Raw genomic sequence first — 139,608 nt, forward strand, 5'->3', positions numbered from 1 at the left:
CGTCCTGCGCACGTGTGCGTCCCTCCTGGCTCTCTCCCTCCTGCGCATGCGTCCCTCCTGGCTCTCTCCGTCCTGCGCACGTGTGCGTCCCTCCTGGCTCTCTCCCTCCTGCGCACCTGTGGTCCCGTCCCGGCTCTCTCCCTCCTGCACATGTCTGAGAGGAGGGGTCTGTGCTTTCCCAAGTGGAGGCTGGAGCGTGTTCCAGTGTGGAGTGTGTGGCCCCTGGGTGAAGCTCTCAGGCTCACCTGCTGGGAAACTGGCAGGCTGGGAGCTGTGTGGCTCAGGCGTGAAGGTGACTGCCGGGCACCCCGCTCTGCAGTGTTCTTGCTCTCCGGCTGCCTTCCCCAGAGCACCCACAGCTCTGGTTGACGGATCGTCTGTGCTTTCAAAGCTGGAGACTTGTCTGCTGTTCTGTGAAGCTCTGAGAGGCAAGGGGCATTCGCCGTGGGGTCCCAGTGGGCCCCTCCTGCTGTCCCTTGCCTCCGTGTCTGGGTTGGTGTCATTGTTACCTGCTCTGTTACTGCAGAGAACCTGAACACCAGCACTTGGAGATAGAGAAGTCACGTGACTTGCAGCATGATACGGTGGCGATGACAGCGCTTGGAACTGCATCAGATAAAGGTTTCACTTTGTCATCGATTTGCCTGGACCAGGCTCCACTCCTCCACCGTGACATGGAGATAACAAGGGTACATAATACAGAGGGTCGTGTGAGTGGAGACACTTGGTGGGCACTCAGGGGGCGGGAGCTGCTCCTACAACCTGCTGTCCTGTCCTGTTCTCGCTGCTGGAGGTGTGCTGGTTACCTGCACTCCCTGTTTGGGCCCCCACAAGGTAACAAGTCCAGACCGGGATCATCAGTGGGGAACAGGGGATTGCCGTGGTCCACATCCAGAGAAGGAAATCTGATGTTAGGTGAATTACATATTTGAAAGACAGAGTTACAGAGAGGGAGACACAGAGAGATTTTCTATGTACTGGTTCACTCCCCAAATGGCTGCAAAGGCCAGGCTGGGCCAGCCTGAAGCCGGGAGCCTGGAACTCCATCTGGGCTCTCCCACGTGGGTGCGGGGGTCCAGGCACTTGCACTACCTTCTGCTGCTTTCCCAGGTGCATTAGCGTGGGGCTAGACTGAAACCATAGCAGCCCGGGACTAGAACAGTGCCCCAGTGGTATGCTGATGTCGCAGGTGGTGGCTTAACCCTCTGCACCACAGCACCGGCCCCAAGATGGTTATCTGTTTAACCAAATGGAAACTGTATGATGATGGAACAAACTGACTCCACGAACTGTGGAAGTGGTGCGTGTGGGAAAAACACAGCCTCGCCTGTGTTGTGTTCCTGCCGCAGTCGTTCCCCTGGAGTGAACCGTGAGCCAAGGCGGACGAGGTGTTCTGCAGAGCACCGGGGCCACGCTTCCAGCACTGGCAGACAAAGAAAGCCGTTGAAGCATCCGGGTTGAAGCAGGCTGAAGAGACCTGGCACTCAGGCCTGCCTGAGGAAATCGGAAACATCAGATATCAGCCGAGTCCTAAGCCGTACGTCTGCCTCGGTGTTCAATTTCTTGAGCACAGTAAGGCTGCTTTGCTCATGGGAGAGCATGTCCTTGCTCTGAGTAGATGCACATGAGGCTTTAGGATGAAAGGGCCATCACCCGTGCAGCTGTGCTCAGATCTTCCACCCAAAGGGAGGGCATGCGTGTCTGTGTGTGCATCTACACCGGAGAGAGATGTGTGCAGCAAACATGGCAACAAAGATGAAAGTGTACATATGATTCTGGCATTCCTCCAATTGTGTTTGCAGTGCAGCTCAGGCATTTACCTGCTACAAAGGAAGAAGCAGCACAGGAAGCCATGCGAAAGAAGAACCAGAGGCAGAGGGACTCCCTCCATCCACACGCAGCACTGGCCCTCCAACGGGAGGTGAGGTGAGTTCCCCTGTGAAAGCCCCTAAAGATGTGGCCAGAAAGGCAGAACGTATCAAGGGGCAGTGACTGCAAACGGGGCCTCGTGGGCGCGTGTTGAAGGGAAGAAGGTTTAGCCATCTCAGCTTCCACAGAACAGAGAGGTGGGCACGTTAGTCCTCACTGAAGAAACCGGCATTCTAGTTTGAGAAAGTTTCATCTTCAAGTAGCAAATGTCTATAAAATTTCTCTAGAAAACTTAAAAATGGCCTCATGCAATAGGAAAAGGAAGGAAGGCAAATCACATCATGAAGTGAGTCTAAACTATATAATAGACTGGAGAGATCCACGGGAAGATAACCTTTTATACCAACATACTCGTGAATATGGAGGAGCACACTACTTGTGTATGTTAAAATTCCATGACAGGGATTAAACAGTACATACAAAATAGTTCTACATTATCCTGTAATAAAACTTATCCTCACAACGAAAAAAATGGTTTAACCTCAGAAAATAACTTGATGTACTTTTTTGGTAAGGCTGGAGCTATTTTTAATCATTTTAATGGATTTTATGTCTAATGAAATTCAAAACCACTCAACGATAACTTCTTCCTGGTTATCAAAACCAACATCCTTATATACAGGAATACGGGTTCAAATGTGCCTATCACCGACTGGTGTCGCATCTGTGACCCCCAGGGTGGCCTGGGTGTTTCTCAGGAGGGAGGGGAAAAGGTGTTTGTGTGCAGGACACACAGCGCTCAGCCAGCCGCCTAGTCGCTGGCACTAACACGCGCAGACCTCACGTAACTGAAGTATGAATGCAAACAGAACAGCTGCAGAGAGAGAGAGATTATGACGCCACAAGCATAGATTTAAACAAAGGAGCCCGTATCTGTAGAGCATTTTGTGCATAGTAGTATTCAGTATGAAAGTGTTCAGTCATGTTCCTCGAGAGCAGACTGCGTCCCGAGGTCATTCCGAGTAGCATGGAGGTGACGAGAGCCTCACCGGGACTTCTGCGGGTTTGGCGATGGCACCTGGCTGGGCTCGTGGCAGTCCTTGGTCCTTGGCGATGGTCTGAGTGATGCTTGACATTTTCTGCATTAAAATACTGACACAGAGGGATGCGACCTCAAAAGCTTTCCCAGCTGCCCACGCCCTCTTTGGGGTGGGGAAGCAGGTGCGGCCCAGCCCCCGAGCCGAGCCTGGCTTTGTGTGGCTGCAGGGCGGGTGGCCTTTGCGTTTGGCACTTGGCTTCCCTAACTTGAAAGTTCCCCCTGCACCTGTTCAGAGGCTTTGGGAGAGACCCCCGGGATGCTCGGTTCTCCCACTGGCCTGCCAAGGACACTTTGTCAGCTGAAATGCCACAAAGGTCACCCTTCCTCACTTCAGCGTCTTCCGAAGCTTGCCTTTGGCTGGAGAGACCCTAATCATTATTGGAGCTCTAAAATGCGAGGGGGAGATCAATGGAAAATATTTTCCTTTTCATCCACCTGACACTGAGGGAGACATCCCATGGCTTGGCCACGCTGTCACACCTGTGTGAAGACTGGTCAGGATGCATGAGCGACAAGTGCGCCGTCTCCGCCCTCTTTGGAGTCTGGGAGTTCTCCAACAGCTGGGCTGACACGGAGGCTGGTGCAATGTCCTGTTTTCTGTTTGCTTGCCTGTTCTGTGTTGTTTGCAGGAGAGAGGGCTTAAAATACCTCTGATATTGGCTGGCGCCGCGGCTCACTTGGCAAATCCTCCACCTGCGGTGCCAGCACCCCGGGTTATAGTCCAGGTTAGGGTGCCAGATTCTGTCCCGGTTGCTCCTCTTCCAGTCCAGCTCTCTGCTGTGGCCCAGGAGTGCAGTGGAGGATGGCCCAAGTGCATGGGCCCTACACCAGCATGGGAGACTAGGAGCAGCACCTGGCTCCTGGCTCCTGGCTCCTGGCTCCTGGCTGGTAGCGCGGTGCGCCGGCTGCATCAGCCACTGGGGGGTGAACCAACAGAAAAGGAAGACCTTTCTCTCTGTCTCTCTCTCTTACTGTCCACTCTGCCTGTCAAAAAAAAAATACCTCTGATATTAAGTGGAGTTACTAGAAAGAGATTCTCAGTGTCCACGGGTTTCATGAATACGTTTCAGTATCCACACAAAAGTTCTTGGTGTCAAGGGGGATTTCGTGTGCTTGTCTCCTTGTGTGGTACGGGGGTGCTGGTGGACATGGTTTTATTTCCATTTTCATGATTACCCTTTCGGCAGCTGGTGCAAGCCCACTCAGCTGAACATTTCACACAGTCATTTGGGGTCACTGGGTCATCTTTGCTATCAGCATGTGCTCATCTCCAAGGAGTCTTCCAGAGCTGACTGTCCCGGCTCACCACCTGACACCTGTGAAGTCTTGGTGTAGTCACTCGGCTTGTCTGAAGCCTCAGTTTTCTGGCCTGCAGAATGCCAGTCGCCATCCCAGCACAGCGTGAACACCAAGCACGAACACGTGGCAGGTGCACAGGAGACCAGTCTCGTCAACAAGCAGGCATTTGAGCTTCGGTTTAGCTGCATTTACGTTTGTTGACACTTGTTAGGTTTAGGCGGGATCTCAGCCCAGGTGACAGGTGGCCTTTGCTAGGAAGCCACACGAGGTCAGGATTCCTGCTGGTTGCTGGGGATGTGCCTGTCCCTTGTCACGGCACCTAATGCCCCATGGAACTGGGGGCGGCTCTTGTGTACTTCCATGCTTAGGGCTTAGTAAAGGGTTGGCAGGTGCACGGCACACATGACAAAGTTCTGAGCATCAGGATGAAGGAACAGCTGAGTCCATCATGGTTCTTTGAATGCATGAAATCGGCACAGTCGTTGACATTTTGGAAAAGGGGTTCGGGTGCCCTCACCTACCCCTCCGCCAAGTTGTATTTGGAAGACGTTTTGTGATGACTCATGGGAGCACAGCCGTCCTGTCTCCTTCTGTCTTGTTTTAGACATTCTCGGCTTCCATGTCCTAGAAATCCCGGGAGTCCCGTGTATGACACTGGCAACGCCCCGGCTGGGGTTTGCTTTCACCCGTTTCCCTGCTGAACGGCAGCTGCACTTGGCCAGAGCCTGGGAGAAGTGGAGCTTCCAGATGAGGCAGGGCCAAAGGCACGGGTGATCACCACGCTGAGCAGCTTGGTGGGGCAGGGGAGGGCCCGGCTCTGACGGCTCCGTCCTGGAAGGCTTCCCAGAGGCTGCATCGTGGAGGACGAGGAGGAGCTTAGCAAGGAGCAGGGAGGGCCCGCCGGGCCTGGGTGTTTGAGCAGAGGGGAGGCGGCGGAGCGTGCAGATGCGCGGTGTGAGGGGACGGGTTGCAGTCTCCTGGGGCAGCACTGCGGAGCCTGTGGAAGGAGGTGACGTCTGAGGGAGGAGGCAGGAACCAGAGAACCAGCAGCTTCTCCGTCTGCTGGGTTTTACGGCGACAGGAAATGAGCCACGAGTGGGGGTCAGGGAAGAGGCACCGGGAAGCCACATCTGGTGGCGTCACGTGGGCTGGATTAAAAGGGACTCTTAGACATCGCACTGGCCCAGGAGGGAGACAGCTGTGCAGGGAGCCCGGGAGGGGCCAGAGGCTGTGCGTGGACGTCCCTCGTCTGCTGAAGATCGTCATTTCTCTTGCGCGGAACCGTGTATCTCCATCTCGGTGGCTGGCTTTCAACGTTATCATATGCACACAAGAGTCATAAGTAGGATTTTGATGACTGGTAGAAACGCATAACCTGCATAACCTTTATTGCTAAATTATACTGAGATCGGCTGGTCCGTGAGCTTGGGTCATGTACAGATGATGGTGTCCAGGTGTTGCATGGTGAGTTTGAAATGTTTGCTGTCTAAGTGTTAGATGCCTGTCGGTCATTCAGCCCTCGACTCCGTCTCTTTGCTTCCCAAGGAAGTGCACTTAGCCCTGTTGGAAGATTTTACTGGAAGAGAGTCAGCTGCCGTCGTGTGTAGACTGGACATGAGGCCCTCAGCCCCTCTCCCATGAATCTGCACAGTACGTGGGGCGAGAATCCTGGAGTGTCCTTGGACTTCTCTCTGACACCCACTTCCGTCTGCACAAATGCTGCAGCCTGAGTTTCCCCCACTCTGTGCAGCTCTACTCAGGTCCACCTGAGCGCTGGGCGTGGCTTCTGCTGCCCTTGTAGCTCCCAGCCCAGGACCCTACGGGACCAAAGTCCCTGATTTGACCCTGGGTGCTCTTCCAGTCCCGTTAGGTGGAAGCTTGTAGTTCTTATCCTGTGGTCCTGTACCCAAGACTGCCAGCCATCCCGGGCCTCCCTCAGCTCCCCCAGGACCTGAAACCCCCCCCCAGCCATCCCCGGACCTCCCTCAGCTCCCCCGGGACCTGAGACTCCCCCCTCCAGCCATCCCGGACCTCCCTCAGCTCCCCCAGGACCTGAGACCCCCCCCTCCAGCCATCCCTAGGCCTCCCTCAGCTCCCCCAGGACCTGAGACGCCCCCCGCCATCCCTAGGCCTCCCTCAGCTCCCCCAGGACCTGAGACGCCCCCCGCCATCCCTAGGCCTCCCTCAGCTCCCCCAGGACCTGAGACGCCCCCCGCCATCCCTAGGCCTCCCTCAGCTCCCCCAGGACCTGAGACCCCCCACCATCCACGGGGCTCCCTCAGCTCTGCTTAGCTCCCCCGCCCCTGGCTGCTGGCACGTGCTCTTATGTTGCCTTAGAGCTCCTCCCTCGGGACATCCTCACGGCCCCTCTTCCTCGCAGTCACTCCTGAGGAAGGCCGCCCTGCCCACCGGTGCCGAGGGTGGTCTCCCTGCACCTGGCCTCTCTGTCTCACGCCCTGGGGTACTGTCCGGCTCTCCCCGAAAGGCCGCCCTGCCCACCGGTGCCGAGGGTGTCTCCCGGCACCTGGCCTCTCTGTCTCACGCCCTGGCATAGTGTCCAGCTCTCCCCGACCTCACTTGCTTCAGCTACCTGTTGGCCATTAATCCACTCATGCTATTTGAGTGCTCAGCACACTAGGGCTGAGCCAGAGATGGGCTCTGTGGATGCTCCTATGTGTCGCGCACGCGTGGCGAGGCCAGCACACGGTGAACATGTTGGGAGCAACGGAGCATGCCGGGGACCTTCAGGGTCAGGCAGGGCCATTTTCTTAGTGTTTACGTTGCCCGGAAGTCACCGTGGGGCGGGCGGCGCCCACCGCTGGGACAGATGGCTGAGGGCTTCTGGGCCAGCCCTGAGGCTTCACCCGTTGCATATTCTTTCGGAGTCTCTCTTTGCTCATGTGGGAAATGCGGACAAAGCAGCTGTTCGAGTGCCTGCTTAACCGCGTTTTTACCCACGGGGAGGCTTTGGGTGTGCGTCAGGAGGATGGGACACGACTGGGGCCATCGGGGAGGAGGACTGGTGCTGTGTTCAACCTGCGGCTCAGCAGTCCCCATGTGACAGGACACCTGCAGTGTCCCCTGGGAACTGCTGATTTCCTGAGCTGGCTCTGGCGAGGCTGGCTTGCCTTAGTCACTGGTAATTTCTTCCCAAAGCGGTAGACGGCTCTTCTGCTGCCGTGAGAGCCGAGATCAGCCCTGGCCCGCGGTGGCGTTCAGCCCGGCTGTGCAGGAGGCCACAGGGGGGAGCTGCACCTGTTCAGGGCGGCGCAGGCTCTGAGCTGTTGCAAATGCCCTGATTAAATCACATTTTTCTTATCCGCAATCAGGAAACAGGAAGTGATTTGACACAGCACATTGCATCAATTACGATCAGATTGGGGAACATTCTCTCTGATAAGCGTTTTCTGCCAACCTGTGCCTCTCGCCTTGATGGCAATCAGCGGCAGAGGGGGAGCAGCGTGGCGGCCGGGCTGCACGCGGCCCTGCTTCAGGGGCTCCTCCCTGCTCAGAGCCAAGCGCCGTCTTGACTCCAGGGCGTCCGGATACTTTCCTTGCTGCCTGCAGACCTGTGGCTCTTCGGCACAGCTCACAAACCACAGCCTCAGAGGGAAGACCGGGAAGAAGCAGCCGCCATCGGCGACGTGCGCGCCATTTACAGAACGGGGTTCTCTCGTCCGGCTGCAGCTCTGCTTTTGCTACTTGGAAGGGTGGTTGGTCAGACGGGCTTGTTGTGAGCGAAGGCAAATCCCCTCGGGGACTGGAGATGGGGCCGGCAGATGGCAACTTCAGTCGGAAGGAATCAGGACATGGAAGTGTGGAGGGCGGAGCCTGGCGAGGACCCGGGTTTGAATCCCAGCCTCCTGGGAACCCCGGAATCCTGTTCTGAAGGTGGCCGGGTGGGTGGAAGGCAGCGCGGGGTATGGAGCCGGTTTCACACGCCGGAGCCCTGCGCGGGGGAAGATGGGGCGTGTGCTCCCGGGTTGCTATAGCTTCCGTGCCGTCTTCCCCACCCTCGCCGTGGCACTTGTGTCATGAAACACGTGGCCTGTCCCGGTCCGCGGGGCCGCCTGATGGCCTCTTTGCAGTGCTGACCCTCACTTCTCCTGTGAGCTCTGCAGTGAAAGTGGAAGAGAGCCAGGCTCGGGCGTCCTCGCCGGCAGCGGCGGTGGTTATCGGAAGGCGGAAGGAAGGCGCCTTCCCAGCGCGCACGCTTGCTTCCCGAGCCTGCCACCCACCACTGTCCGTGAGCCCCTCTGCTTCCAAGCACAGGTCGTGGCCACACGGCGTCCCTCAACGACAGGCGGTGCACGACACCCCACCCCGCCCCCACCCCAGGCTGTGTGCTCACCCCTTTTCTATGCTGAGTGTACCTCATGTAGCTTTCTCTTTACCAGAGTTTAACTTCGCAGCAATCATCCCCGTAGTTACTGCTTCAGTAAACGGTAGCGTCCTGCTGGAAACACCCTGTGCATGTTTCCTTTGCACTTCTGGCCCGAGCGGCCACGTGGAGGCCATCGTGTCCTGTGCTGGCCGCAAGGGTGGGAGGGGAGGTGCCTTCCAGAGCCAGCGCCGCTGCCTGGGAGGGGGCAGGTGGTCCCTGACTTTCTACACAAAAGTGCATTTCCTTCCCCTGTGATGATGCCTCGGAGGGTCGGGGCCGCGCCCGGAGGCAGCTTGGTGGCTGGCCTTAGGCTGAGAATTCCTGTCCGCCCCGGGGAGCCCAGCTGCAGAGGTGCAGGACTGTGAGAGTCAGGGCAGGGCGGCCTCAGAGTGCAGGGCGCAGGCTTGGCAGGGAAGAGAAGAGGAGCGGTGCAAGGTCTCCTGTCTGTGCCTTGAGGGCAGTGGAAGGGGCGGTCTTGCCCAGGGCCGGGGGCCAGGCCTGGGTGTGGAACGCAGCCCCTCAGCTCCCCCGCTGCTGTCCCTCCGGCAGGCGGCCACCCTGCCTAGCACCTGCAGTGCCCAGCGTGGGAGAGACATTGGCATAGAGGGTGGACAGTCATGGGAATGGGAAGAACGAGGCACACACAGCAGTTGCCACAAGGGCTGGACAGGGACAGGCCTTTGGAAGGCAGAGACGCAGAGAGATAGGCAGAAAGACAGACAAAAAGGAGGTCTTCTGTCTGCTGGTTCACTCCCCAAATGTCTGCAACGGTCAGGGAAGGACTGGCTGGAGACGGGAGCCCAGAACCCCCCTGGATTTCCCATACTGACGGCAGGGAGCCAGGTACCAGAGCCGCCACCTGCTGCCTCCCGGGGTGTGCCTTAGCAGGAAGCTGGGATTGGGAGCTGGGACTTGAACCCAGGCACTGGATGGGGGTGCAGTGTCCCACACAGTGTCTCCCAGACAGGGACCCTTCTTTTCCATATCCACTGCCACTGTTCCTTGCTCAGAGGCCAGGGTCCCCAGCCCAGGCCACAGCAAATCACCAAGTTGGTCTCTCCACATCCGACATTTGCCCATTAACTCCCCCATCACAGCCAAATTCTCCTACTACGGCCAGGCCATCCTCCCCATCTCAGACCCCTCCCACAGGGCCCAGGTGCAAAGTCCTGGCTCCTTGGTACAGCACCCAGGATCCCTCAGCCACCGCCCATGAAGCTCACGCCACCCTCAGTGGCCCCACTGAGCTTCATCCAGCTCTCCCACATGGCTGCAGGGCCCGGCACTCGGGCCACCTCAGCTGCTTCCTCAGCTCATTAGCAGGGAGCTGGATCAGAAGTATAGTGGCCAGGACTTGAACCCCTGCCCATGTGGGATGCTGGTGCTGCAGGCAGTGGCTTAACCTGCTGCTCCACAGTGCTGGCCCTAATGTGGCTGTCTTAAAAGTCACACTATCTCTTCCTTCTGTATTGTGGAATGCCTCAATGTACAGAAGTCATATCTGTATGACCTCACATACATGCCATTTGTTTTGTAGTGAGTACTTAAGAAATCAATGATTTTCAGAATGCAATTACACGGCTGCTGACCGTGTCACGGTGCTGCACAACAGGTCTCTTGAACCTGCTCTTACTGTCCAGCTGGAAGCCTGTGCCCCTGACCAGGGTCTCCCGGGCCCCTGCCCTCCTCCAGCCCTGGTGACCGCTGTGCTCTCTGCTGCCGTGGCTCGCACTTCAGGCTGCACTTAGAAGTGAGGCTGGGTGGTGTTTGTCGTCCTCTGTCCTTGTGTTACTTCAGTAGGGTCCTCCAGGTTCGTCCATGCCGTCACAGCGACAGGGTGTCCTTCCTCCACAGGGCTGGACAGTGTGCATCGTGAATGATGCCCCATGCGTCATTCCTTATCCGTGCGTCTGCCGATGGACACCTGGGTTGCCTCCACTCCAAGGCTGCTGGGAATCGTGCCTTAAGGAACACGGGATGCCGGTGGATCTCTCTTTGACGTGCTAACTTCACTTCTTTCGGAAGTTTATCCAATGGTGGTCTGGTGACCACATGAGGTGTCACCAGGGGAAGGTGGCAAGCATGGATGTGGCGAGAAGGGAGTCTGCACATGGAGCTGGGGTCATAAGTCAAGGCGGCCGCTGCTGGGTAAAATCCAAATGGCTTCTAAATGTAGGGAACAAGAAGTGTCCAGAATACACCAGGCAATTTAGAAACCAAGAGGCGGGATTGGTGAACCCGACATCCAGCCGTGCAGGGAAGACAGTGAGGAGGATCGTGTGGCTGCTGGAGGAACTGACCTGGAGACAAAGGGGCGGGAGGCAGACTGCAGAGATGCGCTTGCGTCTCGGGAGCCCCGGGTGCACCGCTGCTGGCACCACACCCGCTGACACTCAGTCTCCATGGTGGCTGCCTCAGGCCGGCACAAGCAGCCTCTGGGAGGACAGGCGACCTGGCTGCAAGACACAGAAGTGTCAGGACTTGGGGAAGGGTGGATGAGGGCCGGCGTTGTGGCACAGCGGGTAGAGCCTGTGACGCCGGCATCCCTCGCAGGTGCCAGTTTGTGTCCCGGCTGCTCCACTTGTGATCCAGCTCCCTGCTTGTGGCCTGGGAGGACAGCAGGGAAGGCAGGGGCCATGCCTGTCCTCCCAGGGGCATGTGGCAAGAGCTCCCTGGATGTGCTGTGTGCCCAGTGCAGCTGGGCTCAGGACAGGCCTGGGAGGACACACGCTTGGGCCCCTGCACCCAGTAGGAGACCTGGAAGAAGCTCCTGCTTCTTGGCTTTGGTCTGGCCCAGTGCTGGCCATTGACGGCCATCTAGGGAGTGAACCAGCAGATGGAAGATTCTCTCTCTCTCTCTCTCCCTCTCTCTCTGTAACTCTGATTTTCAAGTAAATAAATAAATCTTATAAAAAGAAAAGAATGCAAGAGAAAGGGAGAAAGCTGGGTGCCTGGATGAGTGTGAAGTCACTTAGAGCCTCTGAAGTAAGAACCTACAGCGCAGGGTTCTGCCGTGCTCTGCCCATTGGCCCTTCCTCACTCACTCAGCCTGAGAAGTCCCAGCCTCAGGAAGGGGGTGGAGCCAGAAACCCAAATGCAGAGATGCGGGAGGAAATGTGCCTGGGGTCTCTCTGACCGCGGTCCGCCTCGGGATGGACAGACCCCGCACAAACGCACGGGGACAAGGAGGAGGGTGCACTGGACAGGGCTCACAGCAGCTGAAGCATGCTGGTACCAGGGGGCGTGGCTTAGAGAGCCGTGGGGTGGGGCTCCCTGCCGACATTCGCAGGTCTGCAGCCCTGTGGCAGGTGCACAGTGGATAAGCAGACAACGTAAGAAGCAGGGGCAGGGCAGGAGCCCCGACACATCCCTCATGCACACAGTGTGTTACAGACAGACCCCAAACACCAGAAATGGTTGGGGGATGGGCGTAGCAGAGGAGCTGGAAATGAGACAGGGCCAGGCAGGGTGCTGCAGGCAGGGGACACAGGAAGCCTCTAACGACCTCAGTGCTATGAGAGGCATGTGGCGAGAGCTCCCTGGATGTGCTGTGTGCCCAGTGCAGCTGGGCTCAGGACAGGCATGGCCCCTGCCTTCCCGTGGCTGAGCTGGGAGTCCAGGTCTCATAGACTCCAAAGCCCACGGTGCACCAGGAGGTCGGGAGATGCACGAGTGGGAGGTGGTCACCGAGAGGAGAAGGCTGCTGATGTCCACGCCACGGCCTCCGGCTGCAGCAGGGACTGTACAGGCGCTCCCCACGGAGACAGCAGCGGGCGAGGGCCAGCGTGGGGCGACGTGTGGGAGAGCGCGGCCAGCCTGCACCCTGGGCCAGCTCCTGAGGACAGAGGGCAGGAGAAACATGAGGTCAGCCGAGGGTGTGGACGCTTCGGGAGGGTTGAGGTGGGGGACAGGGCTGGGTGGCGGGAGCCCCTGTGTGGGCGGGTGGGAGAAGTCAGGTCACACGGCGCGGCTGCCGCACACTCCCTGCCCCCAGCACTGTTTCCATCACCGACGCGGTTCTGCCAGAATGTGTGTCCACATCGCGTGGATGGCAGCTGCCTTCCGGGGGGAAGGGACGCCCTGGGAGCTGGGGACCCCAGCAAGAGCATCCCTGGGGTGCAGGCCCAGCTGCCCTGCCAGCCCACAGTGGGAGCTTCGCTCGCGGCCAGGGCTCTCTCTGGCCCACTTGGCACTCTTCAGAGTGCACTCAAGTCTGTAACCCTGTGGCGACCATGGAGCAGTGGGAGAGGGCAGGGCGGGATGGCCGCCTTCCCGCACGCGTCAGGAAACCACTCAGCCACACGTAGGACTGCGAGTTCACTCCTGATGGCCCGCGATCCAGACGTGGGAAGCAGACTCTCCAGGTGACGTACCTGCGTCTTGCCTGGCTCCTGTCAGGGGTGAGACAGGAGGAGGCAGGGAGCCTCCAGCCTGGGGACGGGGACCCTGGCAGCCTCTGACCTCTTCTCCCATGCTCAGAGCTGTTGCTTGGAAAGAATGAATAACTGTAACCCAAATGCCTCCTCCTGGCTTGGGGTTAGAACAAGCTGGACCGGAATCGTGACTGAGAGGTGGGCTGTGGATGAAATGAACAACTTCGTGTTCCTCCTTGAAACCAGCCTTGCCTGGGGGTCAAGCAGTGAGGGGGGTGTTTTGACAAAGGCCAGGGCGCTGGAGAAGGCCCACCCTCATGGCTGGCAGACCCCGAAAGACACCGGCAGGCACACGCCCCTGCCCGCCTCTCCTGTGACGGTGTCTCTGATGACTTGGTCACGCGTGGCCCATGTGTGCTGCAGAGTCCGCATGTCTTTGCTGGACTGGCTGCACTGAGTGGGAATCCCCAGAGGGCGTGGGGGCCAGGACCATGGGAGGGCACTGCGGGTGGCAGCCGTGGTGCTGTCTGCAGACGTCAGCAGGTCTGAAAGCCTGGGTCTGACGGTTGGTTCTCGAGAGCCAGGGAGGCTGGTTTGGGGGGATCAGCGCAGGCAGGGCCGGCCATGTGGAGCGGGGCAGGGAGGCTTGAGAGGGCCATCCTGACTGGGGGTGGATTGGGCAGTGGCACTGGGGAGTCCACACGGTCTCTGCAAGCTCGGCAGTGGCCAGTGGACTGCTGCAAGCCACGCTGCTACCACTATGGGGGAGGTATGCTGGGAGGGGCGTGGCCAGCTCAGAGGCTGCCCCCAGGGGGAGGGCAGGTGCTCCGGACTTCAGGTCGGAGGGACACAGCTGACTTCGTGCCGCCCCATGAGCTGACCAACCCCAAGCAGGACCCCACTCGTGGACTGTTCCATCTGCTAATTGTAGGTTTTCACGGAGAGCAATGAAAATGCAGCTAACGCTCGGAAAGCATGAGACAGTGGGGCCGAGTTGAGGCACAGCAGGTTAAGCTCCACCTGTGATGCCCAACAAGTGCTGGTTTGAGTCCCAGCTGCTCCACTTCCGATCCAGCTCCCTGCTAACGCACTGAACCCCAGTGCCTGACCACTACCACTGTGGGAGACCCAGGGGGAGCTCCAGGCTCCCGGCTTCAGCCTGGCCCAGTCTGAGTTGTTGCGGACAGTTGGGGAGTGAACCAGTGGCTGGATGGAAGATCTGCCTCCGTTTTTGTCTCTCCTGCTCCGTAACTTTGCCTTTCAAATGAAGAAAGAAGCCTTTAAAGACTATGAAGCAGGAAGGTGGCTCTCAGGGCCCTTTGCCCAGGGCTCTCCTGCCACAGCCCCACCTCAGCACTGCTGCCGCACAGCACATTTGAGTACCATCTGCTTCTCTGTGGGGGCCTGGCGGAGGCTGAGCCACGTGGCCACCACCAGCCAGCCTCTGGGCGCGTGGCTGTCCCTGGCGACCCAGGAGAGACGCCACGTCCGTCCTCCGGCTACTCCATCGCTGACAGCCCAGCAGGCCCTTGGCCCTCGCACCGAAGATGCCTCCTGCTGTGTGGCCCAGCCCCGGCTCACGGGAGCGCTGAGCAGGCTGGGCATGGTTCCCTGGCGATGACACCCTCTCGTGCTGCGAAGAAAAACATTTCTGGCACATTCATAGGCTCCCAGCAGCCTGGAGGTTGCCAGGTTGGCGCCCTCTTGTTCGGCTCATTTTGAAGTCTGCTGGGTGGTGGAGGATCTCTGTGCTGGTTTTCTGCAGCTGGGAATGCCTGTGCGGAGGCCGGGCTCCTGGTGGGCTATCCTAGCCTCAGGCCAGGGTCAGACGCCTGGTGTGGCGGGGGCAAACCGCTGAGGAATGCCCACAGCCTCCTTGGAGGAAGCCCGGTGTGTCATTAATTCTGAAAACACAGGCAAGGGCTTTTTTTTTTTTTTTTTTTTTTTTTTTTTTTTTTTTTGACAGGCAGAGTTAGAGAGAGAGACAGAGAAAGGTCTTCCTTCCATTAGTTCACCCCCCAAATGGCTGCTACGGCTGGTGCTGCACTGATCCGAAGCCAGGAGCCAGGTGCCTCTTCCTGGTCTCCCATACGGGTGCAGGGCCCATGCACTGGGGCCATCTTCCACTGCCTTCCCGGGCCACAGCAGAGAGCTGGCCTGGAAGAGGAGCAACCGGGACAGAAGTGGCGCCCCGACCGGGACTAGAACCTGGGGTGTCGGCCCGGCAGGTGGAGGATTAGCCTAGGGCCCTTTTAAAATGCCGCTGGAGCAGATGTGCTCCCAGGATTGCTGGAATGATTTAGCTGCCTCCAAGTCAGCCGTGGTGTCAGTGTGCCTGGCTGAGAGGTTTCCTTGGGGTGCAGTGTTGACGGGAAGCCTGTTCTGACGCATAACGTCCACAGATGCTGCAAGTGATGTGCTGAGATTGCTCAGAGAGCCCAGCGCACCTCCACCACTGCCTGGGGCTGGGGCGGCGTAGAAAGAGGAGGTGCGCACTGCAGGGTCCCCACTGCTGCAGAGGCTCAGGAGGGGCGGGGTGGTGGCCAGGGGAGGGCAGCAGCCTCTCCCAGGAGGCTCGTGGGGAGCAGGGTCTGCCCGGGGCCAGCTGAGCCTGCAGTGGCAGCCCCCGCCGTGCGCTGGGAGCTGGGTGTGCAGCAGCCCGCCGGGTGCTCGGAATACAAATCAGCTTCAACTTTTGAACTGCTTTCAGCAGGGGCAGCGAAGGTGTCACAGAAAAGAGCTAGCGCGTATCCAGTCGAGGGCGGCTTTCCTTTCTTTTGGGGGGTTGGAGAAGGGTCTCGCAGGGCTGCTGGGCATGGCGACCCCTGTGTGGTGCAGGGACAGTGGCACCACCTGCCCCCAGGGCAAAGCCGTGCTGTCTTCCTTGAGCTTTGAAGCTGTTCACCCCCCAGCTGCTGTGTTTATCCAGGACCCACGTCTGAACCAGGGAAGGGGAGCCCCCCCCGGCCTTCAGGGCATGAAGGGTTTTTCTGCACATCTCTCCCCAGCCTGGAGCAGACGCTGCCGGGGCAGAGGGCAGCTGGGCTGAGGACAGGGAATACGTGCCCTGCAGGAGGCCCTTGTCAGGGCCCCGGGCACCCAGCTGGGCTGGTGGCCGGGGTGCCTTGAGGACACTGGCTTGGGAAGACGTCAGTCACGGAAGATGACTCAGCTGCTGACAGCAGGCGTGACGCACAGGGAGCATCCCTGGTGAGCTGGCGGCACAGCTGCCACGACAGAGCCCTGGGGCCGCCGAGGCTGCAGGCGCCCAGGTCCCCCCAGCCCTAGGGTGAGGGACTGCTTGCAGTGGGGCCCTCCGCATGTCCTGGGCTGTGCTCCTAGCGTGCGAACACTGTGTGCCACTCGCAGCAGGGGTGCGGCTGCGGCTACTCACTGGTATTCCCAAAGCCCTGTGACCCCATGATCTCACTTTGCTGCTCACCACCGCCCCGGGAAGCAGGCTGAGCAGGGACTCCCAGCAGCCTGTCAGGTGCACCGGGGGGCTGTGAGGGCACATGGGGACATGGGGACACGCCGTCCAACCCTCAAGCACGGGCAAGGGCGGGCTGCATCCCTGACTCTGCCTGCTCCTCTCTGTTCCATGAGCTTCCCCGTCCATTTCCTCCTCCAGGGTCACCGTCCAGAGAAGGGGCCATTTGGCGTGAACCAGCACCAGGGAGAGGTCACTATGGGATGAAATCTCTCTGTGGAGCATTTGGGCTGAAGTCCTGCAAAGGATGTAGTGAGGACTGGTGGCAGAAATCCTGCCACAGCAGTCAAGAGGCTCCAGTCCCGAGGCGACCTTCAGCTCACCTTGGACCAGTCATGCTGGGCCATACCCAGCGTGCATCACGGCCCTGCACAGGCAGACGTGGGGCCTCAGCCAGCACCACAGGCCCATGAGCACCTGTGGAGCCCTGGCCTCCCCAGGGGTCACCAGGCCCAGCCTCGCCATTCCTGTGGCTCTGTCCGTCCATTCCAGTTGGGCCTGCAAAGCCCGAGAGTCCAAGGCAATGTCGGCTCTGTGGTGAACACACACTGCTGCTAGTTCAGGCGTCTGCCTGGCTGCCGTGGCTGCAGCTGAAGTGCTGCGTCCTTGTGGGCCCGGGCGATGCGCGTTAGAACGGCAGCGTGATGCCATGCAGGGAGCAAGAGGCGGGAGGCACAGCCAGGCAGGGTGCGGGGACCCAGCAAGCCCAGCGCTGCCGAGGGTGGCTGCTTACAGCCCAAGAAGGCTGCGCCTGGGGTTCCGAGTGCACTGAGGGACGTGGGCAAGTCGAGTCCCCAGTTCAGATCACACGGAGCTTCTGGGCTGGGGCTGAAAGGCTGGAGAGGTCTGGAGTCTGGCCTGGCCTCTCTCGCCACGTCCCACCTCTGCTGTGTGCCTGTGTTGCCTGTCAGCCACACCTCTGGCTAGTGTGGCCATCACCTGTCTACACTAGCACCACTGTGTAGCAGCCCCAGGGAAGATAACGCGCATCAGGAGTCCGCAGAGTGCATGGCCGGCCTAAGCTTGCCCCGACTGCCCTGCGCTGCGAGCCTCGGCTTGTCCTCCCCGGCGCTGGCGAAGACCTCCTTTCCCAGCAGCCCTCACGGCCTCTCCCAGGAAGGTCACCACCCAGCATCCCTCTCTCACCAAGACTTCTCCCAGGCTGAAGCCAGGCCATCTGTTCTAGACCCAGCACCGCAGCCCTCACACAGCCTACACACATGGACAAATACATACATGCAGTATGCATACATGTACCCATGTGTTCATACACTCTTACACGTGCACACAGGTGCGTTCTCAGTACTCATAGGCACACGCATGTGCACATGCATAGACACACAGACACCGATGCATGCGTGCACATAATGAAGACACACGTCACATGTGCACACACATACACACGCACACTTGTATGCATATACCTATGCACAGACACATGGACACCGACGCATGCATGCACATAGTGGAGAGACATACATATGTCACACATGCGCATGTGCAGACACATTCAGGCACCGACAGACACACATATCACTGCCCTCATGGAGTCAGTATTTTATAAGAGGAGCCAGTATTTTGTGAGATGAAATGTAGCAGTAAACTACAGGAGATGGTGATAACTATAAAAGGAAAAATGAAGAACAGGGGCGAGGAGTGTGGTCAGTGTGGGCTGCTGGGAGGTGAGATCCGGGTGACGCCCTATTTTAGGAAGGATGCACGGATGAGCCCCCCGGATGCCGGAGAGGCCTGTGCAGCGAGCGCAGAGGGCCTGGGCAGAAGGCCGCCTGGCACCCATGAGGAACAGCCAAGGTGCGAGGCTGCCAAGGTGCGAGATGGAGCAGGAAGGCACCGGGAGGCTGGGTCAGCAGGGTCTTCCTGGGCCCTGTCGGAGCTCAGGCTGTGCCCCGGGGCAGATGGGAGCTGTTCTGAACAGAGGCGTGCCTCTGTCTCCTTTGTTTCCTGGGATGCGTTACATGCAGAGTGACTGATGCTGCCGTTCCTGTGGCTGGGTGAGGGAGCGTGAGCTTGGTCTCAGGTCACCGTCGGATGCGGGGCCCTGGGGAAGCCCCTCCAGGTGCTGGCTCAGCCCTTGGGCCCTGGTTCCCAGGATGAGCCCGTGGCCTCAGAGGTGCCACTCAGGGAAGAGACGGTGCAGGGGGGAGGTGCTCTCCACGTTCAGTCCAGGTGTGACACCGCGCTCTGTTCCAGGTCCGTCGGTGAGAACGTCACATGTCCCAGCCCACCGTGAGGGAGGCTAGGAGATGTCGTCCCATGTGCAGAGATGGGAAACAGCGTGGTGGGCACAGCACCGACTGCCCAGGGACATTCAGGCAGGGAAGCAAGGTCCCCACGCAGAGCATGTGGGCTGGCGAGTGGACGGAGCCTCCATGGCCCCACGCCGCGGCCACGGCCGTGCTCCAGCGGTGCCGGTTCCAGGCAGCTGTGGCCGTGCGTCTCTCTGAGGCTCCCCATCTAAAAGGAAGGAATTGGAGAGCAGAGAGCAGAACCGGCCACGGCACCGAGCCCACTCAGGACCCAGTCCCTGTCTCGCCCACTCTGTCCATGACTCCTATACACACGTGGCCTGCCAGTGCAGCTCTAGTGGCTTCCAGTGAGAACAAGTAAGGAAACCAGCACACTTTCCTAAGGGCAAAGCCGTGCCTTTACGGGGGATCCTGAGACGGCGCTGCTCCTGTTTCTTTCCGGCGCATGATGTCTCTCCATGAAGTGATTGATGGTGCATACAACTGCTTCATGCCCTAATTTAGCGATAAAAACCTTGGGCGACAGCAGGGTGCTTCCCGCTGAAGTAAAACAGAAACCTCATCCCCTGGAGAAGTGTCTCCTGGAGCCCACTGCACACCAGGTGCCCCCCAGTTGGCTGCTCAGCGCCCCCTCTGCAGCCTGCAGCCCCCCCCCCCCCCCCGCAGCCCTGCAGTGGCCCAGGCACAGGAGTCGGAGCAGACACAAGTGTGTAAATTCTGTTCGGGGAGAGAAGGCGAGCCTTCCAGAGAACAGGGCGAGTTCTATGCGCTGGACCAATAGCAGGGTCAGAAGCTCTGGGGCACTGAGGTCACCAGCGCAGCATCGGGGGCTGTGGGGCTGGGAGAGGCTGTTCCTGCCACGGGGAGCCCCCTGCAGCTCCTGGCGTTCATCACAGCGGCCTGCGGTGTCCCGCCAACCACCGCCGTGGAGGGCTGGTGACTATGGCGAGTGAGAAGTCTGTCTAGGGCTCTGGTCCCCACCCTCCCTCTGGGCTGTTTCTGGAGAGGGGAAGAGAGAGAGACCCTTCCCACCCCGGCCCCCAGCGGACTGCAGGGGTGAGAGAGTGCGGGCTTGGGAGAGACATTGTGTGACCTAAGCCAGCTTGGAACTCGGGCGACTTTTCTCCATGAACCTCAGTCTTGCCGTCTGTTGATAGGCACGATGATGTTGGATGAATTCAGTAACTGCTATAAAAGCCTTTGGATTTCCGAATGTACCGTGGTCCCTGGGGATCTGACGGGGTTGGTGCCAGGATCCCTGCCAACACCCAGATCCACAAACGCTCACAGAATCTGCACACGTCGTCCCGTGTACTTTAAATACTCTCTAAGCTACTTTTGCTACTTGCTGAGGTGCAAATGCATGTAATAGTTACCCACGTTGTTTAAGGAGTAGTGGCAGGAAGCCTGCCCACGTTCAGTGCACACACAATCTTCCCACAGATGTTCTGGGCCCATAGCCGGGTGGTTCTAGGGGTGCGGAACCGTGGCAAAGCAGGACACCTGCAGTCTGCCTCCCAGGAGCCCTACGCAGGGTCCCCGGAGGGCCCTGTCCCTCAGGGATGGGGCAGAGGCCTCGACCCAGTGGCCCGGCTGCTCCCAGGGGCTCCTGAGGTCCCTGCCTGAGATGGGAGAGAAAGAGGGTGAGGAGTTTGCACGTTGGCTCTGTTCACGTTCCACTGGCAAAACTAGTCCTATGTCCATCCTGGGATCCAGGAGGGCCGGGAAGTCACCCTGATGGACAGCGAGGCAGGACCACGCCCCCTCTAGCCCACTGCATGGCAGAGGGGCACACGTGTCTGGTGCACAGCTAACCCCCTCTGCCTGGGATCCCCGCAGAGCTGTAGGTTGTGCAGCTCACGTTCCTTGATGGACGCAGGGCAGCAGTCACGGGGCGCACCACAGGCAGCTCGGGGTAAACGCTGCTGATCCGTGAGATCATGATCCCACCCCCGTCACTGATGAAGGCATATTTTAGAGTTAGTCCCGTAATCTGCTCTGACCTCAGTTTTCTCTCGTGCAGAATGGGGAGAGCAATGCCTGTTTGACAGGCTGCTTGGGGTTAGATGACACTGCAGCCTGGCACGGCACAGTGTCAACAAGTGGCCCGGCTCGCCGTGGAGGTGGCAGCAGGGGCGTCTGCGTCACGGGGACCCCGCTGAGCAGTGCAGTGGACGGCAGGAGGCAGAAGCCCCTGCTGTGTCTGCCAGCCAGCGGGGCCCTCCGAACAGCTCCGCCTGGCTCTTTACTTGAGTGCCCGCAGTTTCCAAATCTGATGTGGGGAAACCAACAGAAACGTGGCGAGCACACAGGATTCTGATCCTTTCATGGCCGTGCGTCTCCGGCACGCAGTTTCTCCCTGGAATCTGGAGGGATCAAGCGTGATCCAGAAGGTCAAGGCCACGAAGCGCCCAGTGTGGGGGTGGTGTCCACTCTGCAGGTCCCACGCCGAGCCCAGCCCAGCAAAGGCAGCCCTGCCTCCCTCCACTGCCGGTGCCTGATGGGGGCACTTCCGTGCCGCTGTCTCGGCCGTGAGGCCCTCACTAGTCCTCGTAGACGGGTGACGAGCGTGCCGACGAGGGTGTCAGGCAGCTGACGCACACGTGTCTGCCGTGGACCCACGTGTACTCTCAGCGCTGGCAGGGCTGCTCCCAGGAGGCTCGCAAGTGGGCTAAAGGATAACAGATGGGCAAGCACAAAACACAGCCCTTGGCATGGGCGAGACCGTGAAGCCTGCATCCAGGGGCCGGCGCAGGCCAGCCCCGGCCGCTCGAGGGTTTGGGGACGCCCCAAATCAGAGGCTGGAGGCTTGCTGAGGTGTGGTTTGCGGGCAGGGAAGCCTACTCTAAACAGCCCAGCCCGTGTGAGTCGTGGTTGCCCCCACAGTCAAGGTCTGGAACAGTTCCTCTGCCCCGGTCCCCACACAGCCCTCCCTTGCTGCCCGCACCCTGTCCAGATGCATAGCCTCTCCGCAGCCTGGCTTTCCCGGAACGTGCAGGCAGGATGGCGGGGTCGCCGTCCTTGTGCCTGACCGCATCAGCGGGCTGTCCTGCTCTCTGTGTTGCTGTGTGCGTGGCCGCTGTGCCCCAGCATTTCCCCGGTCACCAGTTCACTGCACGTGGGGTGCTTCCAAGGCGTGGCCCGACAGGAGTCTCATGGTCAACCTAACCATGAATTCGGCCTTTCACGCCCTGCTCAGCTGGTCCCTGCCTCGTGGAGTTGTGTTGATTAGAGGGGTCAGGTCAGCTAAGGCGTGGGGCACAGCCTGGCCTGCAGGAGTGCCCCACGCCGCCCAGCTCACCTGGACAATGCGACCAGCCTTCCCGCATGGACACTTCCTGTGTGATCTGGGCAGTGCCCCAGCCCTCTGTGCCTAGGCCTCCACGCCCTAAGATGACACAGGCGGGGAGAGTGCCTGGTTTCTAGGCTCGGTGCCGAACCGATGGACGGCCATCCGTTGAGATTTTCCGCAGGAGCTGAGCTTTCTGGGCCCTAAGTCTCGCTCTGGGCAGCATGCGCTCAGTGCAGACGCGAGCAGCTGGTGGGTGCCCGGCGCTGTGCCCTGGCGCCTGGGCCTAGAAAGCTCCATGCAGTGTCGCTCCTTAGCGCTAGGCTTTGCTCCTGGAGAATAGGTAGGGGTGCTGGGGTGCCACGACCTCCTAGCCACCAGGGGACTGCAGCGGGTGGACCAGCAGAGGCCCGGAGCCTGACAGGGCCGGCCCCTGGTTTGACAGGCAGATCTGGGGGGCCGACTCCGGGAGCCACAAGGGCTGACAGCTGCTGCGCCTCCAGCAGGCTCTCCCACCTGTTCCCAGCTCGGTCGGGACTTCCCCTGGGTGCTGTCCCTGGATGCCTTCCTCATCCTCAAGACCCAGACCCGGGCTGACTGCAGGCCCCTCTGGGTGGCTGGCTGCAAGCCCCAGGCTGCCCATGGGCCCAGGGCCCAGCGTGTTTACGTGAGCGTGGAATGTCACCTTCTGGGGTGTGGTACTGTGTCCGAACTAAGCAGCAAGGCCACTAGTTTCCTGGGCAGGGGCCAGGGCAGAAATGGGCAGGGCAGTGCAGGGTCCCTGTGTCCCCGGGGCCTTCACCCAGCCTCACCTCTCAGCAGCAGTGGGCCAGGCCTGCGGCTGCCTCCGGTTCCCAGATGCCAGTCCCTGGGGTTGTCTCCAGCGTGAGTGCCCGGTGCTCTCTCCAGTGTGACGTCACAGCGTGACGTCAGCAGCGTGACGTGCTCGGCGTGGCTTCCGGCAAACGTGTCTGAGTCAACAAGGCGGCGCCAGCTTGGGCTCCCGGAGGAGCTGCCTCTGCCTCCTCTCGCTCCCTGGGGAGTTGACGCCACGCCTCCGCCGCGCGGGTGTCCATGTTTCCACTCTTGTGACAGCTGGGTGCGCACGTGAGCGGGTGGAGACCCCTGGCTGTCCGGCGGCTCCCGAACGGCTCTCTCAGGCCTCCAGCCGGCCCCCGTGTTGACCGCGAGGCCGGCGGGTCCTGTGGTGCACCCACACCCTCACCTTCCACGTTTTGTGGCCGGAAACACAAGGGTGGGCGGCACCGTGGCCCAAGCCCTGGGCCCGAGGTTCCCTCCAAGAGGACCTGCTGGCGTGGACGTGGAAAAGCGACCGGGGAAGCTGACGTGGTCTGTGGCCTTCGCAGCTCCGTGGCGCGCTCAGATCTTCAGTCAAGAACCTGGTAAGGTGCGTGACGATGCAGCTCACTACCCCGGGGCACCCTCTGTGTCCCACGCGCTGGGTGCCTCAGGCACTGCCCCTCCCCAGGGAGTAAATCAGGCGCCCCCCTCATCCCTGTAGCTCCTATTTCTTCCTCCTGATTGGAACTAAAACAAGATGGCCGGAGAAGAGCCATCTTGGAACCAGGAGGTGACCTGGAGCTGTGGCAAGAGGAAGTGGGCGAGGGTCCGCACCCTCCCGGATGGACTCCCTCTGGATTTCCTCCAAGTGGGGGAAGTCAGTCCCATCCAGGGAGTCTGCTAGGATCCTGGTTTGCGTGGGGAAGCCGTGTGCACATCCCTGCCACGCGTGGCCTGTGCGATGAGGGTGGACTGGACCTACACAGGCTCAGGGCCCAGGCTGTGGGGAATCCAGGAGGGCGGACTCCAGCTGTTGAGTGACAGGGATGAGCCGGCCCCGTTGGCCTCAGCGGTCCGTGATGTCCACAGATCCTAGGTCTGGATCTCAGCACAGCTCAGCCTGTCTGGGGGGACTGTGGGCCCGTGCAGGACCTTGAGGAAGTCCCATGCGCTCATCTCTGGGGGAGGTGGGGGGTGTCAGCTGCAGTGGGGGCAGCCAGAGCCCTCAACACGGGTCCTGCACCTCGTAGCACGGAGTACGTGGGTGTGCCTGTGTTCAATGAAGCTGAGTGCCTGTGTCCCACCAGTCCTGGCCAGCTGAGTGAGGACGGCTTTGGGTCCGGGCCACAGGGCAGGCCACGGTCACCGTGCGTCCTTGTCTGTAATTACAGCAGGAGGCTCCCCTATGCCAGAGGTCCTGTGACTTTGTCATCCTTGGTTGTGTGAGGGAGGAATGTCCCCTTGGCCCTGAGCTAAGCCGTGGCCTCAGCTTCTCTCCTGTTCTCAGCTTCCCCGCCTGTGTCCGCGGGATGAGGAAGGGCGATCCAGTTTGTATTGATTTTGTCTGGAGAACGCCCCCACCGGCCTGTCTCGGGTTTTTCCGCCACGACTGGGGTCCTGAGGTTTGCTCCCTGCTGGCCGCGGCCGACTGTAATCAAGCGGTAACGGCCCCGCCGGCTGCAGGAGCGCGGGGCCATCCCTCACTGCCTCCAGGGCTGTTGACACATTGATTTCATTTTGCTCGATTTTTGGAATTGCACAACGATCTTTCAGCGCTGGGATCGAAATTCCGGCCCGCGGGGTTCCCTGAAGGGTGGCGTGGGCTGGGGCTGCCTCCTTTGTGTGCGGGCGCCCTTTGTCGCTCGCGCTGCCCGGAACCTTAGCCTCGGGCTGGTGGTCTCCCCTCCAGATGCAGCAGCCCTCTGGTCTTGCGTGCTTGGGATGTCCCGGTCCCACGGTGGCAGAACGCATGCAGCGCCTGGGGAGACGCCGCCGTCTGAAGGCTCAGGCCCTGAACCCCAGCTCCGGCTGTCGGGGGACCCCAGGGCTCGGGTCTGCTACGGGTCCCCGTGAGCTCAGTATTCAGAGTTGTGTTTGGACAGATGTGCATTTCAAGGGGGTGTGAAGGTCATGATTTCTCAGTTTGCCTGAGGAATTTGAAAGACACCGGGCACAGTTCCCAGTATAGATGCCCAGGGTGGTCTGAGCATGCCGGAGGGGAGGGGCTGGGGTGGTGGCCCCAGAGCACCGTCAGCAGCAGTCAGGGCTGGCCGACTTCTGTCCAGTGCGAGTGTGCGTCCTCCTAACACCACTCCGTGACAGGACACTGCCATTTCTCTCCAGGGCGCAGAGAAACGTGAGTCTGCGTGGAGCGGGTGCTGCACAGGGTGGTTTGACTTGGTTTTAGGTGTGGCTTCTGGCTGGCAGCGCTAGAACTGTCCCAAGAGGAGAGTGCTGGTTTCCCGGCGTGTCACCTGCCCGAGGTCGATGGCTGCCTTGGCTCAGCAGGTCAGCTCCCCAGGGCAGCAGCTGCTTTCCCCTGCTCTGCTCTCCCTCATCATGTCCCAGTCACCCACCGGGAAGGATGGGCTCCCGCGGTGACCCGCCTCCCTCTGACACGTCTGGTCACTGCCAGACACCCTCTGTCTCCTGGCCTGGTCGCCCTGGAGACGGAGCCTGCCTTTTGACAGCCCACTGGCCCCTGTTCCACCTGCTCACCAGCCCGTGCCAGACCTGCGTCGCCTGGTTCTGGTGCAGTCACATCCACACTGGCACTTGGTGCAGCCTCTGACTTAGCACCCCTGAATGACTGGATCCTTGGCAGCGCAGATGGGGGGCTTACTTTGGGGTACCCCAACTCAGCCTGCACTCGGAGCTTCTCCCCACACCAGACTCAGCACTCAGCCTGCCCCCCCCGCCCACACTCCTTCCTGCTTCCTGCCCTCCCCCATCACTCCCTGGCTGCCCCTGAATCTGTTCTTCCCGCAGAACGCTGGCCTGCTGGCCTCACCCCGTCACCCAGCGCCCAGTCCATGCTTCCCCTGTGCTGTTTCTGTGCCGCCCCCGAGAGCCAGGCCCCGGCTGGAACCACGCCAAGGCCACGCTTCAGGCCTGCGGCCAGTTCCCAAGGCTGCCCACCCGTCCACGAGTCATCCCTCCCCCTCAGTTCCCACAGTGGCCATTGGAATTCTCCCAGTCTTCTTCAGGGAGTGAACGCCCTGCAGCCCTCTGCTCTCAGGGCATGCCTGCCTTTCTCTGACTTCCCCAGACCCCTGCTGGTCACTGCCTGCCGGCCTTACCTGTGCCTGGGCTTCCGTGGGGTGGACATGGGTGGGCAGCCAGATGTCAGGGCCAGCCAGTCACGGGCTGTGGTGCAGCCTGATGTGATAGGGACCCAGCACCTTCAGGGGAGGGCAGACCAAGGGCTGAAGCCCAGAACGAGTGGTCTCACAGGGGAGGGGGCCGAGGAGAGGGTGGGCGAGCCCCTCGAGGTGACAGGGCGGGTGCAGGCCTCACTGAGCACCGTGATCTGCCTGAAGGGGTGGAAAGCTCGGGGATGCGTTCCTTGCCCACGTCCTGTGCCCACGCTTGGCCCGTGGCCTTGTGCTCAGAGGCTCGGCACTCTGCCTCCGTCACCCCTCAGCCAGTAGGAGTGCTCCGAGGAAGGGCCGGCACGGAGACGGATGAAGGATGAACAGCGATGAAAATTCCTGGCGCATGCTGACTCCGCTGGGGTCTCTGGGCCACCGATGGCCTGAATGACCCAGGAGTGACAAGCTGCCGCGAGGTCGCCAGGGCACCGGGAGAGGGCTGGGTGAGCGGGGTCCAGATGTGGGGGGGACGGGCCCGTCTGCCCCTCCCTCTTATCTGAGCCTCGTGTGGCGTGTCCAGGTGGGAGTCGGGAAAGCCTGCCCACTTGTGTTACGGGCTTCCACGCGCTGTCTTGAGTCTGCCTGGAAGCCCCAAAGGCCACGTCCACTGCAGAGGGACCTGGCCCCTGGCAATGGACAGAGGCTGCCCCAGGTCTCCCCAGCGGCTGCCCGAGGCCGGCTCGTTCAGGCGTCCCAACCCTCGGAGTGCCCTTTCCCGAGCATGCCGGCGTGTGTCCACTGCGTGGAGCCTGGCTAGAAGACCTTCCCTCTGTCCCCCGCCTGCCTTTGCGGCCAGGCCTGGAGAGCTGCCCGCTGCCATGCAGAGTTGGGCTGGGGAGAGGCTGAGAGCGGTGGGAGACTGAGCAGAGCCCCAGCGTAGGCCCCCCGCCACACCCTGCACCAAGCACCTGCAGCTCCCAGAGCTGTCGGCAGCATCGGGCATGGGGTGAATAGTGAGCTGCACAGAGCCAGGGCTTGGGGGAGGAGGACCGGGGAAGCTCACCAGCCCCGTGGGCAGCTGGTGGCGGGCGTGGTCAGCAAGGCCTCTCTCGGAAGGGGACAACCACCCCAGGTCTGGGATTCTGCGAGCACCGAGGAGCGTCCTGCCAGCGCTGGAGGGACACCAAGGCTCCTGGCAGGGAGCAGTCCCGGGGCTTTGTATCCGGCGTCTGGGCCCCGAACACAGCAGGGCGTTGTCTTTCACACCCTGGCGCTGGCCCCTGTAAGTCTCCGTCTGCCTGTTCCGTTGCGTGTGTTTAGACTCGGTGCATGTCAGAGCTGCGGCACTGCTTACGTGGTCGCTGCAGGGCCGAACCGCGCATGCTAGACTGCTTCGGTTGTGAGTGGCTTTTCTTGGAAAGGCCCCTTGCCCCCTGTTCCCAAAGCCCCTGCTGGGAGCCCCTGTGTCCGCCCCAGCCAGCTTCCCTTAGATCTCGACTGCCCTTTTCTTTAGTTTGGGGGTGGGTTGTTGCCACACCACCTGTGGCCCAAGAAGCAGAAGGGGGTGGCACTGCGGGCACAGGGAGCTGGGACCCAGGCCTGAGAGGGAGTGAGGACCAAGAGGTGTTCCCCATCTTAGAACCTCAGGTGTTATTCTGAGTTCATGAAGATATTTCAGGGGCTTAAGGAGAGGAGTGATGAGCTGATTTCTGGTTTAAATCACTCTGGAGAGCCCATGGGCGGGCAGGAGTCAGTGGGGGCTGCAGGGCGGGTTAGCCCCGGCTGCAGCCCCCGAACCACAGCGGGGGCTGCGGCGCTGCCCTCTGCCGTGTGGTCCCGTGGCTCATTCAGTCTCTCTCGTTCATGGCATCATTTCATCAGTGTGTCGCTGGTTCATGCCGTCACTTGCGCACTCTCACATCTGCAGCCGCTGTGTGTGTGCTGTGTGTGTGCTCCGCTGCCTGTTCATGCCAGAGAAGCATGGGAGGGAGGGTCTCAGGAGCTCACTTCACCGACTTATCAATCACCCGTGGATAGCACTGCTCTGTGATTGGAGAGTGGTTTCAGAAAACCCAGGGTGTGTGAGAGAAGTAGAAGGAAGGGCTTAGAGCAAAGAAGAACTTGTTTAGCCTGGAAGCTTGTTGGAAGTGTGGAGTTTGGTCTTCCCTGTCTGGGAGTCTGCTAGGTGCTGGACTTTGCTGTCCGGGAGTCTGCGGAGACACTGGACTTGCAGGCAGAGAGTACTGCATGGGCAGACACAAGGAGCCAGCCCCGGGTCCTCCTAGTTAGACCTCTGACTTCAGGTGGAGAAGGTGGCCTTCTGTGGGCAGACTGGAGCCACGGAAGCTTGGGGCCAGGCAGGGGCATGGAGGGAGGTGATCAATACAGTGAATATTTTGGAGGTGCAATTGCGAGGGTTTAGTGGTCAAACTGATGGGATTGTCAGGAGTGCTGCAAGGAAGGGAGAAGTTCACGGAGGACCCAGGGTTCTGGTATAGATGGCCAGTAGTGGTGCACTGACCCAGAACAAGGATCAAATAGAAAAGCAGATCTTACAGGGGAGACAGCAGCATGCGCTTGGGACGCGGCGAGCTTCGAGGGACCTGGCACGTCCGTGGTTGGGTGTGGCAGGAAGTCTGCACTTTGGGAGGTGGTGGGACTTGGGTCACACAGCTGGTCCTCTTCTGCGTGTGTGTGGTGTGGCGAGACTCAGGGCAGCAGGTGCGTTCAGCCAGGCAGCCACGTGGAAGGTCACGCCTGGCTCGGCAGGCGCTGTGCTGGGAGCCCAGGAAGGTTGGATTAGGACCTGCCCTGAAACTGAGCTTAGAAATGAGGAGACGCTTACCTAGTGCCGTCACGCGCTGTGTCCATCTCCACCTCGCGAAGGCGTTCATCTGCTGTACAGGAGGGGACTGGAGCCCAGCCGTCCAGTGGACAGTGTGGCAGAGCTGCCCTGGAGTCAGCTGCCTTCTCTTTCTTTCTCCCTAAGTTTTGTCACAGCCTCCCCATCCTGGTGGGTCCGGTGTGTTTCACTCTGTCACCTTCTAGGACAGTCCCAGCAGCTTGGAGGTTGTTTGTACTTATTAGAGATACGGGCATCTGGAGACCTGTTGATGTTCCGAGGGTAGCAATTGAATGCGCCAATAGGTAATTACAGCAGTATTAGCAGAAGCATGAATTACATATTGAAAATAACTGGGATTGTGTTTTCATGCGAAAGTGAAAGATTTTGAGAATTATCACAGCTGAGTCTTGGTGCAAAGGGCAGCTTTTGGATTTCTTAATTTCTGATAGTTTTCAAAGTCGTGGTTGCCGCTGTGGTTCAGAAAGGGCAGCTCTTAGTGGGAGCTCGAGATTTCGGAAGCTGTCCCTTGCCCGAGCCCTGATCGGCACACTGAGGCCGTCTCAAACGTAGCTGCTGCCTCGCTGAAATCCTCCTGACCTCTCGGAGCCATGGGATGGACTGGTGAGAGAGACCTTAGGAGTCACGTAGCGCGTGATGACGTGGACAGCCACTGCTTTTCCACGTTGGGAGCTGGATTCCTGAGAAGGATGTGGAGGCATGGTTGTCATTCATTCGTTTGCCAGGCAACGTGAGGATGCAGAAGCTGTGTGCTGAGCCGGTCCCTTGAGCTTGGGCACTGTGCCACAGGCACGGGAGGTCTGGCTGCCGTCCCATTCGTGGTGTGACAATGGGAGAAGTGGCTGCTGGGCTGTGCTGCAGGTGAGCAGCCCCAAGACTGGGAAAGAGAACTCCCTCGGGCTGCCCAGTGGCCAGTTCTGACCTCAACATTTCAGCACCCAAGGGCGGGCTCCTTCTGTGCCCTGGGGCCTCCCCAGGCCTGCGGTCACGTCACATCTACCCTTGAGTGTGGACAGATGCAGCACGTGGACGACGGAGTCACATCCATTCCAAACCTTCCGCTGTCCTCCCTGGGCTACGCTTTTTTGTAGACTCTGTCTTCTCCCTTTCTTTGTGCAAAGCTTCCCCTTTCCAAAGGTCTAGTCTACATCTTTCGAAGGGTCCGTTTTACAAAACTCCTTAATTTGCAAGGGCTCTTTCTTCCTGGATCTGGGATATGGTCCCATTTTACTTTTCATTCACTTCCTTGTCCGTTTCTTCATTTGCTTTATTTATCCAGTGTTTCATTGACCAGAGACTTGTTTCTGGGAATACGAGTGAGAAGGCACAGCTGTGGCCTTTGGGGCCTTTGTGACTGGGAAAGCCCATAGGGCCCAGAGAGCCACGGCGGGGCGGGGAGTGCAGTGACAGCACAGGAGGCCCCTGGCGTGCATCTTGCTGGAGCTCAGGGATAGCTGAGGGGGAGGAGGAGAGGCTTCGGAGCAAAGCTTCCAAACAAGAAGAGTGGAAGGAGCTGCCCTGGGCCCCGCTCCGGGGACCTTGGGGAACATTCTTTGTCTAGGGAAGGCGTGGAGCCTGGGAATCCATGATGTGCATGGGGCGAGGTCTTTCCAGTACAGCTGGGGCCTAAATGTGTATGTGAGTACATATGAGTATGGAGCATGAGTGCATGCGTGTGTGTGTCTGTGAGAATGTCTGTGTGTGCATGTCTGTGTGTGCATGTCTGTGAGATGTATGTGTGTATATATGTGTGTGCATGTGAATGTGCCATGTGCATGAGTCTGAATTTGTGTATCTGTGCATGAGTGTACATGTATGTGTGTGAATGTGTGTATATGTTTATGAGTGTGTATGTGTCTGGGTATATATGTGTGTGAATGTACTTGTATGTGTGTGAATGTGTGTATATGTGTGAGTGTGAATCTGAATGTGTGTGTATGTGCATGAGTGTACATGTGTGTCTGAATGTGTGTATATGTATATATGAGGGTATGAATGTGTGTATGTGTGTGAGTGTATGAATGTGTGTACTTGTGAGTGTGTATGTCTGAATGTGTGTAACTGTGTATGAGTGTATATGTGTGTCTGAATGTGTATATGTGCAATATGAGTGTATGAATGTGTATATGTGTGTGAGTATGTGAATGTATATGTTCACGAGTGTACATGTATGTGTCTGAATGTGTGTATATGTGCATGAGTGTGTATGTGTCTGGGTATGTATGTGTGTGAATGTACTTGTATGTGTGTGAATGTGTGTATATGTGTGAGTGTGAATCTGAATGTGTGTGTATGTGCATGAGTGTACATGTGTGTCTGAATGTGTGTATATGTATATATGAGGGTATGAATGTGTGTATGTGTGTGAGTGTATGAATGTGTGTACTTGTGAGTGTGTATGTCTGAATGTGTGTAACTGTGTATGAGTGTATATGTGTGTCTGAATGTGTATATGTGCAATATGAGTGTATGAATGTGTGTATATGTGTGTGAGTATGTGAATGTATATGTTCACGAGTGTACATGCATGTGTCTGAATGTGTGTATATGTGCATGAGTGTACATGTGTGTCTGAATGTGTGTATATGTATATATGAGGGTATGAATGTGTGTACATGTGAGTGTGTATGTGTCTGAGTGTATATGTGCGTGAGTGTACGTGTGTATATGAATGTGTGTATATGTGCATGAGTGTGTATGTGTCTGGGTATATATGTGTGTGAATGTACTTGTATGTGTCTGAATGTGTGTATATGTGTGTGAGTATGTGAATGTATATGTGCATGGTTGTACATGCATGTGTCTGAATGTGTATATGTGTGTGAGTGTGTGCATATCTGTGTGCTCGTGTGAGCACATGTGTGTGGAGAAAAGTAAGAAATGAGGCCAAAATGTGACCAGCCCCTGGCGTGAAGTCGCGTGGCAGCCATCGAAGCCATCGCGATGTGGCTGAGAAAGGACCGTGCTGGTGAGGGACCCTCCTTGCCCCTTCAGCTGCTGATGGAAAGCAGACTGTCCCCATGGTGGGTTAGGGCAGGGGGGTGGGGCCACCTTGCTGGCCTCAGCTTCATTCCCGGCATCTGTAGGACCCTGTCTCCCAATCAGGCCTCAGTTGTAGGAACTGTGGATTGAGACAGACAGATTTGGGGGAACACAGTGCAGCCCATGGGGATGGCTGCCTCCACCCCCACCCTGCTCCCGGGCTCACCCTAGGCAGAGCGTGGCGCCTGCAGACCTGCAGCCTGAGGGAGCTGCGTCCACACTGGCTCTCCTGCAGCCCTCAGTCTGGACGGTTTGTTGTACTGTAAGGGGTGGGGAGGGAGGAGACGGCTGGGCCAGGGCTGGAGCCAGAGCTGTGGGGAGAAAGGAATGGGGCGGAGGAGTGACACCAGGGCGGCAGTGAGAATCCTTCTGTTGATATTTCCTGGGACCAACAGCAGGAGGCTGTCCCCTATCGGGGGAGGGGCATCAGGCCCTGAACACATCCCCTGGGACAGGCTGACTGTCACGGTCATCAGCGATGCCTCTGCCCAGGGCTCCCAGGGGCAGGGGGCTCAGGGGTTTAAGGTGATGAGGCCACTGGGAGGGGGCCCAGCGTTCGGCTTCCCTGGTAGGATGGGCCTGCCCGGGCCCTGGGAGCCGCGGTGGGAGGGCCCCCCTGCCGGGGAGCCGGCTGCTCTCAAGCAGTTGCACCCTGGAGGCTGGGAGCTTGCACAAATAAAGTCTCATTACCGGGAAGGCCGGGCTCTTCGCGTCAAGGTCCCCAGGGCTTTGCAGGCGCTGTTAGCGGTGATTTGTGCTGGGACTGACAGGCAGCGGGGGCAGGGTCCCCTTGCCGCATCTCACCCACTCAGTCATCTTGCTCAGAGAGGCCCCGGATGTGTGCACACCCCCCTCACCACAATGCAGGGCGGCGTCTGCTCTGCGGATTAGAGAAATCCTGAAATAATTAACTCACTCAGAGAGGATTCACCCAGCACCTGCCGCTGCCGGGCTAGGGATGGATGGGGCAGGACCGGCAGGTAGAGGAGCAGCTCCAGTTCCCAGAAGTCAGATCAGAGCCACGACCAAGCTCCTGGCCGGGGTGGGGGCTGGAGGGTGAGGCAGAGGAGCTGAGGACCAGGCTTCACAGGGAGGAGTGGGGGCGCCCGCGTGGGAGGCACAGACAAGGTCAGGGCGCGTGCAGGTGCACCTGCCCCGCTGCTGCCTTCTCCCCGGGGCTTGGGGGTTCTGGCTCTGACTCCTGCCGCTGCCTGCTCTGCCGGGAGAGAGGTCTGCAGCCTGTCGTCTGCCAGCCGCTTCACTGCAGGGCGGGGCCAAGGCTGCGGGAGGGGCACTGGGTGCCCGAGATGCCTGAGTGAAGAGCGGTGCCCCCAGTGTGCTTCCCCGGAGCGCCCCTGCTGTGCCGTGCAGCCTCACACAGTGCCAGGGCACATGTGCCAGCTCCCCGGTGGCTTCAGCACAGGCCTCTCACACCTGTCACACTTCCGTTAGGATGCTAGGCAGAGCGTGGCGCCTGCAGACCTGCAGCCTCAGGGAGCTGCATCCACACTGGCTCTCCCGCAGCCCTCAGTCTGGACGGTTTGTTGTACTGTAAGGGGTGGGGAGGGAGGAGACAGCTGGGCCAGGGCTGGAGCCAGAGCTATGGGGAGAAAGGGATGGGGCAGAGGAGTGACACCAGGTGAGATCGCGGCTCTCCTAGAAGTGCTTTTAAGAGAAATATCACGAACAAGTCAGTGTTGCAGGCAAGGAGACAGCCGGGGGTCAGAGACGGGGCCGAGGACCGGGCGGGCTGCCCACTGTGCCGTCTGCAGATGGAGATGGCGGCTTTTGCCTGCATTCCCGCTTTCTCCTGCTCAAGGCTGCACCCTTGAGACACCTCTCAATTTGAGTCCACAATGCCTGTTCCTGGACACACCCAGGCCAGCACCCACTACCTCTGACTCACACACACACACTTGTGTGTGCAAACACATAGCACTAACAGAAGTGTGTGTATGCACCAACACCCACCATGCATGCCTACTCTCCCAGGAACACACAAAACACACAAGAACATGTATGTCCCCACACAGTACATACACACATGTAGACAGTGCATGCACTCTGGGCACACACAAAGGCGTGCACACACACACACACACACATGCATGGTGTGGAGTGGGCCAGCATTTCTCCTGCATAGATGAGCCCCACATCGTGCTGAGGAGGGGACAGCCCTGTCACAGTCTGGCTCTGGGACACTGGAAAACTCTGTGCCCTTTGAGACTCCCATGTCCAACTCATAAAGTAGATTCAGGGAGGGGCAGGTGCGTGGCACAGTGGGTTAAGCTGCCACTTGTGACACACGTACCCCATATTGGAGTTCAGGTTCAAGTCTTGGTACTTGGCTTGCAATCCAGCTCCCTACTGATGTACCTAAGAAGGCAGCGGGTGATGGTTAAGCAGGTGGGATCCTACCACACGTGAGAGACCAGGAAGGCATTCCTGGCTCCTGGCTTTGGCTTGGCCTGGCCCAGCCCAGGCTGTTATAGGAGTTTGGGAAGTGAGCTACAGGAAGATTCATGTTCTCTCTCTCTCTCTCTCTGCCTTTAACATAAACAACAAATAAATCTTAAAATAGGAGAAATTGAGTGAGGAGGTGGCTGTGTTGGTGAGGGCAAAGGGGAGGGGTGTGGGAAAGGAGAGACTCTCGACCAAGGAGTGAGCACTGGGCACTGGGCACAGGGCGTGGGGCTGCTGAGGGGCTGGGTGCTGGGTGCAGGCTGGTCCAGGGCCTGGTGCTGGGTGCAGGCTGGTCCAGGGCCTGGTGTTGTGTGCAGGCTGGTCCAGGGCCTGGTGTTGGGTGCAGTCTGGTCCAGGGCCTGGTGCTGGGTGCAGGCTGGTCCAGGGCCTGGCGCTGGGTGCAGGCTGGTCCAGGGCCTGGTGTTGGTGTAGGCTGGTCCAGGTGTTGGGTGCAGGCTGGTCCAGGGCCTGGTGTTGGTGTAGGCTGGTCCAGGTGTTGGGTGCAGGCTGGTCCAGGGCCTGGTGTTGGGTGCAGGCTGGTCCAGGGCCTGGTGTTGGGTGCAGGCTGGTCCAGGGCCTGGTGTTGGGTACAAGCTGGTCCAGGGCCTGGTGCTGGGTGCAGGGCATGAGGTTTTGTGGAGTTAGGTGGTGGGTGCTGGGTGCAGTGCGTGGGGCTGTGGTGAGCCGAGCTCACCACTCCAAGCCTGAAGGGGAAGTGTGGATGATACCAAGCCTTGGGGAGCGGGGCAGACATTTGTCCTGGGTATGCCTGTGACCTTTGGCTTAAGGTGAGGCCAAGGTGACCCTGCAAGGAGAGAGCTGGATGAAGAGATAGCTTCGTGTTTTGACCAAAGCCAGGCCACCAGCTCAGGGTTCTGGGGACCCTTGCCCCTCCCTGTCCTCACAGCAGGCATCCTGGTGACTTGCCCCTCCCTGTCCTCACAGCGGGCGTCCCGGTGACTTGGCCCTCCCTGTCCCTGCAGCAGGAGCCCAGGCTTGCTCTCCTGCCCTGTTGGTCTCCTGTGGAGTCCAGCACATCTGTTCTGACAGCACTGGTGGCTCCTGGAGCTCTGACTCGGCTCAGCACGCAGGCAGGCTGGCGGCTGAGACCCCCGCGTAGCCGCTCAGAGGTGAAGCCGCCACATGGACGACATCTAGGGCTGCATGTCCTCCGAAGGCCCCTACCCCAGCCCACCCCATCCTGGTCGCCGTGGCAGGCAGGATGCTGTGAGGTGTGAGGCCCTGGTACCTCAGCCTGGGAGCCCTGGGGAGCTGGAGGAGGGAGCAGGCCTGGTGGGGAGGGTTCTGCGGGCTCGCTCAGGAAGTTCACTGGCACAGGCCCTGGGGTCTGTCCTGGGCCAGGGCAGAAAACCTGGGTGAGGTCCTGTCCCGCTGGTGTGGCTCTGTGTGATGCTAGGGCGCTGCCCCACCTGCCCGGGGGCTCAGGTCCTGAGGAGCCGCTGTGCCGAAGACCAAGCGTCAGTGCCCCGGGCTCGTGCCGCCTGCCTGACCTGCGCACGGAGCAGGTGCGCTGGGACTGGGTCCTTTCCGAGAAGGTCCCAGTTGTGCGAGTTGAGAGAAGACCCTCTGGAGAGGAGTCCTGTGGAGGAAAGAGCTGAGGCTTCCCCGTACCCAGACAGGAAGAGGAGACCCCCGAGAGGGCAGGGGACACGGACACCCCAGCCCCGCCCTGCAGCCCCTCTCCCTGTGTCTTGCTTCCACTGCCTACAGAGGGGAAGGGAGGGCAGAGCCTGTGATGAGAGGTGGATAAGAAGGGGGCCGATCCCTGGGGGTTCCTCTTTGCAGCTCAGGGGGAGGAGACGGGGCTTTGAGGAGGTGGGTGGACCCTGGCTCGCTGCTTTGCTCTGCGGCAGGGCCCCCTGTGCTGGCTGTCCTGGCAGAATCCGACCCTGCCTGGGCCACCAGAGGATTGACCACAGGGATCTGTGTGCGTGTGGGAGACAGGACTGTGTCGGAAGCACCCTGTGCAGTGCCAAGGCAGCACTGCACCCCCTTGGGCAGGGCTGCAGATGCACATGGTAGACTGGGGCTATGCTGGGCTCCCCCGACACTCAGCGGCCCAGGGTCTGGGCTGGAGGCTGCAGCTACTCCAGCTACTCCAGCTGGGGGCTGCTCCTCTGTCCCGGGAAGGAGGCGCTGCAGGTGTCTGAGGGATTTTCACGTAGAAGAGGGACCAGGTTCAGCGGGACCAGGGGCTCTGCCTCTGTGTCCAGACGGCACTGCTGTCTGCCTACACCCTGTGGCATCTCGCCCACTGAGGATGGAGGGGCTGGGGCAACGATGTCCCGGATGCTCCTCCTGCCCTCCAGAACTCGGCCTGGCAAGGCCAAGGGACAGAAAGGGCAGGAGCGTTCCAGCACCCGTGGGGGTTTGAAAGGCAATATTTCATTTTCAGTGAGGTCCAAACTTGGGTGACTCTGGAAGGCTGGGCTGACCTCCGGAGCTGTCCTGGGGACCAGGGTGGCCTTTGGCGCCGTCTTTGGAGCAGGGTGACCCTTGGCTGTGTCCCTACCTGTGGGCTCAGGCATGCTTTTCACTGGAACGGCAGGAATGAGCAAACTTCAAGCTTCTTTAAGAGCCCGGAGAGCGACCGCGTGTGCCTCCTCCCACAGTTACTATGGATTTGCCCACTTCCCAGTTTACACCAGGAACCTCAGGGAGCTCCGTGCAACACTGTCACGATAAATACGTTCAAGTGACTGCCTTGGTCTCATGTGCTGTTAGCAAAATGCCCTGCACAGCGTAAGGTGTGGATGAGAGAAGTGCATTTCTCACGGAGTGGGGACTGGGAGTCTGAGGTGGAGGTGTTGGCAGAGCCCACCTCGGGGCTGGGGGCTGCTCTCTGCAGGTGCTGGGGCTGTGTCTTCACACGGAGGGGGGAGGATGCAGACCGGGTGGAGAAACGCTGCTGTTTCGCTGTGGAGAGGCGCAAGCTGCAGGCGGTCTCTGAAGCCGCTTTCAGAGCCCTGCCCCACTCCTGGGGGTGCAGCCCTCGTGCCCTGAAGTGCTTGAAGGCCACCACCCTGCAGTCCGGGTCCCCACACCTGACTTGGAGGAACATAGCTGTCCCCCTCCCATTCCTGTCCTCATCACGTTGGAAATACATGGGGAATTTGCTCTGTCACCCCATGGCTGCAGTCCATCCCAGAATGATCCCAAAAGCTCAGCGCCCAGTGTGCCATCCAGGTAAGACTGCGCAAGGCTCAAAGGTGTGTTTTACTGTGGCTGGCCCCCCTCCCACTGTGCGCGATGCAGTGGAACCTGTCAAGGTTCGTCCTCAGGTTGCCCTGGCCAGGCAGTCCCAGGACGAAGTCGGCCATTCCAGAGGTGGGAGAGGGACCACAGCTCTGAGACCTCAGGATCGGGAACGGACTTTGGCTCAGCACTGTGCCCTCGTGCCTGTGGGGCTGGGGTCACAGCCCCCAGACACGGGGTGGAGGTTCCACCCACATCTGACCCCTAGGGCTCTGGGATGCCCGGTGCCTGTGGTGTGGCAGCTCCACCGCTGGCCCAGCTAGACACTGCCCTAGCAGGAGCCTGCTGCAGCGGCCTTGGCCCTGTGGTGGCTTCCTGCCTGTTTCCCATGACACTCTGGGGCACCTTTGACACCCGGGTGGATGCAGCCAGGCCCCACAGTTGGCTGTGTGAGGTGCAAGGCTCACTGGCTGCCTGGGCTGCACTGGGGCCTGCTAGCTCGGGGACTAAGCTCGATGACCGGGTGGGGAGCAAAGCCCGACATGAGGCAGCAGCGCCCCCCCAGCAGTCAGTGCCGCCAGCCCTTGTGCTTTGAGCCTGTGTTGGGTGGGATGGCCTTAGTGACCCCTGTGGGGCCTGGGGTCAGCCTGCTTGTCTGGGACATGCGTCCTGGCTGTGTTGTCTGGGACAGCGGGACCCGTGCCTGTTGTCCCTTGACTTGCACCTGGCTTCTGGTGCACTGCTGACCCGCACTCAGTCTGCCCTGTGCGGATGGGCTGGGACTCCAGAGCATAGAGCGCGTCTTCCTTCGGCGCAGCAGCTCGCCTCCGAGTCCCTCCTCCCTCCTCTGCTCCTGAGAGCAGCCCAGGGAGCCAGGCTGCTCCTGCATCGTTCCTGCAGCCAGGTCACAGGTGTCACGGAGGCAGGTTCTGCCTCCCCTCAGACGCTCTGGTCCCATCTGGTACCACTGGGTCACACGACCCTCGCTTCTTCCTGCAGCCATGGGATTTCTGCCAGCATTTGTTCATACCGCGTGCACAGTCCCTGGCAGGTGGGGCTGTCTCCATGGTCCTCTCCGTCTGACCCTTGGAAGATCCCCCGGGGTCCCCACATGGGGTCCTCCTCTCCGTCTCCCCCCGGAGTCCCCACATGGGGTCCTCCTCTCCGTCTCCCCCTGGGGTCCCCACATGGGGTCCTCCTCTCCGTCTCCCCCTGGAGTCCCCACATGGGGTCCTCCTCTCTGTCTCCCCCTGGGGTCCCCACATGGGGTCCTCCTCTCCGTCTCCCCCTGGGGTCCCCACATGGGGTCCTCCTCTCTGTCTGACCCTCGGAGGATCACCCTGGGGCCTGGCCACGACCCTTCAGACTTTTTCAGGCAGGCATCTCCAGCCCCTTGCAGCCTGCACCCACCACCCGGTTCATGGCCGCATCCACACGTTCAGGTATTTGTGTCGGCAGCACCCCACTCGGCACCTGCTTCCTGTCTTACTTAGTTTGCTGCTGGGATGGCCCCCAGGGCGGGTGTCCCAGTACCAGAGATGTTATTTATCGTGGCTCCGGGGGAGTCCATGATGGAGGTTCCGGCAGGCTTGGTCCATGGACGGCGTCTTCTCACCATGTCTGAGGTTTTTGGCTTCTATAAGGATACAAATCCTGTTGGTGAGGGCTCAGCCCTCACAACCTGCTCAACTCCTGGAGGCCTCACCTCCAGATACCACCCCTGCAGGCCTGGGGTAAGCACGAGTTTGTGTGCGGGGGGGGGGGGGGGTCATAAACTTGCAGGCCTTAGCAGATGAGTCTGGTCCCGGCTGGCGACGTCTTCACACTCGGCACAACACGCCTTTGCCTCCAAGTACGTTTCAATGAGAACAGATTTTTTTTAAGTCACCCTAATCATTTTCTGGGGAGTGAATCTGATTTGCAGTCGTGAGTGTCCTTGTGAGATTTAATTTCTCTGCGAGGCTGAACGGCTGCCGTGGTACGCGGTGTCGTTTAGCGCAAGCAAAATTGAAATACCTGTGTAAACCCCGGCCTCCTGCAATGAGATTGCTATGTCTGAATCAGAGAGCGTCCAGTCGGCATGGTTTTTAATCAGTCCGGGTTGTCCACTGAATTGCAGTTTGTAAGCACCGTGGGGCCTCCAGAAAGGTATTTGGTGCCCTCACCTGTCACAGCGCTGGGGGTAAAGGGGGTGGGGATTCGGACAGCGGCTCCAGCGCCAGCCCCAGCCAGGCAGCCTCCCGCGTGCAGCACCCACGTCAGCACACGTCCTCACTGGCTTGTTCTGGGGCCTCCTTGGTGGGCATTGTGCAGGCCAGACTCAGCCCCCGGGGCCCCTTGACTCCAGGCTGGTAGCCCTGAGAGGATGTTGTGTGGGGCCACCCACGAGGCTCCCCCAGCCGCGTGACGGCTGACCGCTCGCTCAGGGAGCTGAGCCCGGGAGCCCAGGTCCACCACTCTGCACTTGGGGACTGGGACCGGCATACATCTGCACACAGCCACGCCTGCTAGGAACTCCGGCTTCGGTTTTACGGCTTCAGAGCAGAAGCAGCAGGAGGAACAGGGAACGAGGGCCTCACGTGACGGCTGCGAACACCACAGAACCTGGCAGCCCCTCAGGCGGTGTGGGGGACAGTGCTGGCATCCATTACAGAGCCGCAAGTCCCCCTGGGGGGCCATGGCAGCCACTAACGAGGCTTGGCGCCGCCCTCTGTTCCGTGCCGTCTCCGTCCCTTGCCTGGGTCACTCCGGCCACGCTGGTGTCTGCGCTGATCTGAGCCAGGACTGAGATCCGCCTGCCGGGACTGTCTCAGCAGCCCGTGGCGGGGACTGTGCCCCTCCCCCGCAACTCAAGGGTGTAGCGCAGTGCCTGTCACAGAACTGGAATGAACCGGAACGAGCCAGAATGAGCTGGAATGGCCTCTGGAGGTGCTCTGAGGTCGGCAGGCCAGGCCACTCTCCACAGAGCTGCTGCTTTGTGCAGCTTCCGATGGGGTCCCTGCGCTCTGCCTGGCCCACACTCAGCTCCCAGCACCATCTGCCGCGCCCGCTGGCGCTCCGTCAGCTTTGCAACGCCGCCTTGCAGAGCTGGAGCTGGGCTTAGCAGAGAAATTAATGTGCATCTTCCCTCTGTGCCCCCTCCCCTTTCTGCTCCCCCTCCTCACCCCCCTCCAGGGCCAATTTATCAGCCAGTCCAGGCTCCAAGTGGCACTGGGGCCAAGGTGGCAACCTGCCCGTGCCTGTCAGCCTTTGTGACCAGATGGCCGGAGAGCAGCCCACAGGCACTCCCATGTGCAAGGCGTGCCCAGCGAGAAGGCAGGGAGGCTGTGGGCTTCTCCCAGGCTACAGAGGAGGGGGTGGGGAGAGTCCTGTCCCCAGGGGACACTGAACTGTGGTGTGTTCACGGGTGGGTTTTGTACATATATGTGTAGGCACATGCCAAAGTGTGTGCTTGTGTGTGGCATGTGCATGTGTGTGGCTTTCTGCACATGGGCATATCTGCGTGGGTGTGCATGTATGTATGTGCACATGTGTGTTTGGCGCATATGTGTGTGGGAGTGTGCACTTGTGTTTTGTGCACATGTGTGTGGGTGTGTGCACATGTGTGGTTTGTGCATGTGTGTGGGTGTGTGCACATGTGTTTGGGCACATGTGTATGGGTGTGCGCACGTGTGTTTTGTGCATATGTGTGTGGGCATGTGCACACGTGTGGTTTGTGCACATGTGTGGGTGTGTACACATGTGTGATTTGTGCACGTGTGTGGGTGTGTGCACCTGTGTTTTGTGCACATGTGTATGGGTGTGTGCACACGTGTGGTTTGTGCACATGTGTATGGGTGTGTGCACACGTGTGGTTTGTGCACGTGTGTGTGTGTGTGTGTAGACGTGCATGTCACAGTGTGTGCAGGTTCCTGCTGTGATAGAGAGCTCCAGGTGGCGTTGAGCAGCCTGGCTGTTTGGAGTCCCTGCAGGTGTGTCTGCTCCCTGCACCTGCCCAGCCTTGCCTGTGCGGCTTGCTGTGCCTGGGAGCTGTGTACGTCCCAGCAAAGCCAGAGCTGCCGGCTGTCAGGGTGTGGCTGGAGCGGTGACCCTCACTAACGGGCTCTCAGCTGCTGCAGCATGGTGCCCTGTGCCTGTATTTCCAGATCTCTGGACCCTGAGGGCCCTGGAGGACCTGGAAGGGGACAGTGCTGTGAGCCGTAAGAGTGTGGAGCAGTGCCCCTGAGGAAGGAGCACACCCCTGGCCACTCCCCTCCCGGGCTTTTCCTGCTATCAAGCACCAGCCACTCCGTCCTCAGGGGAAACCGGCTCTCCCAGGCTGCTGCGTTGTGCGGACCTCTCACCCATGCCTGCCCTGACCTCTGCTCCCTGGGGTCCATTCCCCGCCCCCTTGCAGCTGGGCCAGCTCCCAGGTGGCCCTGGCTTCACCCTGGCAGGGTCACGCCCTCGCCAAGGCTTTGGTCGGGCCTCATGTCCTGGGCTCCAGGCCTCGTCCCAGCTGCCCCCACGTCTCTCTGCTAGGTGTGCTGTCAGGGATCTCAGAACCAGCCCCTGCGCAGCGTGTCCTGTCTGCTCTGAGGCCACTACCTCTGCAATCTGTTTTGGGGGCATCCCCCACACCCACTGTCTGAACAGGGAGTCCCACCTCCTTTCTGACAACACACCTTGCCATTGTCACCATACCCACCGCACACCAACAGCCTCTTTGGTGCCCTGAGCTCTCTGTCCAGCCCAGATACAGTGGGGGCTGCCGTGCCCTCTGGTCTTGACCCCCTCTGAAGCTCCAGGGGTCCCTGTGGCTCAGATTACAGCGCCCCCTTCTGTCTAACGCCCACATTTCATCCTGTCTCCCACAGGTGGTTTCTCATTGTGCAAGCTATCCGTTCACTCCTAGGCTGAAAGGTCACCCTTGGCTCTGTGTGACCTTCAGAGGTGACCGAGCTGGCCCTGTGGCCCAATGCCTCTCTCTGACTTCCACCTGTGAGCACTTGACCTCCTGCTCCTGGTCCAGCCTAACAGGCCATACCCCCGCCCATCTGGCTGAGCCTGCACCTGCAGCCTCCCCTGGGAGCGGGGCGGGGGGGTGCTCCTCTCCCAGGGACCCCTGGGATCTGCCGCCCTCAGAGCAGCGCAGCCCCTCACCAGGATGTTGTAAGCTCTCGCAGGCCGGCCGATGTCGCATTTGTCTTCAAAGCCAGTCAGGAGGACAGCTGGGCCGCCCAGTCCTCCTCTGTGTTTGTGACTGTAGGGGCCGAGCCCACCCTGGGCCACCTCTGCCTTGGGGCTCAGGGCTCCACGGGATGCGACCCTGTGCCTGCGGCTGCCACCGAGTGCGTTCCTCCGTCAGGGCTGCTCCTGCCCGGGAGGCCTCACAGCGTGTCTGACCCCCTGTCCTCCACGGTCCTCCGGGTGGGTGGTATCAGAGGGGCGCGCGGCTGGGGCTGCCCCTGCCCAGCGGTGACCGGCTTCAGGCTGTGAGCAGGTCTGGGCCGCTGGGCTCAAATTCATTCTCCTGTGGCCGCAGAGCTCCGCCCCGGATGGGAGTGGGTTTGTGTTTCTCAGACCCCTGTGCCTCGTGAGTCTCCTCACCACGCTGATCGCTCAGAAGCCGACACCCGCCCTTCTGGGCAGCCGGACAAGCGCTGGTGGCCACTCGGTTCTCTGGTTCTCTGTCTGGCCATGCTGCTTCTGTAACAATGTACCAAGGCCGAGGAATGGCGACAGCTTATTTCTCACGTTTCTGGAGGCGGGACGTTCAGTCCAGGCGCCCGTGCTGGTGCTTGCTGAGCCCCCAAGCAGGAGAAGGGGCCGCTGTACCCCCGCAAGCCCCCCTGTGGTTGGTGTGGGCTGGGCACGGTGGAGGCCCCGGGGGCCTGAGCACCCCCACCTCCCAGGGCTGGTGTCCCAGGCTTCAGTTTCCAACACGTGCATTTGGAGGGGCCACAACACCCAGCGGCAGATGCCCCCACCCCGTCTGCACGGTCGTACCCCTCCCACAGGGAGGCGGGTCAGGGGGTCTGCTCATGACCTTGGACCCTGTCCCACATTGGTTCGGGAGGGGATGACAATGTCCATCTTCCACTCCCATTTCCCAGAGAAGTGGCGAATCTGCCTGGGGAGGGTGTGAGCCTGAGGGGGGGCACTGAGGGGTGGGGTCTGGACCTTGGAGATCCGTGGGGAGTCGGGGGCTGGGACCCGGGCTTCCTTTAGTTAGCAGGGTCTCCCTCCCCTGAAGCCGCCGTTCTGCCCAGGCAAGGCTGGGGTGGGTCCAGTTACAGCCTCCTGCAGTGTGCGTGTGTGTGTGTGCGCATGTATGATACATGCCTGTTTATGTACGTGTGTGTCTGTGCACATGTGTGTGTTCACATGTGAAGGTGATATGCTGTGTGTTTATACGCATGTGTGCACACATGCGTGTGTAGTGCTCTGTGCATGTGAATGTGTCATTTTTGTGTTTGCAGCGAGGGCTGGGCAGCCCCTGGGCCTCGGGCTTAGCCATGACCTGCCTTGCTGTGCGGGCTTTGGCTCTGTGGGTGCTTCCTCCCCTTGTGCCCTCCTTGCCAAGACCGCCCACTCATTCTTTCATTTCCTCCTCGACAGCGTCAGGCTGAGTGCTCTCAGGAGCGGCAGATGGGAAGCAGGGGACCTCAGCATCACACAGGCATGCAGCCCCTGCTGGTCACTGAGGTCATGCCGGGGGCAGCTAGGCCCAGGGCTCCACGCGAGTGCATCAGCAGGAAAGGGACACCCAGAGCCTAGGCCCCACAGACTGAGCTGGGAGGGGGGGCATGAGCAGGGCTTGACTGTCACATTCAGGAGGGGTACGGGGTGGGGTAGGGGAGACAGACCTGCCTGGTGTCGCCTGAGGTGTGTGATGTGTGTGTTTGGACCTCTGCCGCCTGCCCTGGACTCTTCCCTGCTGACCCTCCTGGGCTCGCCAGAGCCTTGCTGTCCACTTGGCCTCCCTGCGCAGGGGCGAGGGGAGCACTGAGTTGTGCTGCTGCTCTCGGGGACACACCCTGCCCCCCACCCTCAGCCGCCCTGGCGCCAGCTGGCTCTGCACCTTCCTGCCTGAATCTCCTTCAGACACTCGGTGCCCGGGGGTGCATGGTAGGGGCGGGGCAGGAGGGGAAGGTGGTGCCCAGAGCCCTGTGCCCGGCTTGCCCTTGGGGTGTGTCCTTCCCCTACACCTGCCCAATGCTGTCTATCCCCAAAGCCTGGAAGGCCCTCCTTCCCCTGCCAAGGAGACCTCGCTGGGCCTCTTAGCAGCCGGTCTGAAGGTTCGGTGGTCGTGTCTGGATCCGTCATGAATGCTGTGGGAGCAGGTCCTACCGCCGGGGGATGGTGCGGGCTCCTGTGTCCTCCTGTCTGGGGCCCTTGCCTCCGTGTCTCCCTGATGTGTGCCCAGGGGGTGGAGACAGTGCAGAGCCACCCCCAGAGCCTGGCCTCTAGTGGGACCCCAGGGTGTCACCAACTGTGGTTCTGACCCGAAGGGCAGCTGTGGCCCAGAGCCGCCCAGGCCTGCGGAGTGGTCAGGTCACTTGGGGACTAGGGGGTGGAGCAGTCACAGTGACATAGTGTCTCTGACTGCAGCCCTGCCCCACCCCCACTCTCCCAGCCTCTGCCCTTCCCCATGGTGGGGTCTGTGCTCCTGAAAGCAGCCAGAGGCCTGAGCCCATGCCCAGCCCAGCAGGACAAACGGGAGAGGACCAGGAGACGCTGCTGTCCACAAGCCCAGGGAGAGGCCTGGGAGCCACAGCTTGCTGTCCCTCGGGCTGGCACCCATGCTGCACGTGGAAGGCCCAGGGTCTGCCCTGAGCACCCTTGCAGTTGCTCACACCACGCTTGAGGACACCCCTCCCGACAGCAGCTGTGCTGAGGAGGCCAAGGCCAGGGCAAGGCCCCGTGTGGGCTCTGGGCCGGCAGGGTCCCGGCTCCTAGACACGAGGCACAGGTGTCGGGGCCGCAACTCCTGTTGTCAGGGAACTGGCCCGGCAGCCCCTGCTGTGCTGGGTCCAGCGACGGTGGCAGTTGTCTGGTGTGGATGACCAGAGCCCTACCCCCTGGATGGGCTGCCCACGAAGCCTGGAACTGAGAGTGGGCAGCAGGCTGTTGGGGCCTTCCTACCCTAGGTCCACTCTTCGGCCAGTCCCGCTCTGATCTGCCCACACCCCTGACACGTGCCAGCTCCCTCAGGCTCTCGCAGGTCTGGGGTCAGTTTCCAGGCTGGATGCAGGTGCGTCTGTCTTGTCTCCATCAGCACGTGGCTGCCCCATGTGTTAAGGAAGACGGTGAGGGTGAGGGGCTTGGGGGGCTCTGGCTGTGAGGTAGAGGGAGTCCCGCCTCCCTGAGCCAGAGCCCAGGTCCTGGAGAGGCGGGGAGAGCAGGAGATGGGAACGCTGCAGGACCCGGCACCCCCGGCGCCACGAGAGCATGGTGGGGGAGTCTGGAGGGCTGGGCCCGGCAGGCCGGTGTCCGTGTCAGGAAGTCTTCCCCACAGGCGCCTGAAGCAGAGCAGCCTGGGTCAGTGGCACGGTCACTCTGGGCCGACGGGGCCCTTGCTGGTCACAGGTCTCAGCATCCTTCCTCCACAGGCTCCCTGAGCGGGGCTCCACGGCGTCCCCCAAGTGGCTGCTCGTGTGGAGACGAGGTCGACAGAGGAGGCTTCCTGTGGTCCAGCGGTGGCCACAGCAGCACTTCCTGCAGGGGGCCTCAGTGCCTGGGCTGCCCACGCCCGCTCACGGTCAGGGGAAGGGAATGGGCTCCACTTTGCAGGGCGCCTGCCGCACTGAGCCCCGTGTGACAGCTCACCGCCATCCACACATGAGTGCTGCCATCCCTCCCCGGCTGCTCTGTGTCCCCTTGGCTGGCCAGCAAGAGAAGCCAGCTGCCTGGGTCCCGCTCCCCACACTTGACCCCTCGCCCACGCTCCCATCCAGCCTCCCCTGCCCTCTACCAGCGGCCTCCCTGGGCTGGGTCCTGCTGCCTAGCACAGTATCACAGCTGCTATAAAAATGACTTACTTGTGGAACGAGGCGAGCTGAGATCCCCCTGGGCACAGGAGACCAGCAGACGTGCCTGGGACGGGGGCTGCAGGAGGGTTGAGCACGGGGGAAGGAGCAACGCACCCCGAACCATGAGCTTTCTCTCAAAATGGGACCCAGGGAGGTGGCAGACAGTGGGAGCACAGCCTCTGTGCAGGAGACGGCAGAGCCAGGCCAGGCATGGAGGGCGGGGAAGCACAGCCTGGGCAGAGCCTGGCCACAGATGTGCCCAGGAGTCTGAGGGTGGGAGTGGACCTGGGAGTGGCCAGGCAAGCTTGTCCCTGTCCAAGGTTCTGAGTGCGAGGGAGCATGTGTGTTTGGGGGGCAACCCTTCCTTCCTGCATTTGGGGGACACATCCTGTGTGTTGGGGTGACCATTCCTGCTACATGTGGGGAGCACATCCTGTGTGTTGGGGTGACCATTCCTGCTACATGTGGGGGACACATCCTGTGTGTTGGGGTGACCATTCCTGCTACATGTGGGGGACATATCCTGTGTGTTGGGGTGACCATTCCTGCTACATGTGGGGAGCACATCCTGTGTGTTGGGGTGACCCTCCTTTCCTGCTGCCTGCCAAGCCTGGGCATCCGGTGCCGTCCGGGCCACATAGCCTGCCCTGGTGCCGGCAGCTCGACTGCACTGGGCTGGGGAGTCGGGAGCGCGGTCCCCTGTTCCTGAGAGAGGGGGGCACAGTCTGAGGACAGCAGAGGACAGAGAAGGATGCACACCACTGCTTTGGGGGTGGAGGAGTCCAAGCAGAGAACATGGGGGTGAGGGTGTGGGTGTGTGCCGCCATCCAGGGCTTCTAAATGGGAGTGGCATCTGCCTCGAGCCCGGACGGGTGCTGTAATGAGGACGCCGGGACTCGTGGCCTTGGGACGGCATCAGGACGTCAGGTGGGGAGAGGGCATGGCGATGGACAGGTGCCTGGTGCTACTCTCAGAGGTTTCGCCTTTTCTTTTTTCATTTGAGAGGGGGAGAGAGAGCAAGCGAGCACCCCCATCTGCTGGTTCACTCCCCGCATGCCCACAACCAGGAGCTTGGGCTGGGGCTGGAGCCGGGAGGTGGGAATGCAACTCAGGTCTGCCAGCGACTTTAGCCGCCACCTTGCCTCCGGGGGTCTGCATTCGCAGGAAGCTGGAGGCAGGAGCAGGAGTGGGGATGGACCCCAGCACCCGGACACGGGAAGTGGGTTCTACCCTGTCGACAGCCCCACCCTCCTCACTTGCTTTCACATCCTGTGGCCAGTATAACAAGTGACCACAGAGTTGTGGCTTAGAGCCGTGGACATTTGTCTTCTCACGGCTCTGGGGGCCAGCTCCAGGCGTGAGCAGGGCCGGGCTCTGGGGAGGACCCTTCCTGTCTCTTCTGGCTGTGGTGGCTCCCGGTGTCCTTGGCTGCCCAGCCTCTCTGCCTCACTCTATCACGCAGCCCCTGTGCACCCTGTTTTCTGAAGACACTGCCGATTGGAGCTAGAGCCCATTCCGACACCCAGGCTCGTCTTCCTCATTCCCCAGGCAGAGGCCTTGTCTGGGACGTGCCTGTTCAGGGGCTGATGTCGCGCCCCCTGCATACATGTAGGCCCAGTCAGGCCGCTCTGTAGGACCAAGAGCTGGAGCGTGGGGCAGGAGTGCAAGGTTGGGAGTCCATTCCTGGACTCCGAGAATGGAGCTGGGAGTGTCCCCAGCTGCCCCTCCACAGGCCTGTCTCTGGGTTGTCACCCAAAATGTGGGCGAGCGCCACCGCTTGCTCCCAGGACTGTTCTCTGATGACGCACGTCTGTCAAGCACTGGGCACAGTGCCTGGCACGCCCTTGCCTGGGGGAGGGCACCCACTGTGTCTCCTCTCCTCTGGTGGGGCTCTGGGGTTTGTGAGGGTCCCTGCCGTCACCCCCGAGGGCCACCGCCTTACTTAGTTGCGTCTCTCGCAAGCCTTAGATTCCGCGGGCTCTTGCCATGAAGTATGTAGAGAAAAGCTAGAAGCAGCGCTGCAGGCACTCTGGGCCACGAGAGGTCCTGGGGGCTCGGGAGCGGAGCTGGAGGCGGGGTGGCCTGTGGCTGCCTCTGCTGACCACGCGGCACCCCGGCTGCCCGGAGCTCTCCTGTGCCACTCCGCCGCCTGCTGAGCCTGGCTCTGCTCTCATCTTGCCATGGCAACCAGGCAGAGGGGGCCGGGATGTGGCAGTCTGCAGAGACACGTGGGCAGGGCTGGAGCAGAAAGCTGGAGAACAGGAGCCCTGACCCCAGCCGGCACTTGACACACGCCCGGCCCCGCACCCCACAGAGCCCCCGAGCAGCACGTCCTGTCCCTGCGGTCTACCAGAGGAGGGAGCTGCGGGGTGTGGGGGGGTGCAGAATAGCTCGCCCAAAAGCCCACAGCTGAACGAAACCCAGGGCCGCTGGCTGAGGGTGACCTGCCCTCGGGATGAATTCAGGCTGGATGCGCTGAGGAGCAGAGCCTGTCGTCCGTCTGATGCCGAGGGGAGCTGGGGTCAGGGCCGGGGCCCAGCCTGAGCTCTGGGTCTGTGAGCAGGTGTCTTACAGAGAGGTGTGAGATGTATAAGGGCATTTACAGGGACCCCCAGCGCAGCAAAGCGTCGTTCCAAAAGGGGTTGGAGAAGGAGGGAGCGCTGAGACAGGACTACGGAGGCCTGGAGCGGCTGCAGAGGCCGTCCCCTCTGCTCCGGCGTCACTGGCAGCTGATGAGCCCCCACTGAGCTCAGCATCCCACACAGGGCACCCTGCCACCCGCAGCGCTCATGTCAGCCACGGCCACTTTTGTTGGCTCCCAGACTGGCCTTTTGCCATTTCCATCCGGATCCCTACTTTACTGATTTGGGCTCCCTGGAAAAGGACCTCTTTCTCTTGTGATGGTGCCGGGACATGTGGCATCCCCGCCTGGCCCCTCTGGGCCACTTGAGCTGGAGGACAGGGCCAGGCAAGGTCCTCTTCTCCACTGGGCGCTGGCTGCAGGCGCCCACAGCCAAGCCTGCTGCAGGCGCCCACAGCCAAGCCTGGTGCATGCAGTGAGTCTTACCCCTCCCCCAGGCCCTGCACAAACCAGAGAGTCCTCCCCAGTGGTCAGCTCAGGGGGCCCAGGTGTGTGGCCCCTAGGGCTGAAAGGAGGCGTCACTAGGGGAGAGCAAACCCCAGAACGTGGGCTTTCACGGCGCAGAGGCACAGAAACACGGAGTGTCCTCCAGGAAGAGGGCCCCGAGGCCTCTGCGCGCCTCCCAGTCGATGGAGCCAGGATCCTCCTGAGAAGTTTCTAGAATGGGCTCTCCCTGAGGCTGAAGCCAGTGAGCGTGGCGCCCCCTGGGGCGGCAGACCCCTTTGTTTGCACACAGCCCTGATTCACAGGTGGCCGGGACCTGCTTTCGGGAGAACCCTGTGTTCCTGCAGCTCCCGCTGACCAGCAGCAGGACTGGGCGCTGCAGGGTGTGGCCCTGGCTGCGGGGAGGCCCGGGGGGAAGCCGCCAGGAGGACCCAGTGTGCTGGGCGCCTCCCGGGTGCCGGGGCTGTGCCAGCCCAGCGCCCCTCGTCGGAAGGAAGATTGCACTCTGTACACATGGTCAGGCTGCCTGCGCGTTGTGAGGGGAACTGAGCCAGCATGGTCAGGCTGCCTGCACGTTGTGAGGGGAACTGAGCCGGGATCGCCTGAAGCCTGGCGGGCTTTTCCTAAAGCTCCATCCGCTTTGTAGTTGGTGAAGGTTCCTGCAGGATTCGCACGTTGATTGCTCGTCACTCGTGGTGTCTGGCACCGTAGTGTCTGTCCCTCGTGTGCGAGGCTCTTCAGGCCCAGGGTGCAGGCACCACTCGGGGACCCTGTGCTCGCCAGCCCCAGTGAGGCAGGGGCTTCCCAGGGTTCCCGTGTGCAGGGCCGAAGCTTGCTGACGGTGCCACGGGCCGGCCTCTGGTACTCGCTGCGGAAGCAGCGCTCCAACTCTGAGACGTTTCTTCCCGTGCATTTCTGTCCCTAACAATACGCTGCTGGGAGAGACCTCATCCAGGGAGGTGCGACCTCCTGACCCCCTGGACGCCCGCAGAGGCCTCCGCACACACCGCTCTCTGCACCCATCCGGTGGCGAGACGCAGTTGCACGGCGGCTGTGCAGGCGCCCGGGGCACCCCTCTACCTGTGCACCTCCGCCGTGGGGGCCTGTGGCACGCTCGCTGGCCGCCCGGCTCCCGTGTCTGGGCAGCGCTATGACGTGCTGACTGCCCCGCAGGCAGGCCAGCTGCCGGTAGACACGGAGGAACAGCTGAAGTCTTGGGAACTGGCCCCTCCGTGCTTGGCCTGCTGGGCACACTGGGCCTTTGGGGCGGCTGTGTGTGCAGACCAGGAGCCAGCCCCAGCCGGCCGTGTTTCTGAGGCCAGGGTCCCTCAGGCTCAGCCGGCTCAGATGAGAGGTTTTAAGGTGAGAGACCAGGGACTCTGTCCACTGCCACAGAGGGAGGCCAAGGCCGAGGCCCAGATGGCCGGTTACTCCAAGTATATGTTATCAACGGCGATGGGATTGATTCACGTAACAATGTGCAGTTTCGTGAAAACAGGATTTGAAGATGAGGGAAACAGGAGACAGTGGGGAGTTTTGGTGTCTCCGGGAGAGACGTGCTGCTTCGACGCTGGGGTTGAGAAGCTACCACGGGTGGAGGAGCCTCGACCACGTCCCGCTGGCAGCCTCAGCGTCACGTCAACGGGCCTTTGCTCTTGTGTTTTTTTTAAAGATTTTGTTTATTTGAGAGGTTGAGTCACAGACCGACGGAGGGAGAGACAGAGAAAGGCCTTCCCTCTGCTGGTTCACTCCCCAGATGGCTGCAATGGCCAAATCTGGGCTGATCCAAAGCCAGGAGCCAGGAGCTCCTTCAGGGTCACCCTCATGGGGCTGCTTTGCCAGGCCATAAGCAGAGAGCTGGATCGGGAGAGGAGCAGCCGGGGACACGAACTGGCGCCACGTGGGATGCTGGCCCCGCAGGCGGAGGCTTAGCCCACTCTGCCACAGCGCCCGCCCCGCCATTGTTAACATAGCTCGAGCAGTCAGTCACCTTTGCGATCCAGCCAAGCCTGCCCTCAGCAGAATTCAGGCCTCGTGGTGGTCCCTGAGAGTGCGGCGACCCACTCTGTTCGCCCTCATTCCGTGTTCCTGCCTGTGCCCATTCAGCTGAGCTCTGGCCCCAGCTGTCCAGTGAAACTGAGTGTCGCTGTGCCGCCCCCGCCCCGTGCCTTGCTAAGTGCCTGTCTTCATGCTTACCTGCCGAGTCAGCATCCTCCCATCTGCAGGGCCCGCCTCTCCCGCCCACACTGCGCTGAACACAGTAGCGGCTCTGTGCCCTGTGGCTCCCATGTGAATGCATTTGGAGATAAGGCTTTTAAGATGATTAAGGTCAGCAGGGGCTGTAAGGGTGGGTCCCTAATGCAGTCTGGTCTCTGATGGTGGCCTCAGGGGTGAGCACACACGGGGGACGTGACCAGGATGTGCAGGGAGAGCAGCCGCCTCAGATACTGGCCCTCCCCGCAGCTTCAGCTCCGTCGTGTGAACTCCCCGGTTCCTGATACCGCGCGCTCTGTCACGGCAGCCCCAGGAGACCGATCGGGCTTTTGTGACCACAAGTTGAGTGCTCCAGCAAGCACCTGAGAATGCGCACATGGCTTTGGTCCCGGGTGACGGGCGGCAGGAAGAGGCCTAGCTTGGCGTGCAGGAGTGCTGATGGAAACGTGGGTGCTACAGGTTATGGTGGAGCCCCAGAGAGGGTGTCCATGGCCTTAGAGGGTTGGGGAACGACTGTGAAGTGGGTGTTGGTAGGAGCCTGGCTCCAGTACAGTGAGGAACAGTGGAGCTAAGGCAGTCGTGCTGTGAGCCGGGTATGCATGGGGGAGGGGGACTGGCTGGTGTCCCGGCGTGTTGGGAGGCCGAACCAGGAGGGGCAGCCCTGCACGGTTACCAGAGGCCTTTCGTGAGCAGCGTGTTGGAGGTGTGGCCTCGTTCTTCCCGCCTGCCCCCCATCCAGTGTGAGGGGTCAGCAGTAGACTGAGCCATGGAACAGGATCACACCAAGGTGGAAGATTGGGAAAGTTCCCAGTCTGTCCGTGTTGCGCAAAGCGAGAATGCGTCTTCCGGGAAGGACACCCAGCACACACACGGCTGCGCCCTCTCCCCGCCGAGAGGTCACCATCAAGTTCACCGGCCGTGCCGCCAGGGCCCAGGGACAGGAGTGGGCTTGCGGGAGAAGCACTGCCAGCGTGGACTAGGGGCCGGAGGCTGGCAGGCTGCTGGCTGAGCAGTGGAGCCGTCCAGCTCCAGGCTGGCACCGTGTTCACTCAGAAGGCCACCCACAGGCCGGGGTGTCTTTGGCTGGGCCTTGGGGACAAGGCCGGTCCATGGAGCCGTGGGGTAGGGTCTCTCTTCAGGTACAAAGGGGTGGGCCACCATGTGGCGTGACGGAGTTGATGCTCCCACCTGAGGCCCGGAAGGTGGAGTTTGGAGCCAGAGAGGGCTGTCCTCGAGCCTCGGGTCTGGTGGGATTCCCCTTGATGGGTCCTGGCTGGCCTGGCACCCATCACCCTGGCCTGCTTTCTGGCCAGCTGCCTCTGCTTGCCCCCCCGCTGTGTTCTGAAGCACACACCTTGCCTGGGTTCACAGGCTCACAGCTGGAGAGGACTTCTTGCCTCGGGACGTGTTGCATTGTCTCGCGTATTCATGCGTGTGTGATTTCTTGCATAGATCTGCAAACGCTTGTTCTGTTGTGGTGAGAGCGTGTGAAATTGGACATGCCCTCTTCACCACCCGCTGGGTGTGCAGGCAGCGCTCGGGTACACAGCTGACCGACTGAAGCGCACGGCCCACCTTCCCCTCGGCCAGCTCGGGACAAGCACCACTCCGTGCACTGCTGCTGCTGCGGGCAGCTCGTGCAGGTGGGATCGCGCAGTCTGTATCCGTGTAGTCCAGCCTGCTCCACTCAGCAGTGTCCTCTGGGGGTGCCCATGCGGCCGAGCGAGCGCTCAGAATTTCCTCTCTGCTGATGAGAGCCTCACTGGGCGTGCGGACCGCAGTTCTTCGTCCGTTCGTCCCAGCCAGTGTGCATAGCACTGAAGTGAACGTGAGTGCAGATGTTCCTCTGAGAGCCTGCTTTCAGCTCCTCCGACACCTGCCTGCCAGCGGGGGTGACTTGTGCAGTGGCCGGGTTTTAGTTGTGCATTCATGTTGTTTTCCCAGGCTGTCGCGCCTTCTTGCATCCCAGCCAGCAGCGTGCACGGCCCCCTTTTCTGCGTATGCTCAGCACCACATGATGCGTGCATGTGTGTGCGCACACGCGGTTGACACGTGTGACTGTGTGCACCGCGACAGGCGTGAGGTGCTAGTCCACTGCCGTGGTGATTGCTTTTCCCCGAAGATTAGCGAAGCTGAGCGTTGTCATCTGCCTCTTGACCATTTGCATAGTTTATCTGGAGAAATATTTGTGCAAGACCGTGGTCGGTTTTTCAATCACTTCATTAGTGTCTCGAATTGTAGGAGTTCCTTATATATTTTGGAAGTTCACCTCTTGTTAGATACAGGAGCTGAAAATAGTTCTCCCATTGCCTAGTTGCCTTTCCCTCTGACGATTTTTTCACTTTGTTTCTTGGGGTGCAAGTCCCCCTTGCCTGCTTTAGGGGTCACCTCCAGGTGCAGCTGTTCTCCTCTGCTTCCTTCAAGGAGCTTTGCTGTTTGGGTCTTGCAATTAAGCTTTTACTCCGTCTGAGTCTGCTGTGTGTGGTGTGACGGCACTCCCCCCGCCGCTGTCTCAGCACTGGGGCCGACGCGCTGTCTCCGGGGTGTGTTTAGTGCCCGTTGTCGTCTGACTGCACGTGTGTGTGTTTGCTTCTGGGCTGTCGTTCTGGTGCCTCGGTCTAGTTGTCTGTTTGTATGCCTGACCACGCTGTTTTGACTACTGTAGCTTCGTAGTAGATTTTGAGGCCAGGAAGTGTGGGGCTTCCCGCTTTGTGCTGCTTTCCAAGCCTGCTGTGTCTGCCAGGGCTGCCCGTGAGCTTTAGAGTTGGGATTTTGACAGAGCTGGGTTGGGTGTCAGATTGCTGCGCGTGGTATGGGCATGTTCAGCAGCATGAAGTCTTCCGTTCATGAACATGGGATGTCTTCCACTTGTGTCTTATTTTGTCTCCTTTATAAATGTCTTACAGTTTTTAGTATGTGAGGGGTCTTCAGAAACTTCATGCAAAATGTGTATTGTGAAAAAACTATGCATACATTTCAAATATTTTTACACCAAAATAAACATCTTTTCATCTCATTTTCCCATGAACTTTTCAAACTACCCTTATGCAAATCTTTCACATCGATAAGTTTGTAACAAGATTTTTTATTTTTTAGTGATATTGTGAATGAGATATTTTTCTAATTTGCTCTTCAGATATTTTGCTGTTAGTGTGTGGAAACATAATTGATTTTTGTATGTTATATCATGCAACTTTACTGAATTTGTTTTTTAGTTCTAACAGATATTTTAATGAAACCTCTAGGGTTTTCTGTATACAAGATCATATTGCTTGCAAAAAGAGTTAATTTAAGTTCTCTGTTTCTGTTGGGAATTTTCATTTGTTTTTCTTGCCTAATTATCTGGAGAGAATTCTAGCGATGTTGGAACAGAGGGGTGACAGTGGGCATCTCGCTTGTTCTTGACCTCAGAGGAGAATCCTTCCTTTGTCCCCACTGTGTATGCCGCCTGGTTTTCAGATATGAGGGATCTTCCAAAAGACACGGAAAACATGGGTTATGTGTAACTATGTAGATTTCAGATGTTTCAGACCAGAAGAGTTTTCCCTTAATTCCTTTTTCCTGTGAACTCTCTGATGTGCCTTGCGTGGCCTTTATTGTGTTGAGGTGGTTTTCTTCTATTAAAACTTTATTGAGAGCTTTTGTTGAGAGTTTTTATCATGAAACATCAAATTCTTTCAAACACCCCTCTGCTTTGGTGAGGCGATGTTCATCTTTTATTCAGCTAATGGGGCATCTCTCAGCGACTGGCGTTTCCACGTTGAACCATTCTTGCGTCTCGGGGATCAATTCTGCTTGATCGTGATGTGTGATCCTGTGGCTGTGTGGCTGGATTCAGCTTCTAGTATTTTGTTGAGGATTTTATTCATCAAGGACATTAGCCTGTAGCTTTCTTGTCTGGCTTTGGTATCAAGGTAATTTGGGCACCATAAAATGAATTTGGAAGTATGCCCACTTCTTCAATTTTTTGGAAGAGTTTAAGGGAAGTTGGCATTAATTCTTTAAATATTTGGTAGAACCCACCAGAGGAGCCATCTGGTCCAGGTTTTTCTTGTTGAGAGGTTTTGGATTATGAATTCAGTCTCTGCATTAGTTATACATCTGTCCAAACTTTTTGTTTCTTCATGATTTAGTCTTTGTAGGGTGTGTGTTTCTAGGAATTTGCTCATTCCTATCCAGTCTGTTGGTGTATAATTGTTTATAGTAATCTCTTGTAATCCCCTTTAATTCTGTGACATCAGCAGTAATGTCTCTTCTTTCATTTCTGATTTTATTTATTTGAGTCTTTTTTTATTCACAGTCCAGCTAAGTGCTTGCCAAAGTTGTTGATCTCTTTGAAAACGTCGTCACTTTTGTTCATTCTTCCTGCTGTCCTGTTCCCATTGTGATTATTTCTGCTCTAGTCTGGTCTCTCCCCGGTCCTGTTCACTTGCACTCGGGTTGTTACTTCCCTTCTGCCTTGGGTGTGCAGTTAAGGCGTGTGCTTGAGATCTGCGCTCTTTCTAGCTCTTTCTAATGCGCTTGTTGCTGTGAACTTCCCTCTTAGCACTGCTTTGGCTGCATTCCGGAAGTTGTGTCTTTTGTGTTTTTATTTGTTCTTGTTTAATAAAAGACTTCGATTTCCTTCCGATTTCTTCGTTGGCCTAGTGGTTATTCAAGGAAGTGTTGTTTAATTCTCACGTATTCGCGAACTTCCCCGTTTTCCTTCTGCACTGATTTCTAGTTGCATCCATCACGGGGAGGGGAGAAAGGTGGAGATGTGGTGTGAGCGCAGTCACTCCCGCTCCCCGGGGGTTTGTGACCGGACACCTGCCCTGTGCTGGAGGGAGACACTCGTCCAGCTGGGAGGGTGGAGTCTGCTGCTGCGGTGGGGGACGTTCTCTCCCAGCCTGTCGGGCCCTCTGGCCAAGTCCCCGCTTCTGTCTGGATAGTCTGTCCATCAGTGATAGTCAGAGGGGCACTGAAATCTTCTGGGGGCTCCCTCGGCCTCTGCTTGTCCCTGGGGGCTCCCTCAGCCTCTGCTCCTCCCTGGGGGCTCCCTCGGCCTCTGATCGTCCCTGGGACCTCCCTTGGCCTCTGCTCGTCCCTGGGGGTTCCCTCCACCTCTGCTGCTCCCTGGGGGTTCCCTCCACCTCTGCTCCTCCCCGGGGGCTCCCGAGGCCTCTGCATCACTTTTCTCCCTGATTTCACACAGTGGGCGTCTTCCTGCCACCCAGGTGGCTCCGGGGAAGGGGCGTCCTCGGCCCCCAGTCCTTCCCGGCCGGCCCTGCGGAGGGCAGCTCTGCCCGCGCCGAGTTCTCTGCTCAGCACCTGCCCTCCTGTGACTGCCCTGCTTGCCTGGTTCTCTCTGCTTCCCCTGCCTGGGTGGCTCTCGGAGGCACCGAGGTCGGGGCCTGGAAGACAGCAGGCGTGGCGTCTGCTGCCCCCACACCTGCCCTCAGCCCCTGCTCCGCTACCTCCCAGGGCACACCCCCCATGGCCCTCCTGGGGGAGGCGGGTGGCTGTCTGTGCCTCCGTCTGGAGGGGGCCTTGTGCCATCTCATGACCTCCCCCTCCCGCGTCTGAGCCTTCCAGAACATTCCCGGAGTCCTGTCCACTGATGTCTGTGTCTTCCTCCTTCCTCTGTGCTACCGCTGTCTGCTCTTTGAAGACGCCCTTTGTGGTTTCCGTGGGGCTTTGAGAAGAGAGCAGATGAAAGCAGGCGTCCCTCTTTCTTGTCCACCTGGGATCCTGGTGGTTTTGTTTAATGGAGCGGGACACAGAGGTTCAGAGGCAGGAAGTGGACATCGCGGAGCTGTGCGGCCGGAGCAGGCCAGGGCCTGGGCGCTGAGGTCAGACAGCCTTGGGGATGGCGAGCGCTGGCTGTTCTGCTTCAGTCGTGAGCTGTACCCGAGAGCCCGCGGGACGCACAGCAGGTCTGCGTGCACGCTCCCAGGACTGTCTTGGAACCCTGACACCCGTGTGTGCAGCAGCCAGGGCATCCAGAAAAGCCACGGGTGGCCCTGGGGCTGTGGGTCAGGCCGCAGGAGCTCGGCTCCTGCCCAGGGGTGCCCACGCGTCTTATGTGGGAGTCTGCGGGGCTGGGGCCCTGCTGGGGCCTGGGGAGGCGCACTGTCTCCCCGCTCCTGTGCTGCGTGCTGCTGATTCTCGGCACAGAGCCTGAGCCCCTGTTCTCCAGGCTCTTTGTGCAGGAGGCAGCATGGCCTGCAGGTTGTCCCCCAGGGTCCCGGGGGCGGGGCGGGGGGAGCGCTGCCTAGCAGCAGGGGGCCGAGGGCAGCTACCTGGTAGCTCTGTCCCTGCTCTCCACCTGTCCGGGGGCCTGAGCACAGTCCTCTCCCTCGACCTTGACTTGGGCCAGTGGTGGCCCCAGAAATCCATGGCAAGAGCTAATGAGGAGAAGCCACTCTGCCAGCCCGGCTGACTCCGGCTCAGTGAGCGGTGTCTCCCCTAATGTCAGGAGAGGCCTTCATCCGGTTGGGAGCCCTGGGCCCAGCTCAGCTGGCACGGATGTGGTAGAAGTCGGCTCTCGATGCTTACTGGGATGCAAAAGGAAGGGCTTCTCATTTCAGAGTTAATCACCCCGTTGCAGAAGGCACCATCAAAAGTCTTCTTGGCTATAAAATCCAACACAGAGGGGCTGGCGTTGTGCAGCAGGTGAAGCCGCGGCTTGTGAGCCTGCATCTCATGTTGGAGTGCGGGCTGGAGTCCTGGCTGCCCGCGTCTGACCCACTCCCTGCTAATGCCCTGTCCTGAGGGATGGTGGGGATGGGAGGGACACTGGGCACTCTGCTCAGCCCTCCCTCCTAGTCACTGTCGGCCACAGTGGGCTGGGGTCTGCTCAGGGAGGACACGTCGGGGCCCCTGGAGACGCTGCTCCCAGGGAGACTGTGCGTGCCCACATCTCCTGTCCACGTCCAAGGGCAGCGCCACGAGAACACTGGTGCCCTGGCGAGAGTCTCTGGGGACAGCCAGGTATAATGACAGCATGGAGTCACTCACCCTTAGGTTTATCAGTCCAGTTCAGATGAACGAATGCCAGTTTGCTTTTTGTGTGTTTTTGTCCCATGCCACTTCCTTGGGCGTTGTGTGCCGAGGAGGGGACGCACAGAGAACTGGCCGTTAGTGGTCACTGTGGGTCTCAGGGACTGAGTGGGTGTGCGCCCGCTCTTTCCCTTGGGGGCAGAGCCGCTCTCGGTCACCTCCACGTCCTGGCACCTGATGGAAGTGGCAGGAAGCAGTCAATGATAGTCGATGCTGATGACTGATCGGCTGCAGCGAGCCTTCCCGTGGGCTGAGGTCTGGGAGGTCACAGGTGTCTCTGAAGGCTCAGAGGGGCCGAGTAAGTGCCTGAGGCCACTGCGCCTGCGCGTGACACCACAGGGCTGGCGTTGCTCGCTGTGGTGCTGAGCCCGGTTCCGACCTTCCCCCCGGGCTGCGCTGTCCCCTGTGTGCTTACAATCTGCCTTTATTGGCCTGAAACAACCTCATCTGCATTTCGGGGAATGATTTCAGGTTCTGGAGCCGCTGTAATCTCGGTAGTTGAATGGCGCTGAGCGTGTTCCTGCTTGCTCGGCTTGTCCATCCGGAGACCCTCAGGCAGGGTGGGCTTCCTCCACATCCATTCCTAAGCTGAGTGCAGCCCTCTTGGCTGCGGCGTGGGCTGAGCTCTGACTGGAGGCGCTCAGTGCAGACACTTCCCGTCCCGGGGCGGGGTGTCCCCTTCAAAGAACACATGGAATGCACTGCACCCGCCAAAGGCCCGGGGCAGCAGCTGCAGAGCGCCCGCCACTCGCTCGCGCTGGTGGCCCTGGAGCTGGCCTGGTGCTGGCCCAGTGCTGGCAGGCCGTGCTCACAGCTCCGCCCACATCAGTGGAGAGCCTCGCACCGTGCATCGCTGGCTGCAGAACTCAGTCCAGCCAGGACATCATAAACCAGTCACCAGCTGGGGACCCTGGATCTCAGGACTCCTGGGGTGTGGAACCCACGTGCCGCTCAGCTCTGGATCAGGGGCCCACAGGCTGAGGTGGGGGTGGGCTCGGGCGGCAGCCACCTCCACACGGGGCCGAGGGAGGCCCTTGCAGGCTAACCCATGTCCTGCTGTGCATCCACGTGGGTGTCCTCCCCAGGCGTGCGGGGTGAAGGCTTGGTCCCAAAGGCTCATACTAATGAGATGGTGAAGAGTGAATATTTGATTCAGTCTTGACAACTAAAGGCCAGGAGGTTGGAAAATTCAGAGTGGGTGAGGAGGTGGGAGGTAAGGGCCTTTGATATGGCGCTGTGTGAGGAGAGAGGTGTGCATGTACAGTGAACTGATGTCTGTCAGTGCTGGTGGCTGTGAGGACACAGGTGTGTGTTAGAGTGAGCGGGTGTCTGTCAGTGCTTGTGGCTGTGAGAAGACAGGTGTGTGTTACAGTGAGCCGGTTTCTGTCAGTGCTGGTGGCTGTGAGGAGATAAGTGTGTGTTACAGTGAACAGGTGTCTGTCAGTGCTGGTGGCTGTGAGGAGACAGGTGTGCGTTACAGTGAACAGGTGTCTGTCAGTGCTGGTGGCTGTGAGGACACAGGTGTGTGTTAGAGTGAGCAGGTGTCTGTCAGTGCTGGTGGCTGTGAGAAGACAGGTGTGTGTTACAGTGAGCCGGTTTCTGTCAGTGCTGGTGGCTGTGAGGAGACAAGTGTGTGTTACAGTGAGCCGGTTTCTGTCAGTGCTGGTGGCTGTGAGGAGACAGGTGTGTGTTACAGTGAACAGGTGTCTGTCAGTGCTGGTGGCTGTGAGGAGACAGGTGTGTGTTACAGTGAACAGGTGTCTGTCAGTGCTGGTGTCTGTGAGGAGACAGGTGTGTGTTACAGTGAACAGGTGTCTGTAGTGCTGGTAGCTGTGAGGAGACAGGTGTGTGTTAGAGTGAGCGGGTGTCTGTCAGTGCTGGTAGCTGTGAGGAGACAGGTGTGTGTTACAGTGAACGGGTGTCTGTCAGTGCTGGTAGCTGTGAGGACACAGGTGTGTGTTACAGTGAGTGGGTGTCTGTCAGTGCTGGTGGCTGTGAGGACACAGGTGTGTGTTACAGTGAGCGGGTGTCTGTCAGTGCTGGTGGCTCTGAGGACACAGGTGTGCATGACAGTGAGCGGGTGTCTGTCAGTGCTGGTGGCTGTGAGGAGACAGGTGTGCATGACAGTGAACTGATGTCTGTCAGTGCTGGTGGCTGTGAGGACACAGGTGTGTGTTACAGTGAGCGGGTGTCTGTAGTGCTGGTGGATGTATGAGGAGACAGGTGCACCTTGTGGTGAACAGGCCCATGTCTCTCTGCCTTCTGACTCCTGTGCCTGTCTTTGCACATGCACTTGTCCCTTGCACCTCATAGGGTCACAGATGTGCAGCCAGTGGGGCCATCCGGTCTTGGACTGGCGACATTGTCTCCCTCCCTTCACAAGTGCTTGTCCAAGTGCTGGGCCATCGTGGAACACTGAGTGACGCGCCCTGGGAGAGGGTTCCCGGCTGCAGGTGGCATCGCGAATCCTTCCTGGTGCACCTCTGCCCCCAGTGCTCACAGGCGCCAGCTGGCTTTGTCTGCCAGGCCCTGGGGGACAGCAGTGACAAACACCTAACCTGGCTTGTTGGGACCTCATCTCAGAAGTGGCCCCCAGGCACTGTTCCCACTGTTCTTTGCATTAGGAAAGGGGCACCGGCCCAGCCTAGGGACCACGTGGGCAGCAGGAACTCCACACCTGGGACCCCTGCCATGTGCCCGGCCCTGCTGCACAGCTGGGGCTGCCTAGGTGAGCGAGCCTTGGTTCCTGGGACCTTAGTGACAGTGACACGCGAAGCACTGATGTCAGCACATTTGTTTAGATGCAGCATTCTAGATGCAGTAGTACAAGCATTTAACAATGTAACAATGATTGCACTCCGTTGCTAAAGCGTGGAGAGAGGGAACCCAAGGAAGACTTCCTGGAGGAGGAAACTGTGAGCTGATGTTTGCAAAGTAAATGATGCAACCCCAGTCCTGCTGGAGGTTACTAGGAGCCGTGGGTAGACTTTCTCGGCTGAAGGCCCTGGCGACCAGGGTCTCCGTTCCCTGCAGGAAGTGTGTGGGGAGGGGCCTGAGGGCCAGCCTGGCGGCAGGGAGGCCACAACCACACTGAGCGGGGGCCTCGTCTCCTCCTCGGCCCAATCCGCCTGTGCCACACTCGTGCCAGCGTCGCCTGGTAAACTTCAGATTTGGGGAAAGCGAAGGAAATTTTGCTCATTGCATTCCTGAGAGCACTGAAGCAGAGGGCTGCTGACTGACACCGCTGACAAGACGCGGCCCCTGTCAGAGGACCCTGTCAGAGGTGGACCCTGTCAGAGGACCCGTGCTCGTGCCTGGGGTGCTACGAGGGGGCTGGAAGCATCTCCCAGCTGTTAGGGCGCAGCAGGCTGAAGACACCACAGCATGGTGAGGGCATTGGGGTGGGGTCGGGGGCAGACCTGGGAGGAAAGCCCCTCAGGAGCCAGGCAGGTCCTCTGTGGTGGTGGGCCTTTCCTGCCCGGGAGGTGGGTGCGGCGGCACCTGCTCAAACGGGCGGAAGGGGCCGCTCGGACCCTGGCCCAGAGGTGTGCCTCAGTTGCTCCTTGCCTGGGCCTCTGTCCCACCTGAGCCCAGCTCCCTGGGGGTGCAGGTGCGTCTCTCTGCGTCTGAGTGCCCAGCCCTGGAACGTTCTGTTCACGTTGACAGGAGCTCGGGCTCAGGCAGGCTGTCTGCCAGCCATCTGCTCTCTGGAGAGAGGAAGGGAGGAGGGCACCCAGGACAGCCGTGCCCGCGCCCCCTCCCCTGTGCTCTCGCTGCCCTTGCTGCCAGGAGCGGCTGAGCACTCAGCTCCGAGGTCCGACTGTCTGAGTTTGGATCTCAAACCAGTCACGTCCTGAGCTTTGACCCTGGGCTGGCGACATCATCGTGTGCAGACGTGTTGTGAGCACCAGGGCTGAGGTCGGTTTCTTGGGTTGGAGCCTGGCACAATGACTTGACCCTGGGCGGTCCTGGTGGCTGCCCCGGGCTTGTGACCAGGGTGCAGATGACGGGAAGCGGACCTGAGTTGAGCGTGAAGGGAGGCTGGGCAGCAGGTGCGGGCTGGGCCCAGCCTGGAGAAGCCCAGGGCGTGCCTGGCCGCAGGAGCTGCAGCTGCACCGCCTGCTCCTTGTCCCATGTGTCTGCTCGGTGTCCCCCGATGCTCGGTGTGTGCGGTGGGAGAGGGATGCTCCAGCGCCCCCAGGGAGCCCGTTAGAGGCAGGAGCCCTGACAGAATCCCCGCCTGCCCAGCTGGGATCAGGTGCGCCCTTCCCAGGCCCAGCCCACGGGGCGGTGGCCCTGAGGCTCAGCACAGGTGCCTCAGAAGGGGAGGGGCAGCTCCGGACCCCAGGGCACGAGGTGAGCAGGACCCACAGCCCTGCTGCAGGTGTGGACGCAGCTCCCGCCGGCCTTGTGGCGTGCCTCATTGCACTCGGGTCCAGGACATCGCAGCCCGGATTGGCCTCTCACTGCCTGGAGTGTGGGGTGGCGGTCATTTGTGTTTTCCCCTCGACGCGGTTTTTTCATTTCTTTCCGGAATGTTCTACCAGGTGCTGGGGGGGCGGGGATGAGACTTCATCCAGGCACATCCTTAGGTGTCAGCCGTCTGCCATTGCTGCTTTAGGAGCCTTGGGAGCCGTCTCTTCCCAGGCACAGACACCACGCGTGCCGAGCTGGGGGCGCCGCGTGGGAGCCGGGGGTCCGGGGCGTGGCCGCTGTTGCCGCGAGTTTGACTATGTCAGCACCTGCCGAGGTGTGTCGGTGGGCAAGCCATGACGCTGGTGAAAAATGCTGCATGCCAGGCAGCTCCGCGGCTGCACTTACATCTGGTCAAAAACAGCTTGGTGTTCAGAAGGACTTTACAAAGCCCCTGAAAGTTTTAGGAAGCCCACAAGGGAAGGGTCTTGCAGAAGTGGTTAATTACAGGCGTGTGCAAAGCTCCTGGGATGTGTTTCTTGTCTTATTCTAGGAACGGGATGTGAAAGTCCGGAATGACAACACAGGTGGCAGGCCTGGAGGAGGAACCAGCGTCAAAGGCACAGGATTGAGCAGAAGGAAGCACTGACGCCACTGCTGAGGGGACCGGGACCAAGAGGGCCCTGAACCTGCACCCCACCCCCGAGGACCCGCTCCTGCACCCGCCCTGAGCCCACTGCCTGCGGGGACCGGGACCAAGAGGGCCAGAACCTGCACCCCACCCCCGAGGACCCGGCTCCTGCACCTGCCCTGAGCCCACTGCCTGCGGGGAGCAGGACCAAGAGGGCCCCGAACCTGCACATACCCCCCCCCCGGACCCGGCTCCTGCACCCGCCCTGAGCCCACTGCCTGCGGGGAGCAGGACCAAGAGGGCCCCGAACCTGCACCCTAGCCCCAAGGACCAGGCTCCTGCACCCGCCCTGAGCCCACTGCTGAGGGGACTGGGATCAAGAGGGCCCCGAACCTGCACCCCACCCCCGAGGACCCGGCTCCTGCACCTGCCCTGAGCCCGCTGCCATCTTCTGCCTTGTGGATCCCAAGGCCGTCTCCTGGGGAGCCTGTGTCGGAAGCTCCTCCCCCCTCCTCTGACTCCTCTGTGTCAGCCTCCCCTGCCTTCAGGGGGCCTCCCAGCCCAGCTGGGCCGTGCAGAGGCGTGGGCGGGACCAGCGCTGGATGAGAAGGGGGCAGCTGTGTTAGGTCAGGGAAAGCTTACGCCTTCTCCCCGCTCCGGGGATGCTTTGGTCTGTGAGACTGTCCCTGGAGATCCGCCCAAGCACAAGTGACAGCAGCACGCGGCTTGTCTGCTGGGCTCCCTCTGCTCGGAGCGGGATTCTCTTCCCCGAGGTGGCTCAGCCTGGGGAGGAGACGGGATGGGGCAGGCCCACTCTGCCTCTCTGATCCCCAGGGCCATAGCGGCTCCTGCTGCCCCAGCATCTGCAGGGGCGTCCTCGGGCTCTGCTGCAGGGTGGATGCCACGCCCAGTGTGGGCCGGCCCTCTGAAGCCACGCCCTGCACTCGAGTCCAGGGTCCACGTGCACGGCCCCAGCTCTGCCTGTGGCTTTCATGTTTGCTGCTCCAGCCTCAGCCTCAGCCTCACAGGAGCCCCCGGCATGTCTTATCATCCGGGAAGTCCGATTCAGAGACACAGGAAGCAGCCAGGCAGCACCGGGATTCAAACCCACACTCTTTGACCCCAAATATGGTCCTGTGTCTGCCACAGCTCAGAGGACGTGACCGAGGCTGATGCCCCCACGGGGCTTACGAGCTATGTACAGTGCCGTGGCAGCAGCGGGGGGCAGGGAGCCCCCAGGGCTGCTGCCGCTCACCTGCCCTGCCCCAGAGCCCCGGCTGGCCCAGAACTGCTGGCCGGCGTTGGGTGCATGTGGGAACGAAGTAGATCCAGGAGCTCACAGCTGCTGTCCTTGGCAGCCTCGCCTAACGCGCCGAGAGCGCCTGCATTCACTTGCCAGCAGTCTCCACTTCACCTCGGCAAGGCACCGACGCGGGCTCACCTGTCTGCTCACCTTGTTGGAACGCTGCCGCGTCTTCCTCTACGTCATTGCCACCTGCGGTTTGGTTCGGGGAGGGCATCTCCCTTTGGGTTGGCTGCACTGCAGCAGTGTGTGCCAGCCTGCCTGGATGGCGACTGCGCCGGCTTCCCACTAGCTCGTGGGTGGGTGTGAGCAGAGCAGGGGCCACTCCCAGGCACGGCCCCATCCCAGGTGACACTGGGACCGCAGTCTCTCCAGCTGGGATCCCGAGCTGGCCGTGTCCCGCTGGCCTCTCCTGCCCGTTGGGTTGCAGGAGTGAGAACCAAGGCTCTCTCGGGCTTGAGCTCTGGCTTTTCTTTGTTGGGTGCTCAGGTCCCTCCTGCTGACACAGCAGAGGGGCCAATGCCGCTCTCGTCTCTCCCCTGCGCTGCGTCGTAGTTGCTTTCGCCTGATTTGGCGCCGTGTCTGTCAGAGTCTGACTTGCTGAATTTATCGCTTTCTCCCTGGAATCGTACTCTTGCGCTTGGTGGTGAACAGACATAGTTTTTCCCTGTGCAGAACCCATCTCCCACCACGGCACGGGGCAGGAGTCAGGGACACAGAGGCCGAGCGGGGCCTCAGAGAGCCGCTGACCAGCACCTGCCCACCTGCCCGCCTCACTCCCCCTCCGCCAGCTTTACTGAGTACCCAACGGTGTGGGATGCGCGACTGACATTCGGGAGTGGAGCTGTGGTGTTAGTTGAGCCATGTGACAGCACCGGTTTATAGTCGTCTGGAGGGCGGGCCAGGCTTGTCCGTCAGTACCATTCCTCCTCAGATGCATTGTGGGTTAGCATATGGCTAGACTCCGGCTTCCGTGCCTGTTCTTTTTCTCACCTGCCTTTACTTGGATGGAGACCTGTAACTGATCTCAAATTGGGGGAGGATTCTATGTATCAACCCTAATATTTTAACATACCATGTATTTACACATAAATGCAAGTATTTTATATATTTATATTTTATATGATCTGTATAATTGAAGGAATGCATAGTTGTCCTTAAATAGACCATAGTGTTCTGGCGAGACAGTGGCAAGTGGGATGAACATGACACTGCAGGGAGACTGGAGAGAGCAGGTGCACGGAGCGGTGCGCAGCCCAGGGTTGGGTGTTGGTGCAGAATGCCAAAGAAACACAGAGTGGGTGGTGTTGGCCCCGGGACAGGGGTCTGCAGGTGCTGCCTCGTGTGGACTTCACGTTGCTCTTTTCCTGTACCTTGGCACCACTGCTCAGCTCTGCGGACTGTGTTCCCCCGCTCCAGGCTGGGAATGACCGACTTTCACCGGGAGGGGTCAGGATAATGAGCTTCTGAGCTGCTCTGCCTTGCCTCCCTCTTCGGCCCTCACCCACCCCACACTCCTGCCCCTTACAGAATCCTGGGAACCACAGCCAGGCAAGCCAGTGCTGGGAGGCAGCATCCGTGCTCACATAGGACAGTGGCCGTGATGGCCATCAGCCGCTCATGGTGATGCCATGGTTCCATGAGTGGTGCCCGGCTTACTCCATGCGGCCGAGGTACTGCTCAGGGAGCTGCCAGGACAATCCCAACTTCAGATCGGGGGTGCACAGGAATGAGGCACACGTCCTTGTTTAGCGGACACCTGTGTGTCAAGCGTGCTTAGAGCAAGCAGGGAGCAGAAGTACAGAAGCATCAATGCCCCTGGCGCCCGCTGGAGAGGACGGCACACACACACCTCCCCGGTCTCCTCCCGCGTCCGTGGGCTGTAGGGTCAGGCTTGTGGACGGCACACACACACCTCCCCGGTCTCCTACCGCGTCCGTGGGCCGTGCGGTCAGGCCTGTGGACGGCACACACACACCTCCCCCGTCTCCTCTCGCATCCGTGGCCCGGCCCTCAGGTCTGTGGACGGCACACACAAACCTCCCCCATCTCCTCCCGCGTCCGTGGGCCCGCCGTCAGGCGCGCGGATGGCACACACACACCTCCCCCGTCTCCTCCCGTGTCCATGGGCCCGGCCGTCAGGCGCACGGATGACACACACACACCTCCCCCGTCTCCTCCTGCGTCCGTGGGCCATGCGGTCAGGCCTGTGGACGGCACACACACACCTCCCCCGTTTCCTCCCGCGTCCATGGTCCGGGCCGTCAGGCCTGTATACAGCAAACACACACCTCCATCATCTCCACCCGCGTCCGTGGACCGTGCGGTCAGGCCTGTGGACGGCACAAACACACCTCCCCCGTCTCCTCACCCATCTGTAGGCTGAGTCGTCAGGCCTGTGGGCGTTACACACACACCTCCCCCGTCTCTTCCCGGGTCCGTTGGCCGTGTGGTCAGGCCTGTGGACGGCACACACACACCTCCCCCGTCTCCTCCTGCGTCGGTGGGCTGTGCGGTCAGGCCTGAGGACGGTACACACACACCTCCCCCGTCTCCTCCCGCATCCATGGGCCCGGCCATCAGGCGCACGGATGGCACACACACACCTCCCCCATCTCCACCTGCGTCCGTGGTCGGGGCCGTCAGGCCTGTATACAGCAAGAACACACCTCCATAATCTCCACCCGCGTCCGTAGGCCGTGCTGTCAGCCTGTGGATGGCACACACACACCTCCGCCGTCTCCTCCTGCGTCCGTGGGCCATGCGGTCAGGCCTGTGGACGGCACACACACACCTCCCCCGTCTCCCCCCGCATCGGTGGGCTGTGCGGTCAGGCCTGAGGACGGTACACACACACCTCACCTGTCTCTCCTCGCATCCGTGGCCCAGCCGTCAAGCACACGGATGGCACATACACACACCTCCCCCGTCTCCTCCCACGTCCATGGGCCCGGCCGTCAGGCGCACGGATGGCACATACACACACCTCCCCCGTCTCCTCCCACGTCCATGGGCCCGGCCGTCAGGCCGGTATACAGCAAACACACACCTCCATCATCTCCACCCGCGTCGGTGGGCCGTGCGGTCAGGCCTGTGGACGGCACAAACACACCTCCCCCTCTCCTCACCCATCCGTAGGCTGAGTCGTCAGGCCTGTGGACAGTACACACATACCTCCCCCGTCTCCTCCTGCGTCCGTGGGCCATGGGGTCAGGCCTGTGGACGGCACACACACCTCCCCCATCTCCTCCCAGGTCCGTGGGCCGTGCGGTCAGCCTGTGGATGGCACACACACACCTCCGCAGTCTCCTTCCGGGTCCATGGGCCGGCTGTCAGGTGTGGGGATGGCACACACACACCTCTCCCATCTCCTCCCGCGTCTGTGGGCCGTGCGGTCAGGCCTGAGGACGGTACACACACACCTCCCCCGTCTCCTCCCGCGTCTGTGGCCCAGCCGTCAGGCGCAGGGATGGCACACACATACCTCCCCCGTCTCCTCCTGCGTCCGTGGGCCATGCGGTCAGGCCTGTGGACGGCATACACACACCTCCCCAATCTCCTCCCACGTCCGTGGGCTGTGTGGTCAGGCATGAAGACGGCACACACACCTCCCCCGTCTCCCCCGTGTCGGTGGGCTGTGCGGTCAGGCCTGAGGACGGCACACACACACCTCCCCCATCTCATCCTGCATCCGTGGGACGTGTGGTCAGGCCTGTGGACGGCACACACACACCTCCCCCATCTTCTCCCGCGTCCATGGGCCGTGCAGTCAGGCCTGTGGACGGCACACACACACCTCCCCCGTCTTCTCCCACGTTAGTGGGCCGTACAGTCAGGTCTGTGGATGGCACACACACACCTCCCCCATCTCCTTCCGCGTCCGTGGGCCGTGTGGTCAGGCCTGTGGACGGCACACACACACCTCCCCCGTCTTCTCCCGTGTTAGTGGGCCGTACAGTCAGGTCTGTGGATGGTACACACACACCTCCCCCATCTCCTTCCGCGTCCGTGGGCCGTGTGGTCAGGCCTGTGGACGGTACACACGCACCTCCCCGTCTCCTCCCCCATCCGTGCACCAGGGTGTGCGTGTGCCTGAGAGGTCACAGAATGTTCCGACCACCTCCACTTCCAGACGCGACGTCTCTGAGGAGACCTCGAGCAGAGGACACCACGCTTCAGAAACAGGCACCTTGTTCCCTCGAACCCGGGGCAGTGTTCTCTGACGTCACCGACTGGAATAATGACATGGAAGATGATAAAAACAAGTATCTAAAGTGGGAATGTGACTGTGACATTACTGCCACTAATTACGAGTGAGGACCGGAGTTCTCGTTGCTACCCAGCGGTGGGAGGTGCACGGCAGGGCAGGGGGGCCTCTGTCTGCGTTGTGTGGGTCCAGGGGCACCTGGGAGCCTGCTTCCCCCTGAGTCCAAGGTGCCACTCTGTGCACAGTCCTGGGCTGCACTTGGCTTTGGTTCTGTCCAGGGCCTCCTTAGGCTGACCTCGGCTAGAGGGCCTGAAAGGGCGGCGGGTTGCAGTGCTCACTCGCCTCTCTGTGCCGTCCTTCCCCTCGCTTTATTCAGACAGGGAGCAGGCTTGGGGTGGTGACCTGATACTTCCAAGGTCACGAGCTGGCTAGATGCTGCGGACAGGCACTGGGCCCACAGCGGTGCCATTTCTCTGGGTAAGTTCTCTGCAGTGGTGTCAGAGTGGCAGAATTCACCCTCGAGTTTCTGCCCGGCCAGCGGCTACCCACGTCCTGCATCAGTGACCTGGGTCCTTGTCACTCAGAATCCAGTTGTCCCCAGCGGGGTCCTGCATTGCACCAGGAAGCAGCACACACACATTCCACTCCTGGGGCAGCAGTCTCTCCTGCACCTTGTGTCCTATCAGTCGTCCAAGGAAATTTTACCAAAATGAGCCCCAGGCCGCCTGGACTCTTCTGGATTTGTTCCCCGTAACAGCCTTAGAACCAATGCGTGCTGAGCGGGGCTCCTCTGACGTCAGCTCCTCAGAGGAGATGGCCACTGTGACCCGGCGTGAACTGAGCGACTCTGAATGGCGGATGCCACTCCCACGGTGCGAGTGTGACAGAGGGCGTGGCAGGACCGGAGGCTGCTGTGGGCACGTGCTGTGGTCACGTACTTCCTGGTGCCGGTGAGGAACGGACGTGTGCCAGTGCACTGTGGATCAGCGTAAGACCTTGGCTTCACAAACAGGGAGACCAAGGCACTGGGAGAGACTGAGCTGCGTGCATTCACAGCGTCCTTAGGACTGGAGCCCAAGGCTGTGGCTGGAGACCTTTCCACTCTACACTGAGACCAGACTCGTCTGTGTCAGCGTAAGGCTTGGGGCCAGAGGCCTGAGCGGGTCAGGATGGCGAATCAGCGTCGCTGGGCACATTTCCGGGTGTGGCCATGCACAAGGTGCCCGCCAGAGAGAAGAGGGCCCTCCAGGCTTCCCTCGCCCAGCTGTCGGGTCCCCTGAGGCTGGACTCCAAGGGTCTCACTCAGGCAGCAGGACCAGGCAGGCCACGTGGCCACCACGTCTTCCTCCTTCACCAAGACGCCAGCTTGCAGGGGCTGTGCACAGGGGCTCATGCCTGCTGCAGGGCAAAGGGGTGGAGGGCGTGTCCCCAGGAGACGACACAGGTCCTCTTTACAGGCTCCTGAGATGGGATAGAACCCCAAGGAGCTTAGAAACCACCTCATGGGTCTTCTTTAGGCCCTCAGCCCGTCCCCCCCCCCCCCCCGGGAGGACACACACTCCATCCTGCCAGACAGCCGTGCCTGGGGACTGCAAAGGAGCGCTGCCATTTTTAACAGTCATGGAGCTGAATCTGCTACCTGGAAGCTGGCACAGCCCCCGGCCCCGATTCTGGGACCCTCTGCAGAGTGTCTGTGGCTGCAGGGCGAGGGGCCTCAGAGGAGGAGCCCAGGGTGCCCTGATGAGCGCCAGACGATGTCACCTGCATGACTCCCCTAACCTCGGGCCCGCACGGCCCTGGACGCACCAAGTGCTGAACACCGACCATCCGTCCCGACGTCTCCCAGCTCCATTCCTCAGGGCCCACGTGCTCAGGAGTGTCATGTGGAGGCTGCCCGTCACGCCCCTCATGCAGCTTGGCCCGCCCAGCAGCGTCAGCCTTCCTGGGGCCACTGCATGCAGGTGTCCCGACTTGGGATATTTTCATGGGGGCCTTTTGGTGGCCCTCAGACCACATCAGCCAGCGTGGGGTGTGCTCAGCTGGACGCTCCTGGGTCAGGCAGAGCCCAGCTCACCCTGCGACCCAGGGTCTGTGCTAAAGGTGGGAGGGCCGCTCCACAAACACCTGGTGTCGTTTCTGTGCCGGGTGACGACAGAGCTGCCACCTGGTACCTCAGGGGCACGAGGGAGAGGTGTAGGCAGGCCGGAGAGGCCTGGGAGAGGGCCAGAGAGGGCGGTGCTCAGCCAGTTGGAAAGAAGACCCAGGCGGCCGGGCTGGGGGCGCCAAGGCAGAGACCTGGCCCGTAATGTTGAGTCTCATCGCTCAGTGAGGTCACCGCAAACACTGACTCTTAGGAATCCGAGTCGGGTCCCCCGCCGGGTGCGCGCAGTGCTCACGGGGGGCAGGTGCTCAGCCTAGCGGTGAGGATGCACGTCCCACACCAGCGTGCCTGGTTCGACTCCCAGCTCCAGCTCCTGACCCAGCTTCCTGCTCTGGGGAGCCTCAGTGATGCCTCAGGTAAGTGGTCACGCCGCCCACGTGGGGACTTGGGTCCAGTTCCTGCGTTGAGCTCTGGCCCTGTGCTAGCTCCTGGCCATTACAGGCATCTGAGAAATGAACCAGCAGATGGGAGCTCTGCCCTCTGCCCGTCTCTGTCGCTCAGATACAAGATTTTACAGAATTCATGGAAAATGGAATTAATTAAAGGATACGTTTATTTTGGTGCTAAAATGTTGAAATTGTACATGCACGGGGTTTTCCAAAAACTCATGGAAAGTGAAAGAAACTATTCATGGATTTCAAAGTTTCACACCAGAATAAGCTGACCGTTTAATTCCATTGTCCACAACCCCTTTGAAGTCCCCTCATCCACTCCTGTGTGTCTACACACGCACACGCACACACACACACACACACACAGGTTACTTGGAGAACTCGGCTCATCCGAAGCAGAGGCTGGCGGGAGAGCCAGTGCCGCAGGCTTCCACCAGGGCCTCAGTCTGCTCAGACTCTGATGGACGAGGCCCACCACGCGAGGGGCGCCTTCTGCACTCACCGGATTCCAGGGAAAACGTTAGTTCCATGCAAGCCCACCCCGACAGGGCCACGGTGAACAAGGCTTTGACCTCACCGCTGGGCACTGCGGCCCATTAAGTTAATGCGGAGAACTGGCCACTGCTCATTGCTCAGCCAATCAACGCGCCATTTCATTTCTGTTCAAAGACATCATTTAATCCAGCTGTCTGTCATCTATCTACCTATTATGTCTGTTATCATCTGTCTACTTTCTAGCTACATCTACCCACCCATCTGCTGTCACCTGTATCTACCATCACCATCACTCCCTACTTACCTATGCCTACATGTCCCTATCTCTATCAACCATCTGTTTGTCCGCCATCTGTCCTTCCGTGTGATTCTCCCCAGACATCGAACTCGGGCCCACAGCGCCGGCCCTGCTACTGTGATGCACTTTCTCTGACACACGGCCTTCTTGTACATGGGATCCCAGACAGCAGCAGCGCCCTGGCGCCATGTTGAACAGCAGAACCACCTGCCGAAAGCACAGAAATGGCGCCAGTGGGCGCAGCAGGACCCGGACGAGTCCGCTGACCGCGGTGCCGCAGCCAAGGCAGGAAGGCCGGGCAGCGCCTCTCCCGCCTCTGGGCCTCGGCCTCAAGGCTTTGCTGCTCTGTGCACCTGCACGGAGTAAGGGCCTTGGGTCACTCATGGGTTTAAGCAAGAGGACCAGCTGGTCAGCGTGGGCCCCGGGAGTGCAGAGGCTCTGTGCAGGCCGTGGGGACAGCGTGGGGACGGTGGGGAACTCAGAGGGGTGTGACAGGCAGGTCGGCAGGAGCAGGGTTTCTCAGTGTGAGTGGGGCTGCGTTCTGGAGCTGCAGCAGCAGGGCTAACGGGGATGGAGAGGGGCAGGGTGTGGCGGCCGCTGCAGAGTGCAAGTGGGGGACTCCAGCCTGCCCCACAGGAGGCCGACAGGGATGGATGGGGGAGGGGTGTGGCAGAGCGCTGAGGGGAGGGGCCGGGTGGGCAGGGCTCAGGGAGGACAGTCAGACGGGACAGGGAGGGACAGCCTTTCAAGTTCCATTCCCGAGACAGGATCTGCTTCCAGCAACAGCCGCACTTCCCTCCTCCTCCAGACTTCCAGGGAGACCCTGAGCCCCGGACGCGGCTGTGGCCTCTCAGGTCAGCACCTGCAGAGGCCCCCGGATGGCAGCATTCCGGGCCTCCCTCCTCCTGCCGTTGGCATAGTTCCTGTGTTGAACAGATCCGACTCCTGTGCAGGGAGGACGCGGGGGCTCAGCCCTGTCACTGCCCAGAGCGTCCCCGCCAGGACTTCCAGACACTCAGCCAGGCGCGGGCTCCGCAGCCTCTGGCATTGCGTCCTGGCTCCAAGCTCTGAGCCACACCTGTTCACAGGGTGACTGACAGCCCCCTGTGACCTTGGCTGGCTCCCACCCACCCTGCCCTGGGGCTTCTCAGCACGCCTGCCCCTGCGTGCGTCTGCCAGGGTCCCAGGGTCCCAGGGTCCCAGGGTCGGCCCCGGAGACGCTGCCGCTGCACGCCGGGCTCGGCTTGGAGTCCGGAGCCTTCCAGGATTCGGAGCCCGCAGAGCCCCAGCAGTGGTGCCTGCTGTAAGCATGAAATCCACGATTAATTACCACTAACTAGGTCTGTCTTCCCCAGGCACTTGGTCTGAATATTTACAAGGAATTCCAGTCAGATGCTCGCTGTCCAAATCAATATAATTTCATCCAAAATACAAGAGTGCTTTCAATCCAGAGTCAACTGCAGCTTGGGGTCCAATCAGCACATGCGTGACAAAGCACCACGGAGGAGGACGCCGTGCGGCAGCGTGTCACGAGGCCCGGCACGCACAAGCACTGGGCCGGGATCCCAGACCGACCCCCTGGCCTCCTGAGAGCCTGGGGCCGCGGCCTGCCCCTGCCCCTCCCTGCCCACTCAGGTGCTGGCTGCACGAGTGAGAAGCTGGAGGTGTCGCCCTCTCCCCCTTCTACTCGCACTTGGCCAAGCGCTGTGGACAGCCAGGTCCTTCCAAGCTCAGAGTCGGAGGAGACGGGAGATGGGAAGGGACGGGAGGTTTGCCCGCCTGGAGCGGAGACCCAGCGGCCCCACAGCTGCACCGCAGACGGCACCGTGCCAGTGCCCGGGGGAGGGGCTCCGCCGATGACCCTGTGTGTGTTCCTGACAGTGCTCAGCTCCGTGGCGACCCGACCCAGGCAAGAGTCAGGTCAGAGCTGGGAGAACGCAGAGCTTTCTTCCCCCTTAGATGTGTGTGAGGTTCAGGAGCTGAAGCAGTGGGCTCTGGAGAGGGCCCGGGGCTTGGGGAGGGTCTGCAGGGCAGGAGCCGCTCCAGGCCCACTGGACCTGGGGGAGCCGCAGCCTCTCTGCCTCCCACCCGGCCCATCCCGCCGTGGCAGCCCTAAGGACCCTTCAGAGGGTGCCCTCTCCCCAACTCCCCGAAGTGAACTCAGAGCCCCCTTTGTCTCGCTCTCGTCTCCGGGCACTGGAGTCGCTTTGTCTCGTGTCCACGTGTCTCGACCCTCCGGCCTCACTCCCGCCATCTCCCTGGGCTTCCTGCTGGGCTTCCTGTTATTTGTGAGAAGGGGCCCCAGGGCCACCTGCCAGGGATTGTCCTGGGGGCTGAGGAAGGGACTGCAGCACCCACCCTCCTCCTCCTGGACATCTCTGTCTGCCCGTGCTGCTGCAGCTCAGGGCGTCCTCGGATCACATGAGCAGCCGAGGGTGAGCTATGCCAGCACTCCGTTACGGGGGTCTCGGATCACAGGGAGCAGCCGAGGGCGAGCTATGCCAGCACTCCGTTACGGGGGTCTCGGATCACAGGGAGCAGCCGAGGGCGAGCTATGCCAGCACTCCGCTACAGGCGGCTGTTTCCTATCGTCGCCTCTTGGCAGGTTTTCTCTGCGGGGGCAGAAAGGGCCTGACTGAAGGGGCTTCCTTCCCAGGCAGTGAGAGCCCTCACCACCCTGAAATCCAGCACTGGCGGGAGCCTCGAGCAGCCCGTGGGGAGTGGCCTCGCTGCCCCTGCGAGCTGCCTGGGGTGAGGAGAGAAGCAGCCAGTCTGGCTGGCCCTGCTGGAGAGGGAGCGCGTGCCCCTGGAGCCCTTCCTCAGCCCTGCTCTGGCCGCCCCCGGGGTCATGGGCATGTTGGAAGCACTGCAGGGGAGCACTGCGCTGCCCTGCGCGGGCTGCCCGGCTGCTGGTCTCCCATGCACGGCCACCCCACGCCGAGACCTCTGTCTCCTGCACAACCCAGGCTCTGACATCCAGAGCTGAGCACTGCAGCTCTGAGAGCCTCGGGATCCGCTCTGCACCGTGCGCTCCCAGGATTGTGAGCCGGGGTTTGCATCGGCCACGATGTGTGACAGGCAGGCCTCCTGTCCGCCCAGAAGCCAGAGACGCTGTGGAGCCTGTGGTCCTTGGCCGCTGGCTTTACCCCAGGGGACATTGCGTGCCGCCTGGTATGGTTTGCTCGGTGGCCCTGGCTGGGGACTGCTTCTATCATTTAGTGGCTGGTGGCCTGGAAGGCTGGAGACATCCGTGCTGGACAGCGCAGGCCCTGGCCCACATGAATGGTGCTGGGGAGGGGCCCGGGGGATGGGGTGTGGAGCAGCGAGGGTCTGCTCTGAGGGCGGTGGCCTCCAGGAGCAGAAAGGGAGGATGGGAGTGAGGGGGCCCGTGGCCGGTCCTGCCAGCACCAGTGCTCAGACAGTGGCCAGCTGGGGCATGAGCCCTGCAGGGGGCTGCCGGGGAAGCTCAGAGCCACAGGGCACAGCCCCGTCACTGCTGCGTGGGCGACACCCGGCACACGGGTGTCTGGGCCGGCTGGGGTGAGCTCCGGAAGCCTGTGTGTGTTACAAGGAGTAGACAAGACAGCAGAACCCACCTCCTGGCTCCCCCAGCATCCCGTGTGCGCTGTGATGTGACCTCGGTGCCATCGTCACCCCATCCGCTCAGCACCTTGTGTCCACTGAGTCCCGGAGTCCTGGGGGACTGCTTGGCTCCCTCGCCTGCCCCGACAGTGGGAATCCTGGAGTCTGTGCCTTTTCCTCTTCCCACTCCCTCAGCTGCCAGGCCGGCTCTGTGTCACCGTTCTGGGTTTTCTGCCTGAGGCTTACAGGTGGGAGACCTCGAGCCCACCCAGAGCACGACACCAGCAGCAGCCTGGGCCCTCAGGGACAGCTGCCCACTCTCCCCCTCCTCCTCCCAGCATGGACAACACTCACCTCCTCCAGCTTCCAGCATGGATGCCCGCTCACCTCCTCCTCCTCCTCCTGCCAGCAAGGACACCCACTCACCTCCTCCTCCTCCCAGCATGGACAACGCTACCTCCTCCTCCTCCCAGCATGGACACCCACTCACCACCTCCTCCTCCCAGCATGGACAACACTCACCTCCTCCTCCTCCTCTCAGCACAGACCCCACTCACCCCCTCCTCCTCTCAGCACAGATACCCACTCACCTCCCTCTCCTCCTCCCAGCATGGACGTCCACTCACCCCTCCTCCTCCCAGCATGGACAACGCTACCTCCTCCTCCTCCCAGCATGGACGTCCGCTCACCACCTCCTCCTCCCAGCATGGACAACACTCACCCTCTCCTCCTCCCAGCATGGACGTCCACTCACCTCCTCCTCCTCCCAGCATGGACAACACTCACCCCCTCCTCCTTCCAGCATGGAAGACGCTCACCTCCTCCAGCTTCCAGCATGGACGCCCGCTCACCACCTCCTCCTCTCAGCATGGACGTCCACTCACCCCTCCTCCTCCCAGCATGGATGCCCGCTCACCCCTTCCTCCTCTCAGCACAGACACCCACTCACCTCCTCCTCCTCCCAGCATGGATGCCCACTCACCTCCTCCTCCTCCCAGCACAGACGCCCACTCACCTCCTCCTCCTCCCAGCATGGACACCCACTCACCACCTCCTCCTCCTCCCAGCACAGACGCCCACTCACCACCTCTTCCTCCCAGCATGGACGGCCGCTCACCTCCCTCTCCTCCTCCCAGCATGGACGTCCACTCACCCCTCCTCCTCCCAGCATGGACGCCCACTCACCTCCTCCTCCTCCTCTCAGCACAGACCCCACTCACCCCCTCCTCCTCTCAGCACAGATACCCACTCACCTCCCTCTCCTCCTCCCAGCATGGACGTCCACTCACCCCTCCTCCTCCCAGCATGGACGCCCACTCACCTCCTCCTCCTCCTCTCAGCACAGACCCCACTCACCCCCTCCTCCTCTCAGCACAGATACCCACTCACCTCCCTCTCCTCCTCCCAGCATGGACGTCCACTCACCCCTCCTCCTCCCAGCATGGACGCCCACTCACCTCCTCCTCCTCCTCTCAGCACAGACCCCACTCACCCCCTCCTCCTCTCAGCACAGATGCCCACTCACCTCCCTCTCCTCCTCCCAGCAGACGCCCACTCACCACCTCCTCCTCCCAGCATGGACGTCCACTCACCCCTCCTCCTCCCCCCAGCATGGACGCCCACTCACCTCCTCCTCCTCCCAGCATGGACGTCCACTCACCCCTCCTCCTCCCAGCATGGACACCCACTCACCTCCTTCTCTTCCTCCCAGCACAGACGCCCACTCACCTCCTCCTCCTCCCAGCACAGACGCCCACTCACCTCCTCTCCATACAAATGCCTCATCCCTTGGTTGAGACTGGGGAACATGCGCCTCCTGAGACACCATCAGTTCTGTCGGCTTCCACACTGACAGCGGCGTGGTCCTTTCCATTCACCCCACTTCATTTTTGTCCCTGGCAGAACCTTCCCCTGCATCTCTGCACGTGCCAGGCCCAAGGTCAGTGGGCAGTTTGGTTCGTTGCACTGAGACCAGAAGCTCCTTGTTCTCAGTTTGGTCCAGTGCATGAGGACAGGATCTGCCAAGTGACAGCAGGCAGCAGCCGTGGGTGCACTGGTTCCCCCTGGGTCCAGTGTGTGAGGACCATGGGTGCACTGGTTCCCCCTGTTCCAGTGTGTGAGGACCATGGGTGCACTGGTTCCCCCTGGGTCCAGTGTGTGAGGACCATGGGTGCACTGGTTCCCCCTGGGTCCAGTGTGTGAGGACGGGAGCTGCCCAGTGACAGCAGCCAGCAGCCATGGGCACGTGGAGCCTTGTGTGTGGAGCATCTATGGAGGCCTTGTGAGCTGTTGGTCAGATTTGGCTTCTGGCCTGGGGCCGCTCCCAGGCAGGTTTTCCCATGGCTTCTGCATGCACAGGGCGTGCCTCTGGCTAACAGGCAGCAGCGGAACAGGCTCTTGCAGAGGTCAGTCTCAGCAGAAGCCCGGTGGGCTGTGTGCTCCTGCAGTCAGCCGGAGCCCAGCCTGGGTGCCTGCCCGTGCCTGACCCCACTCCTAGGAACGCTAGCGCTTTTCTGCGGCTCACTTCCTGTCAGTCTGCACCTCTCGTCCCTGGAAGCGCCCTGTCATGCATCGCGCTGGTTCTGCCTTGGATTTTATTCTCTGCCATCTGCCCTGAGCTGTTTCATATTCTCCCAGCCCCAGGAGCGCAGGGTGCCTCCCCCAGAGTGGACAGGAGCCATCACCTAGGAGAGATTTTACACAAACTTCTGCTTTCTCGTTTGCTTCTGATTTAAGAAATGAGGTGGTGAACTGGTTCCACAGTGTGGTGGGCAGAAAAGTTACCTGTGCCGTGCAGATGGGGGAAGTGTGTTACCTGTGCCGTGCAGATGGGCCGTCCTCGGTTGTAAGACTCTGTCTCCCAGGTAAGGTCGTTCCGTCGGGAAGAGGACACGGGCCGTGCATCGGCAGAGGGACGGCACTAGGACTCCCCAGGAGCCACTGCAGGTCATGGGAGGCTGAGCTACCCGCCCCCACAAAACAGCCCTGCTCCTGGGAACTGGCGCAGGTGGAGTGTGGGAGCCAGCACGGCCCAGGTCTCACTGGCACCCGGCTACCCGCCCACAAGGGCGAGTTCCCGTTTACCGAGCTGAGCCCTCTGGGTTTGAGAGCTTTGGTGCCAGTCTGAACATGGCCACTAGCGCAGTGGCTCAACGTTTCCTTTAAGGCGACAAGCTTTGTCCTTCTCAGTTATGGAGCGAGGATGGCGGCGGTGACGCGGGCCAGGCCTGCCCCCGGGGGGCTGCGTGCCCATGAGGTGGGCACCCTGATGCCGGGTGCTGAGCACCGAGCAGGGGACCGTGTGGGCTTCCGCCTCAGCCCTGGCTCAGCACATCTCAGCACACAGGGAGTCGCAGGAGACCGGCTCCCCCAGGCACAGGAGGAAGCCTAGGTGTGCAGAGGGACAAGGGCCGGTCCATCCCGATGGCTGCTGGTCGGCGGTGGCCCCTGCGGGTGGAAGCTGCTGGCTCGTGTTGACCTCGCTTGTGTGTTTTCAATCAAACACAACCTCGGCTGCTCGGTGCGGAGCCGTGTCCCCGCCCCACCTGCGCTCCAGTGCCTGCTGCCCCGTAATCGCCGTGCCCCAGCTGTCACATCCCCTTGTCCAGCCTCAGGCGTGCAGCCGTGTGCTCTGCTCCTGTCTCGCTGAATCCGTGCTCCGGGAGGGGCAGCGGGGCCGACCACTCTGTCTGGACGGTGTTAGTCCAGGATGGAACCGGAATGGGTCAGGCCGGACACCCCGGCCAGCCTGACCCCAGCCTCAGCTCTGCTTCGCACCCCACCTGCCGCTGACCACAGGACCCGCTTGAACCTCGGCGTCCTCATCCGTATCGTGGAGACCAAGGCTGGCTGTCGGGGAGACCTGGCTTCTCATCGCCTGTCAGCCGTGAGCGGGCCAGCCTCGGCGCTTGGCCAGTGAGTTCCTCTCATTTCTGTAACTGGGGATCGCCTGGGGCACCCTGCGTGCATTCAGATCCAGGACTGGCGCTCAGAGCTCACGAGAAAGGACAAGGCAGGACTCACCGCATCCAGTCCCCCCGGGACCTGACCTGTGTCCATCACCGGCCCCAAACCCATCAGGAGCAAGGTCTAGACTAGTGCCCCATCAGGGACATCCCCAGCCTGCAAGCAGCCCCAAATAGCCCAGGGAGGCCAGTATCCGACCTCCCTGGGGTGGCGGCACAGCCACTGTGGGCACAGAAAGCCACCCTGCCGGGCAGAACACTGAGCTGGGTGCAGACTGGAGTGCCATGTGCCAAGGGGGAGGAGCCAGAGACCCGGAGGGTGCAGCCAGGCCCCCCAACCAGGGAAAAGGCCTTGCTCAGCTCCCAGGGCGGAGCCGGCCAGTGCGACCTCTTCCTGCTGTGTGGCCCCCGCACATCCAAGTCCCAGTAAGCCTCGTCCGGGGTTGCATGGTGGCTCCTTGTCCGTCTGTCCTGCAAGGCGGTCAAGGATCCTGGGGTTGGCGTCCCCCCCACCGCACAGTACTGCAGCCCCCCCCCAAGTGGCGGCCGTGGGCTCCCTGCTGAGGGCCGTGGGTGCGGCCATCTGATGGGCGGCCTGGCGCCCTGCTGTTGCACATCCGTCACAGTGGTGAGAGCGCTGACGCGGGTGGGCCTGTTCGCTAGCTCTCTGTGCTGGAAACAGGCGGAACCGCGTACCTGTTCTGGTTTCATTCGGTTTCACATTGTTTCTACTTGTGTATTCTGAGAATATAGGTTTTGTGTCAAACCGTGTTGTGATTTTCCCAGAGAATTCTCCCAGCCTCTGCGGAGTGAGTCTGTCCCCCCGCCCCGTTCATGGTTCCGTTTTGCTCACATTTGATCTGCGTTCTGCTGGAGGCTGCGCTTCTCCACGTTCTGGACACTGCTGGTCCTAGGAGTTCTCAGGAGCGCCCCATCCCCTCGTCATCAAAGGCCACTGCCGGGGGCGGGGCCGTGCAGCGTGATGACCCATGCCCCTCGGGGCTCTGCTCTGCCGGTCGCCCCTTCACACTGCACTCCCCACTTCCGTCAGAGCGCCCAGGCACTGGGGTGGTCTCGTTTACAAGAGGCACTGACAGCCAGCCCAGCCGGGCCCTGAGCCCTGGTGCTGGCCCGGTCACCTCACCCAGCTGGGCCCTGAGCCTAGTGCTGGCCTGGTCACCCCGCCCAGCCAGGCCCTGAGCCTAGTGCTGGCCCAGTCACCTTGCCCAGTCGGGCCCTGAGCCTAGTGCTGGCCCAGTCACCTTGCCCAGTCGGGCCCTGAGCCTAGTGCTGGCCCTGGTCACCTGGCCCATCGGGCCCTGAGCCCTAGTGCTGGCCCGGTCACCCCGCCAGCTGGGCCCTGAGCCTAGTGCTGGCCCTGGTCACCCCGCCCAGCTGGGCCCTGAGCCCTAGTGCTGGCCCGGGTCACATATTCAGTGTTGGACAAACAAGGCACTGCAGAGAGATGGCTTTTGACTGAATCTGTCCCCAGGTCATTTGGCTGTAGGCTCATAACCTGTGCAGTGTGCATCGAGTGACTTTGCAAAGGTGTGTCTCTCGGCAGCCTTGCCTGGGTGGGAGGCGGAGTCGAGGGGCGGGGCCCTCTGCACTGGGTGACAGGGAGACGCCGTGGGTCCCGGCTGCCGGATCACAGGAGGCAGCCAAGCATTCTCTGGAGGGGCAGCCATGTTTACCAAGAGAATTACGACAAACGTGTCTTCCATGGCGCAAGTGAACCGAGGAGCTAGTACAGATCGGGAGTGTTTTCCCACAGGCCAGGACACAGCTGGGAATGACCAGATTCTGGGAGCAGCCGTACCGAACGCGTCCGGCAGAGGCTGAGGCACCGTGGCCGGGCAGTGGGAGAACCGTGCTCGGATACTAACTAGGGAGTCACGGGTGGGACGCGGGGAAGGAAGGCAGGCAGCTCCGAGTCACCCTGGCTGTCGCTCCTGGGCTCCGCGCTCACACCTGCTGCGCCGTGAGGGACAGGGGGCAGGTGGGAGGAGCCCAGCAGGGCAAAGCCATTGTCGCACGTCAATCACTGGAAGGGAGGAGCCACGGGTTACATTGCGCTGAAGGACACAGGGAGCTCCCGGCCCAGATGTGGCTGATGAGCAATGAGGCTTCCCAGATGCTGCCGTGAGGACGCTGGGGAAAGCGGCTCCAGAGCGTCCCTGCTGGTCCCCGGCACAGAGCAGCACCGGCCAAGGCCCCCGTCAGGGGGTCCTGGGCTCTGTGTCAGCCGCAGATCGCTCAGGCTGGGGCCAGGAGCTCGAAACCAGTGGAGAAGGCATCGCTCCCAACAGCTACGGGTCCCAGAATGACAATGTGAGGGACTGGCAGCTGGGAGGTGGGGGGGCACTGAGTGACAACTGGGAGGTGAGGGACGCTGACAGAGCTGGGAGGTGAGGGGACACTGACAGAGCTGGGAGGTGAGGGGATGCTGAGTGACAGAGCTGGGAGGTGAGGGGACGCTGAGTGACAGAGCTGGGAGGTGAGGGGACACTGAGTGACAGAGCTGGGAGGTGAGGGGACACTGAGTGACAGAGCTGGGAGGTGAGGGGATGCTGAGTGACAGAGCTGGGAGGTGAGGGACGCTGAGTGACAGAGCTGGGAGGTGAGGGGACGCTGAGTGACAGAGCTGGGAGGTGAGGGGACGCTGGCAGAGCTGGGAGGTGAGGGGACGCTGAGTGACAGAGCTGGGAGGTGAGGGGATGCTGTGACAGAGCTGGGAGGTGAGGGGACGCTGAGTGACAGAGCTGGGAGGTGAGGGACGCTGAGTGACAGAGCTGGGAGGTAAGGGGACACTGAGTGACAGAGCTGGGAGGTGAGGGGACGCTGTGACAGAGCTGGGAGGTGAGGGGATGCTGTGACAGAGCTGGGAGGTGAGGGGACGCTGAGTGACAGAGCTGGGAGGTGAGGGGATGCTGTGACAGAGCTGGGAGATGAGAGACGCTGAGTCACAGAGCTGGGAGGTGAGGGGACGCTGAGTGACAGAGCTGGGAGGTGAGGGGACGCTGAGTGACAGAGCTGGGAGGTGAGGGGACACTGTGACAGAGCTGGGAGGTGAGGGGACGCTGAGTGACAGAGCTGGGAGGTGAGGGGATGCTGTGACAGAGCTGGGAGGTGAGGGACGCTGAGTCACAGAGCTGGGAGGTGAGGGGACGCTGAGTGACAGAGCTGGGAGGTGAGGGGATGCTGTGACAGAGCTGGGAGGTGAGGGGACGCTGAGTGACAGAGCTGGGAGGTGAGGGACGCTGAGTGACAGAGCTGGGAGGTAAGGGGACACTGAGTGACAGAGCTGGGAGGTGAGGGGACGCTGTGACAGAGCTGGGAGGTGAGGGGATGCTGTGACAGAGCTGGGAGGTGAGGGGACGCTGAGTGACAGAGCTGGGAGGTGAGGGGATGCTGTGACAGAGCTGGGAGATGAGAGACGCTGAGTCACAGAGCTGGGAGGTGAGGGGACGCTGAGTGACAGAGCTGGGAGGTGAGGGGACGCTGAGTGACAGAGCTGGGAGGTGAGGGGACACTGTGACAGAGCTGGGAGGTGAGGGGACGCTGAGTGACAGAGCTGGGAGGTGAGGGGATGCTGTGACAGAGCTGGGAGGTGAGGGACGCTGAGTCACAGAGCTGGGAGGTGAGGGGACACTGTGACAGAGCTGGGAGGTGAGGGGACACTGTGACAGAGCTGGTAGGTGAGGGGACGCTGACAGAGCTGGGAGGAGAGGGGACGCTGACAGAGCTGGGAGGAGAGGGGACACTGTGTGAGTGACAGAGCTGGGAGGTGAGGGACGCTGACAGAGCTGGGAGGTGAGGGACGCTGGCAGAGTGTGTGTGGTTACATCTTCTTGGGGTGTCCTCCCACAACGCGTTTCAGCCCAGCTTCTGCTCATTGCCAAGCGTGTTCTCCACGCCGTGGCCCGGGGCCTCCCCTGCGTCACACGGCGGCATGGGCGGCAGGAAACCTGGGAGCTCTGTGTGGTGGCACTGCCGTTGCCCTCCCGTCATTCTCCGTAAGCCCCGGATGGCGGAGCGCTCCTCGTGGGAGGGCGTGGTGACGTGGGTCCCGCGGTGGCGGCTGGCAGGTCAGGGCCTCCCATCTGAGAGGCACCGAGGCCCAGCCACGCAGCCCCACCGCGGCCCTGCCTGGCAGGCAGTGGAGAGGGAGGCCGAGGTGCACAGGGGCCGGGGGCCTTGTTCAAGGGCACTCGTTAGTGGGTGCCCAGCTGGGACTCCAACCCGGGCCTCAGACCCAAGTCTGAGGGTCCCTCCACGGCACTTTGCACCCCAGCTAGGGGTGCAGCTGAAGCCGGGACCGCCAGGAGCAGCAGGCCCTGGACCGCAAGTGGCCTGGGAGCCGCGTTCACGGGTGGATTCCAGTCTCCAGGTGCTTTCCTGGTTTCTGTGTTTGCAGCCACCTCTGCTGTGAGCATTCAGCCAGATGACATGCACGCCAGGTCCAGGGTGCACCGGAGCATCTCTTCTCCAGACCGATTCGTCTGCATTTACGTGTGTCACGTAAGCAGGCTGTGAGGCGGCTCTCCGAGCCCCGTCTCCAGGGCCTGCCTGTCTCTCGTCTTTCTCCTGTTTTCCCCCTGCAGTGTTTCCTAGCACAAAACCCGGATGATCCGACAGAGGCGGGTCTGCCTGTTCCCCAAGCCTGGCCCTTCCCACGCACGCTCTCAGAAAACACTGCTGCAAAACAAAGCCAATCCACTTCTCCCGGGCAGCCCTGGGCCCCGAGGACACATTGACATCGTGTGGGCCTGCTCGAAGAGCGAGAAAAGCGTCTGTAGTCTGAGAACATCGATTACCAGGGAAGAAGAGGAGTGTTTCAGAGGACGTGGTGCTGAGCAGTGTCCCGGTTCTCACAAGCCTGGGAGGCGGTTTGACCACCAAGTCACTAACTGCTCGGACGTCTTTATGGGTGTCCTGACAGTGACAGGTGCACACGCGTGTGTTCACTGGTCGCAAGTCGGGTCTGGTTCTCAGGGTAGCTCTGGTGGTAAGTCCGTGGGTACGAGGCCGAATGCGGAGGTCAGGTGCTTTGGGAGGACAGAGCCTGGGCCCGGCTGATCAGAGAAGGACTCTGAAGTCCAAGCTTGACCTTGAAAGTGAGCACGGTCAAGGTAGCAGCAGGAGGAGAGGGAATCTCTGGCAGAGGCAGTGTCAAGAATGAGGGTAGCAAGGGCTGGTGCTGTGGCATAACAGGTAAAGCCACGGCCTGCAGTGCCGGCCTCCCATATGGACACTGGTTTGAGTCCCGACTGCTCCACTTCTGATCACTCTACTATGGCCTGGAAGGCAGTGGAGGATGGCAAGTGCTTGGATCCCTGTACCCACATGGGAGACTGGGAAGAAGCTCCTGGCTCCTGGCTTCGGATTGGCACAGCTCCGGCCATTGCAGCCATCTGGGGAGTGAACCAGCAGATGGAAGACCTCTCTCTCTCTCTCTCTCTCTCTCTCTCTCTCTCTCTCTCTTTCTGCCTCTCTCTAACTCTGGTGGCCGTACCACGTCGAGGCCGGGCATCCGGGCCTCAGGACGGGCTCGGTGGCTGCAGAGACGGCACCGGGTCACGATGTCGTTGCTGTCACCTCCTCCGTGACCTCCTACCTCATGAATTCCATCATCGCCTTCACCTGTCCCGACTGGCCCCTCTTGACCGGCCTGGGTGATGCTTGTGTGTGAAAGTGAACCCAGTGAAGGAGTCATTATGAGTATTCCGGTCCATTCGTTTATCTGAAATAGCAGCAAAGAGCGATGTTCCACTTGCTGGTCCGCTCCCCAAACGCCCACTACGGCTGGGGCTGGGCCAGACTCCATCGGGACCTCCTGCTGTCCCCCAGGTGTGCATGAGCAGGGTGCTGAGCTGAGGTGGAGCAGGGGCTGGGGCTCGGGCCCTCCAATATGGGACGGGGTGTCGCAGAGTAATTTCAAATGACAAGTGCAGGCTCCTGGCCCTGTGTCCATGTCCCCTCACGCGTGGCGACTCGGGGCGGCCTGCTGGTGAACCCGACAGGCTGCCCACTTCCTTGTCACACATGGATGCGGGCAGGGTTTTTCCGTGGGCTGCAGAATTGGGTTCTGAATTCTGTCCAGACTCCAATTCACAGGCTCTTCCACTCACCCATGGGGCTCCTCTTCCACCACGCCGACTGGCCCCAGGGCCTGGGCCTCCAGGAGTCGCATGGTCTCAGACACCTGGGAAGTGCCACTGGCCCTGTTTGGATAGCCACCCAGCTGAGGAGGGGCCCGCCTGTGCCACTGGTGTAGTCACTGGCACCACGGCCAGGCACCCCGCTTGTTGCTGCCCGGGGCCCAGGCCAGCCTGGCATCAGACTGGCTCTCTGGTGCGAGGCTTTCCTGAGAGCATCCAGAAATGCTTCGTGGTGAATCACCTGCGGCAAAGGCGGTTCAGCTTAACAGGCGTCTGAGCCCTTCAAGGAGCCGCAGCCGCGAGGCACGAGAGTCGGAGACCACACAGGGGAGGGTGCGGCTGCAGGGAGCTGGGGGAGCTGGCCTGGGTCAGGGGAGGCCAGGAGCCCAGGAGCCCCAGAGGGAGGCTGGCGAGGGTCGGCGCTCAAGAACAGGCGCTTTGGGGAGGATCGCCAGCCCCGCCCGCCGAGCCTCGGGTGCATGGAACCCAGCCCGCAGCTGCTCTTCCCTTCCCGGCCGCACTCAGCGCCTGCCAGTCAGACGGGGCTGGGGGAGCGGCAGCTCTGGGCACGTCCCTGCCCACGGGAGCAGCAAGGGCTGGAGGGGGGGAAAGGCCCCTCTCCGTGGGGCGCCCGTTCCTGTCCCTGCGGGGACCCTGAGGAACAGTGAGAGGAGCAGAGGCATGGCGTAGAAGGCTGGGCGAGCCCACCGGTCCTCCCCAGAGTGTGTCTGGGCAGCTGGCAGGGCCAGTGTGGAGCCCAAGGGGCATCACCCCAGGTTTGCCTGCCAGCTCCCCCAGCAATGAAAGACATCGGACATCGGCGCGGTCCTTAGTCCCCCCAGCCTCGCCGACCCCTGGGGGCAGCTTTCCTTCCTTCTTCCTCCCCCCTCCCTCCCTCCCTCCCTCCCTCCCTTCTTCTCTTCTCTGTTTCTCTCTCCCTTCCTTCTTTTTCCAATATTTATTATTTGTTTATATATTTGAAAAGCAGAGTGACAGAGAGAGGAAATGACACACACACACACACACACAGAGAGAGAGAGAGAGAGAGAGAGAGAGAGAGCGCTCCATGCACTGGTTCATTCCTCCAAGGGTCACAGCAGTCAGGGCTGGGCCAGGCCAAAGCCAGGAGCCAGGAGCCAGGAGCTTCACCTGGCTCTCCCACGTAAGTACAGGGGCCCAGGCACTTGGGCCATCTGCTGCTGCCGCCTCAGGCCATAGCAGAGAGCGGGATTGGGAGTGGAGCAGTGGGACTCAGACGGGTCCCAGAGGGGACGCTGGCGTCACAGGCTGTGGCTCAGCCCCTGTGCCAGGATGCTGGTCCTGGGGAAGGCTTTCCGAGGTGCAGCTGAGCACTGGGGGAGGCGGCCCATGTGTGGCCCCTCAGTAGGGGTGGTGCGGGTGCCCTTGTCTTCTCCCTGCTGTGCGGAGCCCCCTGCAGACAGAGCGTCTGGGCGAGGCTGTCCTGAATGTTCCCAGGTGACCCCGAGGGTGGAGGGTGGGGGTGGGGCTCCATCGGACACCCTGGAGTGGCAGTGTGGCTGGGTGGGGAGGGCTCGGCTCCGGGTGCTGGCGGAGCGCGATTCCTGCTGACATCACAAGTCCAGGGTCCGAGACCCCCAGGGCTGCCCTCCCTTGTGACACCACAGCTGCAGGGCCAAGGGCCACCTGCTGAGTCTCCCTTCAGGAGAACACTGATGGTTCCAGTTCAGTATGGAGTGGGGTTTCTGCACCTGCCTGGGTGCACCCCTCCTGGGTCCTTCCGGGGTCTCTGTTGGGGGTGGGGGGTCACTGCTGAGGCACATGGCTGCCAGCATCCCTCAGTCAGCCTCCCTCTCCCCTCTAGGGAGAGGTGCACCTGCTGGGTTCCTCTGCTGCCTCCTGGAAGGAGCCACCTCATTAGCATGGGCTTCTGGGAGCTGGAGAGGGCCTTGTGCAATGAACAGCAGACGTGCCTACCACGGGAAGTCCAAGGGCTCCGAGCTCTGCCGGGAACCTGGAAAGAGAGCAGACATGAGCTCTGCAGGGCCAGGTCAGGGCTGCAGGGTGCCCAGGAGTGGGGGGTTCTGACTTGGGGCCCCGCCCACACGGGGCTTGACTGCAGGCAGCAAAGCAGGTTTAGAAAACGCCTGAGCCATCTGTGAGGGCATTGGAGCAGCCACTGGGGAGAGAGTGGGCAACATGGCACGGGGCTGACACCCAGGAGGGAATGGGTGATGAGGGGAGTGGTGGCACGGGGCGGGAGAGTGAGTGACACGGGGGAGAGTGGGTGACACGGGGGAGAGTGAGTGACACGGGGGAGAGTGGATGACACGGGGGATGGTGGGTGACACGGGGGAGAGTGGGTGACACGGGGAGAGTGAGTGACATGGGGGAGAGTGGGTGACACGGGGGATGGTGGGTGACATGGAGGAGGGTGGGTGACACGAGGGAGAGTGGGTGACACGGGGGATGGTGGGTGACATGGGGGAGAGTGGGTGACATGGGGAAGGAGTGGGTGACACGGGGTGTGACACAGGGGAGGGAGTGGGTGACACAGGGAGGGGGAGTGAGTGAGGCACCTGCGCTGCCCATTACAGAGCCTGCAGCCAGAAAGCTGAGAGCACGCCCACAGTGGCAAAGCTCACACATTTTCTTTATTTTTTAAAAGATGTTATTACTTATTTTTTAAAGATTTTTTATTTCTTTGAGAGATAGAATTACAGAGAGACAGAGAGAAAGGTCTTCCATCCGCTCACTCTCCAAATGGCCACAACTGTTGGAGCTGGGCCGATGCAAAGCCAGGAGCCAGGAGCTTCCTCCAGGTCTCCCACGCAGGTGCAGGGGCCCGAGGACTTGGGCCATCTTCCACTGCTTTCCCAGGCCACAGCAGAGAGCTGGATCGGAAGTTGGGCAGCGTGGGACAGCATGGGATAACATGGGACCACACAGGATAGCATGGGATAATGTGGGGCACTGTGGGATAGCATCGGACAGTGTGGAGCAGCATGGGATAGAGTCGGAAATGTGGGACAGTGCAGGACAATGGGGGACTGCACGGGATGGCTCAGGACTGTGCCAGACAGCACGGGATAACGTGGGATAACATGGGACAGCGCGGGATAGTGTTGGATAATAGCGTGCGACAGCGTGGGCCTCCGTGCAAACTTTGACTTCCAGCTGTTGAAAGGTAAGTTCTTTGAAAACACGGATTTCTTTGTCCTTGTTGATTTCTCAGGTACAGCCCTGTCTCCTGGGCAGCTGGACTCTGGAGAGTAAAGTACTGTTTTAGGGAGCGGCAGTGGATGGCACGAGGTGAGGTGCGGCGATGAAGCCTCAGTGAACTGAGCGCTCGGATTCCGGAAGCGTGGGGCCTGCGGCCACCAGGGCCATGGCGGTGCTGAGGTCCCCAGGCCCCGGTGGGGGAGGCGGAGCTGGGCACAGGCCCAGGGTCCCCAGGGCAGGTGTGCCAAGCAGTGAGGGCTCTGAGCCAGCTGAACTGAGTCCAAGACTCGGTGGTGAATTTCCAAAATCTTTGTGACTCTGGGCAGCTGAGGAGGGCGCTGCTGATGGCAGCAGAGCCGCTGCCTGGAGCTGGGCCGTGGGTGGGGCCCTAGGGCAGCAGCACGCAGCTGCGGGGACGCCCACGGCCCCTGGCAGGCGCACTGTGGGGTGCCAGGGTTGGCGGGAGTGGAGCACTGGGTTATCCTGCGTGAGATCCCCGGGCTGACAGCCTGCGCTTCCTCCTTGGCTGGGGGAGGCCTGCGGAGAGGGGGGCCATGGCACGAGCAGGAGCTAATGATGTCCGGGGCCTGCAGCCTCCCGCAGTGACCTGTCCACGGCTGCTCTCCGGCGTGTGTCTGCGTCTCCGGATCTCTCACCAAAGCCCCGGTCTCCCGCTGAGGGCCAGGACTCAGTGGTGCTGTCACTTTGATGCCGGCCGTGGTCAGCGTGGCAGCCACTTGCCTGCCACCCGCCTGGACCCTGAGTTCTGCCCAGTTTGAGCTCTGATTAATGAGAGCCGGCAATTAGAGCTGTGTTCCCGGCACCGTGGCCATGGCTGGAAGCCAAGTCCGGAAGCTGCGGAATCACTGTCAGAAGTGATGGGAGAACCCGGGTTCCTCTGGAGGAGGGAAGGGCGTCCATGCACTGACCCTGCCCAACCCCCCAGCACCACGCAGCTGCTGCCGGCCCCAGTGGGCACGGCCTCTCCGCTGTGCCACGAGCCTGCCTGAGCTCATTGCTTGCGTCATGGTGGGGGCACAGAGGGGCTCAGGCTGGGTGTGGGGGCCCTGGAGCTCTGTCCACCTGAGCTGTGAGCTAGGCTCGCAGAGGGCTCCCTGGCCCCTGGTCTGGGCGGGGTCCAGGCCAGCAGTGTCAGGGCTGCTGGGCGGTCATGTGTCCAGCTCTCTGGGGTGACAGTGTGCAGGCCCTCCCCACAGTCTCCCCACCGTCCCCCAGGGGATCCAGTTATCATCCCCTTCACCTAAGGAGACTGAAATTTCCACATTACGACCCCTTCTGCTCGTGATTCACCCCACACAGGTCCTCCTGCACGGAGCAGCCTCGTGCCACATGCTGTACAGAGACCGGCAGCCGCAGAGCCCGGCGCAGGGCTGGGGACTGCAGGTGCTCACTGCACGCTGATGGGCGGCGCGGGGTGTTCCACAGGCCTGCAGGCACAGCCGAGCGGGACGAGGCCCTGACGGGCTCTGCGTGTGGACACTCCTACGAGGCTTCCTGGTTCCTTCTCTGAAGGGGTGAGGAGCCGAGGGCAGGGTGACCACCGAGAACCTGGGCTGGGTCTCGCACCCCTGTGAGGAATGGGGCTCCCAGCCCGTGGCGGCCATGCTGGTTCCCATGTGCACCTGCCGCGCACTCAGCCAGCCCGCACCTCTGCCAGGAGCATGTGCGTCCCAGGCTCAGAGCTCCCGAGGGTGCAGACTCCACTCCGCTCTGCCAGGGACCCCCTTTCCTGCAGGCTGGGGACACCGGGCTCAGGAAGCACTCATGCAGCCTTGTTCTGAGCCCTAAGCCTCGCTCCCTCCTGCTTCTCGCTTCCGCCTGTGTCTATGCTGTGCAGAGGAGACAGGCGAGAGGCAGCCCCGTTTGGCACCTTTGGGTAGGTGTCGAGACCCACGGCACCTTTGGGCAGGTGTCGAGAACCACGGCTACCAGGACTTTCCCGGGACTGATAATCTGAGGCAGAGCAAAGGGTTCTGAGCTGAGGCCCGAAACCAGCGGAAAACCTGCATGCAAGCCCTGGGACCTTCTCGTCGTCGGAACTGAAGCCATTTTGCATAAAACATGGGCTCTCAACACGGGGTTTGTCTCAGGAGGGGTAGAGGCGGGGGATTCTCTGCTGCTGGGAGAGTCCCCAGGAGGCAGAGGCTGGGCCCGTGGGGCCCTGGACACTTGAGGGGGCAGGTTTGCTCAGACACGGGGATGTCTGCGGCTGCAGCCGGCTGCTCTTGGCCGTGCAAGGGGCAGCAGCATGCTCCTGGCAGCCCGGCGCCCCCTGCAAGGAGAAAAGTGGATCTGATAAATGACCCACGCCTTGGCGAGAAATCGCCTGATGCATCATCCCGCCTGGCATTGGCAAGCTTGCCGAGGACAGGGAGCCGCCAGCTCTGATCGTTAGAAGGCCCTGTCCCAGGGCGATGCGGCGACGGCCTGCCACCCTCACATCCCTCAGGGGGGCCGTGGTGGGCTGTGCTGCACGGGGGCTGATGCGGCCACGTCCTAGGACCTGCTAGGCCTGGCAACCAGAGGCCTCGGGCGAGGGGGTGCCAGGTTCTGCCTGGGGGTCCTGCAGGGAAGTTGTCCTGGGCCCTGGCATGACCAGGGCCCCAGAGTAAGACCCATACAGGGCTGCTTGGGGCAGCAGGTCTGGCTTTACTGCTGGGGGCGGTGCTGAGCAGACCTCACACCACAGGCAGGAGAAGCCTGGCTGAGAAGGCTAGGGACAGTGCACACAGTAGGGACAGTGCACACAGTGGGGGACAGTGCACACAGTGGGGATGGTGCACAGTAGAGTGATGGTGTGCACAGTGGGGATGGAGCACACAGTGGGGATGGAGCACACAGTGGGGATGGAGCACACAGTGGGGGACAGTGCACACAGTGTGGATGGAGCACACAGTGTGGATGGAGCACACAGTGGGGAGGGTGCGCACAGTGGGGATGGAGCACACAGTGGGGAGATGGAGCACACAGTGTGGATGGAGTGCACAGTGGGGAGGGTGCACACAGTGGGGAGATGGAGCACACAGTGTGGATGGAGCACACAGTGGGGAGGGTGCGCACAGTGGGGATGGAGCACACAGTGGGGAGATGGAGCACACAGTGTGGATGGAGCGCACAGTGGGGATGGAGCACACAGTGGGGAGATGGAGCACACAGTGGGGATGGAGCGCACAGTGGGGAGGGTGCACACAGTGGGGAGATGGAGCGCACAGTGTGGATGGTGCGCACAGTGGGGAGATGGAGCACACAGTGGGGATGGTGCACACAGTGGGGATGGTGTACACAGTGGGGATGGTGCACACAGTGGGGATGGAGCGCACAGTGGGGATGGAGCACACAGTGTGGATGTAGCACACAGTGTGGATGTAGCACACAGTGGGGATGGTGCACACAGTGGGGATGGAGCACACAGTAGGGGGATGGAGCACACAGTGGGGATGGTGCACACAGTGGGGATGGAGTACACAGTGGGGAGATGGAGCACACAGTGGGGATGGTGTACACAGTGGGGATGGAGCACACAGTGGGGATGGAGCACAGTGGAGGACAGTGCACACAGTGGGGATGGAGCACACAGTGGGGATGGTGTACACAGTGGGGATGGTGCACACAGTGGGGATGGAGCACACAGTGGGGATGGAGCACACAGTGTGGATGTAGCGCACAGTGGGGATGGTGCGCACAGTGGGGATGGAGCACACAGTGTGGATGGAGCACACAGTGGGGATGGTGCACACAGTGTGGATGTAGCGCACAGTGTGGATGGAGTACACAGTGGGGAGATGGAGCACACAGTGGGGATGGTGTACACAGTGGGGATGGTGTACACAGTGGGGATGGAGCACAGTGGAGGACAGTGCACACAGTGGGGATGGAGCACACAGTGGGGAGGGTGCACACAGTGTGGATGGAGCACACAGTGGGGATGGTGCACACAGTGGGGATGGAGCACACAGTGGGGATGGAGCGCACAGTGGGGATGGAGTACACAGTGGGGAGATGGAGCACACAGTGGGGATGGTGTACACAGTGGGGATGGTGTACACAGTGGGGATGGAGCACAGTGGAGGACAGTGCACACAGTGGGGATGGAGCACACAGTGGGGAGGGTGCACACAGTGTGGATGGAGCACACAGTGGGGATGGTGCACACAGTGGGGATGGAGCACACAGTGGGGATGGAGCGCACAGTGGGGGACAGTGCACACAGTGGGGATGGAGCGCACAGTGGGGATGGAGCACACAGTGGGGAGGGTGCACACAGTGTGGATGGAGCACACAGTGGGGAGGGTGCACACAGTGGGGATGGAGCACACAGTGGGGATGGAGCGCACAGTGGGGGACAGTGCACACAGTGGGGATGGAGCGCACAGTGGGGATGGAGCGCACAGTGGGGATGGAGCACACAGTGGAGATGGAGCACAGTGGAGGACAGTGCACACAGTGGGGATGGAGCACACAGTAGGGGTCAGTGCTTCCGGGGTGTGGGAGCACCGAGGCCCTGAGACCCTCATTCTGGCCCTCCCTGTGCTGTCCTTGGGGCTCACAGAGGGGAATCCCGCTGAGCTCACCTGGGGCTCCTGCGGCTCCCGCCGTGCCCCGCCCTCTGATCCCAGGGACCCCCAGCTGCCGGGAGTCTGCTGGCTCTCCTGGCCTCTCTCCTCCATTCTCAGCGCTCTGCAGGCCCCAGACGGGACCGAGTGAGCTTGGCCCTTGCTCTCCTCTTGCCGCCCCTGCTTCCCCTGCCCTGCCTCGGGGTTCTGCGAGTCCCACTGGCCTTCCTGGGGCCACCAAGTCCGGCTTCAGATGCTCTGCCCGTGCAGCAGGGGTGCCCAGATCACTGCGGTCCCCGTGGTCTGGCTGGGACATCACTTCCCTTGCTCAAACGGAGACGCAGAACGTGAGGGTGGGAAGGGGCTTGGGATCGCACAGCTGAGCCCCTTTCTGCAGACAGGGCCGGACTGGGTTCAGCCCACGGAGCAGAGCAGGCCGCCCTGGTTTCCGGGTCAGGCCCTCCGGTGCCTGAGTCCAACCCCCTGGAACCAACCCCCTGGTGCTGCGTCTGCCTCTGCAGTCACTGCTGGCGTAACCTCATTCCAGGGCACTGAGAAGGTGTATTTCTCAGGGGACGCCGGCGCTGGGGCTACGGAGCAGTGCGGGTGAGGAGGGTGTGCGGGACCCTGTAGGTGACTTCGGGGGGCTCACTTGGAAGAAACGCACTGTGCATGCAGGGCCGCAGAGCCCTCTTGTTCAGGAGCCTGGGAAGAGGCAGCCATGTCTTCTCGTGCTATCCCAGCAGAGCCGCGGCTTGCTGTGTGCCAGCCGTCAGGCTGTGGACGTGGCCTGCGTGGAATCTCAGCGGCGGAGGAGGGAGCGTACGTGTGATGCTGAGTGCCTAGCGAACACGGCATCGTGGCTCAGACGTGACTCGCGTGTGTTACCCGTGCGCGATTTGCCGGGCACTCTCAAGAGGTTTGCTAAATGCCGCCGTGTAAATGAGCATCCAAGTCGTCAGAGGGGCAGACGAGCCACACAGGACTGGCGCTCGTTTCTGTCCGTGTCCATTTTATGTTCATCACGTTGGCTGGCCATTTGGGAACATTTTGAGTTAATGCTCAGTGTCGCTGCTGGTCACAGGGTTCCGTCATCAACTTGGACCTGCAGGGGTCCCGGGTCCTGAGCCAGGCGTGTCCACAGCCCGGCTGTATCGGCCCTGGCCTGAGTGAGCCCCTCGCTGGCCCTTTGCAGCCTGGGACAGAGGCCTGCAGGAAGGCGGACGGCCCCCGGAGATGCTGGCCCACCTGCCCCTGCCTCAGACCTGTTCTCTGCTCTTGTGCCTCTGGGGCAGTGCCGGGCCTCACTCTGCCTGTGCACCTGCTGGTCCTCGAGGGCCCTGTGTGCAGCCCTGGCCTCTGCTCCCAGGTGTGTAGGGCACAGGTGTCCTGGTCCCGGCTGTCGCTCTGGCCAGCCCTGTCCCCCATGTGGCCCCACCCTGTGGAATCAGATGTAACGAGAGGGGTGCCTGCTGTTTGGGATCTGTTCAGCAGACTCACAACCCCCCTCTCTTCCGGCAACAGAGCCTGATGCGAGGTTTCGGATCTCAGCACCCCTCCACGTGACAACGGCCCTTCCAGCGGAGCCAGGACCCACTGGAACCATTTAGAAGCCTCTGTGGGGTAGGAAATGGGGGTGCGGGTGTGCATCCTCTTCCCTGGGCTCCCGCAGGGAGCAGTGAGTGAGTGGGAGCTGCCGCAGGCGCAGCTCATGCTGGAGGCGAAGCCAGCCTGGTGAGTGTCCACGAGACCGGGCAGTACCTGCCGCCCTGACACCTTGGCCACGAGGCCAGGTGGTCACTGCCTCCCACACCCCTGCCGCTGAGCCTCACCTCCTCCTTGGGAGGCTGCGGTGAAGCACTGGCCACATCCTGCCTTGGGCCCCTGCTGTGGTGATGATGGTGGGGAAGGGCAGTGGGTGCGGGTTTGGCTGGAGTGCTTCACTGCCGGCCATGCCGGGCGGCTCCCTGTCGCTCCCCCTCTTCGTGGAGGAACGACACTAAACCCTGCCTAGGCTTCATATCCGAGTCACGGCACCATTATGTCGCTCCCCCTCTTCGTGGAGGAATGACACAGGACCCTGCACTGTTCTTTTGTCTGCTCGGCCCTTCCCGGGTTTGCTGCTGGTTCTTCCCGGGTTGGCTACCATCCCTTCCACCTCCGTGGAAAGGCGGTTCCCCCTGGCCACTTTCCCCACTTCCGCAGGGGAGTGGCACACCGCCGGCCGGCTCTCTCGGGGGCTGCACAGGTGTTCCTTCAGCTAGATGTTCTCCTTAGATGTTCCTGGTGCATGTTGTCTCTCTCCTCCTTTATAGTCCTCTTCCACCAATCCCAACTCTGCTACCCACACGCCGAGTACGCTGCTCTCCTCCAATCAGGAGCAGGTCCTGCTGTTTATTGGTTGAACTGGAGGCAGCTGTGTAGAAGCTGTTTCTCCCTTCTCAGCGCCATATTGTGGGAGAGCAGATGCATAGAATAAGTCTTAATTCCAGTAACTTAGTCTAGTCCGAGTTGCTCCCCACAGCTCCCACTGGCGTTTCTGATGCCAAATTGTCTCAGCAAAAGCCCCAGCTAAGAGAACAGCTCCGAGGCAGCCTGCCCAGCCCTTCTCATTTCCCGGAAGCCATGCCTGCACCGTCACTCCACTCCAAGTTCCCAGCATGCTCCTGGGCCACGATGTCCTTGGCCCTGCCTTTGGGGACCCCAGCTGGGGACACACTGAGCACAGCTGAGCTCCTCCCGTGCAGGGCCTGAGGATGTGGCCTGCCGCGGAGGACGTGGTGTTGGGAGCCCCCGGGCGTCTGGTCTCCCCCTGGGGCTCTGCAGTGCGGGGGTTTTTGCCACTCCGGTGCTGCACTGTGACCCGAGCACTAGGCCCTGCACGCCGGCACCATCCGTCTCCCACATCCACTCCCTCCGAGAAGTGAAGGCTCCATCTCCTCCTCCAGCCTCCAGCCTGGCCCTGGAGTGGGTCCCACCCATGGGATGCAACAGAAGTGACATTCCAGGCCGCCTGGGGCTGCTTTGAGACATAGGGGCAGCTGCTGCCGCGTGCCCGTGGCTGCCCAAGGTCAGAGCCCTACTCTGCTCTGCAGGGCTCCAGAGAGGACGGAGAGTCTGGGAGGGAGGGGCCAGGCCCTCCTGCAGGACGGCACGTGTGTGCGACAATCCAGGGCCTCCTGCAGCACCACATGGGTCACAGGAATTGCTGACCTGAGCCTCACCAAATTCTTGACCCACAAAATCATGAGATCTAACAAAATAATTGGTTTCTAAGCCACCGAGTTTGGGGGTAATTTGTTACCCAGCAATAGGTAACTAGGACAACCGATGAAGTCCACCCAAGCCACACTCACCGAGGGCTGGGGACCAGCCTGCGCTGGCACAGGGCCTGCCTCCCAGGGCCAGGACTTGGCAGGCAGGGAGGCTCCTCCTGGCTTCCGGCGCGCCCCGTGCCGCCCGTTCCAGCGGCGTCTGCCAGGGCCTCGGCTCTGCCCTGCTCACTGGGGAGGCTCATCCATCTCTGCCACTCACGCACCTGCGTGGCACTTTCCACAGCGCCGTGTGAAGGTGTGGCCAGGACGGAGCAGCCGGCGGAGCCTGCAGGTGCTGCTGCCGGAAGCAGCTGCGGAGGCAAAGGCCCAACGGGGCACCCTTGGGGGCTGACACTGGAGAGCCCCGAGCGGGAGGGTGTCGCCGGAGAGAAGGGGGAGGACGCCGGGCAGGTGGGGCAGGGGAGGTCCCAGGGCAGGGAATGAGGGTCGGGAGGGACCAGACTCAGGGACCAGAAGTCATCGGGGCAGAAGGGGGAGGGGCGGGCAGGGCCGGGAGGAGCACATGAGGAGCACTCGTCGGGGAGGGTGGGACAGGGTTGTGAGGAGCAGGCGAGGAGGCCGCCCGAGGACCCTGAGCCGGAACTCGGCGGTGCTGGTGGCTACGGGGACCCTTGCCCACGGTGGCCCAGGCGCCGGCTCTGAGTCCGGCGGCGTTCTGGCCTCTGCCAGGTGCGGTGCATGTGACATGTGACAAGGAAGCCAGACAGTAAGCAGCCTGCTTGGCCATGCTGGTTCCCGGGGTCCTCGGGGCCTCGAGGGGAGCCTCGCATGGGAGGGGCTCAGGTGATGTGGCTGAGGGCAGCAGGGAGCAGCACGTCCTGGAAGTGGACGCAGGGACCCAGGACAGAAGCCTTAAAAGTATCCTTAAAATTATCCGTGCAAACTGCCTTCTGCCCGTAGCCTCAGTGTTTGGACGTGTTTTACATTCACAGACAGTGGAGTCCAGGGTGCAGAGGGGCTGGGGTCCTCTCTCCCCCTGCCTGCCCGCATCGCAGGCCATGCTCACCGGAGGGCTGGCTCGTGATGGTGACGTCCTGTGGCTCTGGACAGAGGCACCACGCGGGGTCACCCCGAGTGCCCGCCCCTCCCCCACCCTAGTGCTGTCTTCTGCGGAAGGTCACGGAGGGAGCGTCGCGGCCTCTCTTCAGTGTGGCTGCCCGTGGCCGTGTGTGACCTTATTGGTGACACAGGACAGATCACAACGGGGGCTGACAGACATGAGCAGCCCAGCCCCACCCCCCCAGAGAACCTCCAGCCTCTGCCCCTCTTGTGGTCCCGCACCCCAAATGCCTGACGCTGCCCGGCGCCCACTCTGTGGGTGTGCTGGGCTGCAGCTGCTCATGGCGTGGACACCGGCGGGCACAGCCTCACCCTGGCTGGGTGCCAGGTGTCTCTGTGAGCAAAGCCAGAGGCACTCTGTTTCCATGGTGACACTTTCCCAGTGCCGCGGCACACTGAGTCCCCGGGTGTCCCTTGTCCTCTGCTGTCCTGGGGGCCCATTGCCACGAGGCCACCGCAGTGGGACGTGGCAGCCCCGTGTGCAGCCTGCGTGAAGGCCCGGAGGCCTCTCGGAGCCTTCCAGAGCCTTCCAGAGCCTTCTGTGAGTCCGCGGGGTTTGGCGTGGAGCACTGAGCGCAGGCTCCGCCTCCGTGCTCCTGTCCAGGTGCCGGCTGCCCGTCTCTGAGGGGTCCGTAGCCAGGTCCTGAAAGGTCCCAGCTCCCGTGTGCGACTGCAGCCTTCCGTCCGGCAGGGAAAGCCCACGTGTGCGTGCGTGTTCCATCAGAGCATGCTTGCGTTGTTTTGTTGATGAAGAAACTTGTCTCGAGGAAGAAACTAAAACCAAAAAAGCTCTTAAAAATTAGGACGCACAGATGATGACTCTGGTTTTTCTTGGAGTGAAAGATGTGCAGCCCATACGTTCCAGGTGATGATGAAACACACAATAGTCTTAAAAATGAGCATTAATTTAGTTTGGGCGCCTCAGACGAAACAAAGCAGAGCCGAGCGGCCCATATCTTCCTGGTCCATCCTGCCCGCTCACAGCACAGACATCAGACACATGCACACGCCATCCTCACGCACTACACATGCATGCACACACACTCCACCTGCACACACCACACCCACACAGGTGCACACACATCCATATACACACTACACACACATGTACAAACGCACACACTCCCATGCACAAAACACCCATACATGAAAGTATGCACACACCACACACATGCTATGTTCACATGTATGTACGCATGTGCACACACTCCACCTGTACACAACACACCCATCCATGCAGGTATACACACACACTACATACACATGTACACACATGTACACACTCCACCTGTACACAACACACCCATCCATGCAGGTATACGCACACACACTATGTACACATGTACACACATGTACACACTCCACCTGTACACAACACACCCTTCCATGCAGGTGTACACACACACACTATGTACACATGTACACACATGTACACACTCCACCTGTACACAACACACCCATCCATGCAGGTGTACACACACACACTATGTACACATGTACACACATGTACACACTCCACCTGTACACAACACACCCATCCATGCAGGTATACGCACACACACTATGTACACATGTACACACATGTACACACTCCACCTGTACACAACACACCCATCCATGCAGGTGTATGCACACACACTATGTACACATGTACACACATGTACACACTCCACCTGTACACAACACACCCTTCCATGCAGGTGTACACACACACACTATGTACACATGTACACACATGTACACACTCCACCTGTACACAACACACCCTTCCATGCAGGTGTACACACATCCACACACACTACACACACACAGACACATGCATGCACACCCTCCACCTGCACACACCAGACCCAGGCATACACGTGCACAGGCTTGCACATATACACCACACACAATAGATGTACATCTGCTCATGCAGCCTTGCAGAGACGTGAGACCCTGGGACACTCCCACCCTGGCCAAAAGCAAGCCTTGTGCGGCCAGCTTACCTCCACCGAGTGTGAGCCGAGCGTGTGCCGGGTGGGGGGGCACAGACTGTTCCACTTGATCCCCAGCCTGCTGAGTTTACCAGTGGAGAAGCAGCCTTGAGAGCGCAGGCGGTGCAAGGAGAGAGTGCAGCCCCGCCCGGCTTGCTGGAGAGAGCCTCTGTGGCTGGTGCCGGCCTGAGCCCACATGGGTGGCCCTGCCCTGCCCCGGACACTGTCCTGCTTCTCCTTGGGCCGCCCTGCTTGGAGGGCAGCTCCACACTCCAGGCAGTCTTGTCCTCCAGCCAGAACCCCTGGAGCCAGGGCCTTCCCAGCTGCCCTCTCCACAATGGGGCCTCAGCCTGGCTCCGCCTCCAGCCAGGACCCTGAGTTCTGCCCCAGCCCGAGCCAGGGGCAGCGCAGGTCTCTGCAGTCTCCCGGCACACCGGGCAGGCTGTGGGCCGTGAGGACACTGGCCGTCCCTGGGGGAGGCTGTGGGCCGTGAGGACGCTGGCCGTCCCTGGGGGAGGGTGTGGGCCGTGAGGACCCTGGCTGTCCCTGACACAAGTTTTCAGAATGGCCCCGCCTGCCATAGAGGACACCTGTGTCGCTTCCTCCCACAGAGGTCTCAGTGGCTGGCCACAGCCATGGCTTTACAAGGTGAATGTGGCAGAGCCCTGGAGTGACCAGGCTGTGGGAGGGTGAGGGGCAGAACTGCAGATGGGCACTTGCATTGGGGGTTTACATTGGGGAGCACGCACTCCACACACCATCTTGTTCAAAGTGAACCCAGCACTGTGGTGAGTAGAGCTGTCACCTGCAGTGCTGGTTCTAGTCCCGGCTGCTCCACTTCCGATCCAGCTCCCTGCTATGGCCTGGGAAGGCAGTAGAGGATGGCCCAGGTCTTTAGGCCCCTGCACCCATGTGGAAGACCTGGATAAAGTTTCAGGCTCCTGGCTTTGGATCAGCACAACTCCGACCATTGCGGCCAATTGGTGAGTGAACCAGCAGGTGGAAGACCTCTCTCTCTCTCTCTCTCTCTCTCTCTCTGCCACTCCTTCTCTCTCTATGTAACTCTGACTTTCAAGTAAAATAGGAATTCCTCCCCTGGCTCCCAATGGACAGGGGATGTGCAGGGGAGGGGGACACACCGTGTGCAGGGGAGGGGGGACACGCCGTGTTGGGGGAGGAGGGGAGGGAGGATGCACCTTGCACAGGGGAGAGAGGTCACACGTGTGCAGGCGTGGGAAGGCACGCCAAGGGAAGGGGGCGGGTGCGTATTCGGGAACTCCATCCTGTCTGCACAGCCTAATTCTAAATTCACTCTGAAGTCTGAAAACATGAAAGCAACCTAGGGCCCTAAAAACTAAAAGAGAAACAGCAAATGCTTCCACAGAGCACACAGGTGTCTCATTTGTTTTGAAAGATTTATTCATTTATTTGACAGGTAGAGTTACAGAGAGGGAGAGACAGAGAGAAAGATCTCCCATCTGCTGGTTCACTCCCCAGGTGGCTGCAACAGCCAGGGCTGGGCCGATCGGAAGCCAGGAGCCAGGAGCTTCTTCAGGGTCTCCCACGGGGGTGCAGGGGCCCCAGCACTTGGCCCATCCTCGCTGCTTTCCCAGGCCATAGCAGCCAGGACAGGAACTGGCACCCATATGGGATGCCGGCACTGCACGTGGAGGCTTAGCCCACTGCACCACAGCGCCAGCCCCATGCCTCATTTTAAGAGAAGTCAGATGACCCGTGATGACCCGGGCACGGCATGCTGCCTGCGGGCTCCCTAGCCTGGGCCTCCGGCCTTCTCCTTAGCAGAAGGCAGTTTCTCTTTTCTCAGAGTCTGAGGATTTGGGGCTTTGAGGAGTACAGGATCAACCACAAGAAGGTGCAGATAAGAAGCACAGCGAGAGAATACAAACAACAGGACCTGCAGTGGCGTGGGAAACCGAGCCCCGTGGTTTGGCTTAACAGGAGGCTGGCAAGGGGTCACCGGAGGTCAGAGGTTACTTCCCACAGGATATTCCATGGCCCCCTGGTGATCTGCAGGCAGCTAGAGGATGGATGGGCGTGGTGCCAGGTGGGGGGCGGCTGGATGGGCTGTGGTGCAGGGTGGAGGGGGAAGGCTGGATGGGCCATGGTGCTGGGGGTGCGGGTGGATGGGCCATGGTGCTGGGGGGGGCGGGTAGATGGGCCGTGGTGCTGGGGGGGCGGGTAGATGGGCCGTGGTGCTGGGGGGGGCGGCTGGATGGGTTGTGGTGCAGGTAAAGGGGGGTGGCTGGATGGGTTGTGGTGCTGGGGGGGGCGGGTGGATGGGCCATGGTGCTGGGGGGGCGGGTAGATGGGCCGTGGTGCTGGGGGGGGCGGCTGGATGGGTTGTGGTACAGGTGAAGGGGGCGGCTGGATGGGTTGTGGTGAAGGTGAAGGGGGCGGCTGGATGGGCCGTGGTGCAGGGTGGAGGGGGCGGCTAGATGGGCCATGGTGCTGGGGGGGCGGCTGCTCCTCTCCGGGGCTGAGCCCCCCGGCCTGTGTGTGCTGCCCAGGATCCCACATGTGCTCCTGAGATGGTGAAGTGTGTGAGAAACACCGCGGGGGTGGCCAGGCCTGGGCTGCTGGCTTTGACACACGGAGAGCTCGAGGACGAGCCGTAGGTAAAGGCGACGGAGAAGCAGACTTTGTCTGCGTGCGGAGGGAGCAGGTGACTCCGGTGCCGGTGCGGAGCCTCAGGTCCTGGCCTGGGAAAGGCGAGCAAGAGGCGGGCTCCCACGACAGAAAGGCGGGAAACACACGTGGACCAGCGCCAGGAAGAAAGGTGTTCTGTATCTGGGGGCTGCACTTCCTGCGTACCATTCAAACTGCCAGCCAAAGTGGTGCCTGCACCCCTGACTGCTCTGCCCCCGCAGGCACGGGCAAAGCCCTGCGGCTGCATCTTGCTTGTGCCTACCTGCTTGCATCGCAGCCTGGTCTCAGTGGAGAGACACCAGGGAAGCCCCTGTGCAGGTGCAGCTCACCTGCAGGCCGTAACCTGGGCTCCGGGATTTCTTTAAGGAGGCGTTGCCCAGAGAGCACTTGTGAGCTTCCTGGTCTCGTTTTTCTCCTCTTCTTTGCTAAGAGGAGCAGAAGTTGAGGGAATTCTAGAGCTTGCTTCTTGGGGTCCCGCCCTGTGGTCGCCGCCACTGCACGGCCTCTCTCTGGCTGCTCCCCGGCCAGCAGGCTGGCCCCCGTCCCACCTGACCTCTAGTCAGCCTGGGACGCTGGGCGGACCTCCGCCTTTCTTCCTGGTCTGCACTCACAGCAGGAGGGCGTCTGCTGGATTCTGCAGCTGTCAGGTGAGCTCCCTGCTGTCTGCTCGCTTAGGGAGAGGGGAGCAGAGGAGAAAGGGCCGTGCGTGAGGGAGACGGGAGCAGAGGAGAAAGGGCCGTGCGTGCCGGCTGAGTGCCGCTGTGCCGCAGGCAAAGCCGGTGCAGGCGCCGTTTCCGCTCCTCTGTCGGGAGGAGGGTCGCAGGTCAGCACGTCCCCAGCCTCTCAGGGGGCCGGTGCAGCGTCCTGCTGCCCTCCATGCTGACGCGCGCCTGCATGGTTTCGGTCCTGTGCAGTCCACAGAATCGCACATGCCAGCACCGTCGGTGTCCAGAAGCCTTTCAGGAAGATGCGTGCCTGCTTCCGCTTTCTTGCTTATTCATGTATTTGAAAGGGAGAGAGAGAAAGAGAGAGAGAGAGAGAGCGCTGTTCCATCCACTGGTTCACTCCCCACATGGCTGTCATAGCCTGGCTCATCCTGGCAGGAGTCAGGAGCCCAGAATTCCATCTGATTCTCCGCGGTGGGTGGCAGGGCCTGAAGCCCAGGGACCATCCCCCACCCCCACCCCACCACACACAGGAGGTGGTGGCACTCAGATGGGCGCAGAGACGCACCAAGGTGCTGAGCCACGGAGGAGGTGGAGAGGGGGAGCCGGGAGCCCGAGGCCCGAGGCTCATCTCAGGTGTGCGCAGCTCCTCCCACCAAGGGCGCCCAAGGGACCCTGAGTGTGGGTGGGCCTCGCGCTGGCCAGGACCCGGTGCTGAGAGGTCCGCCCTGCGCCTCTTCCGGGGCCCGCACCTCCCCCTCCTCGCTCTCTCTCCCTCTCCTCACTGGCAAAGCTCTGTCTTCACAGAGCCTGGCTGTGAAAGCCAAAGCTGCCCAGGGCCAGTCCACCCACAGCTGACCTCTGGAGCGGCCTGGCTGGCCGCGTGCGTGGGTGGTGTCCTAAGTGACCGTGCTTTGGGGCGGGTTAGGCCGCCCAGCTGCCTCAGGCTCCCGGAGGAGTGGGGAGGAGTGGGGAGTGCCGCTCTCAGGGGCACAGTGGGAAGACACCACCTGGAGACCTCTGACCCCGGCTGTCACTCATCAGGAGCGCTGTGGGCCCTCCCAGAGCCAGGAACGCTGGAGCCCCTTTGCAAGCCAGGGGCGCGTGGGCCGGGAGGAGGAAGCAGCAGCCCCAGCCCAGGGAGAGGTCTGAGCCGGCCCCCGCCCCGTGCCAGCCAGCCTTGTCCACGGCTGGTGCCAGGGCCGGGCCTTCCTGGGCAGCAGGCAGGGGCCCCTGCCTGGAGCAAGGCTGTCCCTCCATCCCAGGGAGAACTTCCTGCTGAGGCTGAGGGCAGCCAGCGCAGGATCTATGCAGAGAAGGGAGCGCAGGAAGCTGGCAGCAGCGGGTCAGCAGCTGCGCAGGAGGGAGGCTCAGCGCCTGCGTTCGTTCCATAACCCACAGCCCGGGCAGGCGTGTCCCCAGTGCCTGTGTTCCATAACCCACAGCCCGGGCGGGCGTGTCCCCAGTGCCTGTGTTCCATAACCCACAGCCCGGGCGGGCGTGTCCCCGGCGCCTGTGTTCCATAACCCACAGCCCGGGCGGGCGTGTCCCCGGCGCCTGTGTTCCATAACCCACAGCCCGGGCGGGCGTGTCCCCAGTGCCTGCGTTCCATAACCCACAGCCCGGGCGGGCGTGTCCCCGGCGCCTGCGTTCCATAACCCACAGCCCAGGCGGGCGTGTCCCCGGCACCTGCGTTCCATAACCCACAGCCCGGGCGGGCGTGTCCCCGGCGCCTGCGTTCCATAACCCACAGCCCGGGCGGGCGTGTCCCCGGCGCCTGCGTTCCATAACCCACAGCCTGGGCCAGGTGTGTCCCCAGTGCCTGTGTTCCATAACCCACAGCCCGGGCGTGTCCCCGGAGCCTGCGTTCCATAACCCACAGCCCGGGCGGGCGTGTCCCCGGCGCCTGTGTTCCATAACCTACAGCCCGGGCGGGCGTGTCCCCGGGAAGCAGCGCCGGCCTCCACGTCCTCTCCCTGCTGAGAGCTCCTGCGGTCAGTGTCAGCGAGGCCTGGGGCTCAGACCCCGGGGCAGGCAGGGTGCTCAGAGGGAGGCTGCGACGGGCAGCCATGGCCCGGATGCCAACGGACGCTGGTGGCAGTGAATACGCGCTGAGTCAGGATTTCAGGGCACAGCACTGCCCTCCTGTGTCCCACTCACCCACCCCTCCCTCTCCCACCTCCCCAGCCTGCTCACCCATCCACCCACCCGCGGCTCGGCCACCCCTGCAGCTCCCCACACGTCCACCCACCTGTCCATCCACTCATTTCTCCTTTCACTGAGGGTGACCTTTCTATGTGTCTGAGCAGGAGCAATCCCCCATTTATTTATGACAGCCATCTCCCTCAGATCCTTGAAGACGTTATTTTTCAGGCATTCTCATCTCTAAATCCTGCACTGTCAGCTTTCCCTGTCTATTGTCTTATTTCCAACAGTAGATAAATGTGATTTATTTCTCTATCCTTTCAAGAGCCTCCCTGGCCTTCCCTTTGTCCTCCATCTCCGCTGCAGAGCTGGAAGGGCAGCCCGCAGCAGCGCCTCCCGTGGCTGCGCTCCGTGCTCTCCTGGCCGCAGTCAGCCGGTCCCCCGCTGCTCCCGCACATCTGCCCTTGGCACCGTCACCAGCCGCGTCTGCCTTGTGTAGAACAATCATGTCTGTCCTCGCCCTCCTTTTTCAAGCTTCTTATTTCAGAATTAAACAAGATTCGTGAGGGAATGCAGAGGCCGCATGCACACACCAGCCTCCCCTGGTGTGAGCATCGCATGGAGTGTGTTACACTGGTCGCAGTCCGTAGTCACGCCCAGATCGCATGTTGGAATAATGCGACGTCGCCCACTGACCACAGCACCCCCCCCCAGCCCTGCTGCTCCTTCTCCCTCTCTCCGCAGGTTCCTCCCACATCCCCAGGCTGCAGGGCTCAGCCCCTGTGTTCTGTGTGTTCCAGTCCCTCTTAGGCGTTAGCGTTCCATACATCCTGCCTCGTGCCGATGGCTCTCACTGTGTGCCTGCAGCCCCATCCTGCCCACACACTGCCGACGCTGGCTCAGGCCTGTGTCCCTGAACCTGCCTTTGAAGGCCCGATGGGTACCTCAGTCCAGCAGGCCCGAACGGACCTCCTGACCCTCCTGTCCCCAAGTCTGCTTCTCTTGCATCCTCTGCAGCTCAGCCACGGACAGCCCCTTCCTCCCGGCACTGTCCTCCCCTGAACTACTGGTGCATCCACACTTCCCTTGGGCTGTACCTGCAGAACACACCCAGCAAGGCCCACTGCTTGGCAACCACTAATCACCACCTTCCTCGGCCTAAATGATGGAGACCAGGCTCCACCCACTTCCTGAACACTGAAGCAGCTCACATGGTCACCATGACAACCCTGAGCCTGTGAAGCCCCAGGTTCATCCCCTTCCCGCAGAAAAGCCAAGTGCTCTGGAGCCTTCCCAGTGCCCCGTGAGAGCCGCGGCAGCCTGTGTCTCCACCGGCTCCTGCCTGCACACCGGGCATCGCGGCTCGACCCGCTGCCCGCCACGCTGCAGCTCAACGCCTTCCCGTTCTCTGAACAGACACTGGACCATCGTCCTGCAGGGCTGTGAAATACGGTGCTCTGTCCCTGGAGTGCACTGTAGTGTGTTCCTGTGCCACCACCCCATCCTTAGCTCCTCCTTCCCCCCCTCCCCCTCCCCCTCCTCCCTCCCCCTCCCCCTCCTCCTTCCCCCTCCTCTCCCTCCTCCTTCTCCTCTCCCTCCTTCTCTCCCCCTCCCCTTCCTCCTACTCGCTCCCTCCCCATTTTTCTCCTTCTCCTCTCCCTCCTCCCTGTCCTCCTCTTCTTCCCTCTCCCCATCTTTCTCCTCCCCTTCCTCTCCTCCTCCTCCCCCTCCTCCTTCCTCTCCCCCTCCTCCTCCTCTCCATCCACCCCATCTTTCTCCTCTCCTCTCCCCTCCTCCTTGTCTTTCTCCTCCTCCTCCCCCTTCTCTTCCCCCTCCTCCCCTTCCCCCTCCTCTTCCCCCTCCTCTTCCCTCTCCCCCTCTCCCTCCCCCTCCCCATCTTTCTCCTCCTCTCCCCTTCTCCTCTTCCCTCCCTCCCCTCTCCTTCCCCCTCCCCCTCCCTCACTGTCATCAGATCTTTGCAGAATCTCCACCAGTCAGGTGTCCTGCAAACCCTCTCTAAATTCTAACCCCACACTGCTGCCAGCTGCCCTGCCTCTTTAGAGACTTTGCAGCTCACTGTGTCACATAGGCTGCACATTGCGCCCTGCATCCGTTTTGAAGTCTAGACCCGCGGGTACACGTGTCCCACGTGGTCAGGAGCTGCGGGGTGTGGTGACTGAAGTGAGCGCTGTGTGCAGAGAGCAGCACCGATGGCGTGTGCGAGATGAACCCACCCAGCCCTGAGTGGACAGGGCACCAAGGAATGTCTGTCACGCGCGCTCAGGCCTCGTGGGCTCGTCCCGCCACGTGAGAGGAGCTGCTACACCCGGTGCTGGGACGGTCCGGGCCCTTTCCGAAGACCTGGCTGATGCTGAAGGTGTGGGACTAATCTGGCCTCAGGCTGCTGCTCCGTGCACGGAGGGCGTGGGCAAGCCTCCGATCTGTCTGCTCTGGGACAGCGTCCCCGCCCTGTACGTCCTCCTCCTGCCCTGTCCGCCCAGCACACCAGCTGAGACGTGCGGGTGCTCAGGAGCGCCTAAGCCCTAATCCTGGCAGGAGGGGAAGCCTCTGGTGTTGGGTGCTCCCAGGCGGCAGCGTGTGGCCAGGCTGCGCGCAGCCCTGAGCCCATCTGTGTTCCGCCTCCACAGCCTTCTCCAAGGTTCAAAAGGAGGCTTGATTTCCATGCCATTAATATTAATCCCTCCGCTGTGGGGGCTTGTTCTGATGACATATCTTCCTGTTCAATATTCATTGCTGGAGCTCGCGCTGCGCCACGCACCGTCCGTTCTGGGGGATGTCGGAGCGAATCACCACCAGCTGCAACCATGCTCGTCCCGGGGTGCCGCCCAACCTCAGAGAGCCAGCGGCCCCGGCGGAGAGGGCTGTGCTGTCCCCCCAGAGTGCAGGGCAGCAGAGGCCTTTGTCCAGCTGCTGAGGTGCCCTTGACCTCCCTCTGGATGCACCGAGACCAGGGGCTCAGCACTGGTTGAGAGTGGCAGCGAGGGGCCCTGAGCGGGCTGTGCCGCCGCGTCCTGTGCACACCCTACGGCTCCACAGAGAGCCCGGTGCCCACCTCCAGGGATTTTTCTAGGCCGAGCTCTGGTTTTACAGATCAGCCATTGAGACTCGTTGTGAGAGAAACTGATCCCAGTTACAGTCTGATGTCCTCGGGTGGGGGGACCCAGGGCACAATGGGCCGAGGCTTGCAGAATCAAAAGCAGTCATCCCTGTGTTCTAGATTGTTCCATCAAGAAATGTTTCGGTTCCCAAAAAAGCCTTCACGATCAACCTGCTCGTCAAAGTATTCCAAACACCGGGGACGGCAGGCCTCCCTCGGCCTGTGGAGGGCCCTGACCCAGCGGCCATCCCCGGCACCTCTGGGCCGCGTTCCAGCCACGGCTTCGCTGAGGCTGGACACAGCCACCCTCTATCGCTGGCCTCCGGGAACCAGATTAACGCCCAGGATCTGCCGGGAAGAAGCTGGAACTCCTGGCACGCACACGTAGGGAGGAGATGGGAAGTTTTGGCGGGAAGAGCCCAGTTCCTGGCCTGGAAGCTCCGGCCCACAGCCCCTTGTGGTTTGGGTCTGGGCTTTCCTGTTCTTCGAGGGTTCTTGTTTCAGTCCACTTGTTAGTTTCTGCGTCTGGCACTAACCTTGGGGCTCCTGGCGGCCGGAGACCCAGGGACACACTCAGTCCACGTCACAGAAGGAGCCAGGCGGCCCATCTCTGTCTCTGTCTCTCTCTGTTTCAGGGCCAGGGGAAGGGTCTCGGCTCGGGGGTGAGCAGGGGTCCCTGTCGGATGGCCTTGGCTGCTCCCGCTGTTGATGGCAACCTAAGGGCTTAGCAGCCCTCCCGCGGGAAGCAGGGCAGAGTGCAAGGACGCAGGTGCTGCCGACTTTCTCCGGCTCACCTGTCTTCCGTCGGATTCCCAGTGCTCTCCTGGAAACCCTCTGGCGAGCTGCTGGTGGGAGATGCTGCGTGCTCTGCGGCTGCGGCTGCTGGCTGGGGACCGTGCTCCTGCTGCTATTTCTACCCAGGGCTGGGGTGGGGGCAGAGTTCCCAGTGTTTCAGGGCCGTGGAGAACTCACCCCCCGCATCAGACCAGGCCCCTCCCCTTACCCTGGGTCCTTGTAGCACCTGCCACGCTCACTCTCTGATTGTCACAGACGACCGTGGCAACGACCTGATGAGCATCTGGCTCACGCCGGCCGTTTCAGTGACAGCCCAGCAGGCGCTTCTCCTGGAGGAGGGTGCTTATTCCACAAATCCTGCTGAAGAGGCGCCATCTCCAGCTCTCCCAAGGGTGCAGTGGCTCTCACACCCGGTGTGACCCACATTAGCCACAACTCTGCGCTCCTCCCTCCATCCGCCTTCTCTGGAACCTCACGGCCTGGAGGCCCCCGGCGTGAGTCTGCTTGCGGCTGACTCAGTTCGCTGCACACGATGCCCAAGGTTCAGCCATTCGGCAGCAGGTGTCAGCTTCTGAAGAATATTCCATATCAGGGCGGCGCTGTGGCGTAGGGGGTACAGCCACCACCTGCAGTGCCGGCATCCCACATGGGCACCAGTTCGAATCCTGGCTGCTCCATTTCCGATCCAGCTCTCTGCTATGGCCTGGGAAAGTGGTACAGAGGATGGCCCGAGTCCTTGGGCCCCTGCACCCACATGGGAGACTCGGAAGAAGCTACTGGCTCCTGGCTTTGGATTGGTGCAGCTCCGGCTGTTGCTGCCAGTTGGGGAGTGAACCAACGGATGGAAGACCTCTCTTTCTCTCTCTGCCTCTCCTCCTCTCTCTCTTTGTAACTCTTTCAAACAAATAAATCTTTTATAAAAAAGAATATTCCATCGTGGGCATAAACCATGCTTCCTTCAGCCATGCACATGCGTGTGGGTGTCCAGGTTGTCTGCGTGCCACGGCCACAGTGAACAGTGCAGCCAGGAGCACGAGTGTGAGACTGCGCCTCACACATCCGGCTCCCTTTCTTTGGGGGCACGCCCAGAGTCACAGAGCGACAGAGACAGAGATCGCCCATTCGCTGCTTCACTCCCCAGGCCAAAGCCAGGACCCTGGGACTCCACCCAGGTCTCCCACGTTAGCAGGGAATTGGGTGGCAAGTGGAGCAGCCAGGGCTTGCACAGTGCTCCTGTGAGATGCTGGCCATGTCAGCTAGCAGCTTCCGGCTGTGCCACACCGGCAGCCCCTCACCCGGGCTGTTTTATAAATGCGTAAACTACGGTCCAAACTCCAGTCCCTGGACTCAGAACCCAGAGCTGCATCTCCGGAGGACAGTCCTCAGACACGGGAAGCCAGGGAGCCACGCACCCACCGCAGGCCTCCCCACACCCACGGACTTGAGCCACGCATGGTCTCGGTCACGCTGACGGTGTCCTTGCTCGCTTACCTGCCCGGTCACCTGGGTCACCTGGAAGGGTCTGTGTGAAGCCAGGCCCGCCACTTACCATGGAACCCGAGACGCTCGTGGCACGGAGCTCTTTAGGAGCTGTTGTCCCTACATGGCCGGGATGCGGTGTTGCTGTTCCAGCCCGCGGCCCTGGCTCTCCGGGGCTCCCTCTGCCCCGCTGACAGTCTGTCGTCTGCACTGCTGTGGTTACGTGGCCTGTGGCCTTACACAGCCCTCCCGGGGCAGCCACAGGCATGGGCAGCAGGTGTCCTGTGGCCCTCTGCAGCCCACGGTTGCTCCCTCTCCAGAGTCCAAGCTGGGAAAGGCCGAGTCGGGGCACGGCCAGCCCCCACGTCTCAGGTCAGGTCACGCCATTCTGGAAACTGCGAGCGGCCAATGTGGGGAGCCATCCTCCAGCTCGTGCCGTGCTCACCCTCAGTTGCCCTGGGAATCTGGAGCGTGGAGCACCTGGGCGTGCTGGCTCCCGGCTCTGTCCTCACCCGGGCTCCCTGCGGCCGGTGCTGCTCCCCCTACTGGCCGGGCCAGCCTCCTCCTGCCTCTGTGGCTCGGGGTTTCTCGGGCTTTTCCACCTGCTGTGGGCAGAGGTGACTGCCCAAGCCTAGATGGTCTTACAAACCCTGCTGCACTGACCACCCCCACTTCTCTCCTCAAGCCCAGATTTCTTCCCGATCTCCCAGCGTTGCCTCTGGATGGGCTCCAACCCAAACTGCCCGCCTCTGCCCCGCTGCTCTCCTCGGACCAGAACTGGGTTCTGGAAACCTCTGCAGCCTGTGCAGTCTACTGGGGCTGCCGAGAGGCCAATGCAATGGTCCAGGGTCTCCCCTGGGGTTCTGTCCCCTGCCCCCAGTAGTGGGGGCAGCCGAGCAGGACAGAAGCAGGAGGTCTCCCCTCCCTGCCCTGCACTGCCCACCCCGTGGTTTCTGGGTGCTCGTGGCTCTCACCCTGGGTAAAGCTCTCCTGGCTGTGCTCGGGTGGAGAACACAGAACTCTGTGGGGGAGGGGGAGGGGTGCCCGTTCTTCCCCCGCCCCTCCTGCCTGTCATGTGCCTCCTGCAGGGCTGCTGACTCCCTGGGGAAGCCCTGGGCCCAGCGTGCAGAGCACAGACTCCCCTTCCCTTCCGGCTAAGCCGCTTGGCTTCTGCTGCGGGCCAGTCAGTCCCGGGCCGCCCACCTGCTGAGGAGCTGCACTGCGCCAGGGCCATGGGGTGCAAGAGCGCCAGCCCCCCACCCATGGTCGCGTGAGTTGCACAAGACCCCGTGCCCGTGCTCAGGAGGGGAAATGGAGGCAAACCGGCTGCAGCCCCCAGCCTCTCCGACCTCCATCACTGAGCGTGGCCTCCCAGGAGCAGGGCTTTTAAGGTGAAGCTTTGAGGGCTGCTGGGCCCTTAACCAGGTCCCCGCTGCCTGTGGGCTGCCCAGAGGAGCAGCAGGCTGGGCTCCGGGCAGTGACCTCTCCTGGGCTGCCGGGGGTCGGAGGCTACATCTGGGTTGGAGACAGCCTGCAAGGTGACAGCAGCCGGGAGGCACCGGGTGCAGGTGGAGGCGCCCCCTGCCCTGGACGTGCTGCAGCCAAAGACGGCCCTGCCACTGCAGGAGAGGACGAGCGGTGGTGGCTGGGCGTGTGGAGGCTCAGAAGGCACATCCATCAAAACCCCAGAAAGCACTTAGGGCACAGCAGGAGTCCAGGGACAGAAAGGCTATAAAAAGCCCAAGAGAGCCCCAGTGTGTGGACTGAACAGGCGGGGGCAGGGCCAGGAGGAAGGAGGAGAGGCGGCTGGGGAGGGCAGCAGGTGGCGCGGGCAGGGGTGCCAGCCCCACCCACGCATCCGTACCACAGGTGGCCAGCAGCTCTCAGGGGAGCCCGCCCCCACACAGCCCCTGCACTCAGAAGGGTGGACAGAGAGAGGCCAGCGGCTGGGGAGGCTGTCTCCCCAGCCCGTGCTGCTTCAGGGCGTTGTCATCTCTCACTGCGACCCTGTGCACTGGGCCCGGCTCTCCTCCTTCCGGAGCTGGCAGAGCAGCTCAGCCAAGCTCGCTGGTTAGGACAGAACCGGGGCATCCCGGGGCAGGTGAGCCCTTTGCAGTGCCCAGGGGCTGGTGCCGCATGCCTGCACCCTCTGACCTCATGTCCCTGCTATTCTTTATTTAAATTTATTTCAAAGAGAGACACACACAGAGGAGAGAGTGAGGGAAAGAGAGAGGAAGAGAAAAGAGAGAGAGAGAGGGAGAGGGAGGGAGAGAGAGAGGGAAGGAGAGAGAGAGGGAGGGAGAGAGAAAGGGAGAGGGAGGGAGGGAGAGAGAGGGATGTAGAGAGGGAGGGAGAGGGAGAGAGGGAGGGAGAGGGAGAGAGGGAGGGAGAGGGAGAGAGGGAGAGAGGGAGGGAGAGAGAGAGGGAGAGAGGGAGGGAGGGAGAGAGGAAGAGCGAGAACTTCCATACGCTGGTTCACTCCCCAGACTCCCGCAGGAGCCAGAGTGGAGCCAGGCTGATGTCAGGAGTCAAGAACTCCCAAGGTCTCGGGCCATCATCTGCTGCCTCCAGGGTGCACGTTAGCGGAGGCTGAGTACGGGCTGCGCAGCCCCACGTGGCCCTACTGCAGGCTGCCATGTGCACACCTCGCTGTGCCTTGCTTCAGGGGCGTCACCCACGGCTTAGTGCATGGAGTTCTGCGATTCTCTGACTGCGAGGATGCCAGGGTTCAGGAAAAGCGCACAAAGCCAGGCGTGCAGGCAGCAGGTGCAGACAGGTGAGCTATCGGCTTTCTGTGCTGATTGCCGGGAGCCAGGGCTCCCCACTGAGGCAGGGTGGCGGTGGCCTCTGGCCCGCTGCCTCCCGCCTCTGTCAACACTGGGGCCATAGCTGCCACCCCTTGCTTCGGGAACAGGCAGGGAAGGCAAGGGTGGCTGCACCTGGTCTGAGCTGGCCTGAGCTCACGGGCCCTCGGACTGTGGGCTCTGGGATGGGCCGTGGAGCAGCCTAGTGAGAGCTGGGGCCTGTTTGCAGGAGGAAGCTCCAGTAGCCAGAATGGGGACACACTTGAGGAACCAGGTCTCAGCTCCACAGGGCATACTGGGAGCTAAGAGGGGGGAAGCACTGTGCTCTAGGAAGCGAGGCCTGGGGTATCAGGGAGAAGCCATGGCAGAGACGCGGTGGCGACAGCCCCCCGACAGCAGCCCTGAGTCCTGCGCCGTTCAGGACCAGCCAGAGGCAGGTGCTTGGTTTTGGGAGAGCATCGGCATCAGGGTCCCCAGGTGCGGCATTGGGACCATCTGTCCTAGGAGGTAACAGGTGCAGTCCAGAGGGTCTGTCCCCGCTCACGTGGGCCCCAGAGTCCTCTACCCCGGTGTGGGGCTCAGGCCTCTGCTTCCTCCCCTCCGCTCGGCCTTGCACACGCGTGTGCCCCGTGCCCTGACTGTGCTGCCGCAGCGTGCTCACTGTGAAATGGAGATCATGGCCCTTTCTCAGCAGTCGTGGCGCTGCCACGTGTCCCCAGCAGAGCAGCTCTGGGCAGAAGGCGCCTCGGCTCCCGTGAGGGGCCCTGGCAGTCTTCACACGCCAGGGTTCTCGGAGCGCTTACCTGGCTGGGGGTTCACCTGGGTACCCGGGACGTGGGGAAGAACGAGCCCGAGCGCGAACGAGCCAGGCAGCTCCGCTCGCAGGGGAGAGCACAGTGGAAGCGAGAATGAGCAGTGGGTGTGAGTCGTGAGACGGAGCTGGGACAGCCCACGTGGGGGTGAAGGAGTGGGGGGCAGGGCTGTCCGCAGTGGGGTTGCTGGGAAACCCCTCTGGGAGGAGATGGGGTCTGGTCCAAGTGAGCCAAGCACGCAAGTCGTCGGGGTTTGGGAGACGAGAGCCCGGGCCCAGGAACAGGTGAGTAGGTGCAGTCGGCCTGTAGCAGGCCAGTGCCTGTGGGGACAGAGTCAGGTTGTGGGGAGGGCAGGAGGGTCCCGGGGAGTGGGCATGTGGTCCTGCGGGCCTGCAGGCATGGAGAGCCGTGTGGATTCCGTGCCAGGAGTCGGGGCTCGTGAGGAGTGAAGACCTCTGAGCCAGGCCAGGGAGGGGCCTGGGTGCCATTCAGACGGCTGCTCGCTCACCTGCTGGTGCGGGGGCAGGAGAGGGTCGGGAGCTGGCTGCAGCCCAGGCGGTGGGTGACGGGTGTGCTGGGGGTTTACGTGCAGGGATGGAGGGGCAGCGCCAGGGCCTGGGAGACCTCGTTGCTGGAGAGGAAGTGGCTGGGAGGGCCAGGAAGCAAGAGGGCCTGGCTTTCGCCACCGTTCTCAGTGCGGCTGGTACCCAGGTGGGATGACGGGATGAAGGCTGGGGCAGGGGAGGAAGACAGCGCTCTGGTATTGAAACATTGAACTTGAGACCCTGTGAACCCGAGCATAGCGCAGTACCATCGGAGCTGACCCCGCTGCACGGGGACATGAGCTTAGCCTAGGTGAGGGTGAGCTCCAGGGGTCCAGGGCAGGGCACCAGGGAGGGGCACGGGAAGGAGATGATGGAGACTGAGCCTGGAGGTCAGAGGACAAGGAGCCAGTGAGGGAAACAGGGAGAGCTGCAGGGGGCGGGAGGGGCCAGGACGGTGACATTCCAAGGAGCCAAGTGCACCTGTGTGCAGCACTGTCAGACCCCGGGAAGCTGAGCACGGAGCGTTAGCTCTTTGGATTTGACCAGAGGGAGTGTTTGGGGGACCCCAGTGAGAACAGTCAGAGTGATTGAGGAGGAGGACAGCTGAGGCGAGGATGGAGGGGAGGAGGGGAGGATGGAGGAGAGGAGGAGAAGATGGAGGTGAGGATAGAGAGGAGGAGGTGAGGATGGAGGGGAGGAGGGGAGGATGGAGGGGAGGAGGAGAGGATTGAGGGGAGGAGGGGAGGATGGAGGGGAGAAGGAGAGGATTGAGGGGAGAAGGGGAGGACGGAGGGGAGGATGGAGGGGAGGAGGGGAGGATGGGGGCGGAGGTGAGGATGGAGGTGAGGAGGGGAGGATGGAGGTGAGGATAGAGGGGAGGAGGGGAGGATGGAGGGGAGGATGGAGGTGAGGAGGTGAGGATGGAGGATGGAGGGGAGGATGGAGGGGAGGAGGTGAGGATGGAGGGGAGAAGGGGAGGACGGAGGGGAGGATGGAAGGGAGGAGGGGAGGATGGGGGCGGAGGTGAGGATGGAGGGGAGAAGGGGAGGACAGAGGGGAGGATGGAGGGGAGGAGGGGAGGATGGGGGAGGAGGTGAGGATGGAGGGGAGGAGGGGAGGATGGAGGTGAGGATAGAGAGGAGGAGGTGAGGATGGAGGATGGAGGGGAGGAGGGGAGGATGGGGGAGGAGGTGAGGATGGAGGGAGGAGGGGAGGAGGGGAGGATGGGGGAGGAGGTGAGGATGGAGGGGAGGAGGGGAGGATGGAGGTGAGGATAGAGAGGAGGAGGTGAGGATGGAGGATGGAGGGGAGGAGGGGAGGATGGGAGAGGAGGTGAGGATGGAGGGAGGAGGGGAGGATGGAGGGGAGGAGGGGAGGATGGAGGTGAGGATAGAGGGGAGGAGGTGAGGATGGAGGGGAGGAGGGGAGGATGGAGGGGAGGAGGAGAGGATGGAGGTGAGGATAGAGAGGAGGAGGTGAGGATGGAGGATGGAGGGGAGGATGGAGGTGAGGATGGAGGGGAGGATGGAGGGAGGAGGGGAGGATGGAGGGGAGGAGGGGAGGATGGAGGTGAGGATGGAGGGGAGGATGGAGGTGAGGATGGAGGGGAGGAGGGGAGGATGGAGGGGAGAAGGAGAGGATTGAGGTGAGGAGGTGAGGATGGAGGTGAGAAGGAGGGGAAGGGGGAGGATGAAGGTGAGGAGGTGAGGATGGAGGTGAGGAGGTGAGGGGAGGAGGGGAGGAGGGGAGGATGGAGGGGAGGAGGTGAGGATGGAGGTGAGGATGGAGGGGCTAGGAGGGGAGGAGGTGAGGATGGAGGTGAGAAGGAGGGGAAGGGGGAGGATGAAGGTGAGGAGGTGAGGATGGTGGTGAGGAGGTGAGGATGGAGGTGAGGAGGTGAGGATGGAGGTGAGAAGGAGGGGAGGGGGGAGGATGAAGGTGAGGAGGTGAGGATGGAGGTGAGGAGGTGAGGGGAGGAGGGGAGGAGGGGAGGATGGAGGTGAGAAGGAGGGGATAGGAGGGGGAGGAGGGTTAGTGCCTGGCCTTGCCATAGGGCAGTTGATAGGCCCGCAAGGTAGACGGTCTCCTTGGTGTATTAGGATCGAGGAGGAGGGCCTGATGACAGTCGCAGGAAAGGAGAGAAAGACAGCAGACCGGGAGTTGCAGAAGCGGGTTCTTGGAGACAGGGTGGGGTGGCCGGGGCCCTGTGAGGCCGGGGAGGGGAGTCCGAGGCTCCATGTGGTGAGGGAAGGCCAAGGCCACACCGGCGGCCAGGCAGGCATGGGGGGTTTGTGTCAGCTGCATTTACAGGGTTCCCAGAATCTCGATGAAGTGAGAACCGGGTCACTGACAGCGAGGCAAGGGAGAGGAGCGAGAACAGTGTACCCCAGAGGGAAGGAGCTGGTCAGCTCAGCATGGAGACCTGGGGGTGTGGGTGTCACGGGGTCAGCTCGGCACAGAGACCTGGGGGTGTGGGTGTCACGGGGTCAGCTCGGCACAGAGACCTGGGGGTGTGGGTGTCACGGGGTCAGCTCGGCACGGAGACCTGGGGGTGTGGGTGTCACGGGGTCAGCTCGGCACAGAGACCTGGGGGTGTGGGTGTCACGGGGTCAGCTCGGCACGGAGACCTGGGGGTGTGGGTGTCACGGAGTGCACATCCTGAGAGTGAGGTCGTGGTGGCCAGCACAGCACAGAGAGGCTGGGCAGTGTGGGTGTACAGGGTCACATCCCGAGTGGGAGGTCACGGTGGTCAGCACCGTGCGTGCCTGAGAGTGGAGCAGAGTGCTTTTCTTCATTGTGTGTGCTTGTTTTCTGGTGGCAGGTGTCTTGGGAGGGGCGTGGGGAAGGCCCTGCTGTGGCAGGCACCAAGGCACCTCTGTGTCTGGTTCTCTGGTGATGCCAGGGAAGCTGTGGATTGGAGCTGTGGACTTGAAGCTGGGGATGAATGTGGAACATTCTAGAATGAGCGATCCAGGGACGGGGGGGGTGGTGCACAGGGTTGGCGACTAAAGCCAGGATGCTAAGGGATTATCACCCTGAGGACAAGCTCTAGGATGTGGCCTTGGAGACAGTGGGGCTGGGGGGATCTGAGGAGTGGGGCACGAGACAGCCAGAGTCAGCCCTGGTGACAGCAGCGGCCATGGGGACAGTAACGCGATGGGGACAGTGAGGTGGTCTGGGTGCTTAAGCAATGCAGGGGAATCGCCTTGAAGCTGGTAAATGATGGCCCAAGTGGGAGTCTCGTGTGGTGCAGTCTGACGGGGCGGGGCGTGCTACAGGGGAGCGGGCGTGCTGCGAGGGGGTGGGGCTGTCAGGTGCCTGAGGGCGTGGCTGTGACTCACTGGGGAGGAGCCCCTTCCACCAGGACTCTGGGTCCCGGGACAGGAGGCCTGGGTCAGGGACCGGGCTTCTGCTCTTGGGGTTCCCGGTCGGCTGGAGAGAGGGCCTGCTGTCCGGCACTTGCCCATGTTAGGGGGGCAGGAGGGGCAAGGCCACAGAGGCAGGAAGAACAGGATTCCGACTCTGGCCTCCAGTTGCTGCGAGGTTCTCACGTGCAGGCATCGCCACAAACGCGCTTCCTTTCTGCGAGCAGGACACACATCTGTGCGGCTGCAAAGGCGAATGACACAGGAAGCTCCGCCCCTCTCCTCTGCCGATGAGAAGCCTCGGGACCCAGGGCGGTCCAGAACACCACGGCTCGGGTTCGAAGCCAGGCTCGCCCAGCCCCAGCCACGATGCGGCTGCTCCCGTTCCGTCAGCAGGCTTTGATCGCTCTGGGTCGAGATCTCTTTGATGCTGTGCCAGTGCTGAGAGCTCCTTCCCGTAGGCTCACAGGCACATCAATGACAGGGCGCCAGCAGGGCCACCGTGGGACTGGCGCAGGACCTCTGCGGGCGACGCCAGCCTTGTGAACGCCGCTGATGTGACACGTGTGGGAGAGCACAGGCACAGGAGAGGGGGGAACACGGGCACAGGAGAGGGGGAGAACACAGGCACAGGAGAGGGGAGACACACAGGAGGGGGGAACACGGGCACAGGAGAGGGGGGAACACACAGGAGAGGGGGGCACACGGTAGAGGGGGGAACACGGGCACAGGAGAGGGGGGAACACACAGGAGGGGGGACACGCTCATGGGGGGGAACACACAGGAGGGGGGAACACGGGCACAGGAGAGCGGGGAACACACAAGAGAGAAGGGGAACACGGGCACAGGAGAGGGGGGACGCGCTCACAGGAGAGGGGAACACACAGGAGGGGGGACACGCTCACAGGAGAGGGGAGAACACACAGGAGGGGGGAACACACAGGAGGGGGGGACGCGCTCACAGGAGAGGGGGGAACACACAGGAGAGGGGAGAACACAGGAGGGGGGAACACGGGCACAGGAGAGGGGAGAACACGGGCACAGGAGAGGGGGGAACACACAGGAGAGGGGAACACACAGGAGAGGGGAACACACAGGAGGGGGGAACACACAGGAGGGGGGGACGCGCTCACAGGAGAGGGGGGAACACACAGGAGAGGGGAGAACACAGGAGGGGGGAACACAGGCACAGGAGAGGGGGGAACATGGGCACAGGATCGGGAGGAACACACAGGAGAGGGGAACACACAGGAGAGGGGAACACACAGGAGGGGGGACACGCTCACAGGAGAGGGGAGAACACACAGGAAGGGGGAGAACACAGGAGGGGGGAACACGGACACAGGAGGGGGGAACACACAGGAGGGGGGAACACACAGGAGGGGGGAACACACGGGGGGGAACATGGGCACAGGAGAGGGGAGAACACAGGCACAGGAGAGGGGGGAACATGGGCACAGGATCGGGGGGAACACACAGGAGGGGGAACACACAGGAGGGGGGAACACACAGGAGGGGGACACGCTCATAGGAGGGGGGAACACACAGGAGGGGGGACACGCTCATAGGAGAGGGGGGAACACACAGGAGGGGGGACACGCTCACAGGAGAGGGGAGAACACACAGGAAGGGGGAGAACACACAGGAGAGGGGGGAACACACAGGAGGGGGGACACGCTCACAGGAGAGGGGGGAACACACAGGAGGGGGGACGCGCTCACAGGAGAGGGGGGAACACACAGGAGGGGGGAACACACAGGAGAGGGGGGCACACAGGACGGGGGGAACACGGGCACAGGAGAGGGGGGAACACGGGCACAGGAGAGGGGAGAACACGGGCATAGGAGGGGGGAACACGGGCACAGGAGAGGGGGGACGCGCTCACAGGAGAGGGGAACACGGGCACAGGAGAGGGGGGAACACACAGGAGAGGGGGGAACACACGGGAGAGGGGGGAACACGGGCACAGGAGAGGGGGGAACACACAGGAGGGGGGACACGCTCATGGGGGGGGAACACACAGGAGGGGGGACACGCTCACAGGAGAGGGGGGAACACACAGGAGGGGGGACGCGCTCACAGGAGAGGGGGGAACACGGGCCCAGTTGATGTGCGAGATCAGACTCCGTGCCCTCCCCTTCTGGGCTTCTCCTAGCCTCTTCCCAGGTGCTGGGGCCACAGAGGGCAGTGTGGGGGTCATCAGAAGCCTCACCCAGACCTGATCTGATGCAAACCGGGCTGTCCACAGGGAAGGCCCTGGACGGGGCCCCCGCGGGGCTCCAAGGCCTGGGTGATCTCTGATGGTGGAGCGGGGGCCTGAGCTCGGTTCCGGAGGAGCTGGGTCCCGGATGCTGCGCTGGGGGCTCCAGGCCTCAGGGGACGTGGTTAACACAGCAGATGTCCGCCTAGAGCGGCAGCCCTGCCTGAGGGGACATGCTTGGCCAGGGCCCAGACCTGTCCGTAACCTTGCCTGCACGTTAAAACCACCAAGGAGCTCTCAAAGATCTGGTCCTGGCTTGCACCAAGACCCAGCAACACCAACCTCCAGGTGGTTCCCCTCCAGCTACACCCAGGACCTGCCCTGAGGGTCACCGGCAGCGATGCCAAGGGTGGGCACGCAGACGGGCGGTGCCGCCACCGGCTCTGGGATAACAGCACCGTCTGTCCCCGCTGGCATGGGCTCCCCTGCCTCTGTGGGTCTGAACCAGCCCCACCCACTGAGCGTCCCGCCTCTGCCCCGCTCACCCCAGCCCGGGCAGAGTCCTCGGGGCTCCAGCTGTCCCCAGGCAGCTCTCCGGCTGCCTCCCCCTGCAGCCCTTCCCAGCTGCACTGAGGGGACCCCACAGAGGCAGCAGAGTGGAGGCCGTGGTTTCCCACACAGGTGTAGAGTGGGCTTCCCGGTCTCCAACGCCCAGGCAGAGGTCTGGGGTCCAGCACGCCAGCATCGGGCCCTTCTCTCCTTGGCAGACACTCACCGAGCCCGGGCTCCGCCTGGCCGCTGGGGCAGCCAGGGCAGGCTGTGCGGAATGCCCCAGCCAGGCTCTCGGCACCGCCCCTCCAACCAGGCTCTCTCCTGCCTGCGCGTTGGCAGCAGCTCCCAGAGGGGGTTTGCTGCCTCCATTCTTGCTCTCATCCAAGCCACCACCACCCCGAGGCCAGAGTGAGCCCTCCACAGAGATCCACCCCGCCCCAGCCAGACGCCACTCTTCCCCCTGAGCTGTCTGGTGGTCGGCTGGAGCGGCCGCCTCCCAGCCTCGCCTCATTCACCGCGTGCTCCCGGGCCATTCATCCTCTGCCGAAGCCATACCCAATTACTCTCAGTTCATTAGCCGAGCCAGCTTCCCGCTCACCCCCGACCATCACTCACATGGTTTACGCTGCCTGCAACAATGCTCTCTCTGACTCTGCATTTTAATTGCCTATTTATAACTCCCACTCTGCGAAGACAGCGGTCACACGTGGCCTCTCTCCTGGCGTCTCCAGTGCCTAGCGCGGTGCGTGTCCCCTGTGAAAGAAGGGACTTAGTGGAGTTCTTGGAAGCATGCGTTAGCTAACGACAATGTAAAGCTGACTGTGCACCTTCCCTGGGCTCCTTGTTCCTCATCTTCAGAACAAGATGCTACCATGATCCTATGCACCTGCCGTGAGACCTAAGATCACGTTTACAAAGCAACCTGGGACGTGCCAGCCAGGCAGCCACGCGGCGGGGGCTCCCAAAATGCTGGGTGCCTGTCAGGTTCCCCAGCGTGTCTGTGGGGGAGGGGAACTGTCTTTCACCTCGGCTGCACTCTGGAGAGTGAGGTGAGAGCAGAGTTAAGGGTCGGGGAGCTGTTTTAGCCCCTGTGTCCACAGGCAAGCCCTGCCTTCTCTGTGTCTGCGTTCCTGGGGGTGGGGATGGCACCTGCTCTCTCTTCTCACAGAAGCAAGGAGGGAGGCCGGTGCCATGCTTGGGAACGCCGGAAGCCCCCAGCGGTGCAAGGGCACAGCGCTTTAATAGTTTGACCCCGTGGATAAGTTTTGAAAATCTATGTTCTACGTCAGTGGTGTCATTGCTCTTTCTACCCGGTCGTTAGTCAAGACGGCAAGCGTGGCCAGCGTCCCCTCAGCGCCTGTGTCCCTCGGTCCCCCTGCATACTCACCAGTACACGTCATCAGTGTGCAGCACCGTGGCCGGCTGGCAGCTCACTGCCTTGGACTTGGAGCTCTGCGTGGTTCCACGGCTGACCCTGCACTGCAGCCTGATTCCTGCGGCTGGGCGAGGCCTTGTGGGTCCAGTGCCAGGGAGTGACCGGACACTGAGCTCAAAGAGCCTGCAGGCGGCCGGAGCTGATCCAGGTGAGCTGTACAGTCTGAACACACAGACGTGGAGTTCCGGATCAGAGCATTTCTAAATGGATTGCACGCTTTCCCCGTAGAGACTGAGAAACACCGGCGGCCCGTGCCCCCAGCGGCACACGGCTGTGGCTGCCTGCCTCTCCCTGCGCCGGCCACCCAGAGCCAGCGAGGCCTGCGCTCTCCGTGGGTCTCTCTCCTCTCGTGACGATCTGCCGGCAGCTTCAGCAAGAGAGAGTCTCAAGAGGTGTATTTTCTTCTTTCTACTTTTCTGGTCTTTCAATAAAACATCAGCTGATGTGGACTCTCCCGAAGAAAATACTTATTTTAAGTGGAGTGAGTGCTAATAGAGGAAGGGGAAGAGACTCCTGGGAAACAGAGCGGGGGTTGTTAATTCCGTGGCAGACACGGGGCCACGGGGAAAGGCGTGGACCGGACAACTGCATTAAGGAAGCCACAGCCCATGAGGGCGCCGGCTCGTGCTGGCTGCTCCACTTCCAGGGCAGCTCTCTGCTGTGGCCTGGGAAAGCAGCTGAAGATGGCTCAAGTCCTTGGGCCCTTGCAGCCATGTGCAAGACCCGGATGAAGCTCCTGGCTCCTGGCTTCTGTCTGGCCCAGCGCCAGCCATTGCGGCCCTTTGGGGAGTGACCGGCGGATGGAAGATCTCTCGATCTCTCTCTTTCCCTCTCTGTAACTGACGTTCAACTAAATAAATAAATGTTAAAAAGAGAGAGAAGCCCCATGTTACAGGGTGACGAGATGTTGATAAATGCAGAAGCTGGGAGTGACTTCTCTGAGAGCAGGTGATGTGTTGGGTCGCATTCGGGGTGAGTTTCCGAGCCACGAAGATCAATGGTCAGACTCGGGCTGGCACTGAGTGGCCCTGTGACCTTGGGCAGGATCCCTCGATCCTGTGTGTAAATCTCAGCCAGCGCCACGGCCCCTGTGCAGCAGTGAGGGGGCGATCCAGGAGGAGCCCAGGGGCCCTCAGCAGCCCTGCCCGGCTCTCACCACACGGCTGTAGAGCGGGTTCTGACGCAAGTCTCAGGACACAGTGGTACGTGTGCGTGTGGAAGCCGAGAAACCAACTCTGGTTCTTCCCCTCACTCTGAAGGGTTCACAGCCTGGTGCGTGTTGTGTCCAGGGCCCGGAGGCAGACGCAGACGCCCCAGTGGTTTCTCTCGGAGCTGCAGGCTCCAGCGGTGAGGCCAGGTCCCATGGATCCCAGGGAGGGTGGTGGTTTTACTCCCAGGGGGCGTTGCGAGGCCAGGGAAGGCAGCCCGGCCACTGAGGGGAGCGCAGCGACAGGCACAGGGAGCCGGCTCTGCGGGGCACAGCAGGCGGGGGGGGGGTGGGGGGGGCGGGGGACAGACAGACAGACCGACCAGGAGGAGGGGGCGTGGCGTCAGCATCCTCCTCCAGGACAGCTGGGGGCCATCCCTCCCCAGGGGTGCTCCCCACCATCATGCCCCCCACTGCTCCCAGGAAAACCCCGTGTTCCTGGGTCTTCCTGGCATAGAGGTGACAGGATGACATTTTAAAACCGTTACAAACTCCAAGGGGAAACAGGAGGGAAAGAGTCCAGGTTAAAAGCAGTCCAGCTCCCCAAGCTCAGGGCTTTCACCCTGGGGCTGACTGCGGGCTGCACAGCTGCACAGGGTCCGCCCCCACCTCACCTCCACCCCCAACCCCACCCCAGCCCCTGAAGCGGCCGCTCTGGCCCCCCCAGGGCCTCCCCTGCCCCTGCCTGCCCAGCACCTCGGGGCTGAGATCTCCCTTCCTGGCCTTGACTTCTGCAGGCTCCCAAGCCCGCAGCCTTCTGGGAGGGTCTGGTGGGTGGTACGGGAGGAAGAGGAGGAAGGCAGCCCCTCAGGGTCCCGGGCAGCTGCGCTCCCAGCGTCTCCCAGGCAGCAGCCCGCTTCCTCCGCCTTCTCCCTCCCTGGCAGGGTGGCCTGTGGGCTCTGGCTACAGCATCTTCCCCACAGCCCTGGCTTACCTGCCGCCTCTCAGATCCCACCCTCCCCGAACTCCCAGAATTCCTGCTCTGGGCTCCAGCTCTGGTCCGAGAGAAGCCCCCAGCACCCACCGATTCCCACCCAGCACAGTCAGGGTGCAAACCCGGCCCCGCATATGAGGTCCACCCTGGGGCAGGGAGAGACAGAGCTCAGTGACGACGCCCCCCGCCCCGCCCTCCGGATTGTCCACCTTGCTTTCCACAGGGCCCCAGGTGCTCCGGTGTAAGTTAAAGCAGACAAAGTCTCCTGCCCTTCCAGAGGCAGAGAGGAGATGGGGACAGGGCAGTCGACAGGGTGCAGGGGGCGGTCCCACAACAGCAGGAGCTAAGCCCTGAGGGAACAAGGCCTGGGACGTGGCCCGGGGTGTGCAGGACTCATGTGACCCAGGGAGCACCAGGGGTCTGTGTCTGTGCGCAACATGGCCTTTAGAGAAATGAGGAGAGTCCCAGGGAGGAAGAAGTGAGAGGGTGCAGGCGGGGGTGCAAGAGTGGTCAAGGGCAGGCAGGAAACACCTCAAGGTCAGCCCACCAAGGTCAGCGTGAGGAGAGAGCGGGGCCCGGGAGAGCAGGGAGGCAGGGTGGAGGGGGCAAGGCAGGGGCACCTGGGGAGCCTTGGGGAGGGTCTGCCGCACCGGGGGCCTTGTCGGGATGTAGACCCCTGCTCAGAGTGCAGTGTTCGGGCGTGGCTTGTGGAAGGCACCCCCGTGCCGGGCGGGGAGCCAACCACGGAGGAGGAAGGTTGGTGCAGAGAGCGGTGCTGGAGCCAAGGGCAGCTGTCCAGGTGGGCAGTGTGGAGAGGGGACGGGCGTGCTGAGAGGCCACCGCACACAGGGTGGGCCTGCATGCAAGGTGCCGTGGGAGAGCCTCGGCTGCCCGCCTGCTGCAGGCAGAGACCCAAGGGTAGGGGTGCCGGGAAGGGACACAGGCTGCGTGTGGAGACTCCGCCCAGAAGTGTTTGGGGTTCAGGGTAGAGAAGACCCCCTGTGCTGAGCCAGAACAAGGAGACGTTCCCTGGGAGGGCCGTCCGCCTGTCCATCCCGAGAGAGGCTGTCCCTGTCCATCTGCACAAGGCCTGCGCTCTCCCAGGTCAGCAGACCCGGGGGCCTAGGGCCCCTGCACAGAAGCGCCTGCCTGTGATGTGGAGGGAATTACAGCCACCTCCGGGGCCTGCGCTGGGACGGAGACGGCCACGGCTCCTGCCCAGCGCCGCCCTCTTAGTGCAAGGAGGGGGGTAGCAGGTCACTCTTAGACTTGGGTCCAGCTGGGGCTAACACCACAGACTGTGTGTACGTGTGTGTGTGCACATGCATGTGTGTATGTGTGCATGTGCTCATGTATGCAACTGTGTGTCATGCATACGTGCAAGGGTATAAGTGTGTGCATACGTGGCAGTGTAGGTGAGTGTATATGCACCCATGTGTGAGTATGTGTCCATGCCCATGTGCATATGTGTTGTGTATACGCATGTATTGTGTGTCCGTGTACATGTGTGTGTTTGTGCATGCATGTGTGTACATACATGCACGCACGTGTGTGTGTGTGCTGGGTGAGGACGGTGTACAATTCCAGCCTTTTTGGGAAGGCCGTCCCACCCCAAACGCTGTGAAGATCTTCTCTTCCTGCACGCCTTCTCCTCCACCAAGTTCCCCTCCCTCTCCTGCCTTCAGGCCCGGGCTTCAGCCCAGCTGGCTCTGACGTCAGTGTGAATGGTTCCCTTCTCCCCAGAGCACAGATGCCTGGAGAGTGGGGTGGGTCCTGTCCAGGCCCCGCCCCCCACACAAAGTCTCCGCACAGCCCCTGGAGCGTCGCTGATGTCCGGTCAATGAACAGATGGAACAGTGAGTGAACGGCCGCTCGAGCTGATGTCCACCATGCTGCCGGAGGCGTCCTGCGTGGCCCCGCTCAGGGCAGGTGGTGGGGAGGACAGCGGCCTGACCATGCCCCACACCGCCCACACCATCCTGTCTCTGCCCACTGCTGCCCAGCTGTCCTTACTCAAGGATCCCGACAGCGTCCGCTGCTCCGCCTCAATCTGAAAGATGGACACACTCCACTGTGTGTGACTGAGACCTGGGACCCAGCACCTCCACTGTGTGTGACTGAGACCCAGGACCCAGCACCCCACTGTGTGTGACTGAGACCCGGGACCCAGCACCCCACTGTGTGTGACTGAGACCCGGGACCCAGCACCCCACTGTGTGTGACTGAGACCTGGGACCCAGCACCTCCACTGTGTGTGACTGAGACCCGGGACCCAGCACCCCACTGTGTGTGACTGAGACCCGGGACCCAGCACCCCACTGTGTATGACTGAGACCCGGGACCCAGCACCCCACTGTGTGTGACTGAGACCCCGGGACCCAGCACCCCACTGTGTGTGACTGAGACCTCGGACCCAGCACCCCCACTGTGTGTGACTGAGACCCCGGACCCAGCACTCCCACTATGTGTGACTGAGACCTTGGACCCAGCACCCCACTGTGTGTGACTGAGACCTCGGACCCAGCACCCCCACTGTGTGTGACTGAGACCCCGGACCCAGCACTCCCACTATTTGTGACTGAGACCTTGGACCCAGCACCCCACTGTGTGTGACTGAGACCCCAGACTCAGCACTCCCACTATGTGTGACTGAGACCCTGGCCCCAACACCCCGCTGTGTGTGACTGAGACCCTGGCCCCAGCACCTGCGGTCAGTTTCCATTCTCCTATTTCCCATGGCTGCATCTACGTCTCCATCCGGGCCTAAGTCACGTGTGTGCGGATCCTCCATAGATGAGCCTGAGAGAGTGGACAGGCAGAGGCCCCGCCCAGGGTGGTTAACCGGAGGTTGAGGGGGTCACAGCAGAGGTCACTCTGCCTGTTGCTTCAGGCTGCTCCCAGCTCCCCCGGGGCTGGCTGACCCGTGGCCACGGGGCACTGCCTACAGGGGGACGTGGTTCCTTCTCTGTGCCCTGGCAGCACTGTGCAGCCCCGTGTTTCCCAGCTCCGCCCTCCCCGCCTCTGCCATGGCCCGGGCAGGCTCGCTCCGCAGACGCAGGCAGACAGAGAGAGGGAATTCAGCCACCAGGGCCAGCAGCCCCTGCGTCCCACGGGGCCACGCGGGCCGAGGCCTAGGGCTTCGGGTTCGGTGGTTTGTCTCTCTCACGGCCCTGCGGCTGCTGGCAGCGTGTTGTTTTCTTCCTTCCCATTCTGCCACATTTTACATGGAAACGCGTTATGTGCATCTATGTGGTGAAAAGTGTTTATCTGAAGTGAATTCAGTGCGGATGGAGGTACGGGGAGGGGGAGAGGCAGCCCAGGGTGGGGCCTGGGCACAGGTGCTGGGGGAGGGCTCTTCTGTGTTCTAGGGAGGGTCCTGGGCTGGAGTGCCCAGCAAGCTGGCTTCTGCAGGAGAGACAGGAGCCGGGGAGACAGAGGAGGAACCGGAACCGGAGCAGGAGGGGGCCTTGCCTGCTGGGGAGGCCGAGGGTGAGCCCTGGGGTGGCTGTGGTGGCAACAGGTCACCCGGAGCCTGGGAGCCCGGGAGGAGCGGTTAAAGGCGAGGCCGCCAGCAGGGAGGCCCCGGCCTGATACCCCTGGGGTCGCTGTGTGCCTCACCCTCCAAGTCAGGGTACAGCTACCCCGAGGGCGCACTGCCCATGACTACACACAGGCACAGGGCACCCGCCCCGCAGTGGGAGCCCAAGGAGACCCCTGCAGACCAGAGCGGGCCAGGCAGGAGGGCAGCTGGAGGAATGGGGGTCTCCTGTGGCTGGGACGGAGGGGGGCCATGCTGAGGGGCCTGCAGCTCAGGAAGCCGAGGGAACTGGACGCCGAGGCCCAGGCGTGGGGGCGTGAGGCTCTGGGCTCCCGTGTGGCTTCCTCACAGGACCACTGATGCACAGCAGGGGCCCTGGAAGTCGGCCTGGGCAGCAAGCGCTGGACGCCTGAGAGGCCTGACGGGGCCTGCGGGGAGAGCGGCGGTCGGGCGAGGGGCCAGAGCACGGCGTGAGGGTAGCAGGGCCCAGAGGCCTCAGCCGCTGTGGCTTTCTGGCTGGGGGCACAGCAGAGGGTCTCGGATCTCAGCACAAATGGTGTGGCCGCGGGGCCCTCAGCAGTTAAGACAGGAAAGGTGGCCACACGTCTTAACCGTTCCTCGACTGGAAGCAGCCAGCAGGCTGACAGCTGTGTTTTGAAGAGGCTCCCCCCGCATGGGGGTCTTCAAAGAGCCAGGTGTTCGCCTGAGAGGGACCACGGCCTCGCCCCGGCTCCTCGTGCACCAGTCAGAGCCTCAGGATGAACGGGAACAGAGGAGCAGGTCACTCGGTTTACGCCTCCAGAGCATGGCTGGGGGAGACGTACGGCTGCCTGCAGGCGCAGAGGAAAAAAGTCCACGACGGATCTGCACCTCGCTCCTGACTGGAAACACTGGCCACCGAGCCTGAGGCTCCCAACGCGGCTCACAGAGCCTCCGTCAGGACAAAGGCGCCTTGGAGAGAGTGTGGCTTGGCATGGGCTGGCCACGTCGCTCGGGGACTCGGTGAGCCAGCCATAGCGCACCCTCGGCCTGACAGCAGGTGCAGGGGTCCCCGGCCATGCCCAGCATGGTGAGGCACTGGGCATGGAGGAGATGCCTATTCCTGACCAAGCCCACAAGAGTGGCGGGAGCTCGGGAAGAGGCGGAAAGGTGGGGGAACCGTGGGGCAGAGGATCGAGGAAGGCGAGACACTCACCGGCTGGTCCCAGGGACTCCCAGGTGGCCCAGCCCTGTCCCTGCTCTGCCGACGCTCACCGCTCACCGGCTGGTCCCAGGGACTCCCAGGTGGCCCAGCCCTGTCCTGCTCTGCCGATGCTCACCGCTCACCGGCTGGTCCCAGGGACTCCCAGGTGGCCCAGCCCTGTCCTGCTCTGCCGATGCTCACCGGCTGGTCCCAGGGACTCCCAGGTGGCCCAGCCCTGTCCCTGCTCTGCCGACGCTCACCGCTCACCGGCTGGTCCCAGGGACTCCCAGGTGGCCCAGCCCTGTCCCTGCTCTGCCGACGCTCACCGCTCACCGGCTGGTCCCAGGGACTCCCAGGTGGCCCAGCCCTGTCCTGCTCTGCCGATGCTCACCGGCTGGTCCCAGGGACTCCCAGGTGGCCCAGCCCTGTCCTGCTCTGCCAATGCTCACCGGCTGGTCCCAGGGACTCCCAGGTGTCCCAGCCCTGTCCTGCTCTGCCGACGCTCACCGCTCACCTGCTGGTCCCAGGGACTCCCAGGTGGCCCAGCCCTGACCCTGCTCTGCCGACGATCACCGGCTGGTCCCAGGGACTCCCAGGTGGCCCAGCCCTGTCCTGCTCTGCCCTCCTGTCCAGCTCATGCCCCCAAGGGCCACACCGCAGGTCCTGGAAGACCATCTCCCTCCTGATCCCCCGGGGCCCAGGGGAGTGCAGGCTTCCAGAGAAGGCTCAGCCAAGGTCCGCTCGCACAGGGGAAGGCGGCAGGGAGGGGACCGCCCAGGCAGAGTGTGGTTTGCTGCCCACGGCACTGCTCAAGACGCTGACTCGGTCACTGTGGCCAGGCTGGGGAGCAGCAGAGGGACTGGGTCAGGACCAGCGTCACCCTGTGGGCCTCAGGAGAGGAGCAGAGCCCATGGGGAGCTGGGGTTACAGGCCCCTGCTCACTCTGCTCACTCCCCGTGCTCTCCTCTCAGGGGCCCTCTGCAGCCAGGCCTCACCCAAAGATGGCCAGAGAACCCACTGGCACGGTCCACACAGCCGTCCCGCGGTGGGGCAGGGTCCCGGGCCTGGTGCTGCATGGCGAGGTCAACCCGCACAGACCCACTCCCCACGCGGGTCTGGGCAGGCCACTTCTCTTCCTGAACCCCGGGGCTCTGCAGCTTCCCTGGGGCAGAGGAAGTGGCCATGGCACAGTGCCTGAGGGATGGGTGCTCTGACACCCAGAGCTGCCTGACTCCCTGCTGGGCTGCAGCCCCTGCCTCCCGTGCTCAGAGGCCACCGAGGTAGAAAAGCAGTAGGAACCGGCTGGGGGTGGGGTCGAGGGCCCCCTTCCTGCCCCTAAGAAGCAGGCAGCTCTGCAGGCTCCTACGAGCACTTTCAGTGCCGGGAACAGCGGACAAAGGCACCGAGGCTGGGCACGGCGGGAGGATGAGCCTGAGGCCGGCCAGGCGGTTACAGTGGGGCAGACGTCAGTCCTGAATCTGGCTCCGAGTGCCCCACAGGTGCCAGGCACATGTGTGCACATCCACACACGCACTAACACGTGTCCTCTGTGCACGTGTGTCCATGCTCAGGGTCCCCGTGTGGTCAGCAAACCCCCTGCAGGCAGCCATCAGGCCCGTCTCCTGCATCAGCCAGGCCTGGGGTCCCGCTGTGGGGGGAGTTGCGTCGCTGCAGCCCTGCAGGAGGAGAGAGGATGCCGTGCACGCCTGCGCGAGTGGCTTCCTTCTCGGTGCCTCCGTGCACCTGTGCATCCAGGGCAAGGATGGGGTGGCGCTGCGGGGGGACAGCCATGGCGACAGGGTTCCGGCCCGACTGTAGGGAAGGCACAGTCGCAGGCTGGAGAGGCCACGCCTCCTGCGTGACTCCTTTCCTTCCTGTGAAAGATGCTTCCGCTCTCTGTGGACGTGCCCAGCCACCTCCCTCCCGGGTGCCGGCGGTCCCGCAGCTCTGCCGTCGGAGCTCAGCGGTGCGCTGACATCTCCCTGGGAGCCCGGAGATCTGAGCCTGGACACCGGGGTCTGCCGCGTGCCTGGAACAGGCAGGCTGGGGCATGCTGTCAGCCGAGCGGTGACAAGGGACAGGCCGCCGTGTCAGAAGTGACAGGCCGGCTTCTGCTGGCCTTGCAGAAGGTGGCTGTGGTGATGTGACTGTGGCTGACACCCCGCCACAGAAGCGGCTGGCTTCCAAGCCGGGCTGAAACGCGGCCAGCTCCCTGCGTTCACAGCGATGATTTCCAATGCTAATTCTCAGCGAGCCAGGCATGAAATATATTCACGGGCGCTGCGCGCGAGGCCCCTTTGCAGCTACTGGCGGTACCTGTGATGAAAACATCTGTGCCGCTCCCTCTCTGCATGCCTGTTCAATTATGCAGCCAGAGCTGCGCTGGGCGGGGGAGGGCAGACATGGCTGCCGTGGCTCTCCTCTCGGGTAGCAAGTGCACCTGCTCGGGCGCCTGAATCGTCAGACTCAGAGCCCGAGCCTGGCTCTGCCCATGCAAACCAGGCTGTTCTGAGAGCCTTCCCGTGTCCTGCTGAGCCTGGGGTCACTGAGCCGGTCTCTCGCATGTGTCCAGATCACATCTGCGAGGGTCGATGGCAGCAGCAGGGCCGGGCGGGATGCGGGAGCAGGAAGCCAGTCCGGGGCCCGTTTGTGGGATTCCCGTCGATTCTCTCTGGTGCCACGGCCTGGAGATGCCTCCTGCATCCCCCTCTCTGCCCGCAGGTCTCTCCATCCATTCCCCTCTGGCTGGCGTGTGCCAGGCCAGGTGTGCTGAGAACCAGGGGCAGGTCCGAGGCCATGCTGCAGGGCAGAGAGGGAGCTGAGGGTCCAGTCTCTGGCCTCACAGCACCAAAGGCTGGAAGAGCCCCTTCGTCTCTCCTGCCGCTGGGGCTGCTCTCTCAGGCATCGGCCTTTGGGGGGATCCTGGTGAGGGGATGCCACGCCCACCTGCAGACCCTCCCCAGGCCGTCTGGGCTCTCCAGTCTGCAGGAGCGGCCGCCACCCCCTGGAGCGGCCCTCATTGCAGGAAGTCCAGGAAGAGTGCAGGGCCTGCCCTCCTGGAGGTGAGAGAGGAAGCGGCCACGCGGGGACCCCGCCCAGTCCCCCAGGTGGGGCCCTTGATTCCAGTGGGACTGGTCGCTGGGGACGGCGGCCTGCCTGTTCCCATTGCAGGGCAAGCAGAGGCTAAATTCTCCTTCCGGACCCTCCGGTGCAAGCTGTGATGGGACACTGCCCGTGCGGGTGACCTCTGCCCGTGCCCTGTGCCCTCTGCTGGCACGGCCGTCCCTCGCCTTGGGTCGTGTGTGCCTCCCTCCCCTCTGCGCAGCGGCTTTCCTTCTCTACCCCACTGTGCAGCTACTGTGCCCCCCAGCCCCGCCTCTGGCTCAGACCCACTCTCCCCCTCCACCCTGCCCTGTGACCACAGACCTGGGGCCTCCTGGCTTCTGGCCAGTTCCACAGTGGGCCGCAGGAGCAGAGGTCAAACCCTGGAGGTTGGGTTTGTGGGGTTTGCCCTTCCTGTCCCTCCCCCAGGATGTCGGCCCCCAGCCCAGCCCCTCAGCCAGTGTCCTGACCGAGTTCCATAACCTTGGTGCAGCCAGCCACACAGAGCCATCATCTGGCCATGGGGAGGTCAGGGCAGCAAGTAGGCAAGGTCGTGCCCCTCCTGCAGGCTCCGGGGCAGCCTCAACCTCTTGCAGGCCCTGGGCACCTGCCCGCTTCTCACCTTGGGACCCTGCCCACAGCACAGCAGCCTTGGGCCTCTGAGTCGGCTCCTAGGACACTGGTGAGGATGCCTTTGGGGGCGCCGGTCCCACCCAGAATCCAGGAGGTCTCAAAGTCCTAGCCCAGCCCCTCTGCAGAGGCCACACAGGTGTCACCTGCACTGGCTCTGGGCACTGGGAGCCTGGAGTTCTTTCCCAGGGCCTCTCCCCCTCCCCCTCTTCTCTCCTGCCAACCAGGCTGGTCCCTGTCCCTGGGCTTCCTGGTCCCTGCAGGGCCTCCGATTGTGCTGAGACCCCGACCCTCCTCGTCACAGCCCAGCAGGGCCCCCAGGTTCAGGGCCATGAGCAACCCCCTCCCATTTTATTCTTTCCTTTTTCTGAGAGGCAAAGAGTGAAAAGAGCTCCCCCATGTACCCTGTGTGCCCTGCCAGACCCCAAAGGCTGGGAGCTTGGGACTCAAACCAGGTTCCCACGTGGAGGCAGGAACCCGACTATTGGAGCCATCCCAGCTGCCTCCAGGGCCTGCCTCGGCAGGAAGCTGCAGTCAGCAGGGGACCCTGGATGGCACTGGCACACTTTTCTTTAGAGATGCTTTTCTTTATTTGAGAGGCAGAGTCACAGACAGAAGAGGGAGAGACAGAGAGAGAGGTCTTCCATCCACTGGCTCACTCCGCAAATGGCTGTAACTGCCGGAGCTGGGCAGTTACAGTCCAAAGCCAGGAGCTTCTTTGAGATCTCCCTCGCAGGTGCAGGGGCCCAAGCACTTGGACCATCTGCTGCTGCTTTCCCAGGTCATCAGCAGGGAGCTGGATCAGAAGAGGAGCTGCTGGGACACGAACCAGCGCCCGTATGGGATGCTGGCACTGCAGACGGAGACTCAGCCTGCTGCACCATAGTGCCTGCCCTGGCTCCTGGGTACTTTGGAACAAGTGCCTTAGCCGGTGTGGACTGCAGGACAAATACCCACCTAGACTCCCCTTTCCGCAGCCAGGGTGCCTGATGGAGGGAGCCCGCGCTGGCAGAGGCTGGGAGCGGTGCACACAGCCCCTCGGGCCCCAACCACTCATTCTAGCCTCCAGCACGCTGGAGTGAAGAAGCACCATCCAGGGCCTGGCTCCTCCCTGGCTAGAAGGTTCTGGAACGTAGGCTCAGGCTCCCCCGGAGTGCCGGTGGTGCTCAGACATGGCCACCCCACTTCCTCCTCTCCTCTCACCTCCTGCTCTCTGCATCTCTGGCTGTGGCCCCTGTGTACCTGGTCTTTGTCCTGAGGCCCAGAGCTGAGGGAGGCGGGGTCTGGCGCAGCCCCAGCCTGCAGGGGAGGCGGCGCACAGCAGGGCCTGCAGCCCCATGGGAGTCCAGCAGCACCAGCTTGTCCCGGGCCACTCTCCTCCCTCCTCCACGCCCCAGAGCTGCCTCCTGCTCAGGCCTTTCCAAGCCCAGCTCATGAGGACAGGAGGAGGTAGAGGGGCTGGCCCAGCACTCCGGCTGTAGGCCACAGGGCTGGACTTTGAAGGGGCAGGGGTCCGCCCTAGGGTCCCGCCTCCACCCCACCTCAGGGCTGCAGGTGCAGGTGTGCGGTGAAGATGTGAGGATGTCCCGGCGGGGTTTCTGTTATGACTGGCAGTCTCACGTTCTAGAGGCTTCTCACTCCACGGATCCGCATAAGAAGAAGGAAGGCGGCCTCCACGCCCAGAGCTGGCGTTTCCAGCCAGGCCGTGAGGGGCCCAGGGCCCCGGGAGACCAGAGTTGGGACCTGCCACCCATCTGCTAATGTTTAGTTGGCCACTCCACCCTCAGTCTCCCCGTCTGTGAAATGGGAAAGTTAACACCCAACTCACACCTTTCACACTGGTGCCTAGGATACAAATTATTTCATTTCCACCGATCCGGTCCAGCGTTGTTCCCAGGGTGCAGCTGTGCGCACTGAAGAAGTGACTTCTGGGAGGGGAAAGCAGAATAGGGAGGAGGATAAACAGCGGTGTGCGGGGACAGGTGTCTGGTGTACAGGGCACTCGGGATGGCCACATCCACCTGCCAGCAGCTGGGCTCCAGTCCCTGCCCCACTCCCCCTTCCGGCTTCCTGGTGGCATGCTCCCTGGGAGGCAGTGGTGACGCCACCCACGTGGGAGACCAGACGGGGTCACTGGCCCAGAGCTTCAGCCAGGGGCACTGGGAGGTGAAGCAGCAGATGGGAGCCCTCTCTATCTCTTGCCCTCCATGTCCCTCTTCCTTTCAAATAAAGACAAATGGGGGCAGACATTGCCTCAGTCTAGACACGGGGGAGGGTGCCTGGATCCCGAAGAGGGCGCCTGGATCTTGGGGAGGGTGCCTGGATTCTGGAGAGGGTGCCTGGTTCCCGGGGAGGATGCCTGGATCCTGGAGAGGGCGCCTGGATCCTGGAGAGGGCGCCTGGATCCTGGAGAGGGCGCCTGGATCCCGGGGAGGGTGCCTGGATCCTGGAGAGGGTGCCTGGATCCCGGGGAGGGCGCCTGGATCCCGGGGAGGGCGCCTGGATCCCGGGGAGGGTGCCTGGATCCCGGGGACGGTGTCTGGATCCCGGGGAGGGTGCCTGGATCCCGGGAAGGGCACCTGGATCCCAGGGAGGATGCTTAGATCCCGGGAAGGGTGCCTGGATCTTGGGGAGGGTGCCTGGATCCCGGGGAGGGTGCCTGGATCCCGGGAAGGGTGCCTGGATCCCGGGGAGGGTGCCTGGATCCCGGGAAGGGTGCCTGGATCCCGGGGAGGGTGCCTGGGCTCACGTGCTCTTCCCTCCCCTTCTGGTGCCGCTCCCTGGGAACGCACACCTTGGGGCACTGGATGAGGGCTCAGGGGAGATTTGGATGGGGTTCCTGGCTCCCGGCTTTGGGTTGACGCAGTCCTGGCTGTTGCAGGCATTTTGGGGGAGTGAACCAGCAGATGGAAGTTCTCTCTCTGTCTCTGCCTTTCAAAACAAAACGAAAATATATTTTAAAAATAAAAATAAATAAGCGAATGTAACCAGTGGCCTGCTCCTGTCACCAGGCAGTGCCTCAGGGGCTGCCCAAGCCAGCAGCAGCCTGGCTCCCAGGCGGCTTTCCTGGCAGTCGGTTTGTGTGCTGGGGGCGGGGGGACAGAACGGAGACAGCAGAGACGGGGGTGGAGGGCGGGCAGAGAGGCTGCTTGGCCCTTTTAGAGAGGAGATGGGTCCAGGGCGTCTTTCTCTCCTCATTATTTCTGGACGGCTGCTGTGCGTTCTCCCCTCCTGTCCGAGCGTCTGGCGATCGATCGCGGCTCAGCCTGAGAGCCCTTGTGAGGAGCCAGCTGCCCCTTCAGCTGCCAGAGCAGGGCGGGGCCTGAGGTCTCCAACAAGGGCACAGGCTGGGAGGTGGGGAGCGTGGCCGCCCAGGGCCGCTGCCCCTGCTGTCTCGACTTTGCCTGCACCCCTGAGACAGGGAGCAGCAGACAGGCCGCCTGGAGCCTGCCCCCTGCCACGTGTGTCTCGTGTCCTTTCCACAGGCCTGCAAGGTGCCTCTGCTTCCTCCTTTACTTAGGAGGAAATGCGGGGCCGTTCCCCCAGAGAGCAGCAGGGGCCGGGGCCGGCAGGGATGGGGTGCACCTGCAGGGCACTGAATTGCAGCCGGCTCCCGGGTTTGAATGGCACATGCTGCGCTTGCGCGGGGCAGCAGGGCCTGGGGTGAGATCCGGAGCTGGCCCCTGTGGCTGCGAGGTCTCACCCTGTAGGTTGAGGCTGCAGCTGCAAAGCTGACTCCAGGCCTTGGGCACAGCGGGGCGGGGTCATCTGGGGCACTGCACATCCAGTCCTGAGGGGACCCACGGGGCCTCCTTGTGGCTGCTGGCACTGATTTCCAGAGCAGGTGCATTTGACCCGGGAGGCAGCCGGGAGGGGAGGGCCACTCAGTGGAAGCCTGGGCAGAAGTGCCCTGGGCCCTGTGCTGGTGAGTATGGCTGAACCCGGTTGCCTTTCTCCACAAAGCAGCACTGGGGAGTGCCAAGGACGTCAGGGATGCAAAGACAGGCATCGCCTGGGGCCTGGGTGCACAGGGCCAAGCCCTGCCTTGGAGGGGTGGCTCCCAGCACCTGCCTCCCTGGAGGGCGGCTCCCCCTCCCCCGTTGGGCAGGCAGGGCTACTGCTGTGCTGTCTGCTTCTGCAAATGTACCTGGGGAGGGGCCGTCCTTAACTCCTCAAGGTCACAGAGTCATGGCAGACAGGAAGCGGGTTCAGCCTCATTCACCTCATTCATCCTCCCCTCCCCCACTGCCTCTTTAATCAGGAGCAGGATTAGTGCAGAGGAGGGGGCTCCGGAGGGGAGGGGCGGGAAAACCTGCCCAGGGCCCTTTCTTCTGCTTTTGTTTTCCCAGGGAGCAGAGCAGAGAGGGATTAAAAAGGGGAGGGGCCATGCTCCCAGCTTTGCTTCCCGCTAACTCCATTAACAATATTTATTGTAGCGCCAAGGAAGGCCAGGCCTCCACGGATGGTGGAAACCCGCAGCAGATGCGGCGCTGAGGGAGCCGCGCCTCCGTGGCTAAGCAGCGTCCTCTGGGCCAGCTGACCTGAGCCACAGTTTAGCTGCTGGAGGGGAGAGAGACGGGGCCTCAGCCCTACCCTGGCTGCCAGGAGCACTGCGGGTTGGAAAGCCCTGGGAGTGCAGTCAGTAGGGGAACCCCAGGCTCGCTCAGCCTGCGGGCACTGCAGCGGGAGGTGGGGCTGGGGTCCCGTCTTCTCCTGGCCCCTGCCAGGGCGCTGCCCCTGGGCCTGCCCTCCCTCCAGGCCACAGGGGACCCACACCGGCTGTGCTGCCTCTGGGCTGGCCTGGCCTAGCATTTGGGCGTTTAATAATGCAGACGGAGGCTCTCATGCCATTAATTATTAATCGTTCTTTTTGCATTTCTAAGGACAGGGAGGAGAGGAGCTCCAAGGCGGAAGGCAGTGGGACTGAGAGAGCAGCAGAGGAAGCTGGGGGACCTCCCAGGCTGCACTCTGGTCCTGTCCTCCAATCTGGCTGCAGGAGGCTCCTCTGGCTCTCAGGCCTGTGTGCCTGGTGCGGGGCAGGATGGGGGAGGGGCTGGTAGAGAAAGCTGGATCCTAGGTTCTTGGGGGGCTGCCTTTGTCCCTGAGAGCAGCCTACAGCCCTGGCCCCTGCGTCCTGCGCTGGAGAGGACCTGCGCAGGAGGAGCCCCAGCCCCACGCAGGCCCGGACGTGCTGTTCCTGCCAGGCGTGGGGTGGGGAGGTCGCCTCCCTGCTAACCGCAGCGGCTTCTGTAGGGAAGTCGGCTCCTTCCTTACGGCCCGCCTTGGAGGCTGGCGTCAGGGCATCTCCGTGGCCGGGCCCTGGTTCTTGGCAGACCTGCGTGGCTATGGCTGCTGGGAGCCGCCCTGGTGCTGACGCAGCAGCCTCCCTGCCCTCTGTTCTGAGTCCAGCGCTGTTGGCGAATTCGCCCTCCACAAGCTGAATGTATGAACAGTCACGCAGGCGGCAGAGCTGGGAAGGAGCAAGACCCCGCTTCCGTGCACCGGCCGCACTTTCCTCCTGAGACTGCAGTGCAGGCCCCGGGCTGCGACTCCCACTCA

General features: G+C 61.7%; 1 long non-coding RNA gene across 1 annotated transcript; it reads left to right on the forward strand.

Moving 5' to 3' along the window:
- The first annotated feature begins 1,234 nt into the window (after window positions 1-1,234).
- On the forward strand, window positions 1,235-66,536 carry LOC149128218 (uncharacterized). Its single transcript, XR_016229703.1, has 3 exons — window positions 1,235-1,537; window positions 1,803-1,926; window positions 64,087-66,536. It is a non-coding gene; the product is annotated as an uncharacterized LOC149128218 (long non-coding RNA).
- Window positions 66,537-139,608: the final 73,072 nt, after the last annotated feature.

This window comes from Oryctolagus cuniculus, chromosome 2, assembly GCF_051225735.1.
Source record: "Oryctolagus cuniculus isolate XC-2025 breed Fujian yellow rabbit chromosome 2, ASM5122573v1, whole genome shotgun sequence".
Classification (NCBI taxonomy): Eukaryota; Metazoa; Chordata; class Mammalia; order Lagomorpha; family Leporidae; genus Oryctolagus; species Oryctolagus cuniculus.